A 144,179-nucleotide genomic window follows, 5' to 3' on the forward strand; every position below is an offset into this window, starting at 1 on the left:
TCACTAACATTAAAATAATTATTTTAGCTTAATTGCTTATATAAAATCAACATTTACTCCTGGCCAATTATGGTTGAATATATATGTAACAATATTCAACATTCTGGTTTCATTAACTTTCCTCTGGGATTTGTACACTAAAGTTTCTCAATCTGTGGTTTAGATGTTTTATGCTGATTAAAGCTGTGGCTACCTTGTTAGAATTCTCTTTGTCGCTCACCACCAGGGAAAAGGGCATTCAATTTAGCTGTTTCAAATTAGAAAGTAGCATATGAAAGGAAAAGAAGCTTTGGAATAAAAAGTGTCCTAGGCTAGAAGTCTAGTGCTGTTTGCCTTCATTCTCTTAACTATTGACTTCTGCATATTGAGCATTTAGAAAACTACCTGGCACAAAAGAGATTCTTAAAACTGGTAGGTAAGTGAGCTTACTTTTGATAAGTTACAAAAGTTGTTTTAGTCACAGTGTTCTCATTTAGTAAGTGATGATAATTATCTATTTTACAAAGATTTCTGAGAATTACAGCTAAGTTAAACGTGCTCAAATTGAGTACAGTAGGTGAAAAATGAAAGTCTCATATTTCTTATTTTCACAGCATCAAAAGACCTGTGAATGTGTTTATAAGCATAAAGTATTTGTTTCATCCTGATGTCCCCAATCTTGCACTTTCCCTCCTTTATTTTTAAATAGTTTTTATGTGCCAGGCATTGTGCTAAGTGTCTTGAGTACATAATATTATTTTATTTTAATAAGGTATTGTTATCCTCGGTTGATAAATAAAATCTTGCCTCCTAAAGATTTAATAACTTGCTCAAGCTCACACAGCTATGGAATTGCAAACTCTAAACCGGCACCTGGGTTTATCTCACACAAAAATTTGATCAGCATTCTACTGTTCTATGACCTTTGGATTTGGACAAGCACAGAGTGTATGATGTTTAGGGGAGCATGGCAAGGACAACTTTAGAGCATTTCCACAAGAGCATGAGAAGGTGCTTGCTCCAACTGCTCTTGGTTCTTTCTCAGCTATATTGACTGCCTCTCCCACCACAGTTGGGCCTTCATGCCCAGAGTTGAGCTGGAACAGTGTGGCTGCCATAGAGGAAGTCTTCTCTGGACAGACTTCGAGTTTCCCTGGGCTGCACTGAGAACTGGCAATCGGAAGATTATTTGTCTTTCCTTCCACTTTGAAAAGAAGATAAGAAAAGACCCAGCTGGCTACATCCAGTTAAAGGGAAAATGCAAAGATGAAACTTACTTTATACAGTATGTCTACACCCATCCAGGGCCCCTGTTCATTTCAATATATAAATTGAGTCTCTATATTAACTTTCACTCCTTTCCATGTTTCCTCTTCTCATATTTATTTCCACAGTCACCATTCTTCCATTATATCAAAAGTACCTTTTTTTTTGTTATTATTGATCTTTTCTACTTCTCTACCTTCAAGAATCTCATTTTTTTCTTCATTTAATTAAAATGACATGAAATATTTTGATTATAATTTTCTCTCAGTTACCACCCTTATTTTTTCTATTTGCTGCAAAACTCTTAGAACATATAGCTATCTTAATTTTTTTCCTATTATCTTCCAAGTTCTACAGTTTAAATTTTGTTAAAAGAACACTAAAAATGTTTGATTGAGTTAAGTAAAAATCAATTGAATTACATTTACAATCTTATAAATTAACTGAATGGTAAAAAGTGATTTCATTGTTTTCATCTGATAATTTGACATTCAAAAATGCATATTTTATCAACTATGTTGCTGTATTTTACCTGTGAAGAATTAAAGTTTTTCTATGTAATTACTAGGGGCCGTCTTTCCATATTGCAAATATTTAGCCAATTTACAAATAAGTCTGACTTTCCACTCAGGGATTAATAAATTAATCCTTATAAGAAATTTATTCAGTTATAGTGGGAAGATATCCTTAATGAAAATGTCAATAATTAAAAAATTAAATCTGTGAGCATCCAGTTAGTTTGTTCTGATTATCTGTTCTTAATGTGCAAACATATGTAGACACATGCATACACATACACTCACATAGATATTTTTGCCTACTTTAACCCATATCAAATTTACTAATAGTGTGACTACTGAATTGTGGAAAATTATTCTATTTAAAAAATTTTTAAACACTTGGTTCTGACAAGTGGAAATGAACATTCTAAACACAATGTTTTCAGAGAGTGAAGCAAAGTGTTTGGTTATTTTTTAGCCTCAAGAAACAAAAACTTATTATTTATTTAAATGCTAATGTTTTGCAGATTCTTTTGGTCTCTCTCTCTCTCTTCTTTGTCTCTTTATCTCTCATTTATGAGTGCTTGCATAGTATATCCAGTAAGTATATTTTTTGGAAGTATAACTATTTTCAACAGATGCTATCCTTAATTTTATTGCTTTACATTTACATTAAACCTTAACATGTTTGCCTGAATGCTTCGCAGATTAACATCTCTTTGTTTAGTTTTATGATTTTCGTTTTAAGCGCCGGAGAAGTCTGTCATTGACAAAACTAAGCTAATGTCAATGATCTTATATTTCAGTATTTTTTGTGACTGAAATGTTGATAAAATATGCATGCATATAAATTAGATAATAAGGTAGAAATTGAAGCTTCAGTTACAAGAATCACTCAGTGTACTTTGTATGGTTAAGCATACTACGTGAGAAAATTCAAGCCATTATTTCATGTTTTTCACAGTTTATTGCTATTGTAAAAACCCTTTAACATGTTTATTCCTGTTTATTCAATTCTTTTAATAAGAAAATCTACCTATTTAAATAATTCAAGGTTAAAATAAAATTCCACTTCAATATTTTTTAACCTAGAATTCCTAAGCATTTCTAAGTGTTTAATTAACTTAGTTGTATAAGGGTTAACAGTCAGATATATATCCAGGTCATCGAAGGCTAACAATTGTCAGTTGGTTGCTAGGCAACAGATATCAGGTTTGGCTGATGTGTGTTTCTAGGCAAAGCTTATAGTGTGAAGGAAAGAACAAATTACATGATACCTGCATTTTTGTTATGGTTTTTGAAAGTAAAGTTGTATTTGGATTAAAACAAAAGCCTTGACATTTATTATGCATATTGTCTGTCTTCTAAATGTCAGGACTATATCATTTGATAGTTAAGTGATAAGGAACAATACATTAAAATGACAGATGACATTTTATTTCTTATGTGGTCGTAGATACGGGCCTTCCATATAATCCTGTTTTTGTATTTTGTCACCAAGTTAATTAATTTTCTAAATCGTTGTAATTCAAAAGAAGCCACAGATCAAAATTAACTGAAATATAATTAATTTAAAATATACACATTTCAGCGTTACTGAGGATTAGAAATGAAAATTGCACATTACAATGACTGACACAACATGAAAAAAAGTAATCAGTGATAGAAGTGATGCTGAGAGACCTCATTTTAGAAATCTAGGGTGAAACTCTTTAATTTTTTTCAAACCATTTAAAAAATACCATTATTACTTTAAAAGACAAAATTAAATTACCAAAAATTTAGTTTAACAGTCTTAATTTATTTTTATTCATGCCTCTAGAATCTGGCAGCCCTCAGAACCAGAACAGGTTCAAAGAACTCCAGTCTGCCATGTGATCAGACAGCATTTATGGACAGAACACAGAAATGAGGCACAGAAAACAGAAGTGACATACCAAGACAGCTCAATTGGTTACAGCAGCCTTTGTCTTATTTGAGCAGGTTTGAACAGTTGGCAGCTTGCAATTGACTAAAGCTCGGCTGCTATGATTGGCTGAGATTCAGCTATTTGTTACAAAATTGCACTCCTAGGTTAGGCTTTTAGTTAGCTTATGTACTAAGTTCCAGCCCAGTTGTTTAAGGAAGAACACGTTTGGAGACATCCTCAGGCCAAATTTAGTTGAATTTAACATTATGTATTACTAGATTAACTTTTATTTTCTATTGTATATAATACTGGAGCATTAATGTGATAAGAAGCATAAAGCGTCTAGCAGAATGCCCATCCAATAGTTATAAACTTGGATAACGTTAATTCTTTTCTCTCTTTTTCATAATTCCTAATGATTTATTACATAGAAAGTAGGTGAGAATTTTAGTTTTGGTCAAAGATGGTGCAAGGCATATGAATCCGAAAAAGAAAGCCAAGGTTATTATTAAATGGCTAGAAAACAAAATGATCACTTGATCATTAGCTTTCAAAGACATTATTGGTTTTTAAAGCTAAAATTTCAGTTCTGATTTTTATTCCCCAAATGAGCAGTTGTGGCAAAATTCATAAAAAATTTACTTTTCCTAAGTTTAGTTTTTCATAGGGAATACTGAATTTAAAATTTAGCGATTCCCATATTTTATTTAATGTAATTGAATGCAGTCTTTCACAGAGTAAGAGACTTCCTAGTAAATATTTAGTATTTAGGGTTAGGACAAAAACATAGAAGATATATATTTATATTTAACATTTTTACAAAAACGGATTTGGTCAAACTTCTCTCTGTAATTATGATCCTGGTACTTCTCTCTGATTTCTGTTATTAGACGATATGACCCGTCAAAAGACAAAATTACAACAATTTATTTTAAAGATTTTAATTGGCTTTATTTGCGATTGTAAAGTTGGGCAGCGTTTCATTCCATAAAATGGAATAAATGTTCCAATGAGCCATGCAGAGGAGCTTGTTTCGTAAAGAGAAGGGCTGAAGAAAGCAAAAACAAAAACAAAAAAGATTGATTGTTTCAAAGTTCCCTTTTTAGGTGGGAACAGGAAATCAAGAAAATAGGGAAATGACTGATTGATTAATATCAGGTTACCTTTTTTGGTAAAGATTAAAGCAAAGGAAACTTCATTATCATGCTAACTGAAATCGGCCTGTTTGGCAAATTAGATGTCATCTCTCTCTCTTGATTTCTTGGGTCAGATCATTTCATTTCTTTTTGGTGACTTGGAACTTCAGTATGAGTGACTCCATTTGGTTTTTAGTCTGGTCTGTTGGGGCCTAGTGCAGGAGCTTAGTCCAAAACAATGGCTCCTATTATTTTTATTTAGCAAATCTAAGAGAACTGAACTGAAATAAAATATGCAAGGAAGATGGGTTAGATGGGGGTGTAGAGTGACAATGATTTATCAAGACAACCAAAAAATAATACCACGTTTTCTTTTTTCTAATTCAAACCAAACTTTCTGTCACACAGCCTGAATTCCTGATTCACTTCACAGAGCAGATATTTGCTGTTAGTATAGACTTAAAATATTGACACTAGGATTTATTTTATCTTTTGGAAAAATCATCCAAGCAATGTTACTTATATTCTTCATGTATTCAGTAAGTATGCCAGACCCCACATGAATTTATTGGTGATAAGATATTACTAACATAACTGGTTATATTTAATATGAAGAGCAATTGTGCTTATGCTTATTATGTCTCCTCTATACAAATACAGCAGCTTTTAAAATATGTGACATTCTTCAAGAGCAAACTTTCTGCCTAACACTTTCTAAAATAAAATAAAAAAATACTCAAATAGATATTGTTACCAAACCTAGAAATGTTTCAACATGTTATAAAATAAGCACATTTAGAAAATCAGGCCTATTACAAATTGAAGACTAGATTGCTGAAAATGTAATGCTGCTTTCAAAATTATATCTTTTAAAACTATTATGCTCAATTTTCTTTTTCTCTTTGACATGCAGTGGCAGAGGCATGTTTGGATGAAAACAGTTTTATTTAAAATACAAGAAAAGAAACTTTAAAGAATGAATATAGATGCTTGATGCTGTAATATAAGTATCTGAGGCTATTTTGGAATTAACTGTGGTTGATATACCTTTGTTCATTTCTTCTTGAGGTCTTCCGTATTTAGGGCCATAAGAAATCAAAGGAACAAGATATAGAGAAGAGAATCAAATTGTATAAACCCCACCCCTTCCCCATTAATTTAGTGCTAACTATAGTTACCTGTATTTTAATAATGGGACTTTTATTAGTATTAGAAATGTTTTTTGTCTTACAGCATCCATTGTGTTGTTAAATCTCTAATTGCTTTCTTTTTTCCCATCTCATTTCTTTAATAGAACATCTATGAAATTTTGTACGGATAATCTAGGAAATAATGACAGACTCTTTAGTCCTGAACTGAGGTAGAGTAAAATAGTAGATTTTTGTTAAGTCAATCAAATCATGATATTCATTGCAATTGTTTCATAACATATTTTGATGGAACCATAATAGGATCTTCCTTTTAAGCCATACTTTACTTTCAATCTATTATGGACACAATCTGCTAGAAGCTGACAGCATATCTATATTGGAGAGCAAACAATTCAACTTATACCGGAGAGATCCCAGATTTCCAAATTTGTGTGTGAATCCTGGCATTACAAAGAAAGATTGGTTTAAACAGATGCCTGCCCAACTATAAATAGAAGAACAGAAAAAAAGATTGAGAAGAAAAAAAATTAAGAAAACATTACCATGTCACTAATTTGTCTTATATTATAGTTGAGGTTGGTTTGATTGCATAATTACAGGAGGTAAGCATGAAATATGATCATGTGCTTTATGTTAGAAAAGCTTTTGTCAGGAGACTGAGCCAGGAGTCTCAGGGGCCTTACTATACTTGGCAAAGCATCTTAATCTAGGGATTGGAGAAGGAAATAGAATAGAGAAGAAGAAGGAACCAACATTTATTAAGTGCCTGTCACTTGATAGATTCTATACAGAACATATGTTCTCCCATTTGATATGTATAACCAATTAAAGTAGGGAGTGTCATCTCCAACAGATAGATGAGGAAAGGAAAAAAGAAAACTTTGAAGAGTAATATAAGTTGCAAAAAGTCTTAAGCTTGTAGCCAACAGAGAAAGGATTGGAACTCAGCCATGTCTGTCTGCCAGGCCTGAGTTTGTAGTGGTTGCTGAACCTGATATTGGCAAAGAAAGCAGCACATGTAGCAGAGGAACCATTATTATGTTTGTCACTTTATGGCTTCATGATAAGTGCTAGAGAAAGGAACCCTTGGTAATGCAGGCCCAAATTTAGAAAATATTATTTATTGAATATTATGTTTTGATATATCATTTAATAGAAGTTAAGCCTCAGCTGACTTTATTTCCTAAGCCTTGTGTAACACAAATACTTCTGAAACAGTTATTCAGAAACCATCTGAGGGTGTTAATTTTACTAAGAGACACATGCTGGTGTTATGAAAGCACACAAATGGTGAACATCACTTTAAGAGTGATTTTCAAACTTGTGTTTTTAAATGTATTTTAAAATGTGACTCACAGTAAGAAAAATTCACTTTCTTTCATTACCAACACACACATACAGACACACACACACACACAAATAAAAAAGTACTAAACATTAACTACATGTATTGCCTATTCTATTCTATTCTATTCTATTCTATTCTATTCTATTCTATTCTATTCTATTCTATTCCAATCCAATTCATGCCATGCCATGCCATGCCATAATATTCTCCCACATTCTTTTACAGTACTGTTATAGACAATTAGTTTCATAACACATGATGGATCATGACTTCTAGTTTGAAAATTACTTATTAAAATCTATCATGTAAAGCTTCCCAGAGAATATAAACTTAAATCCATAAACCTAGAATAAGAAAATAAGTGGAAGGTAGCTAGGCAAAAAGTAGGGGATGGGTGGTGGTGTGCAATTGTGCTCCAGGCAGAGAAAACAAAAGGCATGGAGCTCCAAAATTGGAAAGGAGTTTGCTGAGTTCAGAAAACTAAGAGAAGGGTCAGTGCAACTAGAGTATACTGACAGAGTTGGAGAGGTATATGAGTGAATCTATATGCATATAGCTCAAAGCCATATAGACCATATTAATAATAACTTTTTTCATGGGTTATGTTGGAGGGAAGAGTACTAACATGATTAGAGTTGCTTTATGAAGAAGTGATCCTGAAGGCAAAGTGGAGAAAGATCTTAGAAGGGTCAAGAGTGGATATTGTAAGAACAGTTATGAGGCTGTTGCATTCAGCTTGGCAAGAGATATGGTCATTTAGAATAGGCTGGTACAGGAGGGCTGGAGGAAAGTAAATGGATTAAAATATATTTAGGAAATAAGAACAAAAGTTGGTTGAGGAGATACAGTGAAAGAGAATGATGGGTTAAGGACAAAAGTTATAATAATTGCTAAGAATAGTTACTGTTTCAGACTCCTTCCAATGCAACCTGTGTGTTAAATTGGGCTTTCAAATATATATATATATATAATATATATATATTTTTTTCTGAATGTAACTCACATTAAGAAACATATTTTATACAAACTTATACATGCATCCCTTTATAAAACAGCACTTCTCAGATTTCTGATTTAACAATTGAGTAAAGTGTAGTTCTAAAAACTGAAATAAAATATAATGGAAAATTCTGTTTTTGGAAGGAAAATGGGGGATGATTAGTTTGTTTATGAATATTATAAACTTTAGATGTTTCAGTGTGGATATGAGCTCAGAATAATTATCTAGGTTATAGATAAAATATTTGGGAGTGTTCATTGCACAGATAAAAATGAAAGCTTGTGGACTGAATGATATCACCTGGACAGAGAAGACAGAATGAAAAGGAAATGAGGCTCTGATAGTTACTATTGAGTGTCAACTTGATTGGGTGGAAGGATGCAAAGTACTGTTCCTGGGTGTGTCTCTGAGGGTGTTGCCAAAGGAGATTAACCTTTGAGTCAGTGGACTAGGAGAGGCAGACCCACTGCAATCTGGGTGGGTACCATCCAATCAGCTGCCAGTGTGGCTAGAATAAAGTAGACAGAAGAAAGTGGAAGGAGCTGACTTGCTGAGTTGTCCAGCCTTCATCTTCCTCCCGTGCTGGTTGCTTCCTGCCCTGGAATATCAGACTCCAAGTTCTTCAGCTTTTGAACTCTCGGACTTCTATCAGTGCTTTGTCAGGGGCTCTCAGGCCTTCGGCCGCAGACTGAAGGCTGCACTGTCAGCTTCCCTACTTTTGAGGTTTTGAGACTAGGACTGGCTTCCTTACTCCTCAGCTTGCAGGTGACCTATCATGGGACTTCACCTTGTGATCATGTGAGTCAATTCTCCTTAATAAACTCCTCTTCATATATACATCTATCCTATTAGTAATGTCCCTTTAGAGAACCCTGACTAATGCAGAGGCTTAGTTTGGAGCCTTGGGCAATTCCAATACTTAATAGTCAAATTGAGGAGGAAGAGCTGGAAAAGGAGTCTGAAAGGAGTGGCCTGAGATAAAAGATGAATATATCAGGATTGGTAATAAAGCATGTCAAATACCACTGTAAAGTTAAATAAAGTAATAATAATAAAAATCTCTTCTGAACTTAGATATATGCATGTCAGTGCACTTGTCATGAGAGGTGAGAACTGTGGTGGAATGTGCATGGGTGGTAAATATGTGATGTAAACAAACTGCATTTATTCTGATGTTAGGTGAAATTCACAAGCTAATATGTTTTTATGGAAACATTCCCATTTTCAGATAGTTAAAACCCTAGCCAAAATTAAAGCAAGGCCCACTAAGTCTAAGGGTGGAAGTCTGTCAAACCGTGAAGACCCACCCTGTCATCATAAGGGAATGCATGTAAGAGAAGCCACAGCACAATGAAGATAGCAGTGAAGTAAGGAGGGTCTTCTGACAGCATGATCAAAGTGTTTCAGGAGTTGGGAGAAGAGAAAGAGTTGGAGGCATGAGGACTGGAGCAGTGCAGGGAGGAGAAGCTCTCCTTGTAAGGCATGGACATACATTTGGCCTCCTTGCTATGCTCTTGAGACTGTAGGGTTTCTCTTGGATGATGTGGCAACTACATCAGAATAAAATAGAAGCTGATACTTTTCTCAGTTGCCTTAGACCTGGCCCCTAATGTTCAGGAACACAGGGACATTGTCACCTGTGCTATGGAACAGATTTTGAGGTTAGAGCAGATTTAAGAGAGAAATGTAAATAAAGACATGAGGACTATTATGTACAGAAAACTCCTTATAGAGGTTTGCCTGTGAGGAGAAGGAGAAGCTAGATCAATATTTGGGGGAGTTTCTTTAAGGTTGAAGAAATACTTTTTTCTTAAGGAATAAGGCTGCATCATTCATTGTAATGGAAAGAAAGGTGGAAAATAGGGAGCTATTTCAGGTAGGCCCACAGCTGTGGTGGTGCAAAGTTGAGAGGGTTGTCTTCTGAAGAATTTTACATTCTCTGTGAAATATATAGAGAAAATAGGTAGTGAGATAATTTCTTGGGAGAGAGAGAAATGGCAGAAGATGAGTGAACAAGCAAAACCTAACAGAATCCCAGGGAAGGGTTGGGGACCCAGTTTAGCTTATAATGGTTTTAATCTTCTCAATTATGTAAAATTTCCCATCAGCTCTGCAGCTTGCACAGGGGAGGCGGAAGGATGGACGCATCCCGGCTTACGATGTTGGCAGAGGTGTGACTAAAGGACAATAGGGGAAATTTGGTTTAGCATATTAGCAAAAGGATGACTAAACTAATGAACCATGAACTCTAATTGGTAGACTGGAATTACGATGAATTCAAATGCAAAAATGTTTCTGAATTTTTTAATTTCTGAATTCATCTTGAGCTAGACTTCTCATTTCTTCAGGGTGGAAAAACAAATTTACCAATAGAGGCTAACTCAATCTTCTCTTTTAACAGTCTCATTTGGAGCAAATTTTCCATTAATTAGTTAAAGAATTCCTTTTATAAATGTTTCTCCTCAACTCAAGGGATCTCATTTTTATTTTTATTTTTTCCAGAAGGCCTTTTGGTAGAGGAGCTCAACACCAAATGAGTGGGAGACGAGGACACTTAAATCTGCCTTTTGTCTTTATTCTTCTCATTCTCCTCTTTGGCTTTTTTCAGTAGTTGGAAATGTTTATGTCAGTGTCTTGTCTGAATAGGAATGACTACCATATCAGATCATCTTCTTTCTCCAGGAATAATGAGGTAAAATGGAAATCTTGGCAATAACAAGACTGGTCTGGGGTTTGAGTTATCAATACCAACTTGAAATCATCTAAAACAAGCATAAATTGGAGTGGAGATTGAGACCATGATGCAAAAAGCCTTCAGTAGATGAGGCAAGTGTTCCAGAGCGGTGGTAAAGAGATTTTAAATACCATTTCAGTAGAGACACTTTAATCATAAAGTAATAAAATTGAAGGGAATGAATACAGTATAGATACATTTTAGAGGTAGGATGCAAGGGAAATGTATAGCTAGAAGTTGATAAAAGATAATAATCTTGGAATTTTTATGCTAAGATTTGCTGAAGAAGATATGATCTCTGACATACTCTGGAAGTTTTGTCATTGATCTCCAAATGTTACAGTGGCATGGAGAAAATTTTTTTCTTCACTTTTCAATAGATAAGGGGTGGAAAAAGTATATGATGAGTAGTTTGGAGGAAGGCATCAAGATGCTCTTCCCTCCTTTGTTTCTTTGCTCCTAATCTGATAGCTTTGCAAGATCTGGAGTCACTAAGATTACTGCCAAAAGCCGTGTCTGCTCTTTATTGGCATTTTAAACAACAGGATATGGAAACAAGCTATGAATAGCAATCACTATGGTTTTTTTTGTATTTTGACCAAAAAGAGATACTGAAATATCCTTGGGCAAATGGACCTTGCTGAAGGTGGTTTTCAAGTATCTCACCCTGCTGTCCTGGGTATAAAATGCAGGAAGGCAGTGGGGCATTGTGAGGGGGTTGAAGATTGAGACATAACCAATTCCTGGCTATATGTCAACTGAGAGATACTTTGAAATTTACTGTTTTATTATAGTTAACTAAACACTTGATTTAATTTGTCATTCCTTCAATTATGGAAAAGAATCTGGTGGATAATTTTTGAAATTTCCAAGGTTTCATTGAGGGTAGATTTAATCTATTATAAAATGCATTTACATGTAAGACTGATTAATTTCTTTTTCAAAAATAATTCCAGATGATGCTATGAATAAAGTTCCATATTATGCAAAGCAATCTTTTGAAAAATATATGAACCAAACTGTTATGATTAATTCAAAGTTATCATGTGGTGGGTGTCTCTTTATTTACAGTCATTAGAATTTATGCTGTTTTCAGAAATTATACCTTATTACGTGGCTTATTTTTCTCTAATGCTAAAGGTGTTTCCTAATTACAGTATAATTAAAGGTAATTTATCAAATAGAAATAAAGACAAAACCAGTAATCAGAGACTCTTCCTCCATTCACAGATATTCATTGAAGGTGTATCATGTAATTAGTTTACCAATGTTTACTCTAGAACAAGTAGAATAAAATTGTCATCATTTTTCCTTTCATCATCTGACAACATACTTAGAATTCATTTGCATAGCTTTACAATGGAAGTCATTACTCTCATCACAGATCCACTGTTGAATAATCAGCAATAAAAAAAGTGAAGTTTATGAAGAAGATAGAGACAAGAAGATGGATTTATTGTTGAATGAAAGAGTTCAAAGTTTCTATTTTTTTGGAGAGATCAAGAAAGTTCTTTTTTTTATAGAATGTTAATTTATTTTATATTGATAGGGAAAGAGTAAAGGATTTTGAATAATGCAATTAAAAATCTACTATATGCTGTAAAATAGTGACAAACTTTAGCTTGTATCAGAATTTCCTGGAGGCTTCTTAAAACAGAGATTAATGGGCTCCACTTTTAATTTTTGATTCAGTAGGTCTTGAACGGGGTCCTTGACTTTGCATTTCTTTTTTTTTTTTTTTTTTGGTGAGATCCAATTTCATGTTTTTTTTTTTTTTATATATATACTTTAAGTTCTGGGATACATGTGCAGAACGTGCAGGTTTGTTACATAGGTATACACATGCCATGGTGGTTTGCTGCACCTATCAACCCATCATCTATATTAGGTATTTATCCTAATGCTATCCCTCCCCTAGCCCCTCACCCCCTGACAGGCCCTGATGTGTGATATTACCCTCCCTGTGTCCATGTGTTCTCTTTGTTCAGCTCCCACTTATGAGTGAGAACATGCGGTGTTTGGTTTTCTGTTCCTGTGTTAGTTTGCTGAGAATGATGGTTTCCAGCTTCATCCATGTCCCTGCAAAGGACATGAACTCACCCTTTTTATGGCTGCATAGTATTCCATGGTATATATGTGCCACATTTGGGTTCAAGAAATGTTAACACGGAACTCTTGTGATCTTGAGTTTAGGCAAATTCCCAAGAAGACAGATTCTATTTACTCCTACGCATGAGAAAGTGAGATAGAATACTGAGACATGACTTACAAATGAAATAGCCCCAAACTAGTGTTGTCCACTTGTTTCCTCACACATCCTCACCCATCCAAAAGCAATAAAGGGATTAAAGTTGGAGAGGCTAGGCAGTGGGAGATAGATTTCTTCATACATGGTAGGCTTTAGGTTCTTCTCTTCCCCAAGGTGCTAGTGGGCTGTGTGTGTGTGTGTGTGTGTGTGTGTGTGTGTGTGTGTGTTGGGGTGGGTGTTTTCTCATCTCATATCTATTAAGAGGCACTTCATGAAACCTCCTGGAAATCCAGATATGTGTGTCTGTGGTTTGGAGAACACAGAAGCTGGGGCAGTATCTGCTTACCAAGCAACTAAATGAAAAGAAAGATGTATTTGGGAAGTAACTACACTCATGCTAATTTTTGTCAAAGGTGTATATAACCCAGTTTTGCTCTTTTGACAAAACTGTTATATTCATCTATATTATATACATTTAATATAGTGGATTAGCTTCCCAATTCGCAACTGTCTAACTGGTTTGAGTTCAAGGTAGGGAAACATCTCCATTTATCCACCTCCTCACTACAATTCTTTCTCAACTCTTGGTTTCCTGTTGTAATGTTTCTCCATTTATAGTGGTTAAAAGCATAGGCATTGGGATCAGATGCACCTGAAACACACACACACACACACACACACACACACAGAGCACACACACACACCACACACACATACACACACACGGCGGGGGGCAGACAGATTTATTATGACTCCTGTGATTATGGAGGCTGAGAAGTCCCATGATCTGTTGTCTGCAAACTGGAGACCGAGGAGAGCTGGTGGTATAACTCAGCTTCAGTCTGGAGGCCTGAGAAACAGGGGAGCCTGTGGTAAAAATAGGACAGGCTGAGGGCAGAAGAGAATGGGATGAGATGTTGAGCTCATGCAATAAAGCAGAAAATAAGAAGCAAATATCTCCTTCAGCTGTCCTTTGTTTTATTTAAGTCCTTAATAGATGATACCTACCAACAATGGGGAGGGCTATTGGTTTTACTCAGGCCACCAATTCAACAAATACCTTCTAGAGACACCCTCACGGACACACCCTGAAATAATGTTTATCTGGGTATTACATGGCCCAGTCAAATTGACAGATAGTTAAAATTAACCATCACAACCATTACTCTCAAAAGACTCTTCCTGTGTCCAAGTGTTCTTATTGTTCAATTCCCACCTATGGCGAGTTAATGGGTGCAGCACACCAACATGGCACATGTATACATATGTAACAAATCTGCACGTTGTGCACATGTACCCTAGGACTTAAAGTATAATAAAAAAAATATATATATATATATATATATATAAATCTCAAAAGGCTTTGTCACTATATTTCATTGGCAGCTGTCACCTACTATGTGCTGGCCTCTGTGTTAAGTACTTTTGTCCCTAATCTTTCCTGTAATTCTAAAAGCATGGTATTATGATCCCTAGAACATACTAGGAAATTATGGTTCAGAAGATTCACACACCTTGCTTAAGTCTGCATAGCTAGTAAGACTTAAAAAAACATCGAAGTTGAAGCCCATGCTCTTTGCATTCTACCATGATTGCTCAGTTCAGTATATTTTTATTCCCTGAATAGAGACGACAAAACATGGGCATTTCTTTTGAAGAATTAACACATTGATTTCATACTGGTACTTAAAGGTATTCCTGGAGTGAATTTGCTAAAGGAATAGGGAGGGTATATAGAAAATCTAGAAATAAATACAAATTAAGTCCACTTCATGTTATGGCCTAGAAATTACACTGGTATATGTGCTTAATATTTAAACATACAGAACACAGATCTATCTGCCAGATATATAGAAACCTTAATATTTCTTCTTAGGGAAAGAAAAGAAAATAATTTATCTAGCTTCTATCCTATTATTGATGTGCTATGTTATATTGTATTAGGCAATTTATCTAATATCAAATAAACAGTTGACCCAATGAAGAGCCTTTTAAATTTTTAACTCCCGATCAGTTTTGTTTTTATTTTTTTCCCTTAAGATAATCCTATGCCCAAAGTTTCCATGTACTAAAATATGTCAAAATTATATTCCAGGGACACTATTTTTTGAATCATAAAGTATAAGTTATATCTTACAACGTCATCATTTCACATTGTTGTATTAGTTTTGAACATAAATTTCAGATGCACAGAAACATTTATATAGTATTTAAATATCAAACAGGCCACATATTTTTGTACTGGCTATATGCTCAGGGCAGAAAAATTAACATGTCTTGTCTGTGGTTATAGGATATTTTTTTCCCTAGAGGGTACATGAATTAATAAATTCTTCTCCCACTTTTCAGAACTGCAACTAAATAAGCAGTTGTTGGGCTTGAGGATTGGCTAATCTGTGTAATACTCCTCTGCCCCTCAGGAAGCTATCAGTTGCCTATTCTTGCGTAGATAGAACTAAGGTTTTTTCTTAGTTTATATAAATATCAGAAATATACCTTAGAAAAATATAATAAAACCTGTATATATAAATTATATCATCAAATATTATTTCTAATTTTTATTTTTCTGTTACCTAAATTACACATGCATTCAATACTAGTCTATAGAGAATGTTTGTGGAATAAATTCAGAGTGAGAGCTAGAATATGCATCCCTGATGTGCATATTCCAATGTGTTAGACTAATATCTATGATATCCATTCTTAACCTTTAAATTTTGAACTTCATTGATATATTGCTTTTGGAATCTTGAAAATAATTTTTATTTCTCACTTTTTGTTAAAATTTGCTGTGATTATTATGTTATTGCTTGGTATCAACTAAAAAAGAATGTAATTGAAAAAAAGCCTAGTGTTCTTATTAATATCTGTATGGGTTCATACTATGTCTAGTGGAATTCATTTCATTGATTTATATCTTTTTTATACCTTACTTTACCTGCCTTTTTTTACTATTACTAAACAATCCAAACAAATTTATATACTTTGCACTTAATTTTATAATTCTTTTTCCCATTTTTGCTGGCCATAGCAGTATAGGGGCAGATGAGAATGGGGGCATTCTGGGAGTACTAACATTCTGGATTAAGACCATCAGTATTCTATCAAAAATATTTGAGAAATTACACTTCCATGTGAGGGTTTTCAAGGATTTGGGGGAGACACAGAGGTACTGCTATGAAGAGAAGGTAATTTCCACAAAGGTCCTTAAAACTGGTGTTTTATTTAAATAGGAATCTTTACATATTTAGGATAATGTGTTTACATTTGGAAGTTCTTTGCTTTTGATATTAATGTTTCAGTTTTGGTACCTTTTCCCTACAAAAAAATAGAAAAGGATTGCTGCATTTTATGTTTGGTTTCTTTTGGGATTTAGAAATACTCTACACTGCAAACTGAAATCCCCAAATGTTACTGATCAAGTTCAGCACTGTCTGAGTAAGGAAGGCTGTGAGGCAGTTGGGTGAAGTACATGGGTGAATGATTATTTCTTTTTTTTTTTTCCTAGACCACAAGGTGTAGAAGCAGGACATTCTGCTTTTTCTCTTGTTGTCTGGGACAACCTGGGGGCCCAGGCCTCTCAAAGTGAGCACTCCAGCAGACCAGTAAGAGAAAACCAGTGAGGGGAATGTCATACAGTGAGCTGTGTCTCTTTAGTTTCTGCTTATTGTCCCACTTGATCTAGTACACACAGTAGTATTTTTACAAAACTCAGAACCAACAAAATTGGCAGGAAAGGGCATTGGAAGCTTAGCTCACCCCTCATGATTCCTGTCTCCCAAATTGAAGTCAAGGTTAAAATAACACAGTGGTGAACATCATATCATCCAAAGCTGTCTGTACAAGGTGGAAATGTTCTCATAAGCAGTTTTGCAGACAAGAAAAATACTGGCTTGTGTAAATTGCTAGCTCAGCCCTTTTGTGACATGATTACAAAATAAGGACTCTGATTTTATTTCTTATGTCTTTTATACCAAGTGAATGTGGGAGTGAAAAACGTCTTACAGAATCTGCCTCAGGGATCAGGAGCCTTGCCCTGAGTTCTCTGTTTCTAGGATAAGAATAGGGAAAAAACCCTACACATGCTCAATTTTAACTTTAGTGTCAAGGCTAACTCTTAGTTCCTGCCATCTTTTATCTCTTTTTGTCGTTGTTGTTATCTTACCATTTTTTGCTAAACCCCTTTTGCTTTGAACTCTTCTTGTCTTCTCTCTCTTTTTGAATTGTATACATTAAGGTGTACAACATGAAATTTTGCTATACGTACACTAGTGAAATGAACACTGTAGTCAAGCAAATTATTCCACTCATCGCCTTCCATAGTTACCTTTGTGTATACATGTGTGGTAACAGCTCCTAAAATAAACTCTCCTAGCAATTTTTCTATATACAATAAATTGTTATCAACGATTGTCCTCATGCTGTACATTAGCTCTTTAGATTTATGTATCCTACATAGCTGCAAATGTATACTCTTTGACCTCCTTCCCTCCCTGTCCCTAGCCAGATTTACATATGTTATTTTAAAAGACAGGCTTTACTTTTATAAGACTGAACAGTATTCCACTATACTCATTTATTTGTCTATTCATCCACTGAGGAACTCTTAGTTTGATTCCATACTTTGGCTATTGTGAATAATGCTGCGATAAACATGGAAATGCAGATATTTCTAGAAGGTTCTGATTTAATTTCTTTTGGGAATATACCCAGTAGTGAGATTGGTGGGCACAAATAAATAAAAAGGTATGTTTGTAGATTGATAGAATGAGACAGGAAAATGGCGTGAACCCGGGAGGCGGAGCTTGCAGTGAGCCGAGATAGCGCCACTACACTCCGGCCTGGGCAAAAGAGCGAGATTCTGTCTCAAAAAAAAAAAAAAAATGTCCATACTACCAAAGCAAACACACATTCAGCACAATTCCTATCAAAATTCCAATCATATTTTTCACAGAAATAGAAAAAAGAATCCTAAAATTCGCACTAAATCAAAAAAGCCCTTGAATAGCCAAAACAATCTTGAGAGAGAAAAATGAAGTTGGAGGCATCATACATCTTGATTTCAAATTATATTTTTACTGAAACACCAGGGGTTTGGCCTAGCTCCTGCTGCTCACCCCACAAAAAGCCAATCACAGAGACAATGGTTATTGCCAAGGAAGAAGACTGTAACTGGGTGCTGCAGCTAAGGAGATAGGAGATCAGCCTCAAATCCATCTCCCTGACTGACTAAACTTAGGGGTTTCTTTCTTTCTTTCTTTTTTTTTCTGAGATAGAGTCTTGCTCTGTTGCCCAGGCTGGAGTGCAGTGGTGTGATCTTGGCTCACTGCAACCTCTCCCTCCTGGATTCAAGCAGTTCTCTTGCCTCAGCCTCCCAAGTAGCTGGGATCACAGGCACGCACCACCATGCCTGGCTAATTTTTGTATTCTTGGTAGATAATAAAATATCTAGATTTCTCAAAGCTCTGGAGGCTGGGAAGTCCAGGATGATGTGCCAGCTGATTTGGTGTCTACTGAGGGCCTGTCCCACTGATGTAATCTACTTGAGGAATCCTTGCATGGTGGAAAAGGGCGAAGGGCAAAAGGCAATGAACACTGTGTCCTCACATGGTGGAGGAGATGGAAAGACTAGGTAGATTTCTGAAACCTCTTATGTAAAGGCACCAATCTCATTCCTGAGGGAGTACTGATGCCCTAATCACCTGCTAAAGGCCCTCCCTCTTAACACCATCACCTTGGGGTCTAAGTTCCAACATACGAGTTTTGGAAGGACACACAGATTCAAACCATAGCATTCTACCCTTGGCCTCCCAAAAGTTATGTCCTTATATACAAAATACATTCATTTCTATCTCCATAGCTCCAAAAGTTTTAACTTTTTTTTTAGCACCAATTCAAAAGTCTAGAATCCAGAGTCTCTTCTAAATATCATCTAAATCAGATATATGTAAGTGCCAAAGATGTGTTTCACCTTGAGGAAATTGCTCTTTTACTGTAAATCTGTGAAATCAAATAAGTTATGTATATCCAAAATGCAATGGCTGGACAGGCACAGGACAGACATTTCTATTTCAAAAGAGAAGAGTACAAAAGAAAAAAGAGGTAATAGGTCCTAAGTAAGTCTAAAACCCAACAGGGCAAACAATATTAATCTTGAGGCTTGAGAAATAATTTTTGAGTCCATGTCCCGCTTTCCAGACACACTTCAGTGGGGGTTGGGTCACCAAGGCTTCAGGCAGCCCCACTTCCTTGGCTTTGCTGGGTGCAGCCCGTATGGCAGTTCTGAGGGATTGGAGTCTTGTGCCTGCAGCTCTCCAAGGGTGGCATGCTGGTAGCTCTATAGTTCTGAGGTTGCAGGGGTAGTCCTGCTCCATGGCTATAATAGATATTGTTTTAGTGAGGGCTCTCTGTGGTGGCTTCACCCTTGTGGCAGTTCTCTCTGTGGATCTTGAGGATCTCTGGTGTATCCTTAGAAATTTAAGTGTGAGTAGCCATGCCTTCACAGGTTGTGCACATTGTGTGTCTGCACAGTTAGCATCACATGGACACTGCCAAGGTTTACTGCTTGTGACCTCTGGAAGAGTGGCTGGAGCTGTACCTGGGCCTGCTGGAGCCACATGTGGGACAGCTGAGGAGTCTGTGCCAGAATTCAGAGAGCAGAGACTTGAGGCAGTGTAGGACAGCAAGTGCTGAGGTCTTGCTGGTGTCCAAGGCCCCTGTTTTGCTATAGTTCTGCCTCTCAGGTCTTGACACTGTCAGCCAGTGATGATTATAGAAGCCTCAATAATCTCCAAAATGCTTCTGGGATCATTCCTCTATTGTCTTGCTGAAGAGCATCTGCCTTCATTCTGTCCATACTGATCTCCTTACAAAACGTTCACTCGGCATACCCTTGGTGTTCTCTCCTGAATGTGCCTTTTCATTCGTCACAGACTGACTAGGCTAAAAAATTTCCAGTCTCTGAGTTCTCTTTGCCTTTTGACTATACATTTTGTTGTGAATTCATTTCTCTCTTTTTGCATTTTATTATAAGAAGCCAAGATAAGCAATGGCACACCCTCAAAATTTCGCTTAGAGATTTCTTCTGCCAAATATCCTAGGTAGCTGCTCACAAGCTCTGCCTTCCACAAAGCCCGAGGACATGGATAATATTCAGCTAAGTTCTCTGCCACTTTATCATAAGGATGGCTTTTCCTCCAGTTTCCAATACAATATTCCTCATTTTAACTTAAGACCTCATCAGAATGCCCTTTACTGTTTGTATTTCTACCAACATTATAATCATGGCTATTTAAGTAATTTCTAAGAAGATTGGGGCCCTTTATACAGCCTCAATCTCTTCTTCTGAGCCCTCACCGGAATAACCCTTTTCTATCCACCCCATTACTCAGTTCTAAAGTCACTTACACCTTTTTAGATATTTGTTACAGAAGCACCCCACTTCTTGGTACTAATTTAGGTATTTAGTCCATTCCTGCTGCTATAATGAAATACCAGAGAATAATTAATTTACAAATAATATAAATGTAAGTCTCACAGTTCTAAAGGCTGGGAAGTCTAAGATCAGGGTCTGGCAGATTTGGTCTCTAGTAAAAGCCCACATGCTGCGTCTTCACATGGCAAAGGATAGAATGGCAAATGGGATGAACCTACTCTCTCAAGCTTTTTTATAAAGGACTATAAGACTATTGAGATTATAGTATTATGAGGGACTATAATTCTATTTATGAGGGTGATATGGTTTGTATCTGTGTCTGATTACAAATCTCCTGTCGAATTGTAATTCCCAATGTTGGAGGTGGGGCCTGGTGGGAGGTGAGTGGATCATAAGAGTGAATACTTCATGAATGGTTTAGAACCATCCCTTTGATGCTGTTCTTGTGATAGAGTTCTCAGAAAATCTGGTTGTTTAGAAGTGTGTAGCATTTTCCCTTTCTCTTTCTTCCTCCTTCACCAGCCCTGTGAAGATGCCTACTCAAGCTTTTTCCTTCTGCCATGAGTAGGAGTTTCCTGAGGCCTCCCAAGCCATGCTTCCTGTACAGCCTGTGGAACCATGAGCCAATTAAACTTCTTGTCTTTATAAGTTATCCAGTCTCAGGCATTTCTTTATAGTAATGTGAGAATGAACTAATATAGAAAATCAGTACCAAGAGTGGGACATTGCTATAAAAACAGCTGAAAATGTGGAAGCAGCTTTGGAACTGGATAACCAGCAGAGGTTGGAACAGTTTGGAGAGCCCAGAAGACAAGAATGTAGGGAAAATCTGGAACTTCCTGGAGACTTGTTAAATTGTTATGATCAAAATGCTGGTAGTTTAAGTTACAGTGTATATATTTTGGAGTGAAACATTTAAACCAAAGCAGTTGGCAATAATCATTTGATATCACACCAAAAGCTCAGGCTACGAAAGCAAAAATAAACAAGCAGGACTGCATCAAACTAAGAAGCTTCTGCATAGTAAAGGAAATAATCAACAAAATAAAAAGAGAGCCTACACATTGGGAGAAAATACTTGCAAACCATGTATCTGATAATGTGTTTAATATTCCAAATATGTAAGAAACATGACCAAAAACCCCCAACAAATAATCTTATTGAAAAATGGGTGAAGGACCTGAATAGACTTTATTTTTTAAAAAAGAAAACATAAAAACAGCCAACAGGTTATGAAAGGTTCTCAGCTTCACTAATTATCAGAGAAATACAAATCAAAATTACAATGAGATATCACCCTATGTCTGTTAGGATGGCTATTATCAAAAACACAAGAGATAACAAATGTTGGTGAGGGCATAGAGAAAAAGAAACTATTGCACACTGTTGGTGGAAATGTAAATTAGTATAGCTATTATGAAAAACAGTATGAAGGTTCTTAAAAACATTAAAAATAGAACTACCATAGGAACTGTTTTAAATATCGGAACTTATAAGTTTGTCTTTTTGAGTGATTGGGAAAATCCTTTGCCTAAATTTTTAACTGATCCACAGGAAAACTTTCTTAATTAAAAAAACGTCTGTTTCTTTTCTTCTATGTACTAGTAATTCTTTGCATAGATTCTGTGCTGAATCTTTTTTGATTATTACTCACTTGAAAAGACATGAGATCTTCCCATGTGAAAAATTTACAGGAGGCGTGGTGTGTGTGCATGTGTGTGTGTGGTGTGTGTGGGGTGTGTGTGTGTGGTGTGCATTTGTATATGCATGTGTGTGTCTGATTCAGGTGAAATGGGAATCTCCCTATTCCTGGGTCATGCATTTGAGTTAAGCCATCTTTTTCTGTGCTTTAGCTGACCAAGAAGGGCACTATGGGGTCTTCACTTGCTCTCCTCCTCACAGCCTGTGCAATATCTTGTTTAGATATTTCTTTCTTTCTTTCCTTTTCTTTTTTTTTTCTTTTTTTTGAGACAGTCTCACTTTGTTGCCTAGGCTGGAGTGCAGTAGTGTGATCTCGGCTCACTGCAACCTCTGCCTCCCAGGTTCAGGTGATTCTCCTGCCCCATCCTCTGGTGTAGCTGGGATAACAGGTGCATACCACCATGCCCAGCTAATTTTTGTATTTTTAGTAGAGAGGGGGTTTCACTGTGTTGGCCAGGCTTGTCTCGAACTCCTGATCTCAGGTGATCTGCCCGCCTCGGCCTCCCAAAGTGCTGGGATTATAGGCATGAACCACCGCACCCGGCCAGTTGAGAACATTTTCTGATCCAGGTCCTATCCACATGTTATCCACTGGCTAATGTTGTTGTAATTATTGTTATTACATAGTTACGTTTTTGCATTATAACAGATAATGATTTTTAAAATGTACTGATTATAAGTGTCACTTGGAACAGCATGAGATTAAAATCCTGAGGCTGTCATTTTGTATCAGCCCTCCATTATCATTTTGTGTTGGTCTGTCATTTTAGGTCCTCAAATAATTAGTAATAGCATTTTCCTGAGTAAAAGTGTCCAACTATAATAGAAGTTTCTACTTTTAGGTATCATAAAGACCAATGACTTTTTAAAAAGATAACTCTTAGTTTCCTGTGTGGAAATCTGAAACTTCTGTAGCTAACAAACAGCAGAAAGTGAATGCTGTTATAAATTAAAATTATTTTCTCAAATCATATGCACACGTATTAACCAGTCAATGAGATCAGAAGAACTTGTGGTGAAACGTAAAAATTCCTAGGCTCTTCTCTCCTAACCCTTGACCCATTGTTCAGGGAAAATCTTTTTTGAATTATTGCTCTGCTTCTGATATTCCTGAGTAACTAATATGGTTACATCTCTAGTTTTTGCTTTACCAATTTAAAAAATTATCTTTTAATTGCTTATCATAAAATGTCACTTTTATTGTAGCTGTTATTTTCAGGCATTATTCTGAGAGTCTAAATGCAGAGGTTGGGGGAAAAGCTAGATTGGAGTATGGTCAAGAGAGAGTGCAGGGAAAGGAGTCCAAGATAATGAATCCAATCAGTTTTGAGGAGTTTTTCTCTAAGGGGATTGGAAAAACAGGGTGTAGTTGACTGAAGTAGGATATATGGTCAAGAAAAGATTTTGTTTTCATTTGTTTTGTTAGGGTGTAAGAACTTATGTGTGTACATCAATGGGATCCAGGAAAGAAAGAAAAATGATTATGCAGAAGGGAGAAGGGGGAATTCAGAGTAATGTCCTTCTTGAAAAGAGGCTGAGTGGGCTCTAGTGAAGTAATGGAGAGACTGGCTCAGGCAGTGCAGCAGCTACCCAAAGCATCAGGAGAAAAATAGGAGTGTTTGGGAGTAGTTCACTTACATCTCTTGTTCTCCTCCTACTCTTCTTATTTTATTTTTATTTATTATTTTATTTATTATTATTATTTTTGAGACGGAGTTTGGCTCTTTTTGCCCAGGATAGAGTGCAATGGCGTGATCTCAGCTTACTGCAACCTCCACCTCCTGGGCTTAAGTGATTCTCCTGCCTCAGCCTCCCAAGTAGCTGGGATTACAGGCCCACGCCACCATGCCTGGCCAATTTTTTTTTTTTTTGTATTTTTATTACAGACGAGGTTTCATCATGTTGGCCATGCTGATATTGAACTCCTGACCTCAGGTGATCTACCTGCCTCGGCCTCCCAAAGTGCTGGGATTACAGGCGTGAGGCACTGCACCGGGCCCTTATTTTATTTTTATTGTAATTATTTTCTTCTGTTGGTTGCATTTTAAACTTTAAATAATACATTTATCATTCCCAACAGCAGTCTCCAATTTTTTCCCTCTACTTCTCACTTTACCTTCATGTTATCAAGCTGGTAATTTTGATATTTTATCCTGAAGCCATCACTAAGTTTACCATGGGTTGGATAGAGATTGAAATGAAAAGTTCTAAACAATATACATAGTATACATTATTTTAACTAATATTGCCGCCTCGCTACAATATAGACAGGTAATTATTTTTAGAGAAAAACAATCATTCAGATATTTTCCTTTATTACCACCCAAGTTTGGTTCACTGCCTGGATCTCAAGTCATCTTTCCTTTCCTCATATTCTTATAGTATTATAGATTCAAAAAAAATTTCCTATAGCAGGTATATTATATAAACATGTCTGAAAATATCTTGGTTTTAAATCTGCTTAATAGTTTTACAGTACTTGAAATTCTAATTTTGAAATATGTTTTCCCTTGAGAAACTTCAAGACATTATTTCATTACCTTTGAGTATCTAGTGTTGTTGATGAAATATCTGAAAATAAGAGCTTAAACATATCAAGTGGTTAATTTGTGCCAGAAATTATTAGCACCAAAGCTATATTTATATTTATATTTGTACCTACATCATATCTATATGTATGTCATCATTGAATTCTTACAACAGCTCTATGCAGTAATATTGTTATACCCATTCTACAAAAAGGAAACTTGGGCACTGATAGGTTAAGTAACATACCCAAGATCACAAAGCTACTAAGTGGCCATGTCAGGATTCAAATTAGAATGTCTGGATTAAAAAACTGGACACTTAGTCACTGGTGGTCTACAGCCTCTGATATCAATTCAGTCTTAATTTTTCTGTAAGTAGCTTCTATTCCCCCATCGGGTCATTTTGATTTGAAAACTCATGGCCTGCTCAGATCTGTGGAATTCTCTATTACCATAATCATCATCATCATCCATCATCATTTCCCTTCTGTTAGCTTTCTATTGCTATGTAAAAAATTACCAAATATCTGATGAGTTGAAGCAATGCCCATTTATTACCTTACAGTTCCTTAGGTCAGAAGTTCAGGTGGGTTCCAGTGGGTTCTACAATTAGGGCCTCACAAAGCTGAAATCACAATTTAGTTAGTAGGGCTATGCCTTTCTGGGGGCTGTAGGGGAGAATCTGTTTCCTTGCTCTTTCAAGTTGTTGGCAGAATTCAGTTCCTTGTGACTGCAGAACCGAGGTCCTTGTTTCTTCGATGGCTATCATCCAGGTACCACTCTCAGTTTCTAAGAGCTACCTGTGTTCCTTGGCACACTGCCATATTCCATCTTAAAAGCCAGAGATGACAGGTTGAATCCCCTTAATGCTTAAAATCTCTCACTTCCTTTTCAGTTATTAGCCAGAGAAGATCCCTTGCTTTTAAAAGGTTTGTACTATTAGATTGAGCTCACCTAGACAATATCCTTTTTGATTAACTTGAAGTTAACTGATTACATCTGCAAAATCCCTTTTGCCAAGGAATGTAATATAGTCACGGGAGTAAAATCTCATCATATCTCATCATATTCACAGTCTTGGGGTAAAATCTGGAATTCTGCCTGATGCATCCACTCCCCTTTCATTTTTCTTTGTTCCCTTCTACTCTCACATGTTGGATTTCTTAGAAGATTCTCCTGTTTTGTTTATTCTTTCTTTCATATTTTCTCTTTCTGCATTTTTTAAATATTTTAGGAACTTTCTTCTACTCTATTTTGTAATTCAGTTTTATTCTTTTTTGGAGAATTTTTTTCTAAGAGCTTTTTCTTGTTTATGTTTAAATAAATATTCTGTTATTATTTTACTATTTTATGATATATTCTTAAAATCACTGATTATATAACTAAAGCTTTTTTTTCTTTTTTTTATTGTACTTTAAATTCTAGGGTACACGTGCACAATGTGCAGGTTTGTTACATAGGTATACATGTGCCATGTTGGTTTGCTGCACCCATTAACTCATCATTTACATTAGGTATTTCTCTTAATGCTATCCCTCTCCTTGTCTAAAGATTTTTAAAGGCTGTTTTCTGTTCTTGGAGTCATATTTTTTTCCAATGATCACTTTTACTATGTTTATTTTAAATTTTAACTTTGATGCTTCTAATATTATATATAGTGATTCTTAATTATCTGTACATATTTAAGACACTTATTATGAAAGTGTGATTTCCTTTGACTCTTTTTATGTAGATCTGTTTCCTTGGGCAATTGAGAACTTGAAGCAAGGTGTGGGATGGAATGGGGCATATTGACTGATAGGTCTGGAGGAATAGATAGATAGTTGTCTGGTAAACTGTGGGTCACACAAATAAAATAATGACTATTTGGAGAGTGCTTACTTTAGTGTCATACTTTGGCTCTCTCCAAACATATTATTTCATAATCTTAGCGCATTTTATCAAGTGTCATAGCTGGGGAAATGTCTGCCTGTTTTTGCTTTGGTTCTGGAGAAGAAATTAAGTTACTAACTGGTAAATTTATTGTATGTAAAGATTTTTAATGAATCGTCTTGTTTTCAGTCTAATTTTTCACTTTAGCCCTTTGTTCTACCAGTTGACTTTGAGCCCAAATCCTCCTTGGGCAGTTTTCAAGAGAATATGTTCAGCCAACTCAGCAATATTTTTATGACATATTCCGGCCTTTGGTTTTGTTGTATTCCTGCTCTTTCATCTGAAAATCTACCTGCATATACCTTCATCTTTGAAACATTTGCTGAAATTTATTGCATTCTCTGATACACCTCTCATTCTTTTCTCTGGTATGAATTAATTAATTACTTTATTTATTGAGACAGAGTCTCACTCTGTCGCCCAGGCTAGAGTGCAGTGGTGCGATCTCGGCTCACTGCAAACTCTGCCTCCCAGGTTCAAGAGATTCTCCTGCCTCAGCCTCCTGAATATCTGGGATTACAGGCTCCCACCATCACTCCGGGCTAATCTTTTGTATTTTTAGCGGAGACGGGGTTTCATCATGTTGGCCAGGCTGGTCTAGAACTCCTGACCTCAGGTGATCCACACACCTCGGCCTCCCAAAATGTTGGGATTACAGGCACAAGCCACTGCGTCTGGACTGAAATTATTTATTTTGTATTTCAAAATCCATCAAGAGTGGTTGAGGCAGGTAGGAACAATAAAGGGCAAATACGTTTCCCTCTTGCCATCAAATATTCAAAGTGAGAGTATGCGTTTTTTGTTAACACATAGATGTGTTGGTTAATAATCTTTTGAGTTTGCTGATTTCAGCATAGTGATTAAGAACACAGACTTTGGCCTTGAAAAGGCCTAGTTTAGAACCAGCTATACGGTTTAATAGCTGTACTCCCTTTAACTGAATACTTTACCAAGGTTACCTTGAGAGTACAACTGTTGAAACTACTAATTGAGTTAACATAGGACTGAAATTAAGCATAGAGTATATCTCATGCCAAGGGCTTAAGGAAAACTAATTACTATTTTTCTTAGATAATAACAAAACATTGATAGAGAAATAATTGTGTGATCAAAGTAACATGGAGTATTTGGTTTATATTGTTAGTATGGTCATTATCATTATCAATATCAAATGTTGATTGACGCCTCCTAAGCCATGGGCAATGAAATAGAAAGCTATACTGATTTTAAATGTTTCTAAATAAACATAATTAAAAATAGTTATTGCATGTAACATGTAGCCTCCCGAGTAGCTGGGATTACAGGCATGCGCCACCACGCCTAGCTAATTTTTGTATTTTTAGTAGAGACGGGGTTTCACCATGTTGGTTTCGAACTCCTGACCTCAATAGATCCGCCTGCCTCGGATTATTTTTTATTCTACTAGGGATAAGACTTTTCTTTGAGGACACATTCCCGATTTTTATAATCCCAGGTATAGTAAGATGTTTTATTAACAGAAATCATTATTTCAGTCAGATATTCTGAGGTTCTTTGTTCTTTTCCTGTGGGTAAACAAATATTATTCTTATTTATATGGTCTTTTTAAAGGGAATACCGCTTAATATAATATACCTGAAACATAAAGTTAGCTTGAAGTTTACAATTATCTTTTAGCATATATCTATAATCTGTAATATATTCTAAAATATATTATTTTAATATACATATATGTCTATGTATACGTGCACACACACACAACCTAGGCAAAGGGGCTTGTTATTCACCATATATCTGCTTCCCTGTTCAGGCAAAATTAATTCTAGTTAATGGGATGCTAGATGATTATTAGCTTTGAGAGTAGGACAACCTTGCTACTTTGAAGTCTTAATTCGTGTATCACTAAGTGCTTGCAGACAACTCTCGGACTACATATATCAAATTAACAAAAATAGAAATACAAACTAAATGTGTTCTGTTTAGAAAAAGCAGAATGTGTAGGTACAGAACAGCCAATTCATCTTTTGAATTTCATTTGCGCTATTCAAAACATGCTAGGTTATCATCTCAATTTACAGGACCTCTTAACTTTATTATGACATATCATGTCCATACTGGCATTGGAAATACTTCATGGTTAATATTACTGACTTTTAGAATTTTCAGTTTTCATCTGGAAAGTATGAATATTTTTACACAACTTATCAATGGCCATACATAAAATATTATATTAATTTACAAGTTGGAAATCTTACAGTTTTCTTCTTACTTTATCACTTTGGTATTTGTAATATTTGACTTTTTTTTTTTAGAAATATCTGTTTTGAACCAACTTTGGTTCTTTGTTTACTTTGTCTAAATCATTTCTATTGCTAGATCTTCTTAAGCTCAGTAATTTTATTCTCATTCTATATCCCATTTTTGGGAAATCTTATCCACAACATTCATTTACCACTAAAAAGCATGAATACCTTCCACCTCTGTCTATCCTGCCCAAATCCATTTTCTAAACTAGATTTTTAAATATGAACCCCCTACTACGTCAGAGCACATGCACTTCAAGCCCTCAATACAATTACCCTGATTGGCACAAGCACAGAGCAAAGCCCACAGGTGAGAATGTGGTGGTGGGGGTATTCGTTTTCCTGGAGGCACTTGGGCAAGGATTCCTCCATTCCTGGCCCCCAAACCAGCCAGCTATGAGGGGCTGGACTTCTACTTTGCTCAGCTATTTTACTGGATAAGTTTGCCTCAATATCCTGGGGGTATTAAGATTTACCATGTCACAAACCAAGCTTATTTATGAAAAATTTTTAAAGCATATTATTTATTGTTGCCTTTGCAAGTGTCTGAAATGTCCACCTTCCCTTCCTGTCTGCATAACCTGTCCTTCAAGGCTCACCTCAAATATGACTTCCTCAGTGAAATTTTCTGGAGAGAATTAGGGTCTCCATGCTCCCATATCCCCTTCATCTCTAGAAAACACCTCTATTAAAACACCCATCACATTAGAAGTCAACTATTTTTTACGTTTCTTTATCCAACTAGATTGAGGTTATTCAAGGTTGGGGCTGAGATACTTATTTCTGGCACCTAGCTCAGTGCCTGGCTTAATAGATACTTAATACAAGTTTGATGAATGGATGGATGAATGGGTGGAAAGATGAATGACAAAATATGTCCCTTTTTAAAAATAATTGCTTTGAATATACTATTAGTCTTGTTCTCATTGTAATGCCAACAGTTTAAAGAGATTTCAATGACATGACTTTGCTGACCCTGGAAATAAATTTCTATATTGTATAACTTTAACACAAAGAGCTAAAAAAGGCTTAAGTTGTGCATTACACTATTTTACATTTCTAAGATTTGAGGAGTGCAAGGAGAGCTTAATGGAAATTCAAATTGGGTTTGAAGGACATCTCAGTAGTTACTTGTAAATGCAAACATTCTGTGTATCTTCTTCTAGCTCACTAAGGAAAAAAATAAAGACAACAACACTGGGGAAAAATAGATCCTGCATTTTAAATCACAACAAACAAAACTAATAAACAGAAAACTACAGAGACCTGTCAGCTGAAAGGAAGATACAGCATTCATTTTATAAACAATTCACTACTGTGTCAACAGTCTGACAGAAAAAGAAAGTGAACAATATTTTTCAAGAAATATCTGTTTTGTTGAATAAATCTTGAGCAATATATTGTGTGAGCTGTATTGATTGGAAGTAAGGGCCATGAAAATAAGAGACCATATGTCCAACATTAAAAAATTTTTTTGTTGAGATACATTTCATTTGAAACTTGAAAATGTATTAAGTTCTTTTCTACAATAGAACATTTGAATAGATGTTTTCTATTCAAAATTAAAAGATTCTTTTCTTTGTAATGATGAAAAAAAGACATGGTGCTGGAAATAGTAAGATGCATGTAATTTTATTTATATTAACAGCATGATTGTGGTTCTAAGTAAAGGAAGTCATGAATCTGAAAACAGATTAGGATTATTGACAGGTAGGGAGGCCAACTGATGTGATTACCCACCCAATTTATTTAAAATGCTTTTGAATTATGAAGGTGATCAGATTAAAAATTTTAATGTAATGGGATTCTTGTCACAGTTTGCATTATCCCAAAAGCAAATCCTTAGATTCATATTAGGAACAGATTACTTGGGGGTTGATCCCAGAATGCTGGAGTGAAGGAGTAGGGAGAATGAGACAGGATGGATGAAAAGCTAATAAAAATGCATTATTGAGCAAAATGGGTTAATGAGCAGATTGTTACTCTAGGCAGTAACAGTCCTGCTGTGGATCTATTGGGAAACTATGTAGAAGGAATCTCAGAATTGTCCCACTAAAGAATGTGAGTCTGGGGCATCTATCCATTCACTGAGACCCATCTCTGACTGACTGAAGTTGCTTCTAATGTTTATCTGCTATACTTATGGACTGTGCCTTTGGAGTAAGATGCCCTAGGAGCTAGGGCAGGGAAGTCTACAGTATGTCCAAGAACTGTCTGTCACAGCTATAGATTAAGGTAGAGCTGCTCTAGGGAACCCCTTGGATACCTGCTAGGTGTGGAGTACCAATAATGTCTAATGCACGTGTATGTGTGCATTTAATGTATATTTTTTCCAGCTACTACTTTAAATATTAAAATGTATGTTTTTATAACTTAAATTGCTCCAAGGGATAGGGATGAACTGAAGAAAATAACCCAATATTAAAGAATATGTAAAATTTAAAGCAAATCTGAAAAAGTGATTGATAGAGAAGGAGCACCATCATCTGACAAACACCGCCACTTTAAGTTACAGCTCCCTTTCTAGCCTCATGCATTTCAAGGAAATTACTTCTCTTCTAACTACAAGCAGCCAGAAAGAGCAGACAGTAGAACACAGATAAGACAGCTTCGGCACAGAAGGAGGTTGGGGGAAAGTCTCTTGGGTAACTGCCAAACTTCACCCTCATATAATGGGCCCCAGTAAAACAGTGGGCCTTAATAAGCACATTCCTTTCCCTTCAGGTGCACTAACATAGGAAAACTAAAAGCAGGCTGCAGAAGGATGTATGGGAACAGACACACAACTCTCCCTTCCAGATAAGCACAACAAAGAGACACAGAAGCAGTCCAAGCCTCTGATAAACATTCCCACCCTGAATCCTTAAGAACTCTTAGTCTATATGAGAGTGTGGCTCTGACCTAACTCGTCCAGCCACCCCTCTCAGGTTTGTTTAAAATAAGCTTGTCCCTGTTGACTGAAAAGCCATCCTTCGCGTTTCTCTCCTCTTTCTTTACTTCTTACAGTCATAATGCACTAGTAATGAAATAAATACATATAGTAAGGATGTTCTATCATCTACTATTGTTGCTGTTACTATTGTTGTTAACAGCTGGAGATATTTGTCTTTAATGTAATTGTGAAGATATCATTCCAATAAAGATCTCCTCTTGTCATTTTTTAAGACTGTTTATTTTGAGCTAATAAAATGGAAAAAAGCTTGTGACATTTAAAGGAGTATCTTTGCTACTCCATTCTTTTGTTATGGATAGAGCAGAGCTTGTTTTGGGAATTGGAAGTCACTAACTTCTTTTTCTTTCCTTTCCTTTTCAATACTAAGCAATGTCTTAAATTTTCTACAAATGTCAGCCAACATTTAACTCATAATAATTATGAAAATTTTCAAGAAATATCTATTTCATCTTGAATAAATCTCAAGCAAGACATATGTGAGCAGAAGGTGCTTACCATGGTTCAAGCACCATTTTAAGGAAAATATCTATATTAACATATTTAACCTTAATTAAAACTCTGAGGTAAGGATAATTATTTTCTTTATTATGTACATAATGAAGCTGAGGCATAGTGAGGATAAATAGCTTCCAAAAGTGATAGAGAGTAAGTATGTGAACTAGGTATCAGATTCAGCAGTCCAAATCTAGTGTCTGTGCTTGCAACAAAGCTGCAATGGAAGCTTTGCAAGTTTTGCAATAGCATTGCAAGAGGTAATGTCAGGATTTAAATCAGAGTGTGACTTAAGCCTGGATAGGTCTGATTCAAAAGCCTATGTTTTAATGGTTATTCAGCATCATGTTGCTTCAAATTCCTTATTTCACTCCTCCACCTTTTGTCCAACAGTACATTTTTTCCAAGTGCATGTAGTGTCAAGTTTCTTCTCTCCATCTGTCTACTTGAAAGCATTCAGTCATTCCCTATTAGTTAAAGGATTAGGCTTATGTAGTTCCTTTTTTACTTGCCAGCTTCACATTATTGCCAATCTTTGAATGCCATATTTCAGTTATATTGATTTTTTTTTGCAATTACTCATTTCATACTTTTACCTTCATGATTTGCACATGATGATATACTCTCTGTTTAGAATGCCCTTTTCTTACTTTTTCATTTAGTTTTACTCCATTTTTCTTAAAAGCATTAACTAAGATATAACCTTCTGATGAACATCATTTATCATCTGAGTGAGGACATGTTTAAAGTGAATTAAGACTATTAAAAATATATCAGGACAACAAGTGTAAACAAGGACTATTCAGGGCAACTGGGACTCATGGACATTACACTGATGAAGGTTTTCCTATCTTCCAATTTGAGTAAGGTACTCTTTTCTGTTGCTGTATTATTATAAATGATACGTGATTTAAGTGACCTACTAAAATTAATGCCTTTTGGATGTTCATTGCAATAGAATATAAAATTGTTGAAGATGAGGGCTTTTTTTGTTCCTGTTTGTATCACTTCCCAAGTTTAACTCATTGTAACACTCTACAATAATTTGTTTAATGAATGAACTCAACATGCCTTTTCAATAAGCTAACTATAGCAGGAGAGGGCAGGTTTATGGGACCATGGTTTAGTATGTAAGGGTGGTAGTACTTGGTACTGAAACAACTTATATAAAAGGGATGGCCAAATTAGTGGAGGTTAATTTATTGGCAAGGCTAAGAATTAGGGTTTGGTCTCAGGAGGAAGATTATCTGGTTTGAGATATGGTTTTATACTTGTATTACAACTGGATTAATGGGAAGAACTTACTGAGGTTACAGTGATGAGCAAAGGGAAGAATAAGACGAACATGCAGTCCAGAAATTTTGGCTGGTGTCTGAGCTAGTATTAGATCCTTCTTTTCTTTTATTTTATTATTATACTTTAAGTTTTATGGTACATGTGCACAATGTGCAGGTTTGTTACATATGTATACTTGTGCCATGTTGGTGTGCTGCACCCATTAACTCGTTAACCCCCCCCGCTACACCGACCCCACAACAGTCCCCAGAGTGTGATGTTCCCCTTCCTGTGTCTGTGTGTTCTCATTGTTCAATTCCACCTATGAGTGAGAACATGCGGTGTTTGGTTTTTTGTCCTTGTGATAGTTTACTGAGAATGATGATTTCCAGTTTCATCCATGTCCCTACAAAGGACATGAACTCATCATTTTTTATGGCTGCATAGTATTCCATGGTGTATATGTGCCACATTTTCTTAATCCAGTCTATCATTGTTGGACATTGGGCTTGATTCCAAGTCTTTGCTATTGTGAATAGTGCCGCAATAAACATACGTGTGCATGTGTCTTTATAGCAGCATGATTTAAAGTCCTTTGGGTATATACCCAGTAATGGGATGGCTGGGTCAGATAGTATTTCTAGTTCTAGATCCCTGAGGAATCGTCACGCTGACTTCCACAATGGTTGAACTAGTTTACAGTCCCACCAACACTGTAAAAGTGTTCCTATTTCTCCACATCCTTTCCAGCACCTGTTGTTTCCTGACTTTTTAATGATGGCCATTCGAACTGGTGTCAGATGATATCTCACTGTGGTTTTGATTTGCATTTCTCCGATGGCCAGTGATGATGAGCATTTTTTCATGTGTCTTTTGGCTGCATAAATGTCATCTTTTGAGAAGTGTCTGTTTATATCCGTCACCCACTTTTTGATGGGGTTGTTTGTTTTTTTCTTGTAAATTTGTTTGAGTTTATTGTAGATTCTGGACATTAGCCCTTTGTCAGATGAGTAGGTTGCAAAAATTTTCTCCCATTTTGTAGGTTGCCTGTTCACTCTGATGGTAGTTTCTTTTGCTGTGCAGAAGCTCTTTAGTTTAATTAGATCCCATTTGTAATTTTGGCTTTTGTTGCCATTACTTTTGGTGTTTCAGACATGAAGTCCTTGCCTATGTCTATGTCCTGAATGGTATTGCCTAGGTTTTCTTCTAGGGTTTTTACGGTTTTAGGTCTACCCTGTAAGTCTTTAATCCCTCTTGAATTAATTTTTGTATAAGGTGTAAGGAAGGGATCCAGTTTCAGCTTTCTACATGTGGCTACCCATTTTTCCCAGCACCATTTATTAAATAGGAAATCATTTCTCCATTGCTTGTTTTTGTCAGGTTTGTCAAAGATCAGATAGTTGTAGATATGCGGCATTATTTCTGAGGGCCCTGTACTGCTCCATTGATCTATATCTCTGTTTTGGTACCAGTACCATGCTGTTTTGTTTACTGTAGACTTGTAGTATAGTTTGAAGTCAGGTAGCGTGATGCCTCCAGCTTTGTTATTTTGGTTTAGGATTGACTTGGTGATGCGGGCTCTTTTTTGGTTCCATATGAACTTTAAAGTAGTTTTTTCCAATTCTGTGAAGAAGTCATTGGTAGCTTGATGGGGATGGCATTGAATCTATAAATTACCTTGGGCAGTATGGCCATTTTCACGATATTGATTTTTCCAGCCCATGAGCATGGAATGTTCTTCCATTTGTTTGTATCCTCTTTTATTTCATTGAGCAGTGGTTTGTAGTTCTCCTTGAAGAGGTCCTTCACATCCCTTGTAAATTGGATTCCTAAGTATTTTATTCTCTTTGAAGCAATTGTGAATGGGAGTTCACTCATGATTTGGCTCTCTGTTTGTCTGTTATTGGTGTATAAGAATGCTTGTGATTTTTGTACATTGATTTTGTATCCTGAAACTTTGCTGAAGTTGCTTATCAGCTTAAGGAGATTTTGGGCTGAGATGATGGGGTTTTCTATGTATACAATCATGTCATCTGCAAACAGGGACAATGTGACTTCCTCTTTTCCTAATTGAATACCCTTTATTTCCTCCTCCTGCCTAATTGCCCTGGCCAAACTTCCAGCAGTATGTTGAATAGGAGTGGTGAGAGAGGGCATCCCTGTCTTGTGCCCGTTTTCAAAGGGAATGCTTCCAGGTTTGTCCATTCAGTATGATATTGGCTGTGGGTTTGTCATAGAGAGCTCTTATTATTTTGAGATACGTCCCATCAATACCTAATTTATTGAGAGTTTTTAGCATGAAGAGTTGTTGAATTTTGTCAAAGGCCTTTTCTGCATCTATTGAGATAATCATGTGATTTTTGTCTTTGGTTCTGATTATATGCTGGATTACATTTATTGATTTGCATATGTTGAACCAGCCTTGCATCCCATGGATGAAGCCCACTTGATCATGGTGGATAAGCTTTTTGATGTGCTGCTGGATTCGGTTTGCCAGTATTTTATTGAGGATTTTTGCATCAATGTTCATCAAGGATATTGGTCTAAAATTCTCTATTTTGGTTGTGTCTCTGCCTGGTTTGGTATCAGGATGATGCTGGCCTTATAAAATGTGTTAGGGAGGATTCCCTCTTTTTCTATTGATTGGAATAGTTTCAGAAGGAATGGTACCAGTTCCTCCTTGTACCTCTGGTAGAATTCAGCTGTGAATCCATCTGGTCCTGGACTCTTTTTGGTTGGTAAGCAATTGATTATTGCCTCAATTTCAGAGCCTGTTATTGGTCTATTCAGAGATTTGACTTCTTCCTGGTTTAGTCTTGGGAGTGTGTTTGTGTTGAGGAATTTATCCATTTCTTCTGGATTTTCTAGTTTATTTGCGTGGAGGTGTTTGTAGTATTCTCTGATGGTAGATTGTATTTCTGTGGGATCGGTGATGATATCCCCTTTGTCATGTTTTATTGCATCTGTTTGATTATTCTCTCTTTTCTTCTTTATTAGTCTTGCTAGCAGTCTATCAATTTTCTTGATCATTTCAAAAAACCAGCTCCTGGATTCATTAATTTTTTGAAGGGTTTTTTGTGTCTCTATTTCCTTCAGTTCTGCTCTGATTTTAGTTATTTCTTGCTTTCTGCTAGCTTTTGAATGTGTTTGCTCTTGCTTTTCTAGTTGTTTTAATTGTGATGTTAGGGTGTCAATTTTGGATCTTTCCTGCTTTCTCTTGTGGGCATTTAGTGCTATAAATTTCCCTCTACACACTGCTTTGAATGTGTCCCAGAGATTCTGGTATGTTGTGTCTTTGTTCTCATTGGTTTCAAAGAACATCTTTATTTCTGCCTTCATTTCGTTATGTACCCAGTAGTTATTCAGGAGCAGGTTGTTCAGTTTCCATGTAGTTGAGTGGTTTTGAGTGAGTTTCTTAATCCTGAGTTCTAGTTTGATTGCACTGTGGTCTGAGAGACAGTTTGTTATAATTTCTGTTCTTTTACATTTGCTTAGGAGAGCTTTACTTCCAACTATGTGGTCAATTTTGGAATAGGTGTGGTGTGGTGCTGAAAAAAATGTATGCTCTGTTGATTTGGGGTGGAGAGTTCTGTAGATGTCTATTATGTGCACTTGGTGCAGAGCTGAGTTCAATTCCTGGATATCCTTGTTAACTTTCTGTCTCGTTGATCTGTCTAATGTTGACAGTGGGGTGTTAAAGTCTCCCATTATTATTGTGTGGGAGTCTAAGTCCCTTTGTAGGTCACTCAGGACTTGCTTTATGAATCTGCGTGCTCCTGTATTGGGTGCATATATATTCAGGATAGTTAGCTCTTGTTGAATTGATCCCTTTACCATTATGTAGTGGTCTTCTTTGTCTCCTTTGATCTTTGTTTGTTTAAAGTTTGTTTTATCAGAGACTAGGATTGCAACCCCTGCCTTTTTTTGTTTTCCGTTTGCTTGGTAGATCTTCCTCCATCCTTTTATTTTGAGCATATGTGTGTCTCTGCACATGAGATGGGTTTCCTGAATAGAGCACACTGATGGGTCTTGAGTCTTTATGCAATTTGCCAGTCTGTGTCTTTTAATTGGAGCATTTAGTCCATTTACATTTAAAGTTAATATTGTTATGTTTGAATCTGATCCTGTGATTATGATGTTAGCTGGTTATTTTGCTCATTAGTTGATGCAGTTTCTTCCTAGCCTCGATGGTCTTTACAATTTGGCATGGTTTTGCAGTGGCTGGTACCAGTTGTTCCTTGCCATGTTTAGTACTTCCTTCAGGAGCTCTTTTAGGGCAGGCCTGATGGTGACAAAATCTCTCAGCATTTGCTCGTCTGTAAAGTATTTTATTTCTCCTTCACTTATGAAGCTTAGTTTGGCTGGATATGAAATTCTGGGTTGAAAATTCTTTTCTTTAATAATGTTGAATATCAGCCCCCACTCTCTTCTGGCTTGTAGATTTTCTGCCGAGAGATACACTGTTAGTCTGATGCGCTTCCCTTTGTGGGTAACCCAACCTTTCTCTCTGGCTGCTCTTAACATTTTTTCCTTCATTTCAACTTTGGTGAATGTGACAATTATGTGTCTTGTAGTTGCTCTTCTTGAGGAGTATCTTTGTGGCGTTCTCTGTATTTCCTGAGTTTGAATGTTGGCCTGCCTTGCTAGATTGGGGAAGTTCTCCTGGATAATACCCTGCAGAGTGTTTTCCGACTTGGTTCCATTCTCCCCGTCACTTTCAGGTATACCAATCAGACGTAGATTTGGTCTTTTCACATAGTCCCATATTTCTTGGAGGCTTTGTTCGTTTCTTTTTATTCTTTTTTCTCTAGACTTCCCTTCTTGCTTCATTTCATTCATTTCATCTTCCATCGCTGATACCCTTTCTTCCAGTTGATCGTATCTTCACCTGAGGCTTCTGCATTCTTCCAGTAGTTCTCAAGCCTTGGCTTTCAGCTCCATCAGCTCCTTTAAGCACTTCTCTGTATTGGTTATTCTAGTTATACATTCGTCTAATTCTTTTTCAAAGTTTTTAACTTCTTTGCCTTTGGCTTGAATTTCCTCCTGTAGCTTGGAGTAGTTTGATTGTCTGAAGCCTTCTTCTCTCAACTTGTCAAAGTCATTCTCCATCCAGCTTTGTTCCATTGCTGGTGAGGGACTGTGTTCCTTTTGAGGAGGAGAGGCACTCTGCTTTTTAGGGTTTCCAGTTTTTCTGCTCTGTTTTTTTCCGCATCTTTGTGGTTTTATCTAGTTTTGGTCTTTGATGATGGTGATGTACAGATGGGTTTTTGGTGTGGGTGTCCTTTCTGTTTGTTAGTTTTCCTTCTAATAGACAGGACCCTCAGCTGCAGGTCTGTTGGAGTTTGCTAGAGGTCCACTCCAGACCTGTTTGCCTGGGTGTCAGCAGTGGTGGCTGCAGAACAGTGGATTTTTGTGAACCACGAATGCTGGTGCCTGATCATTCCTCTGGAAGTGTTGTCTCAGAGGAGTATCCGGCCGTGTGAGGTGTCAGTCTGCCCCTACTGGGGGGTGCCACCCAGTTAGGCTGCTGGGGGGTCAGGGACCCACTTGAGGAGGCAGTCTGCCTGTTCTCAGATCTCCAGCTGTGTGCTGGGTGAAACACTACTCTTCAAAGCTGTCAGACAGGGACATTTAAGTCTGCAGAGGTTACTGCTGTCTTTTTGTTTGTCTGTGCCCTGCCCCCAGAGGTGGAGCCTACAGAGGCAGGCAGGCCTACTTGAGCTGTGTTGGGCTCTACTCAGTTCGAGCTTCCCAGCTGCTTTGTTTACCTAATGAAGCCTGGGCAATGGCAGGCGCCCCTCCCCCAGCCTCGCTGCAGCCTTGCAGTTTAATCTCAGACTGCTGTGCTAGCAATCAGCGAGACTCCATGGATGTAGGACCCTCTGAGCCAGATGTGGGATATAATCTTCTGGTGTGCCCTTTTTTAAGCCCATTGAAAAAGCGCAGTATTAGGGTGGGAGTGACCCAATTTTCCAGGTGCCGTCTGTCACCCCTTTCTTTGACTAGGAAAGGGAACTCCCTGACCCCTTGTGCTTCCCAAGTGAGGCAATGCCTTGCCCTGCTTTGGCTCGTGCGTGGTGCACTTCACTCAATGTCCTGCGCCCACTGTCTGGCACTCCCTAGTGAGATGAACCTGGTACCTCAGACGGAAATGCAGAAATCACCCGTCTTCTGCATCACTCACGCTGGGAGGTGTAGACCAGAGCTGTTCCTATTTGGCCATCTTGGCTCCACCTCAATTAATATTTCTATTACTGTATTATAAGCTTTATGAGGGCAAAGGTTATGTGTATTGTGTATTTCTATGTCCCTTGTGGTGAATACAGTAATTATGAAAAAATGTTGAATAAATGTATGAATAAATTGGAATGCAGAAGTTTTGGGTTGGGTTTTCTAAATTCTTTGTGGAGTCCTCTTCATGTGATATTTTTCTTCTGGGATGTCCTCTATTCTTTGAACAGTTCTAGTGGCTAAAAAGTCAGTTCTTGCCTGTAGTATAGAAAATGCTCTACTTTCCTTGGTGCCACTTTTATGACTCTGGCTGTTTTTTCCTCTAAGGTGGTGTTTGTGGAGGCTTCAATTCAGAGTTCGTTAATTCATATTTTATAGATGGAGAATAAACCTGCAAGTATTATGAAGTGGATTATTTTTAGCATTCTCTCAACTCCTGGGCTTTGTATCTCATTACTCACATCCTTATTCTAAAATCTCAGTGAAGTGACTAGTACCCTCTCTTCCTCCCACACCTGACCTACTCTCTCTGGTAAACACTTCACATTTTCCAATTATGGCTCCTTGATTTCATAATTCTCATATATTGGAATTATGGCCCTTTGATTCCCAGTGAGAGTGTGGGAAGTGGGATGCAAACCTCAGGCTTGAACCTAAGCTTTTAAAAACAGATAGCAACGCAATATGTTTATTGGATGAATGAATGAATCAATGGACACCAAAATAAAGATAAATGATGAGTAAGATCTTAGACAGAATTTATGAAGTAGCACTCAGGAGTGAAAGTCATACTTTCCTGAAGCTGTATATTCGTAGCTAGTTGTTTGGTTTGTGATAGATAATGAATTTCTTTTTCTTTTTAAGAAACTAGTTTCTACTTTAAAAATTACACATTGGTTTTATTTCAAATAGTCTTTAGATTTAAGAATCTGCGTTTATGTCTAACTCAAGTATGAGTGATTGTCTTCCTCTTTTCCTACTTCTCGCGATTTTAAAGTCACTCTTCACACAGTTTCTCAGTTAGATCACATTCTGAAGAAGAGAGAAAATACTTGAGCTCATCTAGAAAAAAACATAACTAATACTCAAGTACTTAGTTCACATACAAACGACATTATATTCTAGTACAAAAATTATAGGACATTATTCAATCCAATGATTTATTCAACAATATTCCTTGAATGCATATTATGTTAGGATACTATATCGTGGTGTTGGATATAGAGGAGGATGTAAAGTTGAACAACAGTTCTTCAAGAAAGTTTTGTCTGGTGAAGAAGACAGATACAATTCAACTGCTGTTAAAGGAGCAAAGAAGGAGGATGCTGTTTTTTTTTTCTTATTAAGAAGACCACAGACAGAAAAATGTTCATCATGATCAGAAGAGAAGTAAAATTATTTCATTCGGAGGAAACAAAACACAAATAAAGTTAAAGAATATATGATTTGCTGGGTATGGTAGCTCACACCTGTAATCCCAACACTTTGGGAGGCTGAGGCTGGTGGAGGCTTGAGCTCAGGAGTCTGAGACCATCCCGGGCAACATGGTGAAACCTCATCTCTACAAAAAAATACAAAAAATAGCTGGACTTGGTGGCGCATGCCTTTGGTCCCAGCTACTTGGGAGGCTAAAGTGGGAGGAGCCCTTGAGCCCAGGAAGCAGAGGTTGCAATGAACTGAGATCATGCCAGTGCACTCCAGCCTGGGCAACAGATTGAGACCCTGTCTTTTAAAAAAAGAAAAAAAGGAATATATGATTTGTTTGAGAAGCAATAAGAAAGACTGAGTGGCTGGAAAGTAAAGGAGTTGGCCATGTGGGAGCAGAGTGGTTTCGTTTGGAGTTTCAAAGATAACAGTGTCAACATGAATAACAATGATAACGTGATGTGATAAAGGATTACCTACAGTAAGGGGAGACTGAAGAAGAGTGACACAGTTAATACTCGATCCAGGGCATGATACACATTTGAGGTACAGCACTGGCCATGAAATGGAGAGCAAAAGGAAGTGTGGAATTTGTTTCTGAGATAAAACCATCTCATCTGTGTGTTAAATGCGACTGAGGATTTCAGGGTGGCTCCACCAGTCCTGACTTCTGGGCTGCTTGAATGCCATGATCTTTTTGGCATGATGCTCTTTCCTTTACAGTGTATGTCTTACAATAATATATGGTAACTCTAGAATATTATCTAGGCATATTCACACCTAAGGCAAGTTGTGATAATTTTACCCATATTGGTAGTGATAGTGAAATTTTCAGCCTGGAAAAAATACATTTCCTTCATGAAACTCATGTATTAAGTAAAAGTTACTAGTAGTCAGTGATATTTCATGTCCTTGTTTTTCTGATAATAACTGGAAAACAAAAGTCAATTGTTTTTGGAAATCATTAAATAAATTCTATTCACATTACAACATAGTTCTCACTGTTATGGTAGTTTCAGTTGGGCAGGATGAACTATTCTATATTCATATGGAATTCCCTTACCAGAAGCCAAGCAGATGCTGAAGCCATGCTTGTACAGCCTTCAGAACTGTGAGCCAAATAAACCTATTTTCTTTATAAATTGCCCAGCCTTGTGTATTCCTTTATAGCAACGCAAAAAGGACTAACACAGGAATATACATGTATTAGTTCGTTAATTCATTTGTTAGTTTGTTCATTTTTTAGCATCTATACTATCTCCAAAAAAACAGTTAATTAGGAGTCAGGACCTGAATTCTATTCAGCTTCTGCTAAGAATTCTTATAAAGCTTGCCCAAGTTATCATTGTAGCTGAAGTTGTAGATAATATATATATATATAATATATATATATTTAACTTTTTAGCCTAAACCTTACCTCCTACCTCTTCTTTCTCTAGGGTGCATATATATATATGAAGAAGAGGTAGGAGGTAAAGTTCAGGCTAAAAGGTTACAAGAAACTAAATGAAAACTTAAATAAGAAGATCTTGGAATAAAGAATTCTGAGTTATATTTTTTGTATTGTCAATGATTCCTTGCCTCAGGTACCCAGTTTATCTGAACACTCTGAAGAAGCTGTTGAAATACATGAGCTCTAAAATAAAATGATTCTAGAAAATTTTTATTTATTTAAACAACTCTACTTAATAATAGTCTATATATAATAACATGTTTATTGAATACAGTCATCCCTCAGTATCCATGGGGGATTTGTTCCAAGACACCTGTGGATATCAAAATTTGCAGATGCTCAATTCTCTTATATAAAATGATGTAACATAGTATTTATTTATAACCAATGCACATCATTCTGCATAATTTAAATAATTTCTAGATTACTTAAAATATCTAATGCAATGTAAATATTATATAGTTGTTATACTATACTGTTTTTCTATTTGTATTATTACTATTGTTGTATTTTTTTCTTTTTCAAATACTTTCAAATATGTTTGATCAGCAGTTGGTAGAATCTGCAGATACAGAATTCATGATATGAAGGGCTGACTGTATATCTTATGGGCTAGGCAATGTGTTCATGTATTGTTTCATATGCTTTTTCAACAACTCATTAGGAATTTTGACTATCTCCATTTTAACGAAAAGAAAATGAGTTTTAGGGATTTCTAGCAAGATATTTCAAACAATAAGTGATAGAGCTGGGGTGTGTATGTGTGTGCACATGCACATTTGTTTATGGTCATATATGTATATTTATTGATTTTCTTATCCCTAGAAAAATTAATTGCCTAGCATATAGATGCCCAAACAATCTTTTTCAAATTAAATGATCTGAATAGTTAGAAACAGTATTGTTCTTGGACTTGTTGGGTATATGTCTGGGACTCTTGGTAGATAGCCTACATTTAGATTGTTATTTGGGACAAAACCAGCTTTCCTAGTCCAGGATGGTGGTTTACGGGACAGCTCAGAAATGAAGAAAAAGAAAGCAATATAATCTGACCACCTATCCAAGCACTGAGGTGTTAGAAGAATAATAATATAAATGTGTGTTTTTTTTAAATCAACTGTACTGTTGCGCAGCCAAATATGTATTAATTCTGAGCCTATAAATTTTATTCTTTACAGAAAACCACCACTGATCATCTTTTGTTTGTTGATTATTTTTAGTATACTAAAATTCAAATTTGGAGGCGTAATTAAGTCTTTTGAATAATCAAGAGTTAAGAGTTAAAAAAAAATAGGAAAAGTCACAGATTCTTATTTACAATTTCTCTCCCTATTTCCTATTGCTATCATGGATGTAATGCTCATGCTTTAATTATTATGCCGGCACCCATCGTCTGGGAAGTGAGGAGTGCCTCTGCCCAGCTGCCCCGTCTGGGAAGAAGTGAGGAGCGTCTCTGCCCGGCCGCCCCATCTGGGAAGTGAGGAGCGCCTCTGCCCGGCCGCCCCGTCTGGGAAGTGAGGAGCGCCTCTGCCCGGTCGCCGATCATCTGGGAAGTGAGGAGCGCCTCTTCCCGGTCACCCATCGTCTGGGATGTGAGGAGTGCCTCTGCCCGGCCGCCCCGTCTGGGAAGTGAGGAGCACCTCTGCCTGGCCGCCACCCACTCTAGGAAGTGAGGAGTGTCTCTGCCCGGCCGCCCTGTCTGGGAAGTGAGGAGCGCCTCTGCCTGGCTGCCCCGTCTGGGAGGTCTACCAGGGAGGCCAGGCGCAATGTGGGGGCTGGATGTGGTGGCTCACACCTGTAGTCCCGGCACTCTGGGAGGCCGAGGCCGGTTGATCACTTGAGGCTAGGAGTTCGAGACCAGCCTGGCCAACATGGCGAAACATATGAAAAATACAACAGACAAACCAACCAACCAACCCAGCGACAACAAAACAGGTCTACCCTGGAGTCATACTCTAATTTTTTCTATTTTCCTCCCTTTCTGGTCCTTTATCCCACTTGCTTTTTCTTTCTCTTCCTTCTCCTTCTTCTTTGTCAAATAGAGGATTGAGTTATTATCATTGATCCATACAAAATCCCTCCCTCATTTATTTTCTTTAATTCCCACCCCCCATTTCTATTCCCCGTTTTCCCATGTGCAACCTTCCTAATATGTTTGATATGCATCTTTTTGTTTGTATGTATTTTTAGAAAATGTTTATTGTTTCGTTTTCGAAAAAAAAAGAAAAAAATTATTATGCCTACTCTTCCTCCCTTTTTTTGAATGTCACTGAGATATGTATCCCCAGGTGGTATAAGAAAACATGATAATCTCTTTCCTACTACTTACTATTTTGGGAAAAAGAATAATTTTTGAATTTATTTTGTAGTAACATCTGTCACAGCTTCCAATTCAGCTCTTCTTTAGAATTCTTGTTATCTAAAGAGTTATGTAACTTTTAAATGCTTTTTCGAAGCGAAACTGGAAAGTCACACCTGTCTTTATGTGTTACTTCTTACCATTAGTGTCTTTTATTTCACATTTTTCTTCTTTTTAAGGATTTGCCTTACTCGGTTTTTTTAGGCATTTTTCGGGAAGCTGCTGGAGTGCTTTTCCTACTTTTTATGTAATGGCTTCCTGCTGTCAATTTGTACTATAAATAACTCCATTGTTACTATCATGCATTTTTCACAAATTTATTCCTATATCATGATTGAGGTGACAATTATAAATCTGGGAACCTTGGCTTAGTGACTGGGCAATTTTTGTTCAAATATTTGTCTTTTAATTTGTCCTTAATTTCTTTGGAAATAAAAAATGCACATAATAAAGTTGACATGAAAATCTTATGTCATTAATTGTCTTTGGATTAAATGTATTGTGTATGGTTCTGGAAGGGAAAAACAAAAGTCCATTGGGTGAATGCTATATGTAGAAAGAGTAGATTTATTGTGGGAATAACTCTATACAATTACAGCAGACAGAATTTTAAATGATAATCAATTTTACAACCTTAGGGATATTTAAGGAGATATTTAATAATCTCTTGCCGGAGATGTGATAGAGGAGGTTTATATACATATAATCTAAGCAGAGTTGAATTAATTTAATTGAATTAAGTAATTAAGTAATTTAGGATGTATTTCTGGCTATATGTAAACATATTTGTAGTCACGTACCTATGTGTATATATACACATATTTATCTAAATTCTGTGTGTATACACACACACACACACACACACAAACACACACAAATATATACATACACAAGGGTTTGGGCATAAAATGCCGAGTAGAGAGAGAAACTATGGGATTCTAATAAAAAAAGAAGCCGAACTGTTTGAGAGATACTTCTGTACCCAATACAGAGTAATCCATAGATAGACACTGAACACACTCTACCACCACTGACACTCAATGAACATCACTGAGACTGAATTAATAACTAACTGATGTGGTGCTAAAGAGTAAACCAGGCAACCAACAGACTCATTGTGATTTGTGGATTCCTAGAAGTCGGAAGTGATAAAATGGAAACCCAAACACTGAGGAGGCAGGACAGAAAATATGGTTCTTCTATTGCAACAGATCGAAAGGAATTTCCCCATTGTTTCTAAGGCAATACAAATGAAGTTTCTATTGAGGTTTAGATTGAGAAGGGAATAATTTCTTTTTTATAAAAGATTTTTTCTTTCCCCAGAATAATTTTAGGAAAGAAAAGTTAGTGCACGTTCTTTGAAAACTGGAGATCAGACACAAATCTTGTATGTCTACCTAGTGATGATAGAGGGAAATGCCTGGAATGAACTAGGTTCATACTTTAAATCTATTAAAAAATAAATGTGATACTTAACTAGTGATATAGTACAACGTGTTCCACAAAAAGACATAATTTTGGTGTTTTTGAGGATACTGCCTCTGTATACTTACAGGTGGAAATCTTGGAGGTGTTATAGCATCACATGTGTAAATTTCTATTTTTTAAATGTGTGAATGCTGGTATCCAACATGGAACTCATGAATTAATAAAGCTAAAATGAGGAACTCTTCTGAAGTACAGAGATGCTCCTGGTTCAACTATGTAGCAGTCTGTAAGAAAGCATTTATACAGTGTACCAATTTATTTTTAAATGTGGAATCTAATAATATCCACATCTTCTGATCACTTTAACCATGAAAAAATGTTGGAAGCAAATTATAGATAAAATTGGTAAATCACAAGTTAAATGTTTCTTGCTTCTTTTTCTACCTCCTTCAGTTGATGATTGATGGATGAATCAAAAACTTGTACTAGAATAAAAATTAGAAAGCAGCTACATTGGATGAATGAGAAAAAAACATCTAATTTCAACAAAAAAGTATACAGAATGAACAAGTGACAATATAACCAAATTAATTTAAAAGCAGCAACAACAGAATAGGTTTATATTTTTGGTTTAGTGGAAGCTGCACTACCAATTTCTGTATTAGTATCACCATGGAAAAACTAGCATGAGCACTCATACTCTTGCAATAATAGATAATCTTCACTTTCCCACTGTGAAATGATTGCTATTACATAATAATAGACATTAAAAAGTCTGTGTTAAGAATCCTTCGTTATGAGAAATAGCTGGTCCTATTGTTTGTGGCCAATGCTGGGGTAAAATAAGTGTTACAGCAATTGGGATAATGCTGCTGCTAATGGCTCTGGGCATTTTCTGTGTAGAATAGAAATCTGTGCTGCCTCTCTCAACATGCAAGTTTTGGCAGGACACATTTCCTTTTCTTTTTTTTTTTTTTGAGAAGGAGTCTCATTCTGTCACCCAGGCTGGACTGCAGTGGTGTGATCTCAGCTCACTGCAATCTCCACCTCCCCGGTTCAAACCATTCTCCTGACTCAGCCTCCTAGTAGCTGGGATTACAGGCATGCACCACCATGCCTGGCAATTTATTTATTTGCTTATTTATTTATTTATTTTATTTTTATTATTATACTTTAAGTTCTAGGGTACATGTGCACAATGTGCAGGTTCCTTACAAATGTATACATCGGCCACGTTGGTGTGCTGCACCCGTTAACTTATCATTTATATTAGATATATCTCCTAATGCTATCCCTCCCCCAGCCCCCCACCCCATGATAGGCCCTGGCATGTGATGTTCCCCACGCTGTTTCCAAGTGTTCTCATTGCTCAATTCCCACCTATGAATGAGAACATGCGGTGTTTGGTTTTCTGTCCCTGTGATAGTTTGCTAAGAATGATGGTTTCCAGCTTAATCCATGTCCCTACAAAGGACATGAACTCATCCTTTTTTATGGCTGCATAGTATTCCATGGTGTGTATGTGCCACATTTTCTTTTTTTTTTGTAGTTATTTTTTTTTATACTTTAAGTTTTAGGGTACATGTGCACAATGTGCAGGTTTGTTACATATGTATACATGTGTCGTGTTTGTGTGCTGCACCCATTAACTCATCATTTAGCATTAGGTATATCTCCTAATGCTATCCCTCCCCCCTCCCCCCACCCCACAACAGGCCCCGGTGTGTGATGTTCCCCTTCCTGTGTCCATGTGTTCTCATTGTTCAATTCCAACCTATGAGTGAGAACATGCGGTGTTTGGTTTTTTGTCCTTGTGATAGTTTGCTGAGAATGATGGTCTCCAGCTTCATCCATGTCCCTACAAAGGACATGAACTCATCATTTTTTATGGCTGCATAGTATTCCATGGTGTATATGTGCCACATTTTCTTAATCCAGTCTATCATTGTTGGACATTTGGCTTGGTTCCAAGTCTTTGCTATTGTGAATAGTGCCACAATAAACATACGTGTGCATGTGTCTTTATAGCAGCATGATTTATAATCCTTTGGGCATATACCCAATAATGGGATGGCTGGGTTAGATGGTATTTCTAGTTCTAGATCCCTGAGGAATCGCCACACTGACTTCCACAATGGTTGAACTAGTTTACAGTCCCACCAACAGTGTAAAAATGTTCCTATTTCTCCACATCCTCTCCAGCACCTGTTGTTTCCTGACTTTTTAATGATGGCCATTCTAACTGGTGTGAGATGGTATCTCATTGTGGTTTTGATTTGCATTTCTCTGATGGCCAGTGATGATGAGCATTTTTTCATGTGTTTCATGGTATTCCATGGTGTGTATAAATGTCTGCATAAATGTCTTCTTTTAAGAAGTGTCTGTTCATATCCTTTGCCCACTTTTTGATGGTGTTGTTTGTTTTTTTCTTGTAAATTTGTTTGAGTTCATTGTAGATTCTGGATATTAGCCCTTTGTCAGATGAGTAGGTTGCAAAAATGTTCTCCCATTCTGTAGGTTGCCTGTTCACTCTGATGTTAGTTTCTTTTGCTGTGCAGAAGCTCTTTAGTTTAATTAGATCCCATTTGTCAATTTTGGCTTTTGTTGCCATTGCTTTTGGTGTTTTAGACATGAAGTGCTTGCCCATGCCTATGTCCTGAATGGTATTGCCTAGATTTTCTTCTAGGGTTTTTATGGTTTTAGATATAACATGTAAGTCTTTAATCCATCTTGAATTAATTTTTGTATAAGGTGTAAGGAAGAGATCCAGTTTCAGCTTTCTACATATGGCTAGCCACTTCTCCCAGCACCATTTATTAAGTAAGGAATCCTTTCCCCATTGCTTGTTTTTGTCAGGTTTGTCAAAGATCAGATAGTTGTAGATATGCGGCTTTATTTCTGAGGGTTCTGTTCTGTTCCATTGGTCTGTATCTCTGTTTTGGTACCAGTACCATGCTGTTTTGGTTACTGTAGCCTTGTAATATAGTTTGAAATCAGGTAGCGTGATGCCTCCAGCTTTGTTCTTTTGGCTTAGGATTGACTTTCCAATGTGGGCTCTTTTTTGGTTCCATATGAACTTTAAAGTAGTTTTTTCCAATTCTGTGAAGAAAGTCACTGGTAGCTTGATGGGGATGGCATTGAATCTATAAATTACCTTAGGCAGTACGGCCATTTTCAGATATTGATTCTTCCTACCCATGAGCATGGAATATTCTTCCATTTGTTTGTATCCTCTTTTATTTCATTGAGCAGTGCTTTGTAGTTCTTCTTGAAGAGGTCCCTCACGTCCCTTGTGGGTTGGATTCCTAGGTATTTTATTCTCTTTGAAGCAGTTGGGAATGGGAGTTCATTCATGATTTGGCTCTCTGTTTGTCTGTTATTGGTGTATAAGAATGTTTGTGATTTGTGCACATTGATTTTGTATCCTGAGACTTTGCTGAAGTTGCTTAGCAGCTTAAGGAGAGTTTGGGCTGAGATGATAGGGTTTTCTAGATACAGAATCATGTCATCTGCAAACAGAGACAATTTGACTTCCTCTTTTCCTAATTGTATGCCCTTTATTTCCTTCTCCTGCCTGATTTCCCTGGCCAGAATTTCCAACACTATGCTGAATAGGAGTGGTGAGAGAGGGCATCCCTGTCTTGTGCCCGTTTTCAAAGGGAATGCTTCCTGTTTTTGCCCATTCAGTATGATATTGGCTATGGGTTTGTCATAAATAGCTCTTATTATTTTGAGATATGTTCCATCAATACCTAGCTTATTGAAAGTTTTTAGCATGAAGGGCTGTTGAATTTTGTCGAATGCCTTTTCTGCATCTGTTGAGATAATCATGTGGTTTTTGTCTTTGGTTCTGTCTATGTGATGGATTATGTTTATTGATTTGCGTCTGTTGAACCAGTCTTGCATCCCAGGGATGAAGCCAAGTTGATCTTGGTGGATAAGCTTTTTGATGTACTGCTGGATTCGTTTTGCCAGTATTTTATTGAGGATTTTTGCATTGATGTTCATCAGGGATATTGGTCTAAAATTCCCTTTTTTTGTTGTGTCTCTGCCAGGCTTTGGTATCAGGATGATGCTGGCCTCATAAAATGAGTTAGGGAGGATTCCCTCTTTTTCTATTGATTGGAATAGTTTCAGAAGGAAGGGTACCACTTCCTCCTTGTACCTCTGGTAGAATTCAGCTGTGAGTCCATCTGGTCCTGGACTCTTTTTGGTTGGTAAGCAATTGATTATTGCCTCAATTTCAGAGCCTGTTATTGGTCTATTCAGAGATTCAACTTCTTCCTGGTTTAGTCTTGGGAGGGTGTATGTGTTGAGGAATTTATCCATTTCTTCTAGATTTTCTAGTTTATTTGTATAGAGGTGTTTATAGTATTCTCTGATGGTAGCTTGTATTTCTGTGGGATCAGTGGTGATATCCCCTTTGTCATTTTTTATTGCATCTATTTGATTATTCTCTCTTTTCTTCTTTAGTAGTCTTGCTAGCGGTCTATAAATTTTGTTGATCTTTTCAAAAAACCAGGTCCTGGATTCACTGATGTTTTGAAGGGTTTTTCGTGTCTCTGTTTCCTTCAGTTCTGCTCTGATCTTAGTTATTTCTTGCCTTCTGCTAGCTTTTGAATGTGTTTGCTCTCACTTCTCTAGTTCTTTTAATTGTGATGTTAGGGTGTCAATTTTAGATCTTTCCAGCTTTCTCTTGTGGGCATTTAGTGTTATAAATTTCTCTCTACACACTGCTTTGAATATGTCCCAGAGATTCTGGTATGTTGTGTCTTTGTTCTCATTGGTTTCAAAGAACATCCTTATTTCTGCCTTCATTTCGTTATGTAACCAGTAGTCATTCAGGAGCAGGTCGTTCAGTTTCCATGTAGTTGAGCAGTTTTGAGTGAGTTTCTTAATCTTGAGTTCTAGTTTGATTGCATTGTGGTCTGAGAGACAGTTTGTTATAATTTCTGTTCTTTTACATTTGCTGAGGAGTGCTTTACTTCCAACTATGTGGTCAATTTTGGAATAGGTGTGGTGTGGTGCTGAAAAGAATGTATACTCTGTTGATTTGGGCTGGAGAGTTCTGTAGATGTCTATTAGGTCCTCTTGGTGCAGAACTGAGTTCAATTCCTGGATATCCTTGTTAACTTTCTGTCTTGTTGATCTGTCTAATGTTGACAGTGGGGTGTTAAAGTCTCCCATTATTATTGTGTGGGAGTCTAAGTCACTTTGTAGGTCACTAAGGACTTGCTTTATGAATCTGGGTGCTCCTGTATTGGGTGCATGTATATTTAAGATAGTTAGCTCTTCTTGTTAAATTGATCCCTTTACCATTATGTAATGGCCTTCTTTGTCTCTTTTGATCTTTGTTGGTTTAAAGTCTGTTTTATCCGAGACTAGGATTGCAACCCCTGCCTTTTTTTGTTTTCCATTTGCTTGGTAGATCTTCCTCCATCCCTTTACTTTGAGCCTATGTGTGTCCCTGCACGTGAGATGGGTTTCCTGAATAGAGCACACTGATGGGTCTTGACTCTTTATCCAATTTGCCAGTCTGTGTTTTTTATTTGGAGCATTTAGCCCATTTACGTTTAAAGGTAATATTGTTATATGTGAATTTGATCCTGTCATTATGATGTTAGCTGGTTATTTTGCTCGTTAGTTGATGCAGTTTCTTCCTAGGCTTGATAGTCTTTACAATTTGGCATGTTTTTGCAATGGCTGGTACCAGTTGTTGCTTTCCATGTTTAGTGCTTCCTTCAGGAGCTCTTTTAAGGCAGGCCTGGTGATGACAAAATCTCTCAGCATTTGCTTGTCTGTTAAAGTATTTTATTTCTCCTTCACTTATGAAGCTTAGTTTGGCCGGATGTGAAATTCTGGGTTGAAAATTCTTTTCTTAAAGAATGTTGAATATTTCCCCCCACTCTCTTCTGGCTTGTAGAGTTTCTGCCAAGAGATCAGCTGTTAGTCTGATGGACTTCCCCCTTTTTGGGTAACCAGACCTTTCTCTCTGGCTGTCCTTAACATTTTTTCCTTCATTTCAACTTTGGTGAATCTGACAATTTTGTGTCTTGCAGTTGCTCTTCTGGAGGAGTATCTTTGTGGCTTCTCTTATTTCCCGAATTTGAATGTTGGCCTGCCTTGCTAGATTGGGGAAGTTCTCCTGGATAATATCCTGCAGAGTGTTTTGCAACTTGGTTCCATTCTCCCTGTCATTTTCAGGTACACCAATGAGACGTAGATTTGGTCTTTTCACATAGTCCCATATTTCTTGGAGGCTTTGTTCATTTCTTTTTATTCTTTTTTCTCTAAACTTCTCTTCACCCTTCATTTCCTTCATTTCTTCTTCCATCACTGATACCCTTTCTTCCAGTTGATCACATCGGTTACTGAGGCTTGTGCATTCTTCCCATAGTTCTCGTGCTGTGGTTTTCAGCTCCATCAGGTCCTTTAAGGGCTTCTCTGCATTGGTTATTCTAGTTATCCATTCATCTAATTTTTTTTCAAACTTTTTAACTTCTTTGCCATTGGTTTGAACTTCCTCCTTTAGCTTGGAGTAGTTTCATCTTCTGAAGCCTTCCTCTCTCAACTCATCAAAGTCATTCTCCATCCAGCTTGGTTCCGTTGCTGTTGAGAAGCTGCATTCCTTCGGAGGAGGAGTGGCACTCTGATTTTATAGTTTCCGGTTTTTCTGCTTTGTTTTTTCCCCATCTTTGTGGTTTTATCTACCTTTGGTCTTTGATGATGGTGATGTACAGGTGGGTTTTTGGTGTGGATGTCCTTTCTGTTTGTTAGTTTTGCTTCTAACAGTCAGGACCCTCAGCTGCAGGTCTGTTGGAGTTACTGGAGGTCCACTCCAGACCCTGTTTGCCTGGGTATCAGCAGCGGTGCTGCAGAATAGCAGATATTGGTGAACCACAAATGCTGCTACCTGATCGTTCCTCTGAAAGTTTTGTCTCAGAGGAGTACTCGGCCGTGTGAGGTGTCAGTCTGCCCCTACTGGGGGTGCCTCCCAGTTAGGCTACTCGGGGGTAAGGGGCCCACTTGAGGAGGCAGTCTGCCCGTTCGCAGATCTCAAGCTGCATGCTGGGAGAACCACTACTCTCTTCAAAGCTTTCAGACAGGGACATTTAAGTCTGCAGAGGTTATTGCTGTCTTTTGTTTGCCTGTGCCCTGCCCCCAGAGGTAGAGCCTACAGAGGCAGGCAGGCCTCCTTGAGCGGTGGTGGGCTCCACCCAGTTCGAGCTTCCTGGCTGCTTTGTTTACCTACTCAAGCCTCAGCAATGGTGGGCGCCCCTCCCCCAGCCTCACTGCCACCTTGCAGTTTGATCTCAGACTGCTGTGCTAGCAATGAGCGAGGCTCCATGGGCATAGGACCCTCCTAGCCAGGTGCTGGATATAATCTCCTGGTGTGCTGTTTGATAAGCCTTTTGGAAAAGCACAGTATTAGGGTGGGAGTGACCCGATTTTCCAGATGCCATCCGTCACCCCTTTCTTTGACTAGGAAAGGGAATTCCTTGACCCCTTGCACATCCTGGGTGAGACGATGCCTCGCCCTGCTTCGGCTCACACACGGTGCGCTGTACCCACTATCCTGCACCCACTGTCCAGCACTCCCCAGTGAGATGAACCCGGCACCTCAGTTGGAAATGCAGAAATCACCCGTCTTCTGTGTCACTCATGTTGGGAGCTGTAGACTGGAGCTCTTCCTATTCGGCCATCTTGGCTCCACCCTCGTATGTGCCACATTTTCTTAATCCACTCTATCATTGATGGACACTTGGGTTTGTTCCAAGTGTTTGCTATTGTGAATAGTGCTGTAATAAACATATGTTTGCATGTGTCTTTATAGCAGCATGATTTATAATACTTTGGGTATGTACCCAGTAATGGGATGGCTGGGTCAAATGGTATTTCTAGTTCTAAATCCTTGAAGAATTGCCACACTGTCTTCTACAATGGTTGAAGTAGTTTACAGTCCCACCAACAGTGTAAAAGTGTTCCTTTTTTTCCCCATCCCCTCTAGCACCTGTTGTTTCCTGACTTTTTAATGATCACCATTCTAACTGGTGTGAGATGGTATCTCATTGTGGTTTTGATTTGCATTTCTCTGATGGCCAGTGATGATGAGCATTTTTTCATGTGTCTGTTGGCTGCATAAATGTCTTCTTTTGAAAAGTGTCTGTTCATATCCTTTGCCCACTTTTTGATGGGGTTGTTTGATTTTTTCTTGTAAATTTGTTTAAGTTATTTGTAGATTCTGGATATTAGCCCTTTGTCAGATGGGTAGATTGCAAAAATGTTCTGCTATTCTGTGGGTTGCCTTTTCACTCTGGTGGTAGTTTCTTTTGCTGTGCAGAAGCTCTTTAGTTTGATTAGATCCCATTTGTCAATTTTGGCTTTTGTTGCGATTACTTTTGGTGTTTTAGACATGAAGTCCTTGCCCATGCCTATGTCCTAAATGGTATTGCCTAGGTTTTCTTCTAGAGTTTTTATGATTATAGGTCTAACATTTAAGTCTTTAATCCAACTTGAATTAATTTTGGAATAAGGTGTAAGGAAGGGATCCAGTTTCAGCTTTCAACATATGGCTAGCCAGTTTTCCCAGCACTATTTATTAAATAGGGAATCCTTTCCTCATTTCTTGTTTTTGTAAGTTTTGTCAAAGATCAGATTGTTGTAGATGTGTAGTATTATTTCTGAGGATTCTGTTCTGTTCTATTGGTCTTTATATCTGTTTTGATACCAGTACCATTCCCATTTTGATTACTGTAGCCTTGTAGTACAGTTTGAAATCAGGTAGTGTGATGCCTCCAGCTTTGTTTTTGGCTTAGGATTGTCTTGGTGATGCAGGCTCTTTTTTGGTCTAAATGTATGAAGAAAGTCACTGCTAGCTTGATGGGGATGACACTGAATCTATAAATTACCTTGGGCAGTATGGTCATTTTCACGATATTGATTCTTCCTGTCCATGAGCATGGAATGCTCTTCCATTTGTTTGTGTCCTCTTTTATTTCATTGAGCAGTGGTTTGTTGTTCTCCTTGAAGAAGTCCTTCACATCCCTTGTAAGTTGGATTCCTAGATATTTTATTCTCTTTGTAGCAATTGTGAATGGGAGTTCACTCATGATTTGGCTCTCTGTTTGTTATTGGTGTATAGGAAGGCGTGTGATTTTTGCATATTGATTTGTATCCTGAGACTTTGCTGAAGTTGCTTATCAACTTAAGGAGATTTTGGGCTGAAGACGATGGGGTTTTCTAAATATACAATCATGTTATCTGCAAATATGGACAATTTGACTTCCTCTTTTCCTAATTGAATACCCTTTATTTCTTTCTCCTGCCTGATTGCCCTGGCCAGAACTTCCAACACTATGTTGAATAAGAGTGGTGAGAGAGGGCATCCTTGTCTTGTGCCAGTTTTCAAAGGTAATGCTCCCAGTTTTTGTCCATTCAGTAAGATATTGGCTGTGGGTTTGTCATAAATAGCTCTTGTTATTTGGAGATATGTCCCATCAATACCTAGTTCATTGAGAGCTTTTAACATTAAGGGCTGTTGAATTTTGTCAAAGGCCTTTTCTGCATGTATTGAGATAATCATGTGGTTTTTGACTTTGGTTTTGTTTATGTGATGGATTATGTTTATTGATTTGCGTATGTTGAACCAGCCTTGCCTCCCAGGGATGAAGCCAACTTGATCGTGATGGATAATCTTTTTGATGTGCTGCTGGATTTTGTTTGCCAGTATTTTATTGAGGATTTTTACATCAATGTTCATCAGGGATATTGGTCTAAAATTCTCTTTTTTTTTGTATGTCTCTGCTAGGCTTTGGTATCAGGTTGATGCTGGCTTCATAAAATGAGTTAGGGAGGATTCCCTCTTTTTCTATTGATTGGAATAGTTTCAGAAGGAATGGGTCTAGCTCCTCTTTGTACCTTTGGTAGAATTCGCTGTGAATCTGCCTGGTCCTGGACTTTTTCTGGTTGGTAGGCTATTAATTATTGCCTCAATTTCAGTGCCTGTTATTGGTCTATTCAGGGATTCAGCTTCTTCCTGGTTTAGTCTTGGGAGGTTGGATGTGTTGAGGAATTTATCCATTTCTTCTAGATTTTCTAGTTTATTTGCGTAGAGGTGTTTATAGTATTCTCTGATGGTAGTTGTATTTCTGTGGGATCGGTGGTGATCTCCCCTTTATCATTTTTTATTGCGTCTATTTGTTTCTTCTCTATTTTCTTCTTTATTAGTCTTGCTAGGAGTCTATCAGTTTTGTTGATCTTTTCAAAAAACCAGGTCCTCGATTCATTGATTTTTGAAGGGTGTTTTCTGTCTCTATCTCCTTCAGTTCTGCCCTGATCTTAGTTATTTCTTGCCTTCTGCTAGCTTTTGAATGTGTTTGCTCTTGCTTCTCTAGTTCTTTTAATTGTGATATTAGGGTGTCAATTTTAGATCTTTCCTGCTTTCTCTTGTGGGCATTTAGTGCTATAAATTTCCCTCTACACACTGCTTTAAATGTGTCCTAGAGATTCTGGTACATTGTGTCTTTGTTCTTATTAGTTTCAAAGAACATCTTTATTTCTGCCTTCATTTCGTTATGTACCCAGTAGTCATTCAGGAGCAAGTTGTTCAGTTTCCATGTAGTTTTGTGGTTTTGAGTGAGTTTCTTAATCCTGAGTTCTAGTTTGATTGCACTGTGGTCTGAGAGACAGTTTGTTATAATTTCTGTTCTTTTACATTTGTTGAGGAGTGCTTTACTTGCAACCATGTTGTCAATTTTGCAATAAGTGCAATGTGGTGCAGAGAAGAATGTATATTCTCTTGATTTGGGGTGGAGTGTTCTGTAGATGTCTATCAGGTCTGCTTGGTGCAGAGATGAGTTCAATTCCTGGATATCCTTGTTAACTTTCTATCTCGTTGATCTGCCTAATGTTGACAGTGGGGTGTTAAAGTCTCCCATTATTGTTGTGTGGGAGTCTAAGTCCCCAAGCTAGTAAGGCAGGTGAACATTCAAATTCAGGAAATACTGTGAACACCACAAAGATACTCCTTGAGCAGAGCAACTCCAAGACACATAATTGTCTAATTCACCAAAGTTGAAATGAAGGATAAAATGTTAAGGGCAGGCAGAGAGAAAAGTCGGGTTACCCACAAAGAGAAGCTCATCAGACTAACAGCTGATCTCTCGGCAGAAACTCCACAAGCCAGAAGAGAGTGGGGGCCGATATTCGACATTCTTAAAGAAAATAATTTTCAACCCAGAATTTCTTATCCAGCCAAAGTAAGCTTCATAAGTGGGGGAGAAATTTGCTTGTCTGTAAAGCATTTTATTTCTCCTTCACTTACGAAGCTTAGTTTGGCTGGATATGAAATTGTGGGTTGAAAATTCTTTTCTTTAAGAATGTTGACTATTGGTCCCCACTCTCTTCTGGCTTTAGAGTTTCTGTTGAGGGATCCGCTGTTAGTCTGATGGGCTTCTCTTTGTGGGTAACCTGACCTTTCTCTCTGGCTGCCTTTAACATTTTTTCCTTCATTTCAACTTTGGTGAATGTGACAATTATGTGTCTTGGAGTTGCTCTTCTTGGGGAGTATCTTTGTGGCATTCTCTGTATTTCCTGAATTTGAATGTTGGCCTGCCTTGCTAGGTTGGGGAAGTTCTCCCAGATAATATCTTGCAGAGTGTTTTCCAACTTGGTTCCATTCTCCCCTCACTTTCAGGTACACCAATCAGATGTAGATTTGGTCTTTTCACATTGTGCCATATTTCTTGGAGGCTTTATTCATTTCTTTTTACTCTTTTTTCTCTAAACTTCTCTTCTCACTTCATTTCATTCATTTTATTTTCAATCACTAATATCCTTTCTTCCAGTTGGTCAAATTGACTACTGAAGCTTGTGCATTCGTCACGTAGTTCTGATGCCATGTTTTTCAGCTCCATAAGGTCATTTAAGGACTTCTCTCCATTGGTGATTCTAGTTAGCCATTCCTCTAATCTTTTTTCAAGGTTTTTAGCTTCTTTGTGATGGGTTTGAACTTCCTTCTTCAGCTCGGAGAATTTTGATCATCTGAAGCTTTCTTCGCTCAACTTGTCAGTCATTCTCCACCCAGCTTTTTTGCATTGCTGGTGATGAGCTGCATTCCTCTGGAGGGGGAGAGGCACTCTGATTTTTAGAATTTTTAGCTTTTCTGCTCTGTTCTTTCCCCATCTTTGTGGTTGTATCTACTTTTGGTCTTTGATGATGGTGACAGACAGATGGGGTTTTGGTGTGGATGTCCTTTCTGTTTGTTAGTTTTCCTTCTAACAGTCAGGACCCTCAGCTGCAGGTCTGTTGGAGTTTACTGGAGGTCCACTCAAGACCCTGTTTGCCTGGGTATCAGCAGTGGAGGCTGCAGAACAGCGAATATTGCTGAATAGCAAATGTTGCTTCCTGATCGTTCCTCTGGAAGCTTCATCTCAGAGGGGTACCCAGCCATGTGAGGTGTCAGTCTGCCCCTACTGGAGGATGCCTCCAAGTTAGGCTACTTGGGGGTCAGGGACCCACTTGAGGGGGCAGTCTGTCCATTCTCAGATCTCAAACTCTGTGTTCGGAGAACCGCTACTCACTTCAAAGCTGTCAGACAGGGTCATTTAAGTCTGCATAGGTTTCTACTGCCTTTTGTTCGGCTATGCCCTGCCCCCAGAGGTGGAGTCTACAGAGGCAGGCAGGACTTCTTGAGCTGCAGTGGGCTCCACTCATTTCGAGATTCCTGGCTGCTTTGTTTACCTACTCAAGCCTGAGCTATGGCGGGCACCCCTTCCCCAGCCTTGCTGCCACCTGGCGGTTCGATCTCAGACTGCTGTGCTAGCAATGATGGAGGCTCTGTGGGTGTGGGATCCTCCAAGCCCGCCATGGGATATAATCTCCTGGTGTGCTGTTTGCTAAGACCGTTGGAAAAGCGCAGTATTAGGGTGGGAGTGACCCGATTTTCCAGGTGTCGTCTGTCACCAGTTCCCTTGGCTAGGAAAGGGAATTCCCTGACCCCTTGCACTTCCCAGGGGAGGCGATGCCTCGCCCTGCTTCAGCTAACACTTGGTGGGCTGTACCCACTGTCTAGCTCCCACCGTCCAACAAGCCCCAATGAGATGAACCCAGTACCTCAGTTGGAAATGCAGAAATCACCCGTCTTCTGCATCGCTCACACTGGGAGCTGTAGACTGGAGCTGTTCCTAGTTGGCCATCTAGGAACTGTGCCCCTGGTTTTTAGAATTTTTGGCTTTTCTGCTCTGGTTTCTCCACATCTTTGTGGTTTTCTCTACCTTTGGTCTTTGATGTTGGTGACCTATAGATGGGGTCTTGGTGTGGATGTCCTTTTTGTTGATATTGATGCTATTCCTTTCTGTTTGTTAGTTTTCCTTGTAAGTCAGGTCCCTTATTTGCAGTTCTGTTGGAGTTTGCTGGAGGTCCACTCCAGACACTGTTTTCCTGGGCATCACCAGCAGAGGTTCAGTTGGAAATGCAGATATCACCAGTCTTCTGTGTCAATCACACTAGGAGCTGCAGGCAGGAGCTGTTACTATTCAGCCATCTTGGAATGGACTTCTCCTTCATTTTTATTTTTGCTTTATTTTTTGAAGGCATAAGAGAGAGGATTGCAGATATGCAAATCATGGCACACCAACATCAACAGTTTATGCAAAGATCATTTCTTTTTTTAATGCATTTTTCCATTTTCATTACTCATTCTTACTCCTCTACCCATTCCTATGTTCACCACAGATAGCCACTCCAGTGTATTGAGCATCTAGTTGTGGATATCCATATATACTTCGATGTTCTATATTTTTTTGTTTTGTTTATTGATGTATATCTGTTAAACTTAATTTCATTGTATTACTGCAGTAGAGATGACATACTATTTCTTTTTGAATTCTTTTGAGTTTTTTTTTTTTCTCAAAAGCAGTTTTTAGACTGATTCTATTGTGTCTAAGGACATCTTTATCTTGTTTTTGCATTTAAAGGTCGTTCAGCTGGACATTAAAATGTTATTTCAAATGTAGTTTCCTTTAGAAACTGATAATATTATTTCTTTACAATCTTCTATTCAGAGTCAATTTGTGTTCCTTTATAGGTAATTTGCTTCTTTTGATCTCTTTTGCTCTCTCTTTGTTTCTAATCCTTTAAAAATCTGTCTGTGGGTCTGTTTTTTTTTTATGGATCATACTTGTCTTGTGATAAAATCTTTCATTCTCTAGGCTTACGTTATCTTTTTCTTTTCTCAATTCTGGAATAGTTTGAATCATGATTTTCTTCTGTCTTCTATTTTTTTCTTTCCATTTGAGTTTCCTGATATGAAATGATACTTTTATGTCTTTCTTCTTTATATCCTATATTTTTTTTCTTGAGAAGTTTCCTGTTTGTGTTTCTCATACGTCTCCTTATTTTTCCTAATGCATGTTTTCTTAAAATGTCAAGGTAATGAATATATGGGAAAATTAAAAATTTCCAGCCAAGCCTTGGTTTGTGCCCTTCCTGATGAGTTTTAAGAAATAAAGAAAACCTATATTCAAAAAGAGAAAGAAACAAATAAATTTTAAAATGGGCAACATATGAAAACATGCAATTAATAGGAGGAAAAAAAGAGTGGACAATGAAACAAAAGATGCTCAATCACATTGCCAATCATGGAATGCTAATTAGAACCATAATGAGATATTAGTATATACCACCAAATTAGCAACATTAAAAAATAAGTGACAAAATGCTGGTGAAAATGTAGAGTAATAGAAACTCTCATACACTTTTACTGAGAGTGGAAATTGGTATAGCTATGTCAGTAGGCAGTTTGCCAACACAGTAGCTCTACATACATATCCTAAAACTAGCAATTCAAAACTCATAAATGTCCTCTGAGAAAATTCACGCACATATATTGGAGGGTGCATGTACATTTTTTCTAGTAACGCTTTTCTGAGATAACTTACAACTCTTCGCATCAAAAATGTCCACTTGCAATACAAAAATTTTCTATAATCATGCAATGAACTATTATACAGCAATGAAAATAGATGTACTACACCTTCACAGAGCAACAAAATCCCTACACCTCAATGTTGAGCAAAGGAAACTTTATACAAAAGAGTTCAAATGGTATGATTCCATTTATATAAAGTTCAAAAATGTGGAAATATTACATTGTTTAGGAAATTAATACATAGTGGATAAGCACAAGTATTGAATAAACATTAAAAGCATGTTTTACAAGTGTATCAGAGGAGAAGGCAAGCAAATGTGGAAAATTCTGTAAGACCAAAAAGAGAACACAACAAATCCTGACAAATGAGTGAGCACAGAAGCCTCTGGGTTTCTGGCCAGCCCAGAGGCTCACTTCAAGTGGGTCTTTACTCTGTAAGGAACAGGAGACAAAACCTAAGGCTCAAGCACAGAAAATCATAAGAATGAAAATCTCTAAAGATTAGTCAACTTAGTAAAATGGGTAAACTAAACAAACACACATATATAAATAAGCAAATAAAAAAATTCTACCCTGCCAATAAAATATGCTGTTTATGGCCTTTGGCTGTAGGCAGAGTGGGTAAATATTTCCCCCTTCTATCTGTTTAGATTGAAATATAAACTGTTCCTAATGTGGCAGTGAACCTGAATTTCAATAATATATATGGCTGAAAACTCCAAACTTAGGACTTTATTCTAAAGTAGCTCTGGTTTTTTAGTTCACTTAGGCTTTTGGGAGAGGCAAATGAAGATCATTTCTGGAATATTGCAACTTAGTGCAGGACTAAAATAATTCCCATGGATAAGTTTCAGAGAAAATTAATTCACAAAAGAATATCACAGAAACAGGAGAAAATTTTACTATGAGGAAGAGTAAACAGAAATAAAAAGCAACAGACTGAGATTAGAAAATAATATAGTTATAAAATAACTCACTAAATTAAAGAAATAAAAGAAATAAAAAACATCTGCAAAAATATTTTGTACAATTTAACAACAAAAATGATAAATTTCTGGCAAGCTAAAAATAGAAGTGAGCTTTTTAAAAAAATCTAATAACATGCATATTTACTTAGATTTAGATTTAGCTGTACATGACAGCAAACTCAAGATTACTGTCTTAAATATGATATTTATGTCTCTTTCACAAATGAAGTCCATAAATAGGAAGTTCACACATGCTTTAGATGCCCAATAATCATCAGTTGTTCAGAAAGGTGTCTTCTCTCTGTATCCTCACATAGCAGTGAGACAGAGAGAGAGCTTGGCTGTCTCCATCTTATTATAAGAATATCAATTCTACTACTGCATCTACACCTGCATAACTTCATTCGAATCTAATTAACTTCCAAAGGCCCCATTTCCAAATACTATCTGATATGGTTAGGCTTTGTGTCCCCACCCAAATCTCATCTTGAATTGTAATTCTCATAATCCCCGCATGTCAAAGATCAGGTGGAGGGAGTGGTTTTCCCCCATGCTGTCCTCCTCCTAGTGAGTGAGTTCTCACGAGAACTGGTGTTTTAAAAGTGACACTTCCCCCTTTGCTCTCTCTCTCCGGCTGCCATGTAAGATATGCCTTGCTTTCCCTTCACCTTCTGCCACGATTTTAAGTTTCCGGAGGCCTCCCCAGACATGCAGAACTGTGAGTCAATTAAACCTCTTTCCTGTATAAATTACTTAGTCTCAGGCAGTTCTTTAGAGCAGTATGAGAACTAATACACCATTACACTGGGAATTAAGACTTCAACATATGAATTTTGGGGAGACTCATTTAGTCCATAGCAGGAGCTATTTGTTAAACTAAACTAAAATGTGGGCCTTCTATTATTATCAAATAATACAGACATTTTTATAAAACAGCATTTTAGCATACCTAATGGAAAATAGAGAAACGTTAAAGAATACACTTTAAACAGAAACCAGATAAGGAAGGCCACTGTATCACCCCTGTTCAGTGTTGTAACAGAAATCTGAACTGTATAACAAAGCATATAAATTATAAATTATGAATGAAAGCATCAAAACTACAAATGTATTAATAAGACTGTATACACAGATAGACGAGTTCTTGAAATAATTATTATAATTAAAGAGACAGGCAAAGTCTCTAAATATAAGAATATGCAAAAATAAAATGTATTTCTCTACATTAGAAAATAGCAATTAGAAACACAATTTAAAAACTGACACTAAAAAGGTTTTCCAATAAATAAATACAAAAGGAAGTACAAGATCTTAATGGAAAAATTTATAGCAGTTGGTAAAAAATGCAACAGAATAGCTAAACAATTCAAGAAATATAGCCAGTTCATGACCATTCAATCCAAAATAATCCATTAATTCAAGGCAATTTAAATAAAAATTTTCATAATAAATGTAAAGGAAACATAGAAGGTCCAATAAAGGTATTATTTAATACTATATCAAAATTTAAGATATATTAAAAATTAAATGTGAAAAGCAAAACTTGTAATATTTGTGAAGTAAATGTAGGTAAATCTTGCAATTAAAAGTACATTTTCTTTTTTTTGAAACGGAGTCTCGCTCTGTCGCCCAGGCTGGAGTGCAGAGGCGATCTCGGCTCACTGCAAGCTGTGCCTCCCAGGTTCGTGCCATTCTCCTGCCTCAGCCTCCCGAGTAGCTGGGACTACAGGCACCCACCACTACGCCCAGCTAATTTTTTTTGTATTTTTAGTAGAGATGGGGTTTCACTGTGTTAGCCAGGATGGTCTTGATCTCTTGACCTTGTGATCCATCCGCCTCAACCTCCCAAAGTGCTGTGATTACAGGCGTCAGCCACTGCGTCTGGCCAAAAGTACATTTTTTTTAATTTTAAAGAACGGAAAGTATGAACAAGAAATAAAAGGCTTTATAAATATCTTTAAAATTGAGGTTATAGCTTCATCATAAACAGTTATAGTAAAGTGAAAAGCTAAGCCTCAAGTAGAAAATCACTTAAACACATAAAATAAATAAGACATTTCTATTTTAAACAAAAACATTTCTGAAAACTATTAACAAAAGACCAATAATCACTTGGAAAAATAGGCAAGAAACACATTTGAAAGAGGAATTGAATGGCTAATAAACATAAGATGCCCCACCTAATTTGTAAACAGGAAACTACTAATTAAAATCAATAAGATTATCATTTTAAACCTATCAGCTTAGCAAAATTTTAAGTCTGTTAATTCCAAGTATTGGCCAGGATGTAAGCTAATACTCCTATCTGTACTTGCTGTGGCATTACCTTGTACAGCTAAGCAATTTCCCTCTAAAATAATACTTCCACTCCTTTGATATGTCCTGGAGAAAGTCATCATAACATGTGAATGAAAATATATGTACAAAAATATTAATAGCAACATTTTTCATAACAGGATAAAACTAGACACAACCAAAAAGTCCAAAGTCAGCTGGATAAATTGTGTTACATTTGTAAGATAGACTACAAAACAGTTGTGAGAATGAATGCTAGTGTTTCACACAATCACAAGGGTGAATTTCACAAACACAATGAAAAGAGTAAGTTGCAAGAAAAACCATTTAATATTATTCACTTTCAATACAATTAAAATAATACTAGTCATAAATAAGTATTATTTTGCAAAACATAATTATGTGTAAAGGAATAATAAAATAAAAAACTCAAGATAACATTTACTTCTGGGTTGAATGTAGGCTATGCCATCCAGGAGAGGTGCATAGAGAACTTCAAGGTGTGAGTACTCATGAATATTTTAAAGCTGAGAAAGGAGTACATTAATATTCATTTATTATTATTATTATTTAATATGAATAAAATATTTAATAACAAAAGAATAAGAAAAATGAATGCAGTAAATCTGCAAATACTGATATGTAAGGATTTAGTTTCAAAAGCAAATAACCAATTAAGAAAGTATGGAATATACAAATGACATATTTGTCATGTTCATATAAATTGTTTTAGGGAATGGGACACAAAACCTTGGGACGCAGATTTTTGGAACTATTGGAATACAGAACTGGAACTCTCTGGGAGGAAAATCATGAAATAGATAAAATAATACTAAAATTGCTTATAATTTTATGGTCAGGTACATATATTTTTGAATTCATTTAAAATAATAATGGTAGTTACCTGGATGATGGAATAATGAGCCATTTTATGGTGTCTTTAGGTAGAGTTGAATTTTTAAAATCTTCTGAAATTGTTATTTAAAATGGTTTTCTCTAGGTAGTTCAACCGGAGAGAGTAAAAGGACTTAATTTTACATTTATACCCTTCAGGTTTTGTTTTAGTTTATTACTTTTTGCAGAATTCCTGTTAAAAGAAAACAAATAATAGGCACTCATGCTGAGAGAAACCTGTCCTGTTGTTAATAAAATCTTTTACACTTGAGAGAAGTAAAATACCTGAACTTTCAAAAACAAAAGAAGATTTTATTCCCCAAAAGCCACGGATCCAGAGCAAAGAAAAACTATTATAGAATAAATTTGGCTGGCTACAGGCAAACAAATTGATTACATGCTTATTGGTGAACAAGTTAAAGCAATTTTTTTTTTTTTTTTTTGAGACGGATTCTGGGTCTGTCACTGGGCTAGAGTGCAGTGGTGCCATCTCTTCTCACTGTAACCTTCATCTCCTGGGTTCAAGTGATTTTCCCGCCTCAGCTTCCCAGGTAGCTGGGACTACAGGCGCACGCCACCACGCCCAGCTAATTTTTGTATTTTTAGTAGAGACGGGGTTTCACCATGTTGACCAGGATGGTCTTGATCTCTTGATCTCATGATCTGCCTGCCTCAGTCTCCCAAAGTGCTGGGATTACAGGCATCAGCCACTGTGTCCAGCTAAAGCTATTTTCTAAGTAAGATTTGGTAAACGATTGTTAGAAAAATTTAACATTAAGAAAAGTGGTTTTATGGTGAAATTCTTTAACAGACTTAATTTTTCAGATTAGTTTTATGTTTATAGCAGAGTAGTGCACAGTACAGAATTTCTCATACACTCTGCCTTCACAGAGGCATAGCTTCCCTCATTATCAATATCTCCACCAGAGTGGTACATTTGTTACAATTTATGAACCTACATTGACACATAATTACCACCCAGAGTCCAAGACCATAGTTTGCATTAGGGGGTCATTCTCGGTATTGTACATTCTATGGATCTGGACCGAAGTGTAAGACAAGTATCTACCAGTATAGTATTATACAGGGTATTTCCATTGCCCTAAAAATCCTCTGTGTTCTGCCTATTCATCTGTATTTCTCTCTAAGTCCTAACAGCTACTGATATATTTTTAGACATTTTTGCCTTTTCCAAAATGTGATATAGTTGAAACCATATAGTAAGTAGCCTTTACAGACTAGCTTCTTTCAATTAGTAACAAGAATTTAGGTTTCCTCCATACCTTTTCATGGCTTGATAGTTAATTTTTTTTTCTAGTGCTGAATAATATTCCATTATCTGAATATACCTTAGTTTATCCATTCACTTACTGAAGAACGTCTTGGTTCCTTTCAAATCTTAGCAATTATAAATAAAGCTGTTATACAAATCCATATGCAGGCTTTTGTGTGTACATATATATTCATTTTGGGAGAAAAAAACAAGGAATGTGATTTCTGAATTGTATAATAACAGTGTGTTTATTTTATTTATTTATTTATTTTTTGAGAAATTGCCAAACTATTTTCTGAAGTGGCTTTACCATTTTGCATTCATTCCCACCAGCAATGAATGGTAGTTCCTATTGCTCCCCATCCTTCTCAGCATTTGATATTGTCAGTATGCTGAATTTTGGCCATTCTAATAGATGTGTGGTGTTATCTCATCGTTGCTGTAATTTGTATTTGTATTTCTCTCATGACATATGAGGTAGAACATCTTTTCATGTTTATTTGCCATCTGTATATCTTCTTTGATGAAGTATCTGTTAAGGTCTGTGGCTCAATTTTAAAACTGCTTGTTTTTTATCTTGTCGCTGAATTGTAAGAATTTGTTGTGTATTTTAATAGCAATTCTTTATATGATGTCTTTTGCAAATATTTTCTTCCAGTCTGTGATTTGTCTTTTCATTCTCTTGACAGTGTCTTTCATAGAGTTTATTAATTCTTTCTTTCATGGATTGTGCCTTTGATGTTATTATTTCTAAAAATCATTGCTAAGTGCAATGTCATCTATAGTTTTCCTGTGCTCTTTTTCTAGGAGTTTTATGGTTTTGTGTTTCACATTTAGGTCTGGGATCTATACTGAGTTAATTTTAAGGAAGTGTTTAAAATCTGGGTCTAGATTTATTTTTTAAATATGATGTCCAGTTATTTCAGCACTATTTGTTGAAAAACTATATTTTTTTCTATTGTATTGCCTTTCCTTCTCTGTCTCTAAGATTGGTTGACTTTATTTATGTGGATCTGTCACTGGGCTCTCTCTATTCTGTTCCATTGATCTGTTTATTTTTTCACTAATACCACATTGTCTTATTTTATTTATTTATTTATTGAGACGGAGTCTCACTCATCACCTAGGCTGGAGTGCAGTGGCACGATCTTGGCTCACTGCAAGCTCCGCCTCCCGGGTTCACACCATTGTCCTGCCTCAGCCTCCCAAGTAGCTGGGACTACAGGTGCCTGCCACCACGCCCGGCTAAGTTTTTGTATTTTTAGTAGAGACGGGGTTTCACCATGTTAGCCAAGATGGTCTCAATCTCCTGACCTCGTGATTTGCCTGCCTCGGCCTCTTAAAGTGTTGGGATTACAGGCGTTAGCCACTGCGCCCCGCCCACATTGTGTTTATTATTGTCACTTCATAGTAAGTTTTGAAGTTAGGTAATGTAAGTTTTCCAACTTTGTTTTCCTTCAATACTGTGTTGGATATCCTGCCTTTTTACCTCTCTGTGTAAACTTCAGAATTAACTTGTCAATATCCATAAAGTAACTTGCTGAGGTTTGGACTGGCATTACATCAAATCTATAGATCAAGTTGGGAAAAACAAGCATCTTGACAATATTGATCTTTCCTATTCATTAATATAGGACATCTCTCCATTTATTGAATTCTTCTTTGGTTTCTTTTATGAGAATTTTGTAGCTTTCCTTACATAGCTCTTGTACATATTTTGTTAGATTTACACCTAAGTATTTATTTTTGGGGTGCTAATGCAAATAATATTGTGTTTGTAATTTCAAATTTTACTTATTCATTGCTGGTATATAAGAAAGCATTTGACTTTTGTATATTAACCTTGTATTATAAAAAACTTGCTATAATTAAGCAATTAGTTCCTGGAGATTTTTTTTGTCTATTCTTTTGGATTTTCTACATGGATAATCATGTCACCTGTGAATAAAGACAGTTTCATTTTATACCTACCCATCTGTATACCTTTTATTTATTTTTTTGTCTTATTTTATTAGCTAGAATTGTCAGTGATGCTGAAGAGCAGTGGTGAGAGGGGACTTTCTTGCCTTTATTTTAGTAGGGAATCTTTGAGTTTCTCACCATTAGATATGATGTTAGTGTAGGTTTGTTGTAGATACTCTTTAAGGGAAGAAGCCTCCCTGTATTCCTAGTTTAGTGGGGAAGTGGTTTTAAAAAAAATCAAAGTCAAATGATTCTACTCCCAGAGGAAAATCTCCTTGACCACTTGGCCCAAATCAATGCATATTATCTTATAGAAAATGCAAGGGCACAGAGCCTGAAAAGGATGGAGTAGCACCTGGAAAATATCTCTAATCTTCCTCATCAAAATTCCAGAGGTTTTGTCCTTCTTTCCTTTGCTACGTCATAGTTATACATCCCATTACTCATTTCAATAAAATGCCCCATTTTTCCTGATAAATAACATTTTTCTATTTCATTTAGAAAGAGGTGATCTCTTTTAGTCAAAAGAAACGTGCCCAATTCTCAAAGCAGTAGCATATTCTTTCAGAAATAGCTTTGTTGATGTATTATTCACATACTATCCAATTCACCCATTTAAATTGTACAATTCAGTGATTTTGAGTTTGTCACAGGGCTGTGTAAAAATTACCCCAATCTGATTTTAAAATATTTTTGTGTCCTCTAAAAGAAACTCCATTAGCACTCATTATTCCACACTTACTGAAGCCCTATGCAACTATTAATCTTTTATTTCTATATATTTGCATATTCTGACTGGATCTCTTTGCTTTCAATAGTTGTACATTGTTGGCATAACTTTATCACAAATTTAGTAGCTTAAAACAATTTTTATCTTACAGTTCTTTAGGTAACACATCTAAGATGGGGTCTCACTGGGAAAGATCAAGGGCTGTGTTCCTTTCTGTAGGCTTTAGGGGAGAAGAAGTTGCTTTGCATTTTCCAGCTTCTAGGGGATGTCCACACCTGCTGATGGTTCTCTTCCTCCATCTTTGAAGCCAGTCTTGGCAGATCAAGTTCTTTTTACATTGCATAGCTATGACTTTTCTTCCGTCATCACACTGATGTCTAAATGATTTCAACTCAAGAAATGGGCTCTACATTTCAAGACTCATCTGATTAGGTCTGAGTAATCCAGAATAATCTTGTCTGAAGATTTTTTATTTTAATCACACTTGCAAGATCTCTTTATTCATGTAAGGTAACGTATTCTCAGGTTCTAGGGATCAAGATGTGGAAATTTTGGAAGGAGTATTATTCTGCCAATCATATTTTTAAAAACCTTTTCAATTTTATACACATTGATTTATGCATTTGCTTCTTAAATTAGTCAAGGGGACAAAGGTGAAAAAATATGCAGTTATAGTGTCCTTTATAATTACTTACATAATTACCTTTACCGATACTCTTTTTCTTAATATATTTAGATGTGAATTACTATCTGTTGCTGAGTGCTTTCACCCTGAGGAACTACATTCAGTATTTCCTGTAAGGAAGGTCTGTTAGCAACCAATTCTCTCAGTTGTTGATTATTTGGGAATATCTTTTTTTCACCTTCATTTTTGAAAGATATTTTGCTGAATGTAAGATTCTTGACAGCCATTTTTTTTCTGAACTTTGAATATGTCATCCAACTGCCTTTGGTATCTATTGTTTTTGATAAGAAGTCCAAAGTTAATCTTACTACAGTTCCCTTGTACATAAGTCATTTTTCTCTTGCGGCTCCCAAGATTTTCTCTTTCTCTTTGTCTTTCAACATTTCAATTATAAGGTGTCTCTCTCTAGATTTCTTTGAATTTATCCTACTTGAAATTCATTGAGTTTCTTTAATGTGTACTGTAATATCTCCAATAATTTGGAAAGTTTTCAGCCATTATTTCTTCAAATATTTTTTGTCCTGTTGTTTTATATTACCATTACTATATTGGTGTATTTAATAGTGTTCCTTATTTCTCTCAGAGTGTGTTCATTTTTCTTTATTTTCTTCTCTTTTCTTCAGATTTCATCATCTCCATGTAACTCTCTTCAAATTTATTTATTCTTCCTTCCACCAGTTCACATCTGCTTTTCAGCCCCTCTAGTGAAGTTTTCATTTCCCTTGTATTTTTCAACTCCAGAATTTTCTTTTGTTTCTTTTCAGTAATTTATATCTTTTCATTAGTATTCTGTATTTGATAACATGTTGTCTTTAAATATCTTTTAAATTCTTTAAACACGGTTTCCTTTTGTTCTTTGGACATATTTATGATAGACAATTTGAAATTTTTGTCACCTAAGCCTACCACCAAATTTTCTGTAAAGGCAATTTTTAACGCTTGCTGCTTTTCCCCTAAGTGGGATGGGTCATATTTTCCTATTTCCTTGCATATTTCCTAATGTTTTGTTGATAACTATACATTTTAGATAATATATTGATATAATGTTGGATACCGACTTTCTTAGGAGGGTTGTTTTTGTTTTTTGCATAGTCATTTATCTAGGGACTTATTTTAATAAATTCTGTAAAGCCTTTTTCCTCTGCCATGTACAGCCTCTGATGTATCTGCTAGAATTGTTAATTTTTTCCTTTTTGCTTATCTTTTATCCTGGCTCTCTGGGAGAAGCCTCTGGTTTGACAGCCTGTTTATTGATTAAAACTGTGTTTACGACCCTCAGTTGGTTAGAATTTTACCTGTTACTGTTTTAAATACATGTGTGGCATAAAGTCTATTATATCAGTTCAGATATTTTACTTTATTTCATTTTATTTTGTCCTGTCTTCAGCTTGGAGGTTTTTCTCTCTGATTTCTTCTGGGAAGTATAGTCTTCCAGACTCTCAGATGACTATGATATTATTTTAAATCTTGGCTTCCGGGTATATTTCCTAGATCAGAGAAGATCTTTGTTCACTCGGTATCTGGTCAGAAGTTATGTTTAAGCACTGTCATTTTTTTTTTTAATTTTTAAAAATCCAAATTTAGGTAAGGAGAGACTCTTTTGAAGGATTATTGCAAGGGGGAAGAAGGGACTATTGTAATACAGAGAATAAAACAACCATAGCAAACATCTTAAGGATTATGTGAAAATCCTTTTGTAGAGAGGAGTAAACAAGGCTAGAAACAACAGGATGTTCAGATGTAAGAAGAAAGGGAGGCATGGTGGGATGACAGATCAGAGAATGTTTTATCCTGATGTTAGTTTATTTTCAAGAGGAGAAATTTAGGAAAGGTTGCACGCCGGCTGAGGCTGAGAGTAAAATTCAGAGATCTATAGGAAGGAGAGAAATCTAAAGTTTGCTTACAAGTATTTGGTTCTGATTGATTATGGGGACAAACAGTTCAGCAAATATATATGAGGCAAAGAATAAGAATTTAGAGTGTTTGTATCTGGTCTTGTCGTAGGTATACAAGAGGGCCATCCGTGAGTCTTATCTAAGTCATATGAGAAAGGGTACTTCTTTGCAGCAAGCCATTTCCAGAACATAAAGTGTGATGAATTTCTTTAACTACCCTCCTTTTGGTATTTATTGCTGTCTTCTAGGATCAGAAGAGCCTGGTATAATTTAACCTTGTTAGTTCCTGGTGCCATTTAGACTTCCATCCTATGCTGATGGGTCTATCTGTGCTTTGGGAAATGTTCTTAAGTCTGACTCACATTCTGTTCTGATTGCTTCCTGAGTGGATGCAGCATAGTGCAAGGAGAAAGGCTTTCCACGCTTAGAGTTGATGGTAATCACAGAAAGATCCTTCTTGGCTGTCTCTGTTCTTGGTTCTTTTTATTGAACTTCTGGTTTCTCTGCAACTTTACTTGTTTCAGAGTTACTGCCTCCTTGTAATTGCTTTCCACAAAGATAGCTATTGTTTCTGGCAACACTCCCATGCATAGAAATCTCCATCCACTGTTACAAATAAAGCCAGTCCCCTCAGGCAGAGCTGAAGAACTCCTCATCCTTATTACCTGCCTTTCTACCTGGGCAGAACAATTGTGCGACTGCACCACAGTTGGGGGCAGAAATCTGTTTCTCCCAGAGTGACATCCCTAGTCTACTTACTAGTCGGCACTAGAGTGTGTAAGGGGCAGCCCTTGATTGTCTTAGCTTGCCTTGCGTGGCACAGAACCTCCATGCTACCAGTGTGCTGGGCCCCAGTATCACCCGCCTTCTTTACTTGAAATAGAACTTCCACACTATGAGCAGGGGTGAAATAGGGGAAGAAAGTCCCAGATCTTCTTCACCACATACCTTCCTAGAATAGAGCTTGTGGAGGTAGGAAGAGAAATGCTAGTAGCCTGCTCCTCCTGAGACAGAGATATCCCTGTCTTCATGACTGCACATGCCTGGGGTAGAGCTCTTGTAATGTGAAGTTGGGAAATGGAGGTTGGTAATTAAAGAATCTTGGCTAGAATTCCACAGACTCTAGTTGTTCTTAAAAACATTAGTTTTTCTTGAATGAATTTTTATGCATTTTTTCTGGTGTTTCTAGGACAATTTCCACGTTACATTATTTTTTAATAATTTTCATCTTGAATTGCTATTTTTCTGGAGAGAATCTGCCAAGATCCTTTTTCATTTTTTTAGAATTACCCCAGCAGCTTATTCTTACTCTAGTTTCCTCTACTTTTTCCTTCCTTTAGCTTCTCTATTTTTATTTAAGTATTTATTAAAATAGTTCCTACTTTTTCCCCTTTCAAACTCTTCCCAAATTATTTAGAGGTCTGACAACTGCACTTTGCAAGGTCTGAACACAGCTTACCCTCAACTTTTGTATGTTAACTATTTTTCTTGATTTATTTTTAATTTTTATATTTTAATTTTATTTTTTAGATTGTACTTTGGCAAGTTGAAAACTTTATTTTACAATATGTTCAGTTTGTCACGCCCCATTACCAATATTATTCATCTTTTTTTTTAAATTTTATTATTATTATACTTTAAGTTTTAGGGTACATGTGCACAACATGCAGGCTTGTTACATATGTATACATGTGCCATGTTGGTGTGCTGCACCCATTAACTCGTCATTTAGCATTAGGTATATCTCCTAATGCTGTCCCTCCCCCCTCCCCCAACCCCACAACAGACCCCAGTGTGTGATGTTCCCCTTCCTGTGTCCATGTGTTCTCATTGTTCAATACCCACCTATGAGTGAGAACATGCAGTGTTTGTTTTTTTTGTCTTTGCGATAGTTTGCTGAGAATGATGGTTTCCAGTTTCATCCATGTACCTACAAAGGACATGAACTCATTATTTTTTATGACTGCATAGTATTCCATGGTGTATATGTGCCACATTTTCTTAATCCAGTCTATCGTTGTTGGACATTTAGGTTGGTTCCAAGTCTTTGCTATTGTGAATAGTGCCACAATAAACATACGTGTGCATGTGTCTTTATAGCAGCATGATTTATAATCCTTTGGGTATATACCCAGTAATGAGATGGCTGGGTCAAATGGTATTTCTAGTTCTAGATCCCTGAGGAATCGCCACACCGACTTCCACAATGGTTGAACTAGTTACTGTCCCATCAACAGTGTAAAAGTGTTCCTATTTCTCCACATCCTCTCCAGCACCTGTTGTTTCCTGACTTTTTAATGATCGCCATTCTAACTGGTGTGAGATGGTATCTCATTGTGGTTTTGATTTGCATTTCTCTGATGGCCAGGGATGATGAGCATTTTTTCATGTGTTTTTTTGGCTGCATAAATATCTTCTTTTGAGAAGTGTCTGTTCACATCCTTCACCCCCTTTTTGATGGTGTTGTTTGTTTTTTTTCTTGTACATTTGTTTGAGTTCATTGTAGAGTCTGGATATTAGCCCTTTGTCAGATGAGTAGGTTGCAAAAATGTTCTCCCATTCTGTAGGCTGTCTGTTCACTCTGATGTTAGTTTCTTTTGCTGTGCAGAAGCTCTTTAGTTTAATTAGATCCCATTTGTCAATTTTGGCTTTTGTTGCCATTGCTTTTGGTGTTTTAGACATGAAGTGCTTGCCCATGCCTATGTCCTGAATGGTATTGCCTAGGTTTTCTTCTAGGGTTTTTATGGTTTTAGGTCTAACATGTAAGTCTTTAATCCATCTTGAACTAACTTTTGTATAAGGTGTAAGGAAGGGATCCAGTTTCAGTTTTCTACATATGGCTACCCAGTTTTCCCAGCACCATTTATTAAATAGGGAATCCTTTCCCCATTTCTTGTTTTTGTCAGGTTTGTCAAAGATCAGATAGTTGTAGATATGCGGCTTTATTTCAGAGGGTTCTGTTCTGTTCCATTGATCTATATCTCTGTTTTGGTACCAGTACCATGCTCTTTTGGTTACTGTAGCCTTGTAGTGTAGTTTGAAGTCAGGTAGGGTGATGCCTCCAGCTTTGTTCTTTTGGCTTAGGATTGACTTGGTGATGCGGGCTCTTCTTTGGTTCCATATGAACTTTAAAGTAGTATTTTCTAATTCCGTGAAGAAAGTCATGGTAGCTTGATGGGGATGGCATTGAATGTGTGAATTACCTTGGGCAGTACGGCCATTTTCACGAAATTGCTTCTTCCTACCCATGAGCATGGAATGTTCTTCCATTTGTTTGTATCCTCTTTTATTTCATTGAGCAGTGGTTTGTAGTTCTCCTTGAAAAGGTCCTTCACATCCCTTGTAAGTTGGATTCCTATGTATTTTATTCTCTTTGAAGCAATTGTGAATGGGAGTTCCCTCATGATTTGGCTCTCTGTCTGTAATTGGTGTATAAGAATGCTTGTGATTTTTGTACATTGATTTTGTATCCTGAGACTTTGCTGAAGTTGCTTATCAGCTTAAGGAGATTTTGGGCTGAGACGATAGAGTTTTCTATATATACAATCATGTCATCTGCAAACAGGGACAATTTGACTTCCTCTTTTCCTAATTGAATACCCTTTATTTCCTTCTCCTGCCTAATTGCCCTGGCCAGAACTTCCAACACTATGTTGAATAGGAGTGGTGAGAGAGGGCATCCCTGTCTTGTGCCAGTTTTCAAAGGGAATGCTTCCAGTTTTTGCCTATTCAGTATGATATTGGCTGTGGGTCTGTCATAGGTAGCTCTTATTATTTTGAGATACGTCCCATCAATACCTAATATATTGAGAGTTTTTAGCATGAAGTGTTGTTGAATTTTGTCAAAGGCCTTTTCTGCATCTGTTGAGATAATCATGTGGTTTTTGTCTTTGGTTCCGTTTATATGCTGGATTACATTTATTGATTTGTGTATGTTGAACCAGCCTTGCATCCCAGGGATGAAGCCCACTTGATCATGGTGGATAAGCTTTTTGATGTGCTGCTGGATTTTGTTTGCCAGTATTTTATTGAGGATTGTTGCATCAATGTTCGTCAAGGATATTGGTCTGAAATTCTCTTTTTTGGTTGTGTCTCTGCCAGGCTTTGGTATCAGAATGGTGCCAGCCTCATAAAATGTGTTATGGAGGATTCCCGCTTTTTCTATTGATTGGAATAGTTTCAGAAGGAATGGTACCATTTCCTCCTTGTACCTCTGATAGAATTCGGCTGTGAATCCATCAGGTCCTGGGCTCTTTTTTGTTGGTAAACTATTGATTATTGCCACAATTTCAGAGCCTGTTATTGGTCTATTCAGAGATTCAACTTCTTCCTGGTTTAGTCTTGGGAGGATGTATGTGTCGAGGAATTTATCCATTTCTTCTTGGTTTTCTAGTTTATTTGCATAGAGGTGTTTATAGTATTCTCTGAGGGTAGTTTGTATTTCTGTGGGATCGGTGGTGATATCCCCTTTACCATTTTTTACTGTGTCTATTTGATTCTTCTCTCTTTTCTTCTTTATTTGTCTTGCTAGTGGTCTATCAATTTTGTTGATCTTTTCAAAAAACCAGGTCCTGGATTCATTAATTTTTTGAAGGGTTTTTTGTGTCTCTATTTCCTTCATTTCTGCTCTTATCTTAGTTATTTCTTGCCTTCTGCTAGCATTTGAATGTGTTTTCTCTTGCTTTTCTAGTTCTTTTAATTGTGATGTTAGGGTGTCAATTTTAGATCTTTCCAGCTTTCTCTTGTGGGCATTTAGTGCTGTAAGTTTCCATCTACACACTGCTTTGAATGTGTCCCAGAGATTCTGCTATGTTGTGTCTTTGTTCTCGTTGGTTTCAAAGAACATCTTTATTTCTGCCTTCATTTCGTTATTTACCCAGTAGTCATTCAGGAGCAGGTCGTTCAGTTTCCATGTACTTGAGTGGTTTTGAGTGAGTTTCTTAATCCTGAGTTCTAGTTTGATTGCCCTGTGGTATGAGAGACAGTTTGTTATAATTTCTGTTCTTTTACATTTGCTGAGGAGTGCTTTACTTCCAACTATGTGGTTAATTTTGGAATAGGTGTGGTGTGGTGCTGAGAAAAATGTATATTCTGTTGATTTTGGCTGGAGAGTTCTGTAGATGTCTATTAGGTCTGCTTGGTGCAGAGCTGAGTTCAACTCCTGGGTATCCTTGTTAACTTTCTGTCTCGTTGATCTGTCTAAGGTTGACAGTGGGGTGTTAAAGTCTCCCAATATTATTGTGTGGGAGTCTAAGTTTCTTTGTAGGTACTAAGGACTTGCTTTATGAATCTGGGTGCTCCTGTATTGGGTGCATATATATTTAGGATAGTTAGCTCTTCTTGTTGAATTGATCCCTTTACTGTTATGTAATGGCCTTGTCTCTTTTGATCTTTGTTGGTTTAAAGTCTGTTTTATCCAAGACTAGGATTGCAACCCCTGCCTTGTTTTGTTTTCCATTTGCTTGGTAGATCTTCCTCCATCCCTTTACTTTGAGCCTATGTGTGTCCCTGCACATGAGATGGGTTTCCTGAATAGAGCACACTGATGTGTCTTGAGTCTTTATCCAATTTTCCGTTCTGTGTCTTTTAATTGGGGGCATTTAGTCCATTTACATTTAAAGTTAATATTGTTATGTGTGAATTTGATCCTGTCATTATAATGTTAGCTGGTTATTTTGCTCATTAGTTGATGCAGTTTCTTCCTAGCCTTGATAGTCTTTACAATTTGGCATGTTTTTGCAGTGGCTGGTACCGGTCGTTCCTTTCCATGTTTAGTGCTTCCTTCAGGAGCTCTTGTAAGGCAGGCCTGGTGGTGATAAAATCTCTCAGCATTTGCTCGTCTGTTAAGTATTTTATTTCTCCTTCACTTATGAAGCTGAGTTTGGCTGGATATGAGATTCTGGATTGAAAATTCTTTTCTTTATTAATGTTGAATATTGGCCCCCACTCTCTTCTGGCTTGTAGAGTTTCTGCCGAGAGATACACTGTTAGTCTGATGGGCTTCCCTTTCTGGGTAACTTGACCTTTCTCTCTGGCTGCCCTTAACAGTTTTTCCTTCATTTCAACTTTGGTGAATTTGACAATTATGTGTCTTGGGGTTGCTCTTCTCGAGGTGTGTCTTTGTGGCGTTCTCTGTATTTCCTGAATTTGAATGTTGGCCTGCCTTGCTAGATTGGGGAATTTCTCCTGGATAATATCCTGCAGAGTGTTTTGCAACTTGGTTCCATTCTCCCCGTCACTTTCAGGTACACCAATCAGATGTAGATTTGGTCTTTTCACATAATCCCATATTTCTTGGAGGCTTTATTCGTTTCTTTTTAGTCTTTTTTTCTCTAAAGTTCTCTTCTCGCTTCATTTCATTCATTCTGTCTTCCATCACTGATGCCCTTTCTTCCAGTTGATCACATCAGCTACTGAGGCTTCTGCATTCGTCACGTAGCTCTCATCCCTTGGTTTTCAGCTCCATCAGGTCCTTTAAGGACTTCTCTGCATTGATTATTCTAGTTATCCATTCATCTAATTTTTTTTCAAAGCTTTTAACTTCTTAGCCATTGGTTTGAATTTCCTACTGTAGCTCAGAGTAGTTTGGTCATCTGAAGCCTTCTTCTCTTAACTCGTCAAAGTCATTCTCTGTCCAGCTTGGTTCTGTTGCTGGTGAGGAGCTGCATTCCTTTGGAGGAGGAGAGGTGCTCTGATTTTTAGAGTTTCTAGTTTTTCTGCTGTTTTTTTCCCATCTTTGTGATTTTATCTACCTTTGGTCTTTGATGGTGGTGACATAGAGATGAGTTTTGTTGTGGATGTCCTTTCTGTTTGTTAGTTTTCCTTCTAATAGACAGGACCCTCAGCTGCAGGTCTGTTGGAGTTTGCTGGAGGTCTACTCCAGACCCTGTTTGCCTGGGTATCAGCAGCGGTGGCTGCAGAACAGCAGATATTGGTGAACCGCAGATGCTGCTGCCTGATCGTTCCTCTGGAAGTTTTGTCTCAGAGGAGTACCTGGCCGTGTGAGGTGTCAGTCTGCCCCTACTTGGGGGTGCCTCCCAGTTAGGCTACTCTGTGGTCAGAGACCCACTTGAGGAGGCAGTCTGCCCATTCTCAGATCTCAAGCTGCATGCTGGGAGAACCACTACTATCTTCAAAGCTGTCAGACAGGGAGTTTTAAGTTTGCAGAGGTTACTGCTTTCTTTTTGTTTGTCTGTGCCCTGCCCCCAGAGGTGGAGCCTACAGAGGCAGGCAGGCCTCCTTGAGCTGTGGTGGGCTCCACCCAGTTCGAGCTTCCGAGCCGCTTTGTTTACCTAATGAAACAACTAACTGGGCAATGGCAGGTGCCCCTCCCCCAGCCTCGCTGCCGCCTTGCAGTTTGATCCCGGACTGCTGTGCTAGCAATTAGCGAGACTCCATGGGCGTAGGACCCTCCGAGCCAGGTGCAGGATATAATCTCCTGGTGTGCTGTTTTTTAAGCCTGTTGGAAAAGCGCATTATTAGGGTGGGAGTGACCCGATTTTCCAGGTGCTGTCTGTCACCACTTTCTTTGACTAGGAAAGGGAATTCCCTGACCCCTTGCACTTCTTGGGTGAGGCAATGCCTCGCCCTGCTTTGCCTCGCACATGGTGCGCTGTACCCACTGTCCTGCACATACTTTCTGGCACTCCCCAGTGAGATGAACCCAGTACCTCAGTTGGAAATGCAGAAATCACCTGTCTTCTGCTTCGCTCATGCTGGGAGCTGTAGACTGGAGCTGTTCCTATTCGGCCATCTTGGCTCCTCCTATTGTTGGTGATTTATAGGCCATTGGGCTTGTAACCTTTCAGGATTCCACATGAAAATACAGTAGTCCCTTATCTGCAGGGAATATGTTCCTAGACCCCTGTTGGATGCTTGAAACCATAACTAGTACTGAACCTCATATATACTATGTTTTTTCTATGCATTATATGCTTGTGATAGAGTTTAATTTATAAATTAGACACAGTAAGAGATTAGCAACAATAACAAATAATAAAATAGAATAATTATAACAATATGCAGCATCACTACTCTTGTGCTTTGAGGCTACTATAAAGTAAAAAAAGGGTTATTTGAACACAAGCTCTGCAATACCACTACAGTTGATCTGATAACCTAAACTGCTAGTAAGTGACTAATAGGTATGTAGTGTAGACAGTGAGGATATGATGGGTAAAGGGAAGACTCATGTCCCAGGCAGGACAGAGTGGTGGTAGCAACAGGAGACAGACAAATTCCTAGGCAGACAGAGACAGGTCTCAGATGAAATCTGACCTTCAAGCCAAGGACAGCTTATAGCCTGAAAACCAGAGCTGACAGTTCCGAATAAAATTCGTGACCAGAGTAAGAACTTCTATTCCCTTTTTACCCCCTCTCTCTTTATTGGTTCCTTCTGAATGATGCTTTTCAACCAATCAAATCCGAGCTGACAGTTCCGAATAAAATTCGTGACCAGAGTAAGAACTTCTATCCCCTTCTTACCCCCTCTCTCTTTATTGGTTCCTTCTGAATGATGCTTTTCAACCAATCAAGTGGGGCTTGTTCCAAGACCACCCATGGACCAATTAGCATGCACTTCCCCATTCTAAGAGCATAAGAACCCCGGACTCAGCCTCACAGATGGCTATTCATTTTCACATCCCCTCTCAGTGCTGAGAACTTTCTTTGTGTTGCCCAGCAAAATTCTACTCTGCCTTACTCATTCTCTGGTGTCCACATACCTTATTCCTTCTGGTTACAGGACAAGAACCTGGAACTCCCCGAACTTCCGGGAGCAAAAGAGGTGTAGTGCTCCTGCTTGCTGAGCCAGTGGGTGGTGGGAGTTAAAGAGCTGTAACACTCCCTCCAACTCCCCAAACAATGGTAGAGAAGAAGCCTCTGGGTGCTACTCCCTCCCACTCACTGAAGTACGGGAGTGAAAAAGCCTTAACAGTGGGATAGTGTGAGATTTCATTGCATTACACAGAACAGCACACAATTTAAAAGTTATGAATTGTTTATTTATGCAACTTTTCATTTAATATTTTCAATTATGGTTGACCATCGGTAAGTGAAACCTCAGAAAATGTGAATGCGGAGGACTGCTGTATTTATCTTTAGCCCTAAATAGAATCATTTGTTATCTGTAATCTCAAATTTTCATTGTTTTAAATACATTTTATTCCTCTGTGTGTGTGTGTGTGTGTATGTTTCACTCATATGCCTGCCTCAATGTATTCTAGTTAAAATGTAAGTTCCTAGGTTACAGAAGCCAGACCTACACATTTCTCTTGGTTCAATGGCTTGCACACTGTCATGAAGTAAAATCAGTGCTAAATGCCTGATTTAGGTGATGACTATGTTTAAGCAAAAATGGAGCATGAGGTAGTAGAATCTTTACAAGGATCTTTAACACCAAGTCACAAGACTCAACCTCGAGAAGAAATACATCCAGTATAATAGTCAACCTCCTCATAAAAAATGAAGAGTTCACTCGTTTCCGATTATTCCTTTAACATAGATTTATGGAAGAAACGTTTCCCATGGGAATGATCATTGTTTTACCTTCCTCACAATATTGTAGTGATTTTTCAAATGATACAATAATTATTGTAAAAGTATTTTTAAAAAACTATTAAAATATATAAATATAAGGTCATGTTATTCATCACAATTATTTTAAACAGTATATAGTTTTCATGACAACAACTAAAATCAGCATTTGTCTGGTGCAGTCAGTTCACTATTTCTACACACAACTTGAGATTACAAAGAAGGTCAAACTATTAGAACCTATATACAAAACAAAACTCTCAATATGTGAAACATTACAGGCGTGCTATGAAACTTCTCTGTCCTTTATAGATGAGATACTATTTTGCTAAGAAAATTTATGATTATATTTTAGAAAGGACACTGGACTGATAGAGCAGCTCCAAGTCAGACCTTTAACATCTTCATAGCCTTGGGTAAGTCATTTTAGCCTCACTTTCTCTGAGTGCAAATAGTACCTGTTTAGTCTAATTTGCAGGATGCTTTGAAGGATCAAATGAAATTTGTGTGAAAAGATATTAAAGTTAAAAAATATTATATCCTAAATTTCGGTGTTAGTCACTAACAGAATATATTCAGTTGAGTTATAAAATTCTCAGAGAAAAGCTGCAAACTAAATATAAACTGTATTAGAAGTCTAGCAAAGTATTCCCTTGTTCCTGAAAGGATGAACTCTTGGTTTCTGGGTAATAATAAGTAGAAAAGTTAACATCTATTGGAAGATGTTTCTCATAGAACAATTGCAGGCATGAAAAAAGGAGCCAGAGGCAAAGCACTTAGAGATAGAGGCATTACCATGTTGCTTTGGGAGCACATTCAGTCCATAGTGGAGCAGGATTTTGGCAGAGGATAAGGAGAAGAGATTACTTTGTATACATTTTCCTGCTGGATATGTGACATTTTGGTTCATTATTCACTCACTTGGTTAGTTTGATTACTATAGTGGGCTGAGAATCTCTGGAGAAAAAAAAAAAGGGAAAATAGATGAGCCAAAGATCTTTGATATATTAGAATACAATTAATAGCAGCGGAAAGTAGTCTGCTGTTAGGGGATGTGGAAGAATAAATGGTTAACACATGCCCTGACAAGTTCTGCTGCTGCTTGAAGAATTCCACGCTGGCATTATCAGAAATGCAGAGAATCATTGATTTCCGGGAGGAATAAGATTTTTGCACCATTTTTTTTTCAAAGAAGAGTTAGATAATTAGGAGGACTTATACAAGTTGTTAATATATTAATTTTAGTCATTAAGTAATAGTCGTTTAGAACTTCACATGTAGTTTCACTTAATTGTTATGACAGTCCAGGTAGGTATTTGTCTCCATCTTAGAGCTGAAAGAGTTTAAGAAACTTGAGTACAGTAATAGGTAGTGGGTTAGGATTCAGACCTAAAAGGTTGTGTTGAAGTGTAGGGGTACCATATGGTGATTTGACATGCAATTCTAATTTTTGGTTGTTATGTTCTTTGCCTACTTCTTTGATTTCCAAATGCTAATTGTTAGACCCATGTTTCTTCATGTCAAAATTTTCACTGGTTTACTGAGTATCTTTCAGAAGAATTCATGACTATATGCTGGAAAAATCTGCATGGCAAAATTAAGAGCTGGAACATGCATATATGTTCTTCCTTGTGCCAGTCTAAATTTCTGATTCATAAAATTTGGACATCTTTACACCCTGTTGCCGATAAGAGTAAATGGATAAGCAACTATTAAATGATTATATCATTTCATCTCTGAAAAAATATTAGTTAGATCTAGGGGCCAAGTTTTTCTTTTTTATCTAAATGTTTAAGTCATTTATAATCTTAAAATGTGCTAAAACATAAATATGTTAAAAAATATGAATGAGGACAGTTTAGCATTAAGCTTCACTTTGGAATTGTTGATATTTCAAGCATCTGCTATACAGTACAACTCTCGTTAATTATGAAGACCAGAATCCACCTGCCACATGCAGGTATCCCTTGAGGAAGCTTGCCTACTCTTCCTTTTTGTCTGAGCACAACACAGTATTTTTTAAGGTTCTTTCCATGAATTCTTCTTGTGTTCTTTCACTGGGGCCTGCTTCCAATTTGTGGCTGAAAATATTAGAGTGGTTGCTAAGAAACACTGAAGTTGGAAATTTATGAGTTTTCAGAAGGCTGCATTGAAGTGTAAGGGTAGCATATGGTGATTTGACATGTTTTGTTCCCTAGCCAAGGAGAGGGGTAGCCTTCTCTGATCTCTGTAATTATTTCACAGCACTTTAAGATGCCAAGCTGAATTTAAAAAACAGCAAGGCATCAGGGCTAAGGAAAAATAGAATGTACTTTTTGTTTCCAATATTTAGGACCCAAGTATTTGTTGTTCATTTTTTGAAAAAATTAATTGGAATACTTTTGAAGCTCTAAAAGCAGTTAAGTTTTACCTAAAATATAGCCATAAAGGCTCATTTATTTAGCTGAAATAGAAAGGAAGAAAGAATACATATTAATGTGGAAAAAGGGTAGCACTGAAATGAAGGTATTTAATAAGAAAGAGTTATAAAAGAAAATTTTAACATATCAAAATTTATTTAATAACTATTTATTGGAAGAGAATTCAATTTTTCTACAACTCAAGAGTATTTGTGAAAGTTAGGAGACAGAGTAAGGAAGACAGATACAAATAAGGAATCAATAAATGAGTAAGGAATTGAAACCCTCATACTGCATAGGTTTTAATTTGTATTATGACATCCACTTGGTCTCAGGGGAAACATCACAAAAATTTTGGATGAATGGATGGAATCATTCATTTGCTTTATCATTCTAAAACTGTTCATCAAGGGCCAACTCATAGTTTCTGGGGCCATGTTAGGAACTAGGGATGCAAAGAAGAGAGAGACATGGACTTTGCCCACATATAATCTATAGTTTGTGAGACACAGGCAAATAAACCAATATGGAACCACATGTGGAAAAGTGTAATGATAATGATACAGATATGCCAGAGGGCTTTGTGAACACAGAGGGACACTTAACATAATCATGAAAAAGTAGGAAGATTTCAGGGCAAGATAATTGCCGTAATAATTCTAAAACATCAGTGGTTTAAAATGGTAGAACTTTTTCTTGCTTATGCATTTCTATATATTTGATGTATTTGGCAGGGCCCCTTTCACTTGCTGTTTCAGAGACTTGCATCCTATGGCTCTAGAATATCCTAGGGCCTGCTGGATTCTGCATCAAACAGGCTGGGGGCAAAAGGGAGTAGAAGTCTTCTTTATGGGCCAGGTCTGAAAGTGGTACACAGTTTACTGGCCACAACTTAAGTTACAGGGCCACATTTAACCTCAAGAAAAACAATGAACTAGGAGGAATGAAAAACAAGTTTGTTGAATCACCAGCCTGGTTATGACACAGCTCTCTGGAGAAAACATAATCTCAGCTGTGCCTGAAAGATGTAAGCCTGGCTGGGCGCGGTGGCTCATGCTTGTAATCTCAGCACTTTGGGAGGCCGAGGCGGGTGGATCACCAGGTCAGGAGATCCAGACCATGGTGAAACCCCGTCTCTACTAAAAATACAAAAAATCAGCCGGGTGTGGTGGCGGGCGCCTGTAGTCCCAGCTACTCCGGAGGCTGAGGCAGGAGAATGGCATGAACCCTGGAGGCGGAGCTTGCAGTGAGCCAAGATTGCGCCACTGTACTCCAGCCTGGGCGACAGAGCGAGACTCCATCTCAAAAAAAAAAAAAAGAAAAATATGTAAGCCTGGTATCCAGGTAAAGAAGATGGGAGAAGGACATTCCAAAACGAAGGAATATCAAGATAAAATATATAAGTATAAACAAAAACTTATGAGGCCGGGTGTGGTGGCTCACGCCTGTAGTCCTAGCACTTTGTGAGGCTGAGGCGGGTGGATCGCTTGAGGTCAGGAGTTCGAGACCAGCCTGGCCAATATGGTGAAACCTCATCTCTACTAAAAATACAAAAAATAGCTGGGCGTGGTGGCGGGCACCTGTAACTCAGCTCCTTGTGAGGCTGAGGCAGGAGAATCACTTGAACTCGGGAGGTGGAGGTTGCGGTGAGCTGATATCATGCTATTGCATTCCAGCCTCGGTGACAAGAGTGAAACTCTGTCTCAAAAACAAAACAAAACACACAACAACAACAAAAAACTTGTGAGACATTTTAAAGACTAGTGTTGTTGGGGAATGAATTGCATGTCAGGATTCATGAGATTTGAAGTTTCACTTCTGATGATTTTTTTCCTCAGCTACACTTTCCAGTATATCCGGTTGCTTATTTGACATTTCTTAGGGTGACTCAAAGACACATCACATTCAACCCGTACAAAATCAATTGCAGGATCTTCTACTCTGCTTCCTGGCCCTTGCCCTAGATCCTCTTTAAACTTAATCTACCTTCATCTCATCACACGAATAAAAAATTTGTAAATGATTCTTGACATCTCCTCTCCCTCATCCTATAAAACGAATCTATCACCAAGTTCTACATATGCTAAGTCCAAATCGTTTCTTGAATATGTTCATTTCTCTCCGTTACCACTCTATTCCAAACTAACATCATCTCTTGCCACATCTATCACAGCATGTGCCTAAGTTAACTCCATCCTTGCTATTTATTTTTGCCCCCTTTTAGGCTCTTATTCACAGTGATCCACTTGAAATCAAACCTGTTACCACCATGATCATCTGCATTTATTGTATAATCACAGTAGTCAGCTTAACTCTACATATAGTACATTGATTGTCTCATTCAGTCCCCATAGATGCCTATAACATTGGGCCCATTCCCGTTTCATTTCATCAATAGAAACTTAGGCTTAGAAGGCTTAGGGAGCATATTCAAGCTTACTCAGCTATTAATCAGATTAACTCTTAACAAAATGTAGACTGTATGTCTCCTGAGCCTATGATCTAAATCACTATGCTATATTTTCTCTCTCTGTAGGCATTTAAAATATTTATTGAATGAATTAATAAATGAAGAAAAAGTGGCATATTAGTCAGTGTCATGTAAAATAGAGGGTCATGTGAACATAGCTCATCTTGTCCATGTGGTGAAAAAGAACCACTAAAATATTTTCAGAAAGCAGGGACAGAGTGAAATCTGGAGATTAAAGATGCCTTCACTACATGCACAAGAGATGGAAGGGAAGAGGAAAAGTTTTAAAGCAGAGAATATTTCCATTGGACTATAAAATAAAATAAATTGTGAAGAGGGGGATAAGATTATATCAGAAAGAGTTTGAGGTTCTTTCAAGTTCTTGGGGGCATTTGAGTACACCTTCTTTTTCTCTTTCATAGCCTTATTTCCTTGCTCTGTATATCACCTGGTCCAGATTTTATAATGGTGAATAAGACATGATATGTAGATTGACTGCCTAAATAATGTTATTCAAGAACAGTAAATTTGTTTCATTACCTTCTTGACAGTCAATCTCATGGTGATCAGGATATGAGAGATAAATGAATGTAAAGTTAATACAGTCTTGAGTTTAAAAGGATAAGTATAGTCACAAAAATAGTAGAGAGATAAAGTAGCCAAGCTGGGGGAACCTTACTTTGGTGATTGCAGAACACAGAAAAGTCAGTAAACATGTTTTAATTTTGGCTAAGTTTTACTTATTCTGCTGAGTCAGAAATAATGGTTCTAAATAATCTCAAAAAAACTCTAAAATGTGGTTAAATATAAGCTTACATGCAAAAGAGAATAGAATGACATGCAGTTTTAACCATTTTTATAAATGATAAGTAAATACAGCACATAAAATTTATGTGTGTATGTATGTAAGAATAATTAAAATAGAATTCTTAAACTATCTATCTTGAAATATTTATTTACTCTGACATCTATGTATGTGACTCAATTTATCAGATAGAGTTAAATAACACATGATAAAATATGTTTGGCAAAATTTCTAGTTTCTACTTTTAATGTCATAAGTCTATTCAGGTAAAGGGTTTGATATAAGATTAAAATAGAAAACCTAATATATAGTAATAATATGCAGTGAATATATCAGAAAATGTAATCACAAAAAATACTAAATATAGTCTTTGCAAAATGTTATCCAGTTTTCTGAGCATATGGGTCTTGTATTGTCTGAAAATGTAGAGTCCCTCTATGCCTTACTTGACTTTCAATGCAAGGAATTGTAAGAGCTAGAGGTATAGATGAATTATTTGTAGGAGAGAATCTAGACAGTGACACAGAAGGAGAAAGTGGCAATGGAAAGGGAAATTTCTTTTATGCTCCTTTCTGTAAATGCACATTTTTTAGTTCAGGGAGAGATTTGAACTGAATAATCCTTAATTATTCTATTAGCGTGAGGTTCATCGGAGAAAAACAAATGAAAAGAAAGCTTAGATACATTGTTACAATTCTTTCTTTGTATTTTCTATTTACTTTTGACACTTGTATTTTTACTTCTAGCTTTGGAGGGTTTATCTACTATTAATAACATATAAGTGAATTCCAATAATTAAAAATTTTTTATGATTCCAGTATGATTTGATTAAGAACAAATATATATCAATCAAGAGAATCACAATGATTTACGTAAGAAAAGTAAAGGATGATAATTTTTAGACCTTTGCCATTGAATAACGATCAATCTATCTCTTACTTGATAGGTAAGGATGAACAATAAAATAAAAATATAAATTTTTAAAACTATAGCAAGAGCTACTGGATTCTGTGTTGGCAAAGTAAAGCAAGGATACTTGTGAACATCTCATCTTTGTAAAAGTTTCAGTGCCCAAACATTTCATCCAGATACTGTAAACATAACATATTTAATTCCTTTGAAAACTGTTTTTATAAGAACAGATAACTCTGTCGAATGAGAAGCTCTGTTTTTGCTGAATAGACTGGCCTTGTACAATGACTGAATGAAATGATCACTGGCTTAAAAATTTTATTCTAAAAGTCAAGTATGTTAATACTTAATTTCAATCTTTGCAAGCAAGTAAGAACTTCTTCTATTTTAAAAATGCATTCAACAAATAAATCTTTGTTGTGTTCTTCCTCAGTGCCAATCTCTAGAGATCTGTGATGAGTTAGAAACAGTTTCTGCCTTAAAAAGCCCACAATATTTCTGCATAAAAACAAAGCTAATAAACTAAGTAAGAAATTGGAGACCTCAGGAATTGATTATGAATATAAATAAAGTCTTGTTAAAGTATAGATGTTACTTTTTCTGGTGGGATTTAGATATATTCTGTAGCTGCTAAATTTCATAGGGGAATAAAATAATAATAAGCCTGTTCTATAAGGGATTGTACAAAGCAGAAGTTGCTAATATATATTTCCTAGAAGCGTAATTTTTTAAATGATACTTTAAGTTCTGGGATACATGTGCAGAATGTGCAGGTTTGTTACATAGGTATACATTTGCCATGGTGGTTTGCTGCACCCATCAACCCATCATCTAGGTTTTAAGCCCCACATGCATTAGGTATTTCTCCTAATGCTATCCCTCCCCTTGCTCCATAATCCCCGACAGGCCCCAGTATGTGATGTTCCCCTCCCTGTGTCCATGTATTCTGATTGTTCAGCTCCCATTTATGAGTGAGAACATGCTGTGTTTGGTTTTCTGTACCTGTGTTAGTTTTGTGAGAATGATGGTTTCCAGCTTCATCCATGTCCCTGCAAAGGATGTTAACTCATTCTTTTTTATGGCTGCATAGTATTCCATGGTATATATGTGCCACATTTTCTTTATCCAGTCTATCATTGATGGGCATTTGGGTTGGTTCCAAGTCTATGCTATTGTAAATAGTGCTGCAATAAACATACATGTGCATGTGTTTTTATAGTAGAATTATTTCTAATCTTTTGGGTATATACTCAGTAATGGAACTGCTCAGTCAAATGGTATTTCTGATTCTAGATCCCTGAGGAATCGCCACACTGTTTTCCACAATGGCTGAACTAATTTACACTCCCACCAACAGTACAAAAGTGTTCCTATTTCCCCACATCCTCTCCAGCATCTGTTGTTTCCTGACTTTTTAATGATTGCCATTCTAACTGGCGTGATATGGTATCTCATTGTGTTTCTGATTTGCATTTCTCTAATGACCAGTGATGATGAGCTTTTTTTCATGTTTGTTGGCTGCATAAATGTCTTCTTTTGAGAAGTGTCTGTTCATATCCTTTGCCCACTTTTTTCATGTATATTTATTATTTTTTTCTTGTACATTTGCTTAAGTTTCTTATAGATTCCATATACCAAACCTTAGTCAGATGGACAGATTGCAAAACTTTTCTCCCATTCTTTAGGTTTCTTGTTCACTCTGATGATAGTTTCTTTTGCTGTGCAGAAGCTCTTTAGTTTAATTAGATCCCATTTTTCAATTTTGGCTTTTGTTGCCATTGCTTGTGGTGGTTTAATCATGAAGCCTTTACCCATGCCTATGTCCTGAATGATATTGCCTAGGTTTTTTTCTAGGATTTTTTATGGTTTTAGGTCTTATGTTTAAGTCTTTAATCCATCTTGAGTTAATTTTTGTATAAAGTGTAAGGAAGGGGCCCAGTTTCAGTTTTCTGCATATGGCTAGCCAGTTTTCCCAATACCATTTATTAAATAGGAAATCCTTTCCCCATTGCTTGTATTTGTGAAGTTTGTCAAAGATCAGAGGGTTGTAGATGTATGGTATTATTTTGGAGGGTTCTGTTCTGTTCCATTGGTCTATCTGTTTTGGTACCAGTACCATGCCCTTTTTGTTACTGTAGCTTTGTAGTATAGTTTGAAGTCACATAGCCTGATGCCTCCAGCTTTGTTCTTTTTTGCTTAGGATTGTCTTCGCTATATAGGCTCTTTTTTTTGGTTCCATGTGAAATTTAAAGTAGTTTTTCCTAATTCTTTTTTTTTTTTTTTGAGACGGAGTCTCGCTCTGTCGCCCAGGCTGGAGTGCAGTGGCGCAATCTCGGCTCACTGCAAGCTCCGCCTCTGGGGTTCACGCCATTCTCCTGCCTCAGCCTCTCCGAGTAGCTGGGACTACAGGCGCCCGCCACCACGCCCGGCTAATTTTTTGTATTTTTAGTAGAGACGGGGTTTCACTGTGGTCTCGATCTCCTGACCTCGTGATCCGCTCGCCTCGGCCTCCCAAAGTGCTGGGATTACAAGCGTGAGCCACCGCACCCGGCCGGTCTGTTTTTCCTAATTCTGTGAAGAAACTCAGTGGTGGCTTGATGAAGATAGCATTTAATCTATAAATTACTTTGGGCAGTATGGCCATTTTCACAATATTGATTCTTCCTATCAATGAGCATGGAATATTTTTCCATTTGTTTGTGTTCTTTCTTATTTCCTTGAGCAGTGGTTTGTAGTTCTCCTTGAAGAGGTCCTTCACTTCTCTTGTAAATTGTATTCCTATGTATTTTATTCTCTTTGTAGCCATTGTGGATGAGAGTTCACTCATGATTTGGCTTCTGTTTGTTATTGGTGTATAGGAATGCTTGTGATTTTCACACATTGATTTTATATCCTGAGACTTTGCTGAAGTTGCTTATCAGCTTAAGGAGTTTTTGGGCTGAGACAATGGGGTTTTCTAAATATACAATCATGTCATCTGCAAACAGAGACAATTTGACTTCCTCTTCTCTTATTTGAATACCCTGTATTTCTTTCTCCTGCCTGATTGCCCTGGCCAGAACTTCCAATACTATGTTGAATACGAGTGGTGACAGAGGGCATCCTTTTCTTGAGCTGGTTTTCAAATGGAATCCCTGTAGCTTTTGTCTATTTAGTATGATATTGGCTGTGGGTTTGTCATAAATAGCTCTTATTATTTTGAGATATGTCCCATCAATACCTAGTTTATTGAGTGTTTTTAGCATGAAGGGATGTTGAATTTTATCAAAGGCCTTTTCTGCATCTATTGAGATATTCATGTGGTTTTTGTCATTGGTTCTGTTTATGTGATGGATAATGTTTATTGATTTGCATATGTTGAACCAGCCTTGCATCCCAGGGATGAAGCCAACTTGATCGTGGTGATAAGCTTTTTGATGTGCTGCTAGATTCGGTTTGCCAGTATTTTATTGAGGATTTTCGCATCAATATTCATTGGGGATATGGGCCTGAAATTTTCTTTGTTTGTTGTGTCTCTGCCAGGTTTTGGTAGCAGGATGATGCTGGCCTCATAAAATGAGTTATGGAGAATTCCCTCTTTTTCTATTGTTTGGAATAGCTTCAGAAGGAATGCTACCAGCTTCTCTTTGTATCTCTGGTAGAATTCGGCTGTGAATCCATCTGGTCCTGGGGTTTCTTTGGTTGGTAGGCTATTATTACTGCCTCAATTTCAGAACTAGTTACCGATCTATTCAGGGATTCGACTTAGAAGAGTAATTTTTATACAAAATTAAATTATCCTGAGGCATGAGTATCTTGTCACAGATATTTAGGTTAGAAATATATTCATTAATAATTATCTTTATTTGAAGTGAATCTTATCTTGCCTCTGGATATCATTATTACTCTATAGGAATAGCATGCAACGGGATGACATATTTATATGTAGGGAGAAAAACATGCCACATCTAATTTTTGACAAGAGACAGAAGATTGGAGATGGAAGAAGAAAGGAGTAATTGTGATACAAAGAGGTCACATCCTACCATCTCTTGAATCTAATTTTGGAAGCTAATCTTTTTGGATATGTAGCTTTACTACAATGATGTTTGTTGACATGCTTAAACTAAGATTGAAAATTTATATACAATCATTCAAATATGGATACATGTATATATAGTTGAATATGTAGAAATATATATCCAGGATGCAATTTCAGAAGTGACATACAATGCATTATGATTACATATTTGATATTAGACATTTTGTGCTAAAATTTTTCTGAATTCCAAGTGAATTATTGTTTTCAAAGGCCTATAGAATGTGAGAGAATGTGTGATAATTCATGAGTTTGTTGAATATAAAATATTAAAAACATTTATGAGAGGATTTGGACTTCTAAACATCCCTGCTGCTATCCTGCTACTTCTCACCAGTTAACTGTTCTTAGTGGTTTTGTAGAGTAAGTCTTCATTCATTCATTTGGCCTGAGTATCCTTAAATACATTTCTTATTAGAGAGACAATGTAAATATTTAATATATTTTTCTCTTTAATAACATATTTTCCATTTTCAGAGTAATGAATTATTAATACTACCTTTGTAACCAGACATTGTGTCCAAAATGTTTTATTTCTCTATTTCTCTGCCTGATCAGCCCACTGGTCACTTTAAGATCCCTAAGAGTGAAACGGCCAGACTTGATATTCCTATAGTATGATGTGATATGAAGTGTACAACACCAGCCATAAAGTATTCTTTCTCCCACAAATGAATTAAACATGAATGGATATAAGCTTTTACATCCAACTTCTCATCAGTACAATATGTGAGGGCTAAAGATAATTAACATGTGCAGAATATAGGACATTTTCTAGTGCAATTGGTTCAGTTCCAATAGTTTTCTTGCAGAAAAAAATTTTAAAAGAGCAGAGTGGGTCTGTTTAATAAAAAGGACTTGAGTGATATAACAATCATATACAGTGAGTGGATTTTGTTTAGTTCCTGATTCAAATAACTCAACTATATAATGACCTTTTCATGACAAAATGGGATTTTGAAAATGGACTAGTATTAAATGATAGTAAGGGACTATTTTCAATTTTGTTGTGTGTGAAAGCGCCATTGTGGTTACATAACAAAGGGTACTCCTTTATTTATTTTTATTTACTGCAACTTTCAGAGAAGAAATGACATAATATTTGGGATTTGTTTTAAAACAGATCAACAAATATAAATACTGTGAAGAATAGGTGAAATAATGATACAAAAAATGTTGATTGGTATTGAAGCCTGATGTTAGTTTTGTTACATTTTTGTATGCTCAGAAATTTTTATATTGAAAATTGTAAATTTTAAAAAGCTTAACAATGGTTAGAGTTGCATAATCTTCTATCAATATGCATACTATGCAATCATATAAATGATGTTGGTGATAAGTATAACAAAATTGAGAAAATATTACAGAGAAGAAAGAGCAAAACTTTTGAGACATATCTGGATATGATTGTTTGCTTTTTTTATTTGCCTACCTAGTGAACTTGGGCAAGTTTATTAACCTCTCAGAGTTATAATTTCCCCCTATATGAAGTAAATACATTTTTCTATAAGGCTAAAATAGAATAGGCATTAAAAATGGCCAAGAAAATCTGTGGAATATAAATTAAACCCTATAAATGTTTCCCATAGTAATTGTTTTTGTGATGATATTGTTGCTCTTGTTATTATTCTCATTTCAGAATTCTTATTGGTCTTGGTAGAAAACTCTATTAGGGGCCAGGCGCGGTGGCTCACGCCTGTAATCCCAGCACTTTGGGAGGCCAATGCGGGCGGATCACGAGATCAGGAGATTGAGACCATCCTGGCTAACATGGTGAAACCCGTCTCTACTAAAAAATTACAAAAAAATTAGCCAGGCTTAGTGGCAGGCGCCTGTAGTCCCAGCTACTCAGGAGGCTGAGGCAGGAGAATGGCCTGAACCCAGGAGGCAGAGCTTGCAGTGAGCGGAGAGAGCGCCACTGCACTGCAGCCTGGGCGACAGAGCGAGACTCCGTCTCAAAAACAAACAAACAACAACAACAACAACAACAAAAAACAAAAAACTCTATTAGGCCAAATGACTCTAACACTTTTTCTTAACTTGATTGGCATTGGTGTCTTTAGAAAAGGGATCATTTTACACTCCTTTCCACCAAAGCTAATGGTCTCAAATAGTCTTTTGTTCAACAAATGTGTTTTAAGCATCTACTATACACAGGCACAACCATGCTTTAACAGCTGAAAATGCAACACTGAATAAGATACAGAATGCTTCTGTCCTTGAGCAATTAATATGCTACTAGGAACATTACGCTATGTATGATTGGAAACATATGAAGATTTGTGATACTCTGTACAAAAGCATTGGGATGAAAAATATGAAAATGATCTATCTATACCAAAGTCAATATTCTCAACTAAAATAGTGTATTCACTGTATTTTTCTAAATATCATAACCAATAAAACTCATTTTCTATTTCTTTTATAATTTTACATTACATGTTCTAGTATTCATTTCTACATGTTCCATAAAATAAATAAATGCAGTAAACTCTTTGTAAAATATAATAGATTTTAGTTATTTGGTGAAACTGGATCACTTTATTTTCATTATTTATTTTCTAATCTTATAAATAACTTTTTACGAATATTGCTCTCTGTGTTCAAAAAACCTGAGATAATGTGGCATGGTTTTAACGATATATATAATTTTAAACATGTGTGTTTAGATAGGCTACACATATTTATGAGTAATTAAATATTAATAAATTAATAATTTATTAAATTTTCAAATAATTTAATATTAGTAATTAAGCATAAAAATATGGCTAATGATTTGTTTCCTCCCTTCACATCTAGTATAGTCAGATAGATAAGCAAACCATCAGTTAGACCAGAAAGCTCTGTGTTATCATTTTCAAATTTCTGCAGCAAAATTGTTCCATTTCTTTAGTTCTGCTTATGTCACAGCATTTCTGGAGTAAGAAGGGAGGCCAATATTTAAAACTCTGACCTGTGGCAAGCTATTAAATTATTAATGTAACCTACTGGATAATATGATTTTTCCCCCATAAAGTAATTTCTTCCTATCCCTCCTACCCCTGCAAAATTTTAAGAAAGCCGTTACATTTTCTGTTTTGAAGGTAGGTGTTACATAGTTTTTGTTGTTGTTATTGTTGTTTAATTATAAGCGTGAAAGACAAATGTATTTTAAAAACCTTCTCACATTCATTTTCAAATTACTCACATTATGATCCTGACTAATAGTATATTATGAGCCTTACTGATATGTCTTTTTTTTTCTAAATTAGTTTTTATCTTTATAAGTACAATTGTCACTCTAAGTCTTTATCATTACAGGCAGTTATTTATTTTTAAATTTTAAATAGATGTTGTAATGATCTTTTGCTACATTGGCCACTCAAGGGTTTTCTGTCTTTGGTGATTTTCAGAAGGCTATTTTGTTTCATTTCCAATGACAGACTAGATAGAGAATAATCATGACATCAGTCCATGTGCTCATCAGTTCATCTTATTTATTATAAGTTATGATAGACAAAAGTAGTAAATTAGAAGAAAGAGTACAGGTCAATGACTTTTGGGAGTGCTGTGGTAACCATCTTTTGTTTTATGGCAGACTCCCAAGAATAAAGATATGGTTATAAAAATATGAAATTATTACATTAATTCATAAACTATTTATTGAGTGACAGGTGCCAGCACTAAGCCTGAGGCTGAGAATTTAAAGATGAATAAGGAATTATTTGCCCAAGATAGCTCACAGTTTAGTAGAGATCACAAGACTCAGATTGAAAGGTCACAGGGGAACTAGGAGAAACCATAGATAAAAAATCTTTTTTCTGTCTCTGAAATTGAATAGCATATAGTGCGGCCTTATACATAAAGTTTCCTATTAGCTCACAAAATAGTTAAAGCCTCTGCCCTTTCTGAAAATATTGTTGAAAATATGTAAGATTCAAGGATCTAACTATGTTTTATTCTTTGCTCAAATTGTTTGAAGGGGGGCATCTCTTTTTCTTAATCTGTCTTTTATTCCCAAGAAAGGCTGAAAAGCCATGTTCATGCTGGGTAGCCAAGAATTCAAGGGGAAAATAAAATAAGATTTTCATTAGTGGGCATGGAATCTGATAGACTGCAGGGCTGTTCATAGACTTGCATACACCTCACAGCATGGGTTAGCAGGTCAAGTTCAGCAAGGGCCTGAGCTGGCACAGACTGTACTTTCCCTCTCTCTATGTGCCCAGCAGAGTGACTGTGCTGGGACTAGGACAAATGCATGGGATTGTTTCGCTGCTTTAAAAAAATTACGTGTTTACCAAAGTTACGAGAATGTTCAAATAGATGTACCAAATACTCTAAAGAGACCTGTGTATGCAATTCTTGAACATTTTCCTGTACCGATGTATATTTGCTCTTTCAGTACATAGCTTCAAATTACCTATATGTGCCAAAAGACAAAGTAAAATATAGTAATTACCTTCTACCACCACTCAAATAAAACCTTGAAATAACAAATACATTAAGAACTGTCCTGGATAACTGAATCCTTCATTATTTCAATTCATAAACCATACCAAGGGGACCACAGGCTTTCTAACAAAGCCCCCACTCATGCCTCAGGCATCACATTTTCCTGTAAACACAGACGTTTCAAAAAATGAATGAAAAAATAGTCCCAATTTAGCTGAAAAACAATATGTAATATTGATTTTAGAACTATTAAATGTAAATGACCTTTAAACTGCAGTATAATATTTACCATTATACATAGATTATTTATAATAAAGTACCAACTTCAGAATGGCCAGGAGGACCTTGCAGATGAGATGAGCACTGGACTGTACTTTGACAAAGACTCTTATATACATTAAGGTGTGTAAACGAACTTAACTCCTATTTTCAATTTGACATTCCTAGAAGACTTAGAAAGGAAAAATAAATCACCAACATAAAAATTTAAAAAATTAATCAGTTGTAGCCAGGTACCGTTGCCCATGCCTGTAATCCCAGCACTTTGGGAGGCCAAGGTGGGCGGATCACCTGAAGTGAGGAGTTCGAGACCAGCCTGACCAAAATGGTGAAACCCTGTCTCTACTAAAAATACAAAAATTAGCCTGGCCTGGTGGCACGAACCTGTAATCTTGGCTACTTGGGAGGCCGAAGCAGGAGAGTCGATTAAACCAGGGAAGTGGAGGTTGCTGTGAGCCAATATTGTACCATTGCACTCCAGCCTGGGTGACAAGAGCAAAACTCTGTCTCAAAAAAAAAAAAAAAAAAAATCAGTTGTGATAGTTGCCTTTAAAGGGTAGCAGTGAAAATGCTACACAAATGAAATATTTTACATATTATTTAATTGACTATTCCCATTTTCAAATTATTTCAAAAAATTATGTTCAAGAATATCAAGAAAAACATGAGCTGTTGAAAGTATCAAACACTGCCTAGCCATTCAAAGAATTGTTTTTCATATTTTAACTACCACCTGGTAGTACAATTAAATTATTTCTCTGACTAATTGAGTGCCAGCTTCTTTTTCTATTTTAAATTGAAGCAATGATGAGTTAAAGTATGCAAATCCCTTAGAGTTCTCAGAGGAAAATACAACGTATGTACATATAATCACAATTTAAAAATCATTAACATTTTAATGTAATAAAGTGTCTTGCTTTAAGCTAATCCTTAGAAAGTTATTGATTTGACAAATGATACTCCCATTTTTTTTTTAAATCAAACATTTCGGATTTGGTGATCATTTGTAGTTTTAATTACAATTGAAACTGGGTCCTAAAATTTAGCTCACACTGTACTCAGATGTATAAAGAGAAATATATTTATTTTGTGTTTAAGCTAATTTGGATTTTCTGATGGGAGGAAATATAACCAAGTGCTAAACCTATTTTAATTTTGTTTTAAATGCAGTGTTAGAATCAGTCCCTTCATGTAGTGATCTAGTCTTCTGCTTGCCTCCCCTTCCCCTTTTAAGATAACCTGCAGATGCACCAGTCAATGGAAGCGGCTTACATGGTTTTTGACATCAGAGGGAATACTGGGAATACAGAGGGAATACGTCAACACAGGGACCCCTATTGTGTCTTTGTGGTGTCCTTTGGTAGGTGATCATCTCCCTTGTCTGCCTGGTTGCTAGGGACCTCTTAAGGGCAAAGCGTGGAGAGGGAAAATTAGGGACATACATATCACTCTCTTACTCTCTTTTTCCTGCCAATCCTCAGGCTAGAAAATGGATAGCCTTTTTGTTTGGTTTCTTTATGGTAACTTCCTTCCACTATGCAGCAAGCCCTATGAATTCAAGCTCTAGGTGAAATAGTTAGCAACCCTTTTGGAGAACACTAAGATCTGGAAACTCCAGCTTTGGGCTTTCATATGTTAAAAAAGGCAAAGTGACCACAAAGATACTTGGGGAAAAATATCATAACACAATAAGCTGATCTGCAAGACTATCATAATCTTGCTAAATAATTCTGCCTCGCAGAAATTGAATACTAATATATTCTTTCTCTTTCCATTTCTCCTGTAAGAAATCTTGTTTTCCCTGTAGATAAAGGATGCCTCAGGCCAACAAAGTGAAAGTCAAGTACACAGAAAAGTAAAAGAGAAAGCATATTAATATTTTTGATATTTTTAATTTTTTTCTAGCCAACTCTTAGTGTCACACAATTCTTTGTTATTGTTGTTTTTAAAACTTGGTTTAGTTGTTGTGAGGTATACTATATTGAAAATGTTATAACATAGATATTTAATTGAGGCTGCAACAGTTAACAAGTATGTACTCATTTCTCTGTACAACACATGTCTCTGAAAACCATATTCTTTATTATGTAATTCAAATTAGTATTTTCTTTTTGAACACATTCTTCTTCCTCTCCTACTTTTCTCCTTATGGTTTTACCCTTTTGTTTGAGGGTCTAAAGTCTGTATTGTTCTCTCTGCTTTACATACCATCCATCACTTAGGATAGTGTTAAAAGCCCAGTGACATTTTTTCCTCCTCTATGTATACTCCTTTGTAGCAATACCTTTATAATTTAGTCTGGTGAATATATTGACATTTATTACTTACAGTGTCCTTTTCTGTATACAATGTCCTAGTTTGAGGTTTTTTTTTTTTACATTCTTGCATTCTCCCTACCTTTATTCATCAATTTATGATACAAACTATACCAAATTTATTTCTAATCTCACTTTCTCCAAGAAGAGTTCACCAATTAACACTAGTCCATTATGATCTTACTTTTATTCTATTTACCTGTATTAGCTATCTGATTCATTATTTGTTTCAGAAGATAAGATTCAATTTATCTTTTAATAATTTTCATGAAGTATTTTTAATTAGTCAAATTAAGATCTATTTCCATAATTTACAGAAAGACATACTATTTGCCTATTGGGTATATTTCTATTAAATACATTCCTATTTTTAAAATGTCTACTTGCAACATGCTTTGGTTTGATCTTTGTATATTTTCATTTACTTCATTCTTTACTCAGCACCCCTCACTTCATCTTATTGGTTCTCAACAATTCTAAGAACTTTTTGTGATAGCAAAAATTCTTTTTGATAAAACAAATAAATGTGTTTTCCATTTGAGCCTCTCTTTTGTGATTCTGCCCTGCAATGCTCATGCTGTTTTCTCTATCATCCCAACTCCCATTATTCAGTTTGTTTCATTCTTTTCATTTTTCATTCAATCTGTGTTGTTTGGTTTCTTATTCATCTCTTGTTTATAAATCTTCCTAAGGTTTTTATACTTTATTAGACAGTTTATTATAATCTCACTCAAATTTATTTTTACCATCCCTATACTAATAATAGGATTCTATTTGACATTCAAAATTTTGATATATAATTGGTATTTCTTCATAGTTGTGATATATGTTATTGCTGATTTGAGTAGAAACCTTATTAAGGCATTAATATCATCTATTTATTTTACACATTCACAAACATCTCAAATTGCTTTTCAGAATGCCTGGAAATATTTGCTGCTATCAACAAAGCAGGAACTCTGGGGAGTTCAAAATTCATCATCAGGCGGGGCGCAGTGGCTCACATCTGTAATCCCAGCACTTTGGGAGGCCAAGGAGGGCGGGTCACGAGGTCAGGAGATTGAGACCATCCTGGCTAGCACGGTGAAACTCGGTCTATACTAAAAATACAAAAACAAAATTAGCCAGGTGTGCTGGCACACACCTGTACTCCCAGCTACTCGGGAGGCTGAGGCGGGAGGCTGGTGTGAACCTGGGAGGTGGAGCTTGCAGTGAGCCAAGATCATGAGACTCCGTCTCAAAAAATAAAAAAAAAAAAGAAAAGAAAAATTCATCACCATTATCAAGAACAAAATACAAAGATCATTCAGATTCACAGTTCCTAGTTTCAAAGAGCTCTTCCCATGTTGTTGCTTCTATCTGAAGTGCCTTTCTAGCCATGCAAATACACAATTATCCTTGAAGACTCAGGACAGTGCCATTTCCTTCACAAAACCTTCTCTCGTTCACCTCTCTCCCAGCAACCAACCCATGTTTTGTATCCTACCTCTGATTAATGTCCAATGCTTGTCAAGATTTATCCCCTAATATTGTATATTCTGTAATGAAATGCATTTTTCTGAATGTGGATCTTCTCTTCTTCTGAGACTAGAAACATTAAAGCCAGACACTGTAGTGTTAATTCATCTTTATATCATTAGTGACCAGAGTACAGTAGATATACAATAAATACTGAATAAATCATTGGAACCCACATAAAATGATTTTTACAAGGCAGGATTTGGTTACAGTAAGTGGTCAAAGAAACTTTGCAAAATGAAATCTACTGGGGATTTTGTCTCCTCATGTGTACAGCTGGTCTCCTTCACTGAATCACATTTATACACACTCATTGTATTATTTCATGCATAGTTTGCCCTTAGCTGTATAAATCCGTTTGGAAGCACAAAGCAGTACCATGATGATGGGTAAAATAGTGCTCATCATCTGACTCCCTTTTATGATTGACATATTCTTGGTGAGATAGTAACATGAGCTAGGCAATTCTCTATGGATATTTAAAATGTGCTACCTGGTCACTGTGGAATACGTGAAAATATATAGATAGAGTTTTCTGGCCTTTAGAAATTCAAAGAAGATTATGTTTAAAAATCAGGCTCAACACTTTTTCTGAACTTTATTATAAGACTTACATATTAACCCTTATAAGAAGGATTAAGCTATAAATGCTAGCTATACAATATCTTATTTTAATGACAAAGATTTTTTTATAAAAATAAAACATACAGTAATAATAATATGTAAAATTTGGATGTAGAAAAGATATCTATTTCCAGCAATATTGCAAACTAGACTACCTGAAGATTTATTTATTTTTTTTGAGACAGGGTCTTACTTTGTTGTACAGGCTGGAGTGCAGTGGCACAATCTCAGCTCACTGCAGCCTTGACCTCTTGGGCTCAAGTGATCCTCCTGCCTCAGCCTCCCAAGTAGCCAAGACAATAGGCATGTGCCACCACAGCCGGCTAATTTTTGTATTTTTTGTTGAGACCAGGTCTCCCTATGTTGCCCAGGCTGGTCTTGAACTCCTGGGCTCAAGTGATCCGCCTGCCTCAGCCTCCCAAAGTACTGTAATTACAGGCATGAGCCACCATACCCAGTCAATTACCTGAAAATCTAACCAAGAAAACAGAATGATAGACAAAATATAATGTGTAATATATATGAAATGAAATGCCCAAACAAATAAAACTGTGACTGAATTTACTAGGACAGAAGGGACAGCCCGAAGTACCAAAAAGAAAAAAAAAAGAAAATAACTTGAGAAGAAAATATGTAAGTTGATGCTGAGGCTGGCTTGTGCTAGCCAGCCTAGGTAACTAGGAGGTTGAGTCTAAGACCCGTAAAGAAACAGAAAAGAGAATTATAACTGAGACCCAATTTAGTTTACTTAAGAAAGCCAGAACTCTCAACTAGCTACCTGTTAGTGAAGTGGTGTACTAAGAAAGGCCCAACCTCTGGAGAGAGAGACGACTTAAAAGATTGACTTTTGGGCCAGTTCTATAAATAGATTTTTTTTCCTGTGATAAACATAGGTTTGGAATTTGAATTTACTCTACCTATGTGCTCTAGTAACATCCAGATAAGGAATTAACATAAAGGTGTTCACATTTCATAATACCCATAGGGAGACTTTTAAAGGAAACAAAAAAAACCTTACTGAATATTCGTTTTCATCCCATGCTATTGAAAGCACAAAAGATAAAGCCCCACTCAAGACTGATTGAATCCAAACTACAAGACACAACACAAAGAAACAATCCCATATAAGCAAGAGTCAGTAGATACAAACAAAGTAGCACAAGTCTTCTGATCTTGTTACATAATAGAAATATTGGAGAAGAGGGACTAAATAGATATTTTTTAAATGATAAAAAGTATAAGAAAATGATTTATAAAAAATGAGAAGTGAGCAAGATACTATGACTAAAAATCAGATAGTTTGGAAAAAAATCAAATACATCTGAAATTTAAAAAAATATATTTTCCTTAATATTACACATTGATAAGATGATTAGATAATTAGAATTGTAGGTTTGAAGATATTACTCAGAAAGAGAAATGTTGAGGTAAACACACTGAAAACCTGAGGCATATATAAGATAGACTAAGAAATCCAACATTCAGTTCACAAAAATTTTATGAAGACAGAAAATAAAAGTGGCTATTCAAAAGATAAAAAACATAAAGGTGTTCACATTTCATAATACCCATAGGGAGACTTTTAAAGGAAACAAAAAAAACCTTACTGAATATTCGTAATTCGTAAAGTCGAAATATCATTTGAGACTTCTGATTTAGGAAACAGAAGCAGGATAAGTGATATGGTTTGGCTTTGTGTCCCCACCTAAATATTATCTCAAATTGTAATACCCAGTTGTTGAGGGAAGGACCTGGTGGGAGGTGTTTGGATCATGGGGGCAGTTTCCCCCATCCTGTTCTTGTGATAGTGAGTGAGTTCTCATGAAATCTGACGATTTTATGTGTTGGACAGTTCCTCTTTTGCAAGCGCTCTCTTTCCTGCTGTCTTGTGAGAAAGGTACTTGCTTCTTCTGCACCTTCTGCCATGACTGTAAGTTTCCTGAGGCATCCCCAGCCATATAGAACTGTGAGTCAATTAAACCTCTTTCCCTCCTAAATTACTCAGTCTCAGGTATGTCTTTATAGTAGTGTGAAAACAGACTAAAATTCACATCTAGGGATTCAAACAGAAGTAAAACAGAATATAATAGAAAGAGAAGGTCAGAAAGCTGGCTAGAAGAAAACTACGTTGTTTACTGAAAAAAATAGCAATTAAACTGATAGCATTGAAAGAAGCCAGACTATGATGGGATATTCGAAGTGATGGTACTATCACTATAACTAAACAGAAACGATAACTGCAAATTTAGGTACCTAAGCTATCTCTTAGAATGAAGACAAAATTAACATTTTCAGACAAGAACAAAGAATCTTCCATGATCAAAATCTTGCTGAAAGAACTTTTTAAAAAGAATATTCTTCAGAAAGAAGTGAAAATGACCCAGAAGTATGGTGTGAGATGCAAGATAAAATGGTGGTGTTGGCATAATGTTTGACAAATAGAACAATAAGACCAATAGAATAGAGAATTAAAAAAAAACAGATTGCAGGAATATACTAAACTGATTTATGATTAAGGCGACATTGCAGTACAATAGAAAAAGTGCTGAATCAATATCCTTATGGAAAAATTATAGTTGATACCTACTGAACACCATACACAAAATTCAATTCCAGATTAATTGCTCATGTAAAAGGTATAATAATAAAGTTTTTGGAAAAAAATAGGAGGATATCTTTATGACCTTGGAGTTGACAGATTTATTAAACAGAACATAAAATGAAAAAGGATAAACTAGACTTCCTTAAAATTAAACATTCCTATTCAACAGAATTTTACCTCTTAACATTAAGAGAGTTAACAGACAAACTACATAGTAGAGGAAGTAATTAGCAATACATATATCTGGAAAAAATCTCATATTCAGAATCTATAAAGAACTTTTATAAGTCAATCACAAAAGACAGAAAACTCAGTAGAAAAAATGTCAAAGGAGCACTTCCATAGAGGATCTCCAAATGATCAAAAAAGCATATTAAATGTTCTCATCTTCAGTAATCATAAGTTCACTCAAAATTAAAGCTGCAATGAGATACCATTATATAAATCCCCAGAATAAAATGAATAAGACAGATATAGCAAGTATTGGAAATAATGTGAAGCAACTAGGACTCATACAGTGCTGGTGGCAGAATAAATTATTGTAACTACTTTGGAAAATTGTTTGGTGGTAGCTATAAACATATAAATATAAACAAGCTGAATATATGTATAACTTAGGCACCAGTAATTACACTGTCCAATATATACCCAATAGAAATGATTACATATAGTCCCTAAAGTAAATGCACAAAATTGTTTCCAGTGGCCCTGTTGCTAACAGCAAAAAACAACAATGAAAAAGAGGATCAACCTAAATTTTTATTTACAAGAGAATAGACAAATTGTGTAATACTTATAAAATACCATACAGAAAAGAGAATAAAAGAGTAAAAGCTACTCTCAAAACCAAGAATATGTCCCTTAAACACAATAAAATAATATTGAAAAAATTAAAAACAGACACGAAATAATAAATACTGCATGATTCCATTTATGTCTAGTTCAAATACTAAGCCAGTGAGCTAGAAGCAATTAAAACAGTGCTTACCTGTGGGGAATTGAAGGGATCAGAAGATACATGAGAAAGCTTCTAAAATTGTTCATGTGTTTTAGTTTTTGATTTGAGTGCTGGTTACACAGGTATGTTCACTTTATCAATCTGTACACTTACATAAACTTCAATAATATTTGCCAAAACAAGCAAGCAAGCAAACAAACAAAAACCTGGTAATTGGGCTTACATACTTAACTACTGTGCATATCATAAAAATACAGAATATATTTATTTTAATATATATTCTGTATTTTAATATAGAAATTTTAATATAGAATATTCTGTATTTTAATATAGAAATTTTAATATAGAACAAGTTCAGCCAATGGTCTCTTGAGTATTAATTGCATTTCATTTTCAGCTCTATCTGTCCTTTTGTCTCCTTCCTCAAATTAATCATTAAAACTTAATTCTTTCTTTTATTAGAATCACATGTGCCTGCTTCCTACACACTGCATCTTGCTTGTTGGCATCTTTCCTGGTATAGGAAAATTTGCTTTCTTATCAGTAAATCTACACAGATGTTCTTGTTTTTATTTTGTTTTTCTTTTAAAGTATGAAAGACCTGTATTTTCTTCAAAATTTTTATGGCATACCTTTTCTGATTAGCCTATACTGTTTTTCATCACATATATTTATTATACCTATATGTGGCCTTCTGCAACTTTATTCGTATTATTAATTTCTCTTCTCCAAAACAATAGAATCTATTTCTTGTGTGTAGACTACTGGAGCAAAGTACAGGTTCAAGGGAGGTCCACACTTGCTGCTTTCATTTTTTTTTTACTTTTATTGATGTATAATGGATAAATAAAATTGTATGTATTTAATATACACTATTTAATGTTTTGATATTTGTATGCACTGTGCAATAAGTGTCACAATCCTATCTTCCAATTTTACAGCTTTGTGATTTTGAATAAGACTTGGTTTTCTTATTGCTAAAATGAGGATAATACTTACTTCATTAGCTTAATATAAATATAAAATTAAAAGTGGTTATATGTATAAAATAGAAAAGCCCACAGTATTAGTTTGCTTTACTATCCACCAGTGTAATTACAGATTTGCAGACTCTGGGTGCTTGAAGGTTGATTGAATCAAATAATTTCTAAATATTTAAAGAAATTTTTTTCTTCTATTAAACCATGGAAGAGACAAAACAAAGTTTTCCATCTGTAACAAATGGAGTGAAAGTTACTAGCAGCGCAAGTCTCTGAACTATTATTTCCCAGTGTCATGATTATGTGCCTAGACCTTAAACTGGAGTCAAATCCCAGCTCTGAAACTTTCTACGGTTATGGTTTACACCAAGTTACTTAATCTTTCTGGGCCTCTTTTTTCTTCTTGTCTCTATAATAGAGATAATTTGGATACACATTGTAAGTATTCAGCCAATATTAATTTTTACCTTATTGGGGTAGAGATGACTATCATAAAGTTTTAAACTTCCAGGTTTATTATAAGAAGAAAAAATAAGTGTCACAATCATTGAATAAGCAAGGAAACAAAAAAAAACGAGAAATACATTGCATTATTGAGATCAAATTCCCAGAAATCATAAAATATATACAATATAATACATTCAACTTTAAATTATGTTTAATAAGAATTCATAAACATTCAATATATGCATAAAGACATCTTTAAATTGGTACTTCTCTAAATTTTGATTGTTCTTCTTGTTTCAAATCAGAGATTTAATCTAATTCACAGTATGTTTCAGTAAAGAGCTACAGGTTTTTTGTTTTTGCTGTTAGTGTGATTGAGTGGGTCATAAACTTTAATTAATTTTCAATAAACTATGTTACTGCCTAAACTGTTTACCATCAAATGGAATCATTGACATGTAATGGTGGCTTTTAGATTTGCTAAGGTAATGCCCTGGTGGTAGAAGAACAACTTTTGAGGAAGCTATTAACTAGTGCTCCAGGAAGTTCTGTGACATTCATTTAAACACTGAGTGGGGAGGGGTTAGAGAAGAATGGGCAGAGTCTCAGTGCTCACTCCCAGTGCAACCAAAATGACTAATACTCTATCTGTTTATACATTGAACTTTCTTAAGTAATATGAGATGGGGGGATGTTGCTAGCTGCTTTTTATAGTACAATGGAACTGCTAATTGTAGGAGCATTTTAACAGATGTGTTTAGGAACACTCAGCAGCTAAGAGAAAAAGAATGCTTAATTATTCTGTATAATGAGCAAGATACTTTTGTGCTATAGAACAGTCTGCTAAGGATGGATGAAAGATGAAAAGGAAGGAGAGAGGAGCAGAAGAGAAGCTAAGATTGTGTGAAAGAGGGTCAGTACAGCCTTTCTGTCATGGAAAGACCCAATGTTCATGCCTTTGCTTCCACTGGAGATTGTGTTGTTTCTGTAACATAAGACTCTCCTTTAGCTCTCCCCCATGTAGTAAATAGAATTTGTTAAGTCATGAATGCTCTTTATATTGCTAAGAGGGCAGAAAAAAATGTTTGAAACCATGATTAGAAGCAGTTTACCTGGAAAGGGGCATTGAGGAGACAGAAAATTCCATAAAAATATCATCACAGAAATTTCTATAAATCCAAGGCATAAGGCCCAGCTTTCATGAGATCTAGAATTTTGGAGGTTGAAAGTGCTGAACCAACAGGTTTAGAATGCCCAATTGGAATCTGGAATGCATGGATATTATTTCACTTAGAGAAAGGATTTGTACTTAGTTTGAAAAGCATTCCTGTAGGTGATTGTATTTTAAATTTATATCTTCTTTTGAGTGCACAAATGGCTGTATCACTTCCCATACACCATGAACATTTCTACTACAAGAAATGTTGAATCTACTACAAGAAAGAAAAAAAAAAAGGTTTAATCCAACCCTGGATTGGAGGCAACATCCATGTGGACAGAGTGGAAATCACAATTACAAAGGAACAATTGATTTCCAAAAGCTAACTCAATGAGGCCAAAGAGGGCCCTTGGCAGGGGAACCTTAGCTACTTCATATTTCAGTACATGTTTTCTATACATTACGCCTTTCTCTAGGATGCACTATTAGCTAGTCAATACATGGCTTCACCATTCTAAGCCATTGCATTGGTCAAAACATGATTCCCTTCTAGAAACCTCCCAAGTTCTAACACAATACCACACAAAAAGTTGTCATCAATATTCTTTTTGTTGAATAAATAAATGAATGAATGAATGCCCATTTAGAGGTTTTTAAATACCATTTTCTCTATTGCTGAAATTTTTCAAATCTATTTTCCAGATTTTTTATCATGAAAGGAGAAATATAAATACCAATCTTATAATAATAGTACTTTATGAACTGTGAAGGTAATAGTAATAAATATTTAATAATGTCATCTGGTAGTAGTAGAATTTGAATCTAAATGATGGTCATACAAAGTCACCTGTGTGTGATTATAATTGGAGAACCTGTAGAGCCTATTCACATGAGTATCAAGGAGACTGCCAAGGAGAAGCTCATTCTAAGAGACAGTCAGAAAAGTAATCTGAAAGCAATAGGCTGGGGTTAAAGAACTATGTTGCAATTTGGGCCTTTGTTGATTGTATTAACTTTTAGTCCCAATTGCTTCCCTTTCCCCTGTTTCTTCTTCTTAAATATTTGTGCCAGAGTAGAGGAGTGAAAATACAAAAAAAAAATTTTAAATAGCTACTTCATTAAAACATCTGTTAGGCATTGGTTACATAAGTCAGCACTATCCTGGGATCCATATAAGAGAAACATGGGCAAAAAAAGGATAGTGTTATGCTAGGAACAGACCCTTTTACTCAAGGAAGTGTTGTGCCAAACAGGCAAGTAGATAGATAATTCCACAACACAGTGAAATAGATAGTTCCACAACACAGTGAAAAAGGAATGCACTCTCATTTAAGATCATTTGTGTGGGCACAGGAGACTATTCAGAGACTTCTCAGATCAGAATAATGATCTGAGCATTAAAGAAGGAGCAGAAGCCAGTTAGAAGAGCAATGTTTCATGGCAGGGAGAATAGGAATAAGGAAGCACACAGACATGAGACAAAACTCAATTCGCGTGACACTTTGGCAAACTATATGCAATCATCTACTGAATTATTTAGGTTTATTTAAATAGGTCATTAAAAGGTGTTAATTCTGAAGTACTCAGAAGAAACAGACTCATTTATTCAAGTTGGCTTGTTAATTCCTCTGTACTTATGCCTCTTACGTTGCACTTTTTAATGTTGACTCTGGTTATTTCTATTGGTTGTCTCTCTTTTCAGCTGGGTTTTTACAGTATCTTAGGTCAGATTGCATCGTGCCAAGCAACGGCTACGAATCCTTTTCTTGATTATACAAAAGCTCCAAAACTTTTTGTCCTCATATCACGTCAATCACAGTCTTTGTATAACAGAAACCAAGTTCTATATTTTTATATAAACTTTCCTAGGACAAAGGTTCACAAATCAAACTGGGTATTCCTTTTGCTTAGATGGTCTTGGTAGCTGGATGCCTCAATCCACCACCTCACAAGTGTGCAGTTTCTCATGATAAACTAAAAAAAAAAAAAACTTTCATTTAAAACTTTATGATGTGCTCCGATATCCATTCCAGGTGCCTGTGGTTCAGATAGATATTTTTGGCAATGTTCTGCAAAGTGGGAAAAACATTTCTCTGTAGGTTTCTGTGAAATACTTGTGATTTTTTTCATGTGCATCGTGCTAATAGCAACTTCTAATCAGCAGGAAACAGGGGGCATGAACAAATTATCCATTAAGTGAGTCATGTAAGGTAAGCGAAAGACAGAGAGGTTTGCTGATGCTTAAAAGTGATATTTTTACATTTTTGTCAAAGACTATTTCTCATAAATGTTTTAACATATGCTAAGCTGAAAGCATTTTGGTTCAATTGTTAGTGAGGTAACAAAATATCAATATTTTTAACATGAATGTTTTTAAAGAACTCAAAAATAGCTATGGGGTTTTTCCAAGGCTTACTTCAAAATCACTTTTGAGTTGAGATGGCAAAACTTTAAAATCACTTTTGCAAAACAGGAAATATATTTATATTTACCAATTAATACAGCAATTAAAAGCCAAAGAATAAAACCAGAAAAAACCTAAATGTTAGAAATAGTATCATTTCTAAAGAACTTTAAAAACTAAACTGTTAAAGTACAATTCTATTTATATTACTACCTAGTTTTCTGATTTTTTAAAATTTTATTCAAAAAAATTTAAATCTATGTGAATTGTAAGAATAGTGTGTTCACCAAAGGGTAACAGATTTTTCACATTTGCTTTGACTTTCTCAAATGCTTTAGCATGTACCTTCAAAAAACTAGGGTACTATCCTATATTAGTATAATAAAATTATCACACTCAGGAAATGCAACATTGAAAATATAATTTTTATCATATAGTTTATATTCAAGTTCCTCGATTGTCCCAATAGAATCCTTAATAGATATTTAAAAATCAAGAATACATTAATAATACATTTAGCAGTTATTCTCTGTAGTCTGTTAATAAAGATTAATTATTAATAAATTGTTAAAATTAATTGTCAAAATTTTGCAGGAGTGTCCTACTCTAATATTTAGTTCTGTGGCATTAGATGGCCATATTTCATTACGAGGGGTAGAACGTTGTTGAAGTTGTAGATTCATTATTTTCTTTGCCTTTCCATTATTGGTCTTAGAAAATGTTTGGGATAATTGGTTAGCCAGATTAATTAAATCAGTGGTGAACACTGTTAACTTAGACAACTCTTTAGCTATGCTTCTTACGTTTGCTTTTTGTCCAGGGTGCATGGGGAATGTTTAAGAGAGTGCCCTTATTGTTTAGATGGAGCTTAAAAGGGTGAACAGGTTTAGAGGAAACAGGGGAATCAAGGCAAATTTTGAGTTCAGAAGAGTAGAAAGGAAGTTCAGCAAGTATAGGTTATAGAGGCAGGAAAGCAGAAGTGGGGGAGTGAGTGTTGGAGACAGAAACCTGAGACTTTTTAAAACTATTCATTGACTCAATGGTCATTCTGAAGAATGCTATTTAATTTTTCACTTATTTTTCCAATGTTCCTTTTGAAATTGATTTCTATTTTTTTCCATGTTAGTCTGAGAAGATACTTGATATAATTCCAAATTTTAAAAATTTGTTAAGAATTGTTTTGTTCAGCCATCTTTTATTTTGATGTAATTTCAAACTTAAAGTAGGGAGATTAGTGCCAAAAACTTATGTAGTACAATGATATATACACTATATACTTTATATTACAGTATAATTATAGAAATTAGGAAAGTTAAGATTGATACAATACTACAATAGCCTTCCGTTATCCATGGTTTCATTTTCTGTGGTTTCGGTTACTCATAGCCAACTGTGATCCAAAAATATTAAATGAACACTTCCAGAAAGAAACAATTCATAAGATTTAAATTGCATGCTGTTTTGAGTAGTGTGATAAAATCTTAAGCCATCTCACTCTGGGGTGTGGACAATTCCTTTGGCCAGAGTATCCTTACTGTACACACTATCTGTCTGTTAGGCATCTAGTAGCCATCTCAGTTATCTGATTGAAAACACCTAATAGTATAGATAAGGTTCACTACTATCTGAAGTTTCAGGCATCTACCGGGGGTGTTGGAACTCATTCCCCATAGATAAGGGGCAACTCCTATGTTATCTAACATATAGTCCACATTTAAATTTCTTCGATTGTAGTAATAATATCTCTTCTAGCTACCTTTTTCCCCCACTCCAGGCTCCACTTCAGGATCACTCCTTATATTTACTTGTCATCTTTCTTTTGTTTAATTAAAGGTGGAATGGTTCCACAGAATTTCTTCATGCTTTATAAGTAGGAGCAGGAGACATGAGAAAGAGGAGAGAATACACATTTTTAGCTTATAGCTTGATGCAGGATTGACAGCATGGTATGTCTTAACTTAAGCCGTGTCTATATTTGACAACCTTCCATGGTTCTTTCTGGTCGCTTACTGTTTCCTGGTGATCCTCTGTCTCAGTGGTCTTCAACTTGTGACATATAACAGTTATTTTTATGCTTTTGTGTCCGGAATTGGTGGGTTCTTGGTCTCACTGATTTCAAGAATGAAGCCGTGGACCCTCGCAGTGAGTGTTACAGTTCTTAAAGGTGGCGTGTCTGGAGTTTGTTCCTTCTGATGTTCCGACGTGTTCGGAGTTTCTTCCTTCTGGTGGGTTCGTGGTCTCGCTGGCTTCAGGAGTGAAGCTGCAGACCTTCGTGGTGAGTGTTACAGCTCTTAAGGCGATGCGTCTGGAGTTGTTTGTTCCTCCCCTCCGGAGTTGTTCATTCCTCCCAGTGGGTTTGTGGTCTTGCTGGCCTGAGGAGTGAAGCAGCAGACCTTCGCAATGAGTGTTACAGCTGATAAAGGCAGTGCGGACCCAACGAGTGAGCGGCAGCAAGATTTATTGCAAAGAGTGAAAGAACAAAGCTTCCACAATGTGGAAGGGGACCTGAGTGGGTTGCTGCTACTGGCTTGGGCAGCCTGCTTTTATTCCCTTATCTAACCCCACCCACATCTTGCTGATTGGTCCATTTTGACAGGGTGCTGATTGGTGCATTTACAAACCTTGAGCCAGACACAAAGTGCTGATTGGTGCATTTACAGTCCTTTAGCTAGACATTAAAGTTCTCCAAGTCCCCACCAGATTAGCTAGATACAGAGTGCTGATTGGTGCATCCACAAACCCGGAGCTAGACACAGAGTGCTGACTGGTGCATTTACAATCCTCTAGCTAGACATAAAAGTTCTCCAAGTCTCCACTAGATTAGCTAGACACAGAGCACTGATTGGTTCATTTACATACCTTCAGCTAGACACAGAGTGCTGATTGGTGCATTTACAATCCTCTAGCTAGACATAACAGTTCTCCAAGTCCCCAGCTGACTCAGGAGCCCAACTGGCTTCGCCTAGTGGATCCTGCACCGGGTTGGCAGGCCGAGCTGCCTGCCAGTCCCACACTGGGTGTCTGCACTCCTCAGCCCTTGGGCGGTGGATGGGACTGGACACTGTGGAGAAGGGGGCGGCACCAGTTGGGGAGGCTCGGGCCACTTGGGAGCCCACGATGGGGAGGGGCTCAGGCACGGCAGGCTGCAGGTCATGAGCCTTGCCCCACGGGGAGGTGGCTGAGGCCCTGCGAGAATTCGAGCACAGCGCCGGCGGGCAGGCAGTGCTGGGGGACCTAGCGCACCCTCCACAGCTGCTGGCCCGGGTGCTAAGCCTCTCACTGTCTGGGGCTGGCGGCACTGGCCAGAACTTGGGCTGGCCTGCGAGCGTGCGTGCAACCCCGGTTCCCCACGCCTCTCCCTCCACACCTCTCCCTCCACACCTCCCCGTGAGCAGAGGGAGCTGGCTCCGGCCTTGGCCAGCCCAGAGAGTGGCTCCCACAGTGCAGCGGCTGGCTGAAGGGCTCCTCGATCGCGGCCATAGTGGACGCTGTGGCCTGAGGAGGTGCCCAGAGTGAGAGAGGGCTGCTAGCACGTTGTCACCTCTCACTTTCACTGCCCTGTAATATTCACATACAGCTCTACTTTCCTCTTGGGTGAAGAACTCAGGTATTTTTAGGTTAAGTTACTCTGCCAGTAAGGTATTTTGAATAATTTGTTAGATATCTTGATGAATTAAAATGAATTTTTTTAAAAATTTTAAAATCATGTATTTGCTATTTAAAAACCGAATGGGCTATTTTCCAGGCTTTTGGTGTGGTAGATAGTTTTTGGCAAGTTTGGGCCAACTTGTATTCTGAGGTAGTGTTCTTCGGGGTCCCACTTTCTCTAAGCTGATACTGCTTCTCATATCTTCTAAACTTTCTCTAACTATGAAAATCTAAGTATTATTGGTGTATTTAGCCACAATACTCATGTAGAGGCCAGAAGCAGAAAGAATAGAAGCACTAATCAATTCATTGCCTGCCTGGTGAAAGCATGGAAGTGGGTTTTGGGAATTTTAGGAAGACAAAGGGCTCTAACACCATGAGACTATCTAGCTCAGAAGGTGCCTGTGGCAATTTTGCATTGGGTAATTTAATTGAAACAGAATTTTCTATTTATTCAAATGTAGGGAGACTTGAATTAAACACATTTAGGTTTGTTATTGACCTCTGTCAAAGGAATGAAAATAAAAGGCATAAAGCAAACAAACAAACAAACAAAAAAAAACAGAAAAAAGTACAAGTGAGACATTATTTCACATGTGAGTAGATGGGGTTATTTGCATATTTTTTCTCTGCAAGTTTCTGACCATTTAATTTTTCTCTTAACTCATATTTTTGCTTTCTATGAAGTTATTAATCTGTCATATCTATTTGTAAGAGTCACGTTTTATAAAACTGATTATTCTGATGGCTTGCAATTTTGAAGCAATCTCTTTGTAGTATTCAGAAACTATTTTTTATAGGATGATGTTACGATTTTCTAACACCAATGTACATTATTTCTTATATTTTTGAACTGACTTTTCTTTACATTTGAGATTTGACATTCAGACACATTAAAGTTAAGTGGCCGGGACATTTGAAAGAAATTGGAGGTTATCATAGAAGTGCCTTTCTACTGGTGAAGTACTCAGATACCAGAGGCATTCTTTTGAATTTATTTAAAAGTTAAAAGCACAGTATTGCTATTTAAATAATTTTTCCATATAATAATTCCTTAAAAAGTTGTAATTGCTTAAGTTTTACTACTGATTGTAGTCATTTGTGTGATTTATCTATGATTGATGCGCTTTAATGTTGCAATTGTCTGGCATTTTTCTATGATTATATCCATGACTGGTATTCTTTATGGTGCAGTTGTGTGGTAATAGTCTGATTATGTTGCTATTAAGTATTTTACATAACTTTCTCTCAGGGCACATTTGAAGAATAGAGCCTTTATTTCCCAGAGTGTAAGCTCCTGTGTAAAGCAAATCAGTTCACCTGGCTTGATAAATTGTTTTTTTCCAATTCAACAGGCTGAATGATTTTCAGAAGAAAACCACGATGTTCACTTTTCATATTATAATATTAAGAGAATGTAAGTTAGAAATGTATATTTTACTAAAATTCTTAACTTCTTAAAATAATCAGAGAAAAAGGTCTAGTAATAAAGGATACAAATGAATGGCCAGAATATTTGGGAATATTCTGATACTGATCAAAATCAGTATCCTCTGACTCCATTGAGAGCAGATTCAGTGGAGTTATGGGGATAGAAGCCAGGAATCAAGGAGAGACAAAGAAAGGCACACAGTATGGGGAGGCTATTTTGCAGGGGGGCAATAGTGAAGAAAAGGAGAAAGATAAGATAATATACACAGGGTAATACATGTTCGGAGGTTCTTGTTTCTTTTGTTTTATTTTTTAACACAGGGTAAATGATTATAAAACATATATAAGAAAATTAAAGAAAGGATAAAGTTCTCTGAAGAGGTTCAGAGCTTTACTGATGTTCAAAGTTTACTTTGGACAGACACCTAGGCACTTCTTTTACTGAGATACAAAAGTAGGAGGTTAGGTGATGTGTAGGGACAAATCATTTGTGAGTGGAGGTACAAAGTTGAAGAAATTTCTGCTTCTTGGTCACTCCATTTGGTGTAGTTTATGAAGAAGATAGATTTTTTTTTTTCTATCAAGGAAGAGCATAGAGGTGTGCATGAGCATGAGGATGGACTGGAGAATTAGAAGAAAATATTGAAGTATAGGAGACCTTACAGTGGAGAGGCTGATGGCGTTTTCAGCTGGGAACAAATAGAAAGATTGTTGACTGACATTGGACAGAGAAGATTTGGTTTGGGACAGAGGTATTTTTGTTGTTGTTGTTTGTTTGTTTTTCAATGTTTAACATCCTGTATGTAAAAGCAGAAAAAGCAAAGGAGTGATTTTTTAATGGTGATTTATGGATCCAGTGTAGTAGAAGGACAAAAAAAAGTGATTGTAATGGCTGAAGAGTACTTGAAAGTGATCGACTACAGTGTCTGGTTCAAACAGGGATAAAAATGTAGACGGTAGGAGGCTGATGACCAAAGTTAATAAAACGACCGATGTTCTGGGGTCTTGATAAAATTTACTAGCTTGTATTGTGACAGTAAGAAAGCAAAAGTGTTTAAATTGTAAGTGTTTTAAATAAGAAAATGAGATTATAGACTGAAATGCTCTGAAAGTACTGTTAGTTGGCAGGATGACAAGAGAATTGATTTTAAGACCAACAACATGGTTCATAATTACTTAAGTTAATTTATATATTCTCTTGATTTTTTAAAGTCTGAGATATAACTGCATAATTCATTGGTTCTCAACAGTGTCTCCATGTTGAGGGAGATATTTTCCTGACCAAAAATATATCTTGGACCAACACATTTCCAGCAGTAATATGCAACCTCCATTGAAAACCACTAAGTTCCATCATCAAGGAGGGTTAGAACTGTGTTGTCCAGGATGTTAGCTACTAGCTACATGAAGCTATTGAGCATTTAAGATATGGCTAGACCAGTGGATAAATTGGTTTTAATTTTACTTACTTTTAATTTAAGTGTAAAAACCAAACTATTGTAAACCTATTTCTATTAATAAATCTTTACTGTTTTGGTGTGGTTACATTTCTCTTTAACCATCAAACTATGTAAAATATTATTATGTATTACATTGAGTATGACAGGTGTATTATTCACAGTATTTCATCAGTAATTTTTTATGTTGATTACATACCAAAATAAAAGTATTTTACAAAATATATTATTAAAATTAATTTCACCTGTTTCTTTTTTGCTCTTTAAAACTTGGTTACAAAAATATTTAAAATTATGCATATAGTTTTGTTATATTTCTACGGACAAAGCTAACTTAGAGTTTGAATGATTATAGCTTACTTTTGGTACCTAATAAAGAAAAATAATACAAATATCTTTGTTAAAATTACAAACATATAGAGACAGAATACATTTGCATGCATTCCTTTATGTTAGGAAAGCAAACATTTGGAAATATATTCGAGGATAAGCTGATGACTCAGAATTTTTGTTGTCAAATTTTACTTGCACATTTAGGAGAATAATTATATTTTTTAAAATTATATGTTACTAGAAAAATAAAAATTATGGCAAATATGAGAGGCCAAGTTTCCAAAGAGTGCAGAAACAAACTGAGTTTGGCCTCAACATATTGCACATTGCTTTTCCCTTCACCTTTATTCCCCAAGGGATATCTGCTTATTTTTGGTGGAAGAGGGCAGACTGACACAAAAGGGAAGCACAGAGCAGTAATCCGAACATTACGCATGTTTTCTCTTGAGGCATTTTCTGATAGCTAAGCTCGTCAGGACAAGCAGCTAAAATTAAGATGCCTCAATCTCCCCAAATTCCCATCTTTGTATCCAAAGTCAGCAAGGCTGCTATATTTTGCTTAGGTCCCCTTTCCTGAACTGGGTTTGGTAAATGCTTTCCTATAAAGAGCTTAAGTGATATTAAAATTTTATTCCTTTATTTTTTTACCAAGGATCACAGCCCTTTCTGATACCTGAAAAGTGTTTTTTTTTTTTTTTTTTTTTTGCATTCTTTTACAGTTTCTTTGTAAAAAGATGTCTTGGTCTATTTTGTGTTGCTATAATAGAATGACACAGAATGAGTAATTTATAATAAAAAGAAATGTCTTTCTTACAACACTAGATGCTGGGAAGTCCAAGGTTGAAGAGCCACATGTGGTGAGGGCTTTCTTGCTGCATCATAACACGGTGGAAGTGCAAGTGAGCATGTGAGACAGACAGAAAGGTCACCAGGGTCCAGATTTGCTTTCTAACGACCTACTGCCATTATAAATAACCTGCTTCACAGTAACAACATTAATCCATTTATGAAGGTTCTGCCCTCATGACCCAATCACCTCCTATTAGGCCAGACATCCTCACAATGTTGTACTGGGGATTAAGTTTTTACACATGAATTTTTGGGGAACAGTTCAAACTATGGCTTTCCACTCTTGAGCACCCAAATTCATGTCCTTCTCACAATGCAAAATATATTTGTTCTATCCTAATGGCCACCAAAGCCTTGATGCATTCCAGCATTAACTCAAAAGTCCAAAGACCAAAGTCTCATCTAACATGGGTGAGAGCATGACTGATTTCACCTTGAGGCAAATTTCTTTCAGCTGTGAGCCTGTGAAGTTGAACAAATTATTTGCTTCAAAAATTCAATGGTAGGTCCTGGCTAACATGGTGAAACCGCGTCTCTACTAAAAATACAAAAAAAATTAGCTGGGCGTGGTGGTGGGCGCCTGTAGTCCCAGCTACTCGGGAGGCTGAGGCAGGAGAACGGCGTGAACCTGGGAGGCAGAGCTTGCAGTGAGCCAAGATCAGGCCACTGCACTCCAGCCTGGGTGACAGAGTGAGTCTCCGTCTCAAAAACAAACAAACAAACAAAAAAATTCAATGGTAGGACAGGCATAGGACAGGCATACTCATTCCACAAAGGAGAAATAGGCAAGAAGAAGAAAGGAATTACATACCCTAGGGAAGCCCAAAAGTCAGCAAGGAAAACAACATTAAGTCTTAAATCTGGAAAAGAATCTTATTTGACTCCGTGTAGTACATCTTGTGCACTGGTATAGGGGTTTGACCACCAAGGCCTTGGGCACTTCAGCCCATGTTTCAGCTCTCATGTTGGCCTGGAATACTGGTAGCTCTACAGTTTATTCTATTCCACTAATTACTTGGCCACATCGTTAGTATTCTGTCCCAAATATGTTTTTTTGGTCTTTATGCACTGGGCTGTGAATTTTCTAAATCTTTCCATTCTGTTTCTCTTTTAATTATATTTTTTGTCTTTAAGTCATTTCTTGCCTCTCACATCTCATTGTATGTGGTCAAACATAACCACGCAGCAACCTGATTGCTTTGCTACTTAGATACTTCTTTCACCAGATATTAGTTTACTGCTCTTAAATTCTGAATTCCACAAACTGTTGGGCCCAGACACAGTTTAGCTGAGGTCTTTTTTTTTTTTTTAAATAATAAGAATGGCCTTTATTCCACTTTCTAATATCTTGTTTATTTCCCTCTGAAACCTCTTCAGAATGTCCTTTACTGTCCATGTTTCTACAGATATTCTGGTTATAGCCACTCGAGTAATGTCTAAAAAGATTCAGGGTTTCCTTTGTTCTGAGCCCTCACCAGAATGCTTCATTCATAGCAACACAGGTGTTTTCTAATTTGCTTCTCCCAGTTCTTCCAGCTTCCAACCCACTTCCAAAGCTGCTTCTTCATTTTTAGGTATTTATTGTAGCAACAACTCTACTCCCAGTACCAATTTTCTGCTTCAGTTCATTGTATGTTGCTATAACATAATAATGCAGGCTAGGTAATTTAAAAAATATTTCTTATAGCTCTAGAGACTGGGAAGGCCAAAGTTAAGGGGCCAGCATCTGGTGAGGGCCTTCTTGCTGGGTCATGACATGGAAAAAGGGCAAGGGAGCACATGAGACAGAGGGAAAGGCACCAGGGTTGGACTCACTTTATAACAGCTCACTCTTGAAATAACTAACCCATTCTCAAGATGATGACATTAATCCATTTATAAGTGCTCTGCCTTATGACCCATTCACCTTCAATTGGGCTGCACCTCCCAACACTGTGGCACTGGGAATTAAATTTCTAACACATGAACTTTTGGGGGACATATTAAAACCATAGCAGGAGGCAGGTAGAGTACAAAGACAGGTTCAGTCATGGCTGGAAGTAGAAATAATATTTTATTTAAAAGTTTCCATAATTAAAATAATTTTTCAATGTTAGTTAATAGAGCATCTTTGAAAATATTTTTGTGTTTTTTCAGATTTCAGTTAGAAATTACCATAATCTTAGGCTCTGTATAGTTATTAAAAATTTTTTTTGTGAAGAAAATTGATTCCTCCAAATACTTGCCTTTATTTTAAAATTTAAGTATGGGGATTACACAGTATATTTTCCATGTGTTCAAGTGATCCAAATTTTACAGTTATGAAAGTAAACATGTACTAATTACTCAACAAAAATAGACTTCCTTATGTCTCATCTCTCAAATCTTTTCCACATACCAATTTTAAACTCTAATATATCTTCTGTGAATATTCTTTTTTTAAATTATACTTTAAGTTTTAGGGTGCACGTGCACAACGTGCAGGTTAGTTACATATGTATACATGTGCCATGTTGGTGTGCTGCACCTAATAACTCGTCATTTAACATTAGGTATATCTCCAAATGCTATCCCTCGCTGCTCCCACCACCCGACAACAGGTCCCAGTGTGTGATGTTTCCCGTTCTGTGTCCATGTGTTCTCATTGTTCAGTTCCAACCTATGAGTGAGAACATGCGGTGTTTGGTTTTCTGTCCTTGTGATAGTTTGCTGAGAATGATGGTTTCCAGCTTCATCCATGTCACTACAAAGGACATGAACTCATCCTTTTTTATGGCTGCATAGTATTCCATGGTGTATATGTGCCACATTTTCTTAATCCAGTCTATCATTGTTGGACATTTGGGTTGGTTCCAAGTCTTTGCTATTATGAATAGTGCCACAATAAACATACGTGTGCATGTGTCCTTATAGCAGCATGATTTATAATCCTTTGGGTATATACCCAGTAATGGGATGGCTGGGTCAAATGGTATTTCTAGTTCTAGATCCCTGATTTCCACCATGGTTGAACTAGTTTACAGTCCCACCAACAGTGTAAAAGTGTTCCTATTTCTCCCCATCCTCTCCAGCACCTGTTGTTTCCTGACTTTTTAATGATGGGCATTCTAACTGGTGTGAGATGGTATCTCACTGTGGTTTTGATTTGCATTTCTCTGATGGCCAGTGATGATGAGCACTTTTTCATGTGTCTTTTGGCTGCATGAATGTCTTCTTTTGAGAAGTGTCTGTTCATATCCTTTGCCCACTTTTTGATGGAGTTGTTTGTTTTTTTCTTGTAAATTTGTTTGAGTTCATTGTAGATTCTGGATATTAGCCCTTTGTCAGATGGGTAGATTGCAAAAATTTTCTCCCATTCTGTAGGTTGCCTGTTCACTCTGATGGTAGTTTCTTTTGCTGTGCAGAAGCTCTTTAGTTTAATTAGATCCCATTTGTCAATTTTGGCTTTTATTACCATTGCTTTTGGTGTTTTAGACATGAAGTCCTTGCCCATGCCTATGTCCTGAATGGTATTGCCTAGGTTTTCTTCTAGGGTTTTTATGGTTTTAGGTCTAATATTTTAGTCTTTAATCCATCTTGAATTAATTTTTGTATAAGGTGTAAGGAAGGGATCCAGTTTCATCTTTCTACATACGGCTAGCCAGTTTTCCCAGCACCATTTATTAAATATGGAATCCTTTCCCCATTTCTTGTTTTTGTCAGTTTTGTCAAAGATCAGATGGTTGTAGATATGCGGCATTATTTCCGAGGGCTGTGTTCTGTTCCATTGGTCTATATCTCTGTTTTGGTACCAGTACCATGCTGTTTTGGTTACTGTAGCCTTGTAGTGTAGTTTGAAGTCAGGTAGTGTGATCCCTCCAGCTTTGTTCTTTTGTTCTTAGGATTAACTTGGTGATGCGGGCTCTTTTTTGGTTCCATATGAACTTTAAAGTAGTTTTTTCCAATTCTGTGAAGAAAGTCATTGGTAGCTTGATGAGGATGGCATTGAATCTGTAAATTACCTTGGACAGTATGGCCATTTTCACAATATTGATTCTCCCTACCCATGAGCATGGAATGTTCTTCCATTTGTTTGTATCCTCTTTTATTTCATTGAGCAGTGGTTTGTAGTTCTTCTTGAAGAGGTCCTTCATATCCCTTGTAAGTTGGATTCCTAGGTATTTTATTCTCTTTGAAGCAATTGCAAATGGGAGTTCACTCACAATTTGGCTCTCTGTTTGTCTGTTATTGGTGTATAAGAATGCTTGTGATTTTTGTACATTGATTTTGTATCCTGAGACTTTGCTGAAGTTGCTTATCGGCTTAAGGAGATTTTGGGCTGAGGTGGTGGGGTTTTCTAGATATACAATCATGTCATCTGCAAACAGGGACAATTTTACTTCCTCTTTTCCTAATTGAATGCCCTTTATTTCCTTCTCCTGCCTGATTGCCCTGGCCAGAACTTCCAACACTATGTTAAATAGGAGTGGTGAGAGAGGGCATCCCCGTCTTGTGCCAATTTTCAAAGGGAATGCTTCCAGTTTTTGCCCATTCAATATGATATTGGCTGTGGGTTTGTCATAGATAGCTCTTATTATTTTGAGATACGTCCTATCAATACCTAATTTATTGAGAGTTTTTAGCATGAAGAATTGTTGAATTTTGTCAAAGGCCTTTTCTGCATCTATTGAGATAAAATTTAAGCTCTCAAACTTGAGATGATTCATAAATCAACATAGATATACACAGGTAAATTCAGAGTAGTTTAAGCATTCAAGGGAGTTTATCAATGAATATCAAATATAGTTGTGAATAGAAGCCTTCCAAAAGGAAGTTATTTGCAAGAAGGCAACAAGCGTTTGAAGCTTTCTTATCAGGAGGAAGAACAGGTCAGCATATCTGACACTAATTTTATTTTAGACCCCAAAATACATTTTTAAGCTTCTGGATCAGTTGCAATCTTATTTGTCACGTTTTAATTTGAATATTTACTTATTAATTATTTATTAATTTATTCTCATACATTAATAGAAGTATGTTCGTATATTGTATACACGTATATATGTATTCAAAAAGCAACATGTATGTGTTGCCTGATGGTGTTTATATCCCTCTTCCATCACCTAGTAGCAAAGCAGTCAAAGCACAGGAATAATGTGTGTAACGGATGAGAATCAAGATTTAGAGTTTCTGAAACTGGAAATTTAAAGTTTGCCATCCTTTTAAATAAAAGTAGAGGAATTTCCTGGATGTAAGACAGTACAATGGTAGAAATAAGAAGGGAAAGATATACTATTTCCTTAATAGAGCACCACCTCTGAGCTCCTTCACTTATATTATCTGGTTTGTTCCTATATCTATTCTAAAAAGTATAGCATGTAAGACAAAGAAGAAAAAGAGACTCTAAGAGACACCAGTGTTTGGCCCAAAATATGTTATATCAAACACATCCTTCTAAAACCAAACTCAAAAATACAATCTGTAAAAGACACAGGCATTGGGATGTATCTGTATCCATATCTAAATCTAAAATTATATTTTATCCACATCCAGAATGGAAACATGCTGAACTAACAAATAATTATACCAATTCTTCTTTCCCAATGCCAATATTCTGTTAATTTCTGTCTCTGATAGATGTGATGATGGGAACTAGTAATTCAGATAAATGGAAGTTATAACTTGGTAAGAATGAAGAAAAATTGATGACTAAATTTTTTTTTTTTTTTTTGAGACGGAGTCTTGCTCTGTCACCCAGGCTGGAGTGCAGTGGCGCGATCTCGGCTCACTGCAAGCTCCGCCTCCCGGGTTCACGCCATTCTCCTGCCTCAGCCTCTCCGAGTAGCTAGGACTACAGGCGCCCGCCACCACGCCCGGCTAATTTTTTTGTATTTTTAGTAGAGACGGGGTTTCACCGTGGTCTCGATCTCCTGACCTCGTGATCCACTCGCCTCAGCCTCCCAAAGTGCTGGGATTACAGGCGTGAGCCACCGCGCCCGGCTTAATTGATGACTAAATTTAAGAGGCAATTATGACTGACTTATTGCCAATTTTAAATTTATTTTTAATAAAGAAAATTTCAGAAAGCACGTTTATACTAAAGGAAGTGATTTATTTCCTAAAGTCTTCTTAAGAGTTAGCTAAAATGGCATAAAGTATTCTGAAATTCAATAAGAACTGCATTAAAACTGTTATGAAATCTACTGCTACTATGTTTTGCCAAGACAATTATATCGAATTTAGGTTTCTTTGATGTATTGCAAGAGCTGTAAGGTAACAAAAAATGTTTAAATTAACAGCTCTGCATTTTGGGTTAAAACCAAAAGATGCGTTAAAAATGTAACTGGCCTTCTATTTTAAGAGTCATAAAAATAGCATCAGCAAAAAAGTGCAATGTATAAATTATACTCTTCCCAGCATGTTTACATTCTTGTTGTCATTGTCCTGCTTTTGAAAACAAATCTGGGTACCACATATTAAAGTATTCAATTGTTAGGCAAGCATTATAAAACATCCAACATAACAAAAATAATTGTTTTAACATCTGTTTCTTTTTCAGTGAAGTCCCAAATTTCTTAGATAATCTGTAAAGTATCATAAGCTGCTTATATTGAATTTATATTATCCTTTAATGATGTTACTGTTTAATAATCATTCTTTTAAAATCATGTCTTATTTTGAATAGTAAGAAGAGGAATCTGCTTTAGGTCTTGAAATTTTATTAGTCCATATTTAAAATCCTACCTTCTTAAATGTTCTGTTTTTTTTCTATCTATGCTAATCTTCCTCTCTTCTGAATTCTTATATCATTTTTCCTCTTTGCATAGTCTTATTTACTCTTCACTTTTGTATGGGGGTATACCAACTACACTTTAACATCCTTTAGGATAATAATTTTATCCTTTTATATCCCTCAGTACAGTGTTAGATATATAGCAAGTGTTCCAAAAATATTTGTTTATTCACTATTGGCTTTCAGTAACAGAAGTTTCTCCTGGTACCTGAGTTATTGATATGTGGTGTTCAGAATATCTACCAAGGAATTAGATGCCACTGTAGTCATATCTCACAGCCAACCCTGTCTAAGCAATTGCTAAGAGAATCTACATGGTAAAAGTGAAGTTGAGGAGCTCTGGGATGATCCTTGGTTGTCATAGGTGAGGTATCTTGTTCTCATGGAGGCCCTGCCAGGACCCCTTTATTTCTGCACTTGACTGTTGCATTATTGTCAGATACATATCTAAAACTTGTGGTCTAAGATATTTTGCAGTGTAGTGACTGAGAAGCAGTTTTTTTTATAGCAGCTTCTGTTGTTAAAGGTGATCGTAACATCTAAAACATGTCAATGTTTGAGGAATATGATAGGCCAAATATGACCAAAAGAACCAAAAGGAGAGAGGAATTTAGAGGAAAATTTTGAGGAGAAAAGAGATAGAGCATATTCTTCCTTAAACTTTAAAAAAACTGAATGAAAAGAAGGTCTAGATAAAGAGATATCTATAAATCTATACAATACCAATACTATTCCTTAAGCACTGCCTTCCTTAGCTTTGATTTTCATAACCCTTTTAAGAAACCAAAAAAGAGTTCACATAGACAAGATAATGCTAAGAGAAAAGAACAAAGCTGGAGGCATCGTGCTACCTGACTTCAAACTATTCTACACAGCTACAGTAAGCAAAACAGCATGATGTTGGCATAAAAACAGACACATAGACCAATGGAACAGAATTGAGATCTCAGAAATAAGACTGCACATCTACAACCATTTGATCTTTAACAAACCTGATGAAAACAAACAATGGGGAAAGGATTCTCTATTTAATAAATGGTGCTGGGAAAACTGGCTAGCCATATGCAGAAAATTGAAACTGGACCCCTTCCTTATACCCCATATAAATATTAACTCAAGATGGATTAAAGACTTAAATGTAAAACCCTAAACTATAAAAATCCTAGAAGAAAATCTAGACAATACCATTCAGGACATAGGCATGGGCAATTATTTCATGATGAAAATGTCAAAAGCATTGCAACAAAAGAAAAAATTGACAAAATAGATCTAGTTAAACTAAAGAGCTTCTGCACAGCAAAAGAAACTACCATCTGAGTGAACAGACAATGTACAGAATGGGAGAACATTTTTGCTATCTAGGACAAAGGAGTGATATCCACAGTCTACAAGGAACTTAAACAAATTTACAAGAAAATAAAACCCCATTAAAAATTGGGCAAAGGACAGGAACAGACACTTTTCAAAAGAAGACATTTATGTGACTAACAAACATATGAAAAAAGCTCAACATCACTGATCATTAGAGAAATGCAAATCAAAACCACAATGAGATACCATCTCATGCCGGTTAGAATGGTGATTATTAAAAAGTCAAGAGACAACAGATGCTGGCGAGGCTGTGAGAAAGAGAAACACTTTACACTGTTGATGGGAGTGTAAATTAGTTCAACCATTGTGGACGACAGTGTGGCGATTCCTCAAAGACCTAGAACCAGAAATACCATTTGACTCAGCAATCCCATTATTGGGTATATACCCAAAGGAATATAAATCATTCTATTATAAGGATACATGCATGTGTATGTTCATTGAAGCACTATTCACAACAGCAAAGACATGGAATCAACCCAAATAGCCATCAATGATAGACTGAATAAAGAAAATGTGGTATGCATATACCATGGAATACTATGCAGCCATAAAAAGAAAAGACCATATCCTTTGCAGGGACATGGATGGAGATGGAAGCCATCATCCTCAGCAAACTAGCACAGGAACAGAAAACCAAACACTGCATGTTCTGTCTTATAAGTGGGAGGTGAACAATGAGAACACATGGCCACAAGGACAGGCCTGTTGGTGGTTTGGAGGGAGAGATCATCAGGATCAATAGCTAATGCATGTGGGGCTTGATGCCTAGGTGATGCGTTGATAGGTGTAGCAAACCACCATGGCATGCATTTACCTATGTAACAAACCTGCATGTCCTGCAGATGTATCCCAGAACTTAAAATTAAATTAAATTTTAAAAAGTATTTTAAAAAAGGAAACAGTTTGCAGGGAACATCTTACTTGTTGTTATATTCAGTTGGCTTAATTTTACAGATACAATTTTGATATATTTATCATGTATACAAAGAGCTAAGCAATATAATATTTCTAAATTCTACACCTAGAGGTATACTCTATGTGTTTCCATTAGTCACCAGTTCCTTTTGAAAAGGAGCAGCAAATACATCTAAATGACTCAATCTGATAATGGAGTTTAAAGACTTCTTCATTTTATGATGGCTGTCCTTTTCTCAAGATTATCTTCTCCAGCTCAATGACAAGTAAAAAGGCCTTTATTTGCTCCTTGCAAAACAGTACTTTCAATTGGGTTAGTGTGCCCTATTTCATCTTTGTAAAATCTTGGGAATATTGTATTAAGGAATTTCATCATTTTCCCTGATAGCAGTTCCTGAACTTGACGAATAACCTATTGACTTGAGAAATGCATTGCTTTTCCAGATAATCTAAACTCATGAAACAATCAGAAAATTTCCTTTAAATTGTGTTCCATAGTGATATAACCTTCTCCAGTCTGTGCAAGCATGTATGGAGTTTTGTTTCCATGGTTACTTGTTACTAGTCCTAAGCTCTTTGTGGGTCTGTGCTGGGCTGGACCAGAGATCAACGAGCCTAGAGTGTCATTATAATGAAGCAGAAACTGAAAAGAATGCTTTACTTGATGGCTGTGCAACAGTTTAAAATACACACAAAATTAAATTTACAATTGTAAAAAAAATTAATAACATAGGATCGTTTTCCCATAAGACTAACTGCTTGTTTAATAATGCCATAGAAACAAAGAAGAAGAAAAATATGGGAAGTATAACTATACTGATTATCTCTATATGTACCTATCTTTATTTTCTATATGTGACTAAAAGAATATATTCATCCAGAAAGCTGAATTTTTCCAAAAATACGAAATAGTTTAACTACAAAATTATGATTAATGTGTTTGTGTGTGTGTGTTGAAAAAAAGTTTGAGTTTACTACGGTGTAGTAAATATTTTGACCTAAGGTAAACAAAACAAAATAATTTTACCTCCAGGTAAAATGTTTAGTAACACAACTTCTATTAAAAAAAAAAGTCAACTAGGCACATAAGGAAAAAGAAGATCTTCAATGATACAGACAAAAGGAAGAAGAAAAAACAACACATTATCTATAAAGAAGTACTCTAGCCTCAAAATTCTCTGTAACATTAACTGCCAGAAGTCAGAGGAGAATGTTTATGAAACTTGAGATAATTTTTTTATCCAAATAAATTTTCTTAGAAATAGAACAAGTGCTCAAAAATACAAAAGTTACACTGTATTAGTCCATTTTCATGCTGCTGATAAAGACATACCCAAGACTGGAAGAAAAAGAGGTTTAATTGGACTTACAGTTCTACATGGCTGAGGAGGTCTCAGAATCATGGCAGGAGGTGAAAGGTACTTCTTACATGGCAGTGGCAAGAGAAAATGAGGAAGAAGCAAAAGTGGAAATCCCTGATAAACCCATCAGATCTTGTGAAACTTATTCACTGTCACAAGAATAACATGAAAAAGACTGGCCCCCATGATTCAATTACCTCCCACTGGGTCCCTCCCAGAACACATGGGAATTTGGGAGATACAATTCAAGTTGAGATTTGGGTGAGGACACACCCAAACCATATCAAGTAATGTACAGATTACTTTGAAAACTTGAAACAAGATGTTTGTCTAGTTGGGCCAATTATATCTGATAAAGAGATTATTTTGAATTTTCTCAACAGTGTAGTGAAGTGAAATTATTTAGTGGTTTAACAGTCTTGTATTTCATGGACTGAGTTTTTTTTTTTTTTACAAATGATGAAATTATTTTGACATTGATGGTCTTCAGAATTATCGAGGTCACATTGATACACTGGCCTCAATTCAAATTAACCAGAGTAATATAATATTTTTAAAACTTCTTAAAAGTAACCAATAATAAAATTAACACCATTGTGATCTTTGAATGTATAAGTACAGCAGGATAAATATTTTTATGTTTGTTTAATGAGATTATATACCTTTCAAAATATTAAAAATTTTTGCAAAAAAAGTAAATGATTAAATTATGAACTATGTTGATAAAAAAGGACTCTCAGCTTGAGTAAAAGTAGCTACATCCTAATATATGATGTTTACAGGAAACATACATAAAATAACAACAGTAAAAATACTTTAATGGACAAGTGTTGAAATGGCAAACACAAATTTGAAAAAAAAATATCAATACATTTAAGACAAAGTAAAAGTCCTGGAAGGGCAAACAGGTAAATTTTAATAGAAAAAAGAAACAATCCTCAAACAATAAAATTATATTCCTTATACAGTAAATAGTGCAGAATGAAAATTTATAAATGTTAGTTTTAGGAACATGAGAATATATAAACAAAAAGGCAATTTTAATATATCAACAATTCAGCCTTTATTAGAATAATCAGAAAAAATTACATGTAGATTTTCAGAATTATAAATAATCTACTACAAGTTTTAGTTATTGGGGAAACATGATTGCATGCGCATTTACCAGTATCTCAAGCAAATTCTATAAATAGAGAAAGCAAAATTATATGGGAAATATCGTATTATTTGATTGCAGTGCAGATGTAATTTCTTTAAAGGTTTAAACATTGTCAGTAACAACAACAAATTACAACCATTATTTTATTAAGTTAAGAACTATGTAAACTGTTCCCAAATAACTTTTGAGTCAAAATAGAAATTACAACATTTAAAAACATCATTAAAAACAATGAGAACACCATTAAGTTTTCATTAATTAGCACATAAAATTAAAGGCAAATTAACTAATCAGTAGTTTGAGAATTCAGAATAAGGAAAATTAAAAATAAAATTAAACCAAGCCAGAGAAAGAGAATGATAAAGATACACAAGGAAAATTACGATTGTAAAATAGATAAATGGGGGATTAATTTTTTGTAAATATTTTTCAATGAGTATTATGTCAAATATTTGCCAAACTACGTACCATGGATCATGCAAATTAGTCCTCACATCCACCCTTGTTGGGAAAAGGACTTGTGGGGTGCCTATATAAACTGGCCATAAAAATATGGGACAATAAGTTGTGGAAAGCCACAAGAGGCCTGAGGAGGAAAGCCTTCTTATCGCCATTATGTTCCCATGCTCTCAGTGAGACTTGCTCTCTTATCCATAAACACTGTGTTCAAGGAGAAAGACACTCTTTGAAGCACTGAAATGTGGCCAGACTTGCAGGCTCCTAGTTAAGCCAGCTCCCACTAGCTACTCTCCGATAAGTTAAAGAAACGCTGTTTGAGCACAAAAGAGATTCATTTAAACCTCTATTGCTATAGAGTACGCCTACGATGCACTGCCTTTCACTGTTTCGCCCTGAACATCTGCTTCTTAGATCTAAGTGACTGTACTCAGTAAACAGTGTAGAGACCAGAACTCTGGGCCTTTGCAGCCTCTGATTTGCTCTGGCCCCCTGGCTCCCACCTTTATGAACTCTTAACCTGTCTCTTCTCATTGCTTTGTCGCCACCGGACTTCGGGTACCCCACGGGTGGTGTTGAGGCTGGTCCCCAACAGCCGCCAGGGGGCATTTACTATTATGCTACTTTGTAGATGAGGAATCAAAACCTTGGGGAAATTATACTTTTGTAAGGCTACAGTTTACAGAGTGAAGTTGTAATTTGATCATTGTTCTCTCTGACTACAAAGTTCATTCCTCAAACCACAAACTTGATTTCAACACAGACGTTGTTTACTTTTATTGTTCAGGAGGTCAGAAGTCTAAAATGTGCCCAATTGAGCTAAAATCAAGGTGTTGGCAATGCTGTCTTTCTCTCAGAGGCTCTCTGGGACAATTAATTTCCCTTCTTTTTCTGGTTTCTAGTGGCCTATGCATTCCTTGGCATCTGGTCCCACTTCTGTCTTTAAAGCCAGCAATGACCAGTCTTCTTCACACAACATTGTTTTGATAATGTCTGCCTGTCTCATCTCCTTATAAGGACCCTTCTGATTACATTGGGTACACATAGATAATCTGATATCATTTCTCTACTTTAAAGTCAATTGATAAACAACATAAATTCTATCTGCAATTCTATCAGATTTCCTCTTGCCGCGTTACCATATTCACAAGTTCTAAAGACGAGGATGTAGATATCTTAGAAGGGCCTACTACAACAAGCATGCTATATTGATTTTCCACATATTGACCCTTCAAATGTGAAATATGCAGTTAATTGTGATGTGAAAAAAATATAGAAATTAGAAATGAAAATTTCTAAATTAGTAAGTTAAAATTTCTAAATAAATAAGAAAGTGTTGTATGGGTAAGGTTCTTGGTTACATAAAGCAGAAGATACTCTAGCCTGTGTAGGTAGAAAAGGATTTAGTAAGGGATAGATCTTACAGAATCTTTGGGAGGGTTATAGTCATACAGCCAAGCAGAATTGTCCCAGAGAAGCTGCTTCATCTCAGTGACGTAGAAGCTGCCTGCAGTTATGCTGCCTCTAGACCATTCGACCCTGCTTTTCTTTATTCTAGTAAGATAGGGCTTCCATGCTTTGCCTGGGTTATCATGCTTCTAAACTGTAGCTGGGTTACAACTTCTGAACACAAAAATAGTGTGTTTAGTTTGATTATGAAAGGTGAAATCTATTATCTGCACCACAGATGTGATACAGATGTGAATAAATTTAGTGATCATATTTATTTGTTTGGTTTTAGAAAGTGAGATCATTTGTGGAGATTATTACACTGTGGGAAAGATATTTAATATATTTCAGGCAGTCACAAAAGAAAAAAGTGTGTAAAAGAAATATGAAAATAAGTGCATTTTATTAAAATCTTATTAATTTAAGAATTTGGAGAAAATTAATGAATCATCAAGAACTTGTTAAAGTAGACTAGAGTCATTATGAAAAACCTGAGAAAGTTAAAAGTAAACAAGAATGCTGCCTTCTTCCCAAAGAGAGTGAATGCAGGTTATTTTATAGATTTTCTTTTAAATAGCTAAGGAGCAATTTTCAGCCTACATAACTGCTTCCAGAACACAGAGGAAGAAGAAAAGCTACCCAGTAATGCTAATAACAAACTTAACAGAGAGAGCATATAAAGAAAATATCAATCTTAATTATGAATACAAATGCCAAAATAGCAAGTAAATTATCAGCAAATAATATCCAGCTGTAAAATACTTAATCCATCATGGCCAGGGGGATTTACTTCATGAATGCAAGAATGGATCAATACTAAGAAATCTATTAATCAAATCCTTCACATTAACAACTCTAAATGGAAATATATTTAATTACCTTATGTAAAATTTCATTGAATGTAATAATCATTTCTGGCTCAAAGTAAGAAACTAGAATTTTTGCTTTGACACAATGAAACTACCTATAGCATATATCTCAGGCTCACAATCTGCATCACATTTTGTGTTTAATCTTAATTTGATTAATTGGCTAGTTCATTAAGAACAAATTAATAGCTACATATATTCTAAAACAGAGGCAACATTTTCATTATTATAGACAGTTATTTATGTCTCTCTGGGCAATGGAATTGCCAGAAAAACTGAAAGACATGCAGCATACAGAGAGATGAGTATGTCTTTGGGCTCTGACATGTAATGGAGCCATTTAGTGCCTTGCACAATTGTTTACTCTTGGACAATAGCTTAATTTCAATAAGTCTCACTTTGTATAGATTAAAGTGGGATGCTACTTGTGTCTATCCTTTATGTTGATAGGATCAAAACAGATTACACATACCGAGTACTAAGCATGAAGCTAACACAGTGTGAGTGCTGGTGCTGCTGTTTGTTATTATTTCTATTATTTTTAGGGTACATTGCATAATAGTTAAATTTAAAGTAGGTATAAAAATCAGTAGATTCCTTATATACCAATAACATACAGTCTGAATTTTAAAAAAATCAAATTCAACTTTCTTGTTTTATTCATAAACACATAAAAATATAATCATTACTTCAATCATCAGAAAAGAAACCCATAAATTCTATATTAACACGTATAAGAAACAAACTAAAATAAAACATAAAATAAGAACAAAAAGACATCTTGATTTTTGTTTGTTGGTTTGTTTTGTTTTTGAGATGGAGTCTCGCTCTGTCACCCAGGCTGGAGTGCAGTGGCGCAATCTTGGCTCACTGCAACCTCCGCCTCACGGGTTCAAGTGAATCTTCTGCCTCAGCCCCCCAAGTAGCTGGGACTACAGGTACATTCCACCATACCTGGCTAATTTTTATATTTTTAGTAGAGATGGGGTTCCACCATATTGGCCAGGCTGGTCTCGAACCTTGATACCTTGATTTACAGTTTGATTGGCTTGAAATTGAAAGACTTAATTGACTAAAACAACTTTTTTTTTCTTTTTTTTTTGCCCACAAGTTTTTACTTAACATTGGCAATTTTGTGGAAGAGTAGGTGGTGACTATTTGACTTCAGATGATTATTCTAAGTAAATCTGTATTGGCACCATAACAAGCATCATTGTTGAAAAATTAAGGAGTCACATATAATCTCTGGGACCTCTGAGTTCATTCAGTTGATCCTCCGAGGCTAGGATGTCCTATACATCTCTCTAGTACAAATCAATTTTGTTTTGTGACTTCATACAAGTGAACAATATATAAACATATTAGAAGGCAGTCCAATACAAATCTTCCTGCTATTTATTCTGTCATTTTTCTTTAATTTCATGCATATATTATTACTTCATAGACATCTTCATTAAGATTTTGAAACTGATTTTATCTTTCTGATTCAATTGTCCCAATACGAATAAAAATGACCTCTAATTCATTTATCTGTTCAGTACTTCATTTAGATAACACATCTTTACTGAGTGCCTACTCTATGTCTGGCACTGTACTAGATGCTTAGAATACATTAGTGAGCAAAAATGACCTTATGTGGCTTATATTCTAATAGCAATTTTCTTCTATTGCTGATATGTAATTCCTTGGGCTTTTGTGGATTAGAAAAATAAATTATGGTATATCTGACAATCTCTCATTAAAAGAAGTCAATATTACTTTGCCAGTAGAGGTCACATTTGAATATTTTCAATATCTTTCCCGTATTTCTTATCACACTAAACTGTCCCTGTGCAACAAACGATAATAATAATAAAAAAAAGTGCATAACCTGTGTCAGATTCAATTTAGAAGATTAACCATAGCTCTTCATCTCCTAGACCATTTTCAAAAATCATAACCATAGTTGTGATTATCCTACCATACTGTATAATAATATGCTTTGACTCATGACAGCATTTAAATTTTCTCTTCATTATAGCAAAGTGAATATTCAATTCAATTCAGTGAATACTTTTGAACAGGTACGATTGTGTTAGGTCTTATTTGGCTTTGAGAGATATTTATCTAGAAACTCTTTTCTCAGAGACCTTACAGTTTCCTGGGTGAAATTATCCAAAACTAATTAACTTTAATTTAAACGAAGCAGCATAGGTGAAGAAGAAACAAAGAAAAAAGAAAGCAAAACAAATAAGGGCTAAGAACATAGTCATGAAGTTCTTCCTTAAAAAATAGGCAAACTAAATGAATAAGAAGATAGAGAAGAAAGGAAGAAAGACAAGTCCAGTGTGAGGGAACCAGATAACTTAAGTCACAGAGGTACCTGATTGAAATATATATTTGAAAATTTAAAAATGTGGAGAAGTTCGAAGTGGCTGAAAAGCAGAGTAAATGGCAACCGTTGCAATAGATGAATCTGGCTACATTAATGATGAAAGGCCTTAAACAGTGGATAAAGTAAGCATTGTAAACTTTATCCTTTCAGTAATAGAATATGGTAAAAATTTTTTGCAGGGATGAATAGCAAGACCTAACCTGTTTTAGTTTACTAATGGTTGATATCATTGAGTTAATTTGGGAAAAGGTAGAGATCACAGGTATAAGACCCAGTCAGTAGGCAATTACCATGGTTCATTTGAGATGTGATTGGACCTGAACTAGGGTATTGGAAGAAGGAATGGAAAAGAAGGAGTTATGTGTCCATTTTTGAAGTAGAACTTACAGATTAGATGTGGATAATGGAAAGAATTGGAAATGACTTCATTATTACCAAGAATAACTTGTGAGAGTGGGGATACTATTAATCCAGAAAGAGAACACAGGTTGAAAAGGAATTGTTGGTGTCAAGAAACCTCTTTGTTGCTTTTAGCTTTGGTTATGTTTAGTTTGTGTTGTGGGAGGAGTTTAATGTGGAAATGTAAGCTGCCAATAGTATGTTCAAATGTAGACAGATCTCATATTCAAAATTCTACCTTATATAGACTTAATCTTTTGAATATCAGTGATATTAGCTAAGCCTTTTATAATGCTATTTATAATCACAAACTATTTTATGTGTTGGTAAGAATTTAAAATGTAACTACTTCCCTCAGCGTTGGCTGGATTGGAATTGAGTGTTAACATTTCAGTAATTGTTAGAAGGTAGTTAAGAAAGAGAGAAAAGATGGGGAAAGGCGGGTAATTAACATTCAACCTTTTCCAAAGAGAATGTTGGATTACTTTTGGTAATTTCACTCAAATTGTGAATCAACAGGAGCACAATTTTTACTGCACATCTAAACATATCATTAAGATCATATTCAATTATGCTAGCATACCATGTTCAAATACTCAGGGGAGCTGTGTTCACTAAGACAAGTACTCATGGACTTATTTTATTTGCAAAAGAAGCAAATTTTAGATCACTGTGTCTCAAACTTTAATTCATACAAATCTTATGCACAGTAGTGTTAAAATGCACATTCTGATTTAGCAGGCCTGAAGTGGTATTCTGCATTTATGACAAGTTCCAGGTGATGCTGAAGCTACTGTTCTATGCAATGCACTTTGCATAGCAAGGCTCTAGTATCAATTTAGGAGGAAAAGAGACAAATTTGACCTTTAAAATTCCTCCCAAAATGTTTCAACAATCTGCAGAAAAAAAGAAAGCATGAGGCTTTTTGTGTTAAATTATTGAACTCAGTTTTCATACCTAGTTGGAGTTTATTCAGTTTGTGAACACTGGTCATGTTACTAGAAATGACTGATCACATTGCAGAATGTGAAGTCACAGGTCTTTTTCAATCTCAGTTACCTGAAAATTGAATCTTGAATTGTGACTAATTCTTAATTTTGGCTCGGCAAAAGATAGCCTTAGGTACCCACAAGTCCCTGGGAGCAGTACTTTCTGTTCTAATGTTGCTGTGATTTTCAACAACCCTTTTATTTTTTCCTCTTTGCTTTGAAGTTTCTTTGATCTTTTGGCTACTTGAAAAGAATGGGAAAAATTTCCAACCTATCAAGAAAATATCTCTCTGTTACCCCCACTGCAAATAAAAACAAAATTAAAAAATCAAGTGTAGAATATTTTCTTTCTCTCTGTCTCTGGTTGTCTTTGCTGAGTATTTGAGAATGAGTTCAGTCACAAAGTTGTTGTGTTAGGCTGTTCTTGCATTGCTGTAAGAGACTGGGTAATTTATAAAGACAAGAGGTTTAATCATCTCACCGTTCCTCAGACTATACAAGAAGCATAGTGGCATTGTCTTCTGGGGATCCCTCAGGAAACATACAATCATGGCGAATGCAAAAGAGATGGCACATCAGCATGGTGAAAGCAAGAGCAGGAGAGTGAGAGAGGCTGTACACACTTTTAAACAAGATTTCATGAGAGTTCACTCTATTGAGAGGACAGCACCAAGGGGATGATGCTAAAATATTAATGAGAAACTGCCCCCATCAACCAATTATCTCCCCACAGGACTTAACGCCAACATTGCGGATTACAATTCAACATAAGATTTGGGCAGGAACAGGTTCATGCCTGTAATCTCAGCACTTTGGAAGGCTGAGGTGGGTGGGATCACTTGGGGTCAGGAATTCAAGAACAGCCTGGCCAACATGGCAAAACCACATCTCTACTAAAAAATACAAAAGAATTAGCTGAGTGTGGTGGCAGGTGCCTGTAGTCCCAGCTACTTGGGAAGCTGAAGCACGAGAATTGCTTCAACCCTGGAGGTGGAGATTGCAGTGAGCTGAGATAGTGCCACTGCACTCCAGCCTGGACGACAGAGCGACTCTGTCTCAAACGAACAAACACCGTGACCCTCCCCATCCCCCCCAACAAAAAACAAAACACCCAAACAAACAAAAAGCAAACAATATTTGGGCAAGGAAACACATTCAAACCATATCAGTTGTGAAGCAGCTAAAGTTTAACTTAGATACCTTCTCATCCTTCAATGATCCCTCCTTTATCCAACCCTTGGGACCCATAATCTTTATTTTATTTCCTCTACTTGTTAACAAGATATTTAGTTGAATTTCTATTCACATGAAGGTATACATGTGATCAATTAAAGCATTACTTTTCCATTGAAGAATTTACACAGTAGTTACTATAGACGAAGTTTTAACAGTTAAATTTCAGATATAAAATCAAGAATGCTAAAGAATTAATTTGGAATATGCAGCTCTTTCTCTATGGCTCTTAAGTCACACTCATTTATTTTCAAAAAGGTAGATAGCAAAATATCAGCCAAGGCAGTGGCATGAAAAAACTCATGCACATGTATGATTTGTTGATGATGACTTAGTGAGCACCCAGGTAAAAATCAGAGGACAGAAGTTGTTTCTATCAATGGAGGACAAGGAAATTTGGAGTCTTCAATATGCAATATTATCCCAAACACAGGTAACTCTGGAAATACAACAAAACAACAATTATTAGGATATTTAGGTATACATTCAAGTCAGTTACATTGTCTTCTTTCACTAATTTGGTAGTTTATTAAGTTGACAAAGACCTCTGAAATGCCGTTTAGGCAAAATGTTAAATCAGTTGCATGGTGAGAACTGCCACCTTCCTCCTGAATGTCCTTGGTTGGTTCCTAGTGTCTGAATATAAACATGACATTTTTCTGTTCTCTACCTATCCTTACTTACAAATTCTTACAATACTGCATTTAGGAATATTTGATCTATAAAGCTATAAAGCTCTTAGAACAGTATTTTTAAACATAATTTAATAATCTATTGAACTTTGACAGAAGGTGGGAACTTGTTTATTCTTGCATATTTCTGTCTTAATTTCCTGCATAATTCTTGTTCTAATTGTGACTTTATGTTTCTGAAAACCAAGATGTTAAATCTGTAACAATTAGACTAGTCCAAAGAAGTTTAGATATATAGGAAAGGCTACATGTATATTTTAGGACAATAGAGCAGACTTCTCCAAAACATGCCTTTCTTATAACAATTTCTTAGTTATTTGAAAGACAATACAATTGTTTTCATCCAATAATTTTGAAAACACTGGGAATATTTTTTCTAACATATATGCATATTAAAATATCTTGACTCATTATTTTGGATGTTTTTTGATTATTCTATCTCATGCCTTCGTATTTAAAATGTATGAGTTACTTGTGTTTCAATAGAATATTAGTTGTCTTTCTTTTGTTTCTTTGTACTTCATGGAGATAACTATCATAACACAAGTAGAAATTTTTAAGATTTTATATTTTTCCAAGTTTTGGTTTAGTCTTTTTTATTTTGCAAGCCACAAGCATTTTACTCTCTTTCACTACATATGCTATAAGTATCTGATAATTAAAATATATAGTAAATACAAGAAAGGAAAGCAAAGCAAAGATCTGCTAGAATTTTACTACTTTAAAAAAAGAGATCAAGAACACTATTTCTGTATTGTGTGAGATTAATGATTCATTCAAGCCTGTATCTTGTCTCTAAAGGAAGTATGTGGAGTCTTATGAAAAGAACAGGACATTTTGATGCTAATGTCAAAGTTAGAATATTTCTGAAGTTACTCATTAAGTTACTATTTAAACACTAAACCATTTCCCAGTTATTTATTTCTTTTGATTCTGCAGGTGAAGTATTTGGGTATATGGTATTTTAGAAACAAATGAACTCACTTTATCTGAATTTACAGAATTTTTCATGAAAACTTTGGTTAATCTTTTCCTACCAATCTCAATTTTTTAGCTTCCTGTTATCATTCAAAGTGAAACTCTTACTTTTTTTCTATTTTCTCCACCTTAAAATTCTGTTGCCTTTTCCTGAATATTGCTTTGCTTGACTACTAGAATAAATAACACAAATAATAAATATATCATTATATATTATAGTATTAGTTAAAATTTTTAAAAACGGAATTTTAAAAGAGGTCAGTTAGGGGACCTAATATACATTTAGGGATAAGGAACATCACTTCGAGTAAATGATATTTAAGTGCAATTTTTCCGAGAACAAGAAAATAGGTAGAAATTAGATGGATGTAGAGTATAGAGGAATCATTTTTTAGGTAAAGAAAATGCATATGCCAAAATCCTGAGCTCAGAACATACTTGATGAATTAAGAGATTGAAAAGGTGCCAGCATTTTTACAATGCAGTGAGAAAACTGTGAGTGGGACACGAGATGACATTGGTAGTTATTGGAAGCTGACAGATATTTTGGTCCTCACTCAAAGGTCAATTAGAAGTACAAGTGGTTGGGGTGAAGCCATATTTTGGAGGAAAAGTCTCCAGGACATGTGAAGATAGGAGCTAATTCATGAATGATTCCAAGTTTCTGGCTTGATGCTTTTTTGTTGAAATAAGAGAAACTGAGTGAACTGCAGATGTCTAGGTAAGGAGAGATGATTAATCTATTATTAAGTTATTATTAAGTCTGATTTACCTATGTGACTGTTTAATGCTGAGTGAAGAATATCAAATGGACAGTTTGAGAATGGATGCAAAAAAGATACCTTGCTGAAGTTGTAAGTTGTCAGCCATTGGTATAAAGATAATATTTAACATTTGAGTAATAGATTGGATGAAATAATCATTTTAGGAGTCAGTGTAGATAGAAAACATAACAGAATCCAGAATCTAAACTTGAGGACTCTAATATGTAGCAGTAAGGGATAAATGGAGTTGACAATTTAAAAAAAGGCAGAAAACGTGGCCAGGGAAGTAAGAGGAAAGGCAGGAACTTGAGATAATATGAAAGGTAAAAATAATAATAGTAAATTATTTTGAATGCTGTTAATAATGTACTTTAATACAATGAAGATTGTAAGATGCCATACAAGATTTTGCATCATTAAACTGCTTAATGCCTTCAGCAAAATTAGTTCCATTGGAGGATGGTGAGAAGCTGCAGATTGGCCTGCACTGAGAAGTGAAATGTTGAGGACAGAAGATTGGCTTTTGTAGATATGTTGGTTAGACAACAAAAATATTTCTTATGAAGGGCCTCCAGGATATGAGATGTAAGAAAGCATCCTAGAAGCAGGATCCAGAGTGAATGTAGAATAATCAATAATGTACTGTAGGATATGTGCTAGAATTATATATGCATTGTCAAGATGAAATAGTGAAGTGAATGAATAAAAATATACATATTTTCAGAAGACAGTTAACAGAACATATATATTATCTGCAATCATTAGAAATTGAATTTTAAAAGTGGTTGAAGTATATAGTTTTCATTAAAAATAATATTTACTTTTTCAGAGCCTTTATGAAAATTCTTAAAAATAATTTTCAGGCAAACATAAGGTCTATTTAATGAACTATAAGGTCTTCCTTTAGATGCCCTATTCTCAAAAATCTATCCAAATGCTTTCTTAACTACTCTCCAGCTAATTAAAGGAAGTGGCAGTGTCCTTGGGTGTTACCCTTTCCTCAATAAATACTAAGTAAGAGCAATTCATACATGAATATTTCTTTGTCAGTCAATTATTACACCAATATAGCATTTGGTAGGTATTACTGAAAACATTATCAAGATGTATGTCATGACACATAGAGCACAAGTAATGAACTTTTCAAGAAAGGAGATTTTTAAAAAGCCTGTGCCTAAGAAAGTGAAGTCAAGAGGTTTTCTTTTCTTTCTTTTCTTTTCTTTTCTTTTCTTCTTTTCTTTTCTTTTCTTTTCTTTCTTTCTTTTTTTTTTTTTGTTTTTTGTTTTTTTGTTTTTTGGGATGGAGTTTCACTCTTGTCGCCCAGACTGGAGTGCAGTGGCACGATCTTGGCTCACTGCAACCTTCGCTTCCCATATTCAAGCAATTCTTCTGCCTCAGCCTCCTGAGTAGCTGGGATTATAGGTGCCCACCATCATGCCCAGCTAATATTTTTTGTGTTTTAGTGGAGACGGGGTTTCGCCATGTTGGGCAGGCTGGTCTTGAACTCCTGACCTCAGGTGATCCACCTGCCTCGGCCTCCCAAAATGCTGGGATTACAGGCATGGTCTTGAACTCCTGACCTCAGGTGATCCACCCGCCTTGGCCTCCCAAAATGCTGAGATTACACCGTGCCCGGCCGAGATTTTCAACATGAAGAAAATAATAAATAGGCAACTATGAGAAAGTGTAAATTTGAAAATGGGAGGTAGAGTTGAGGTGAAATAAAAGTGGTTCTATGAACTGAACATTTCTTAGAGGAGGTTTGCTAGAAATAAATTTACCTAGTTTTTGTTGTATTCTGAGAAAGTTTTGTTTTTTCTTTTTTCTTTATTGTGAAAGATATTTTTACTGGATATGTCTTCTGGGTTAGCAGGTCTTCTTTCAGCACTTTAAAGATGTCACTCCAATTTCTTCAGGGCCTACATCATTTCTGATGAAAAACTGTCGTAATTATTATGTTTTTCCTCTGTATATAATAAGTCTTTTTTTCTCTTGCTTCCTTCGAGATTTCTTTTTTTGTTTTTCATTTTAAGAAGTTTGAATATGACATGCCTGCATGTGTGGTTACTTACTTATTTATTTTGGATATTATCTTTGGTGATCTCTGAATTTCTGTGGGTTAGTGTCTATCATTAATTTATGAAAGCTACAGGCCATTATTTTTTCTAGTATTTCTCCTTATTCTACTTCATTTCATCTGGGATTTCAATTACATATATAATAGATCATTATTCAGCTCTTGGATGCTTTGTTCTAACTTTTTTCACTCTTTTTTTTTTCCCTTTGTGTTTTAGTTGGAGTAACTTTTGTTGGCCTGAGTTCAATTTTAATGATTTTTTCCCTCAATTGTGTTGTGTGTACTGTACTGAAAAGGGCATTTTTAATCTGTTACTGTGTTTTTTTATTTCTAAAATTTTGATTTGGTCTTTTTTTATAGTTTACATCTCTGTGTTGAAATTACCTGTGTAACTTTGCAGTGTAACTTTTCCTTATTTAAATTACCTGTGTAATTTTGCATTGTAACATCCCTATCTTTTAATAATCATAATAAAATAATGATTATTATGTAAAGGAGATATATATGTATAAAGATATAGATACACATTCATATAAGGATATATATGTTTATACTATATATCTATATAAAAGATAGGGATCATATTCATACCTATATATAAGGGTATATAGAGAGTATAAATATATATAGTCTAAATATATATAAATATATGAATGTATATCTATATCTTTCTACATATATATCTCCTTTACATAGTAATCATAATTATTTCATTATATTTATTTATATAGTATATATAAGCACATACTATAAACACATTTATATATTTACGCATACATGTGTATCTCCTTTAACATAATAATCATTGTTATTTTAAATTATCTTTCAGTTGTGAGTTCTATGTCATAGCTGATTATGGTTGTGATTGTTTCTTTGTCTCTTGAGCATATGTTTCTTCTTGCTTTTTTGGTATGACTCAATTTTGTTAAAGGCTGCTGTACCCTTTGTGTAGGACAGCAGAGACTGCAGTAAGTGATTTTTGTGCCTAGAAATAAATACACCTTGTAGATCATATAGGCCTTTAGTTCGAGACTTTGAGCTAATCTAGTCGGGATGTGGGCTTGGGTTGAAGTTTGCTGTTGCTATAGTTACCATCAGTGTACCATGACCTTCACATCTCCGTAGTAATAAAATGTATTTTAGGTGGGGCTGGTGTAGGAATACCTTGTAATTAAGTTGGAACAATGTCTGTTCCACCTACAACATTAGGTTGCTCCTTTCCTCTGTACTTCAGAGAAAAAATTCTTTGCATGAGTTGTTCCTTGGCTAGTCCTCTACCAGAAGAATCCATTGTTAGGTTTTACTCAAGAATTGCCAGCTTGGCAGTGGTGGGCAGCAGGTAGGAGGTTTCTCTGTTGTTCACATTAAGCCTTAGTCTTAGGTATTACATTCCGTTCTCCTATCATTCCCTGATTGTAGATCTGGGTGTTGTCTGTCTTTCTGCTCCTCTGGGTAGGCTTTAAAATTTATTTTTCCTCTTTCATTTTTCTCAGCTGCAATGAATCTTAATTAGTGTCTTAAGATGACAATGTTTATGCCTCTCTCGCCCTTCCCCCAAAATTAAGATGTTTTTACCATGGTAGAATGAGGGGAAAAGGTCTGTATTCGTTCCTTCTCAAGCTGCTATAAAGAACTGCTTGAGACTGTGTAATTTATAAAGAAAAGAGGTTTAATGGACTCAGTTCTGCATTCCTGGGGAAGCCTCAGGAAACTTACAATCATGGCAGAAGGTGAAGGAGAAGCAAAGGCATGTAGAGAGTGTGTGTCAGCACAGGAAAAACTACCATTTATAAAGCCATCAGATCTTGTGACGATTCACTATCATGAGAACAGCATGGGGGAAACCACTGCCATAATCCAATCACCTCCTACCAGGTCTCTTTGTAAACACCTGGGGATTACAATTCAAGATGATATTTGGGTGTGGACACAAAGTCTAACCGTATCAGGATCCATACAAGTTGTGTGCCTCATCCACAGCAGCTGCTATTTCTCTCCTCAGATCTCCTCCAGAACGTTCACTTTCTTAGTGCTCCCTCTCTCCTTTTGTATGACTGACCAAGGTGGGTTCTGAGGGATAAAATATGCAAGAGTGTGTGGGCTTCCTCAGTTTATTCATAACCTTCTGTCAGCCCACACTTGACCTTCACCAATTTGTCAACCCTTGAAGCTAAAGTCCTTACTGGTGTCTAGCTTACTTCAGAAAAGCAAATGCCCATGTCTTCTGTCTCCCTGAAGGTACAAGTCATTCCACGAATTTTTGCACCAGTTTATTGGTCTGTGCCTTCAGTTCTTCACTGGGCTTGAAAA

The 144,179-nt window shown here is 36.3% G+C and overlaps 1 long non-coding RNA gene across 1 annotated transcript; it reads right to left on the reverse strand.

The window, feature by feature from the left end:
* Positions 1-14,000: 14,000 nt before the first annotated feature.
* Positions 14,001-80,864, reverse strand: LOC129486556 (uncharacterized). Its single transcript, XR_008659019.1, has 3 exons — positions 80,768-80,864; positions 65,862-66,044; positions 14,001-14,138 (listed from the first exon to the last, which is right to left on the reverse strand). It is a non-coding gene; the product is annotated as an uncharacterized lncRNA (long non-coding RNA).
* Between the last annotated feature and the right edge of the window lie 63,315 nt (positions 80,865-144,179).

The sequence above is a fragment of the Symphalangus syndactylus genome, chromosome 7, assembly GCF_028878055.3.
Source record: "Symphalangus syndactylus isolate Jambi chromosome 7, NHGRI_mSymSyn1-v2.1_pri, whole genome shotgun sequence".
Lineage (NCBI taxonomy): Eukaryota > Metazoa > Chordata > Mammalia > Primates > Hylobatidae > Symphalangus > Symphalangus syndactylus.